Below are 144179 nucleotides of genomic sequence, written 5' to 3' on the forward strand. Positions count from 1 at the left end.
GCCGGGAACTATTCGCCGGCAAACTATTCGGGACATCACTAATAGGGACTCGTATACCACTAATCTAATTTTAGAAAAGTCAGTTTTTTTAAAATCTAAAACTTTTGTTTTTGTGTGGTGTGACTCTGTACTTATAGTAAACCACACTGACTTGTGATCACTAGATCCCAAGCTTTCCCCTACAGTATTATCAGATACCAAATTCCCATTTGTGAATACTGTCATGGTCTTACCTTCTCACTGTTCTCCTTCGTTTGACATGTGCTGGCGGCCATCTTGGTTTCTGGGTTTCTTGTAGCCTCCCACCCTGCGGCTTCTCCTTCCCACTGGGAGGAGCTGGATGCCTAGCTCATATATATAGGAGGTCTGTGGCTTCAGTTCCTTGCTTGGTCCTCCTGTGTTCACATGCTTCTAAGACTGCTGCTGCTTCTGGTTCCTGATCCTGGCCTCGTCTGACTACCCCGTTGGTTCCTGATCCTGGCTTCGTCTGACTACCCCGTTGGTTCCTGATCCTGGCTTCGTCTGACTACCCTTCTGGTTCCTGACCTCTGTCTACGCAAGACCCTGCTTCGGTTTAGCCATCCATTTGGACTTTTGCTTACGGCTTGATTTTCAATAAAGCCTTCTTATTTTCCACTTATCTCTTGTTGTACGTCTGGTTCATGGTTCCTTGACAAATACTAAATCTAGAATGGCCTCCTTCCGGGTTGGCTCCTCCACTACTTGCTGTAGAGATAATCCCAATAGGGAATTTAGAATATCTGTACTCCTGGCAGAACTAGCTATTTTGGTTTTCCAGTTTACATCTGGAAGATTGAAGTCTCCCATAATGATAACTTCCCCCTTCAATGTCATTTTAGCTATTTCCTTAACTAGTAGATCATCTAATTCTTTGACTTGGCTAGGTGGTCTATACAGGGAGTGCAGAATTATTAGGCAAGTTGTATTTTTGAGGATTAATTTTATTATTGAACAACAACCATGTTCTCAATGAACCCAAAAAACTCATTAATATCAAAGCTGAATATTTTTGGAAGTAGTTTTTAGTTTGTTTTTAGTTTTAGCTATTTTAGGGGGATATCTGTGTGTGCAGGTGACTATTACTGTGCATAATTATTAGGCAACTTAACAAAAAACAAATATATACCCATTTCAATTATTTATTTTTACCAGTGAAACCAATATAACATCTCAACATTCACAAATATACATTTCTGACATTCAAAAACAAAACAAAAACAAATCAGTGACCAATATAGCCACCTTTCTTTGCAAGGACACTCAAAAGCCTGCCATCCATGGATTCTGTCAGTGTTTTGATCTGTTCACCATCAACATTGCGTGCAGCAGCAACCACAGCCTCCCAGACACTGTTCAGAGAGGTGTACTGTTTTCCCTCCTTGTAAATCTCACATTTGATGATGGACCACAGGTTCTCAATGGGGTTCAGATCAGGTGAACAAGGAGGCCATGTCATTAGATTTTCTTCTTTTATACCCTTTCTTGCCAGCCACGCTGTGGAGTACTTGGATGCGTGTGATCGAGCATTGTCCTGCATGAAAATCATGTTTTTCTTGAAGGATGCAGACTTCTTCCTGTACCACTGCTTGAAGAAGGCGTCTTCCAGAAACCGGCAGTAGGACTGGGAGTTGAGCTTGACTCCATCCTCAACCCGAAAAGGCCCCACAAGCTCATCTTTGATGATACCAGCCCAAACCAGTACTCCACCTCCACCTTGCTGGCGTCTGATTCGGACAGGAGCTCTCTGCCCTTTACCAATCCAGCCACGGGCCCATCCATCTGGCCCATCAAGACTCACTCTCATTTCATCAGTCCATAAAACCTCAGTCTTGAGATATTTCTTGGCCCAGTCTTGACGTTTCAGCTTGTGTGTCTTGTTCAGTGGTGGTCATCTTTCAGCCTTTCTTACCTTGGCCATGTCTCTGAGTATTGCACACCTTGTGCTTTTGGGCACTCCAGTGATGTTGCAGCTCTGAAATATGGCCAAACTGGTGGCAAGTGGCATCTTGGCAGCTGCACGCTTGACTTTTCTCAGTTCATGGGCAGTTATTTTGCGCCTTGGTTTTTCCACACGCTTCTTGCGACCCTGTTGACTATTTTGAATGAAACGCTTGATTGTTCGATGATCATGCTTTAGAAGCTTTGCAATTTTAAGAGTGCTGCATCCCTCTGCAAGATATCTCACTATTTTTGCCTTTTCTGAGCCTGTCAAGTCCTTCTTTTGACCCATTTTGCCAAAGGAAAGGAAGTTGCCTAATAATTATGCACACCTGATATAGGGTGTTGATGTCATTAGACCACACCCCTTCTCATTACAGAGATGCACATCACCTAATATGCTTAATTAGTAGTAGGCTTTCGAACCTATACAGCTTGGAGTAAGACAACATGCATAAAGAGGATGATGTGGTCAAAATACTCATTTGCCTAATAATTCTGTACTCCCTGTATATCACACCTACACAAGTTACCTTATGATTATCAAGCTGCAAGGTAACCCAAACTGACTCTAAATTGTTCTCGCTAACTTGTATCAAATTAAATTTTATGCTATCTTTCACATACAGGGCCACCCCTCCCCCCTTCTTGCCTTCTCTGTCTTTCCTGTATAGAGAGAACCCTGGTATTAATATATCCCGGTCGTTACTCCCCTTGAACCAGATCTCAGTAACAGCCACTACATCTATATTCTCAGATGCCATTATAGCCTCAAGTTCATTGATATTATTCCCTAGACTGCGAGCATTTGTAGACAAGACTCTGAGCTTGTCATTTCTTAACCTTTGTGCTACTGGCCTCTTCTGGCATTGTTCCAGGGGACAGTTGGACTGCTGGATTATCACTCTTTTTCCCCCCTTTCCTAGTTTAAATGCTTCTTAGCAAATACTTGGAACTGTTCACCGAGGACATTCGTTCCCTTGAGAGAAAGATGCAAACCATCTTTCTTGTACAGTTCTTTTCCATTCCAACAAGAGCTAACATGAGACACAAAGCCAAAGCCTTGGTTCAGACACTATTCACCAAGTCATACATTGAATTCCTTAATGCGCATCTTCCTGTCATGCTGAAGGTTATGCACAGGCAAAACTGCAGAGAATGAAACAGTTGATGCAACCTCCCGTATATCCTTTCCAAGTGTGTGAAAAGCTTCTTTCACCTTTGAAACCTCATTGCAAGCCAGATCGTTTGTCCCAAGATGGAGAACAACATCCACTTCCCTTTCCTGCTTTGCTTGCCTAACAATATTAAGGATCCGTCGTCTATCCCTGCTAGTGGTAGCACCAGGGAGACATCTCACAACACCATTCTCCTCAAACTTCACACCTCTTATGATGGAATCACCCACCAACAGCTGCTTACTATCAATCCTCACCTTCTCCTTTTTGTCTTTGGCTGCAGTCTTACATACTTTAGGCATACTTATTTTTTGTCCGTCTCACTGAGCTGGTCGCACATGCCCAGTTTAAATCTCCAACTGCAACCTGACATATGTTCTATAAGAAGCTATGGCAGTTACAGGGCGGAGAGCTGCAGCGGAAAGGACACACCCCATTCAGCTGCCAGACTGAAAAGAATTAGGAACAATTAGAGCAGAGAATGGGGAGATCTCTGGATCCATGTGAGGTACAGGGCTGGTTCTAGCTTTGTTAGAACGAGATTGCCGTGTACTATATGATGTCTGATTTTTATTTATTTTTACTCGTTTTATTGAACATCGTTTTGACTGATCAGACAAAAGATAAAACCGTAGCATGCTACGGTTTTATCGCCGGAGAAAAAAACTGAAGACATGCCTGCAGGGGCGTAGCTAAAGGCTCATGGGCCCCGGTGCAAGAGTTCAGCTTGGGCCCCACTTCCCTCAGTGCTTTGTGGCCAGGGGCAGGGAAGCACATAGCCTTCATGCTGCCTGAGGCAAAAATTGAAACGGCACCTCCCTCCCCACCATGCCAAATTTCTGACCTATCCCTCCAGCCGGCAACTTGACCAGTATGCATTTGCTATACTGCTATACTGCAGCACAAGGGTCTTTGGACCCCCTCAGGCTCCTGGGCCCAGTAGCGACTGCTACCTCTGCACCCCCTATAGCTACGCCCCTGACTGCACCTCATGTATAGTCCTGTATATTACACTGCATCTCATGTATAGTCTGTATATTATCCTGTACCCCATGTATAATCCTGTATATTACACTGCTCCCTATGTATAGTCCTGTATATTACACTGCACCCCATGTATAGTCCTGTACATTACACTGCACCCCATGTATAGTCCTGTATATTACACTGCACCCCATGTATAGTCCTGTATATTACACTGTACCCCATGTATAGTCCTGTATATTATACTGTACCCCATGTATAGTCCTGTATATTACACTGCACCCCATGTATAGTCCTGTATATTACACTGCATCTCATGTATAGTCTGTATATTATACTGTACCCCATGTATAATCCTGTATATTACACTGCTCCCTATGTATAGTCCTGTATATTACACTGCACCCCATGTATAGTCCTGTACATTACACTGCACCCCATGTATAGTCCTGTATATTACACTGCACCCCATGTATAGTCCTGTATATTACACTGCACTCCATGTATAGTCCTGTATATTATACTGTACCCCATGTATAGTCCTGTATATTACACTGCACCCCATGTATAGTCCTGTATATTACACTGCACCCCATGTATAGTTCTGTATATTACACTGCCCCCCATGTATAGTCCTGTATATTACACTGCTCTACATGTATAGTCCTGTATATTACACTGCACCCCATGTATAGTCCTGTATATTACACTACACCTCTTGTATAGTCCTGTATATTACACTACACCCCTTGTATAGTCCTGTATATTACACTGCACTCCATGTATAGTCCAGTATATTACACTGAACCCCATGTATAGTCCTGTATATTATTCTGCACCCCATGTTTAGTCCTGTATATTACACTGCACCCCATGTATAGTCCTGTATATTACACTGCACCCCATGTATAGCCCTGTATATTACACTGCCCCCATGTATAGTCCTGTATATTACACTACACCCCATATATAGTCCTGTATATTATACTGCCCCCATGTATAGTCCTGTATATTACACTGCACCCCATGTATAGTCCTGTATATTACACTGCCCCCATGTATACTCCTGTATATTACACTGCACTCCATGTATAGTCCAGTATATTACACAGCACCCCATGTATAGTCCTGTATATTACACTACACCCCATGTATAGTCCTGTATATTATACTGCCCCCATGTATAGTCATGTATATTGTACTGTCCCCAATGTATAGTCCTGTATATTACACTGCACCCCATGTATAGTCCAGTATATTACACTGCACCCCATGTATAGTCCTGTATATTACACTACACCCCATGTACAGTCCTGTATATTATACTGCCCCATGTATAGTCTTGTATATTATACTGCACCCCATGTATAGTCCTGTATATTACACTGCACCCCATGTATAGTCCTGTATATTATACTGAACCCCATATATAGTCCTGTATATTAACTGCACCCCATGTATAGTCCTGTATATTACACTGCACCCCATGTATAGTCCTGTATATTATACTGAACCCCATGTATAGTCATGTATATTACACTGCACCCCATGTATAGTCCTGTATATTACACTGCACCCCATGTTTAGTCCTGTATATTACACTGCACCCCATGTATAGTCCTGTATATTACATTGCACCCCATGTATAGTCCTGTATATTACACTGCACCCCATGTATAGTCCTGTCTATTACACTGCCCCCATGTATATTCCTGTATATTCCACTGCTTCCCATGTACAGGTCCTTCTAAAAAAAATTTGCATATTGTGATAAAGTTCATTATTTTCTGTAATGTACTGATAAACATTAGACTTTCATATATTTTAGATTCATTACACACCAACTGAAGTAGTTCAAGCTTTTTATTGTTATTTTTTAATAAAAGGCTTGAACTACTTCAGTTGGTGTGTAATGAATCTAAAATATATGAAAGTCTAATGTTTATCAGTACATTACAGAAAATAATGAACTTTATCACAATAGGCTAATTTTTTTAGAAGGACCTGTATAGTCCTGTATATTACACTGCCCCCATGTTTAGTCCTGTATATTACACTGCACCCCATGTTTAGTCCTGTATATTATACTGCACCCCATGTATAGTCCCGTATATTATACTGCTCCTCATGTATAGTCCTGTATATTACACTGCACCCCATGTATAGTCCTGTATATTACACTGCACCCCATGTATAGTCCTGTATATTACACTGCACCCCATGTATAGTCCTGCATATTATACTGCACCTCATGTATAGTCCTGTATATTACACAGCACCCCATGTATAGTCCTGTATATTATACTGCACTGCATGTATGGTCCTGTATATTACACTGCACCCCATGTATAGGAAAAATACGTACCTGGGATTTTACTTTCCTTGAGTCCGGAGGCAGCACACCACAATGGGTTAACCCGACCTCATCAGATCCTTGGACCGCCCACCTAGTTAGACAATTAGAGATAGTTAGTCAGTACCTATATAGGACGTCCTCTAGCCGCATCCCCTTGTGTTTTAAAAAAATAGATTCAGACAAAAAATTCATGCTAATGAAAGATCTTTATTTGGGAGGGTATATATGTGCTGCCTCCGGACTCAAGGAAAGTAAAATCCCAGGTACGTATTTTTCCTTTCCCTCTTCGTCCTCCGGCAGCACACCATGGGATTTTTATAGATCACAAAGGGGGGGGATCAATCTGCAAGGCTGCATTTAACACTCCAGTGCCGAAGGCTGAGCTTTTAGCGTTGATGTCCAGCCGATAGTGCTTGACAAAGGTGAGAGACTTGGACCAGGACGCAGCGTTACAGATGTCTTGGATAGAGACTTGCGCTTGTTCCGCCCAGGAGACCGCGGTAGCTCTTGTTGAATGTGCTCTTAGGGGGAACGGAGAAGAGAGACCTTCTAATTCGTATGTTTCTATAATCGTAGACCTTATCCATCTAGCCAGGGTATCTTTAGATGGCTGATAACCCTTCCTTGATCCTGAAAAAGACACAAATAGGCTTTCTGCATTCCTGAAATCTGCTGTTCTCTCCAAATAGATTTCAATGGCTCTTTTAACATCTAGAGTATGTAAGAGCTCCTCCTGTTCATTAGCAGGGTCAGGAATAAATACAGGTAGGAAAGCTACTCTATTCACATTGTCCGTGGAAGAGATTTTCGGTATAAAGGAGGGCATGGTACGCAACAATACACCGTCAGGCAGGAATCTTAGATAGGGATGTCTTGAGGATAAGGCCTGTAGCTCTCCTAGGCGCTTTGCTGAGGTAATAGCCACCAGAAATAATACTTTGTATGACAACCATTTAAGGTCTGTATCTTGAAGGGGTTCAAAAGGTGGAGTCAACAACTTCCTAAGGACCAGGGAGAGATCCCAGACGGGGACAGGTTCTCTTAAGGTTGGCTTCAGTTTCCTTATGGCTTTGAAGAATCTGGATATGAGAGGGTGATTAAGAAATTTATTCTCTGTCATCACATTGATCGCTGTTATGTGAGCTTTTAAAGTATTGGGCTTAAATCCCTTCTGGAAACCCTCTTGGAGGGTTTACAGTAGGATAGAAATCACTGATTCTGAAAGACCTTCCTGTTCTAGTCTGGTTCTCTCAGTCTCCAGGCCGTAAGGTGTAGCCTGTCCAGATGTTGATGGTACAGGCCGTTCTGAAGAAGTAAGTTGGGAACTAGCGGTAGCTTCCAGTATTCTCTCTTCGACATCTGAAGCAGGAGAGGGAACCAGGACATTCTGGGCCAGAATGGGGCTATTAGGATGGCTTGGGGTCTCTCCAGCAGGATCTTCCTCAGAACCCTCAGGATGAGAGGAACAGGTGGGAAGAGATAGACGAATAGGTGCTTCCAACTGATGGAGAACGCATCCACTACTGTGGGCCGATCCCTCCTGTTTAGGGAGCAGAAGTTGATCAATTTCCTGTTTTCCTTGGATGCCATGAGATCCCAATCCGGACAACCCCATCTGTTTACGATTTGTTGAAAAATAACAGAATTCAATTCCCATTCCGACTGACTGATCCTCTTCCGACTCAAGAGATCCGCTCGAGTATTCAAGCAACCTTTTATATGCGTCGCTCTTAATTCTAAGAGATGCACTTCTGCCCAAAGGAATATCTCCTTGCACAGATTCAGAAGCGCAGCATTCCTTGTACCTCCTTGTTTGTTTAGGTAGAACACCGCTGGAAGATTGTCTGAAGGAATCATCACATATTTTCTCTCGATAAACGGCTGGAAGTGGAGCAGGGCCAGAAATATTGCCTTCAGCTCTCTGTAGTTTGAAGAGCGCTTCTTCTGATGCGTCGACCATTCCCCCTGGATCCATTTGTCCTGAAAGTGTGCTCCCCAACCACTGCTGGAGGCATCCGTGGTGATTTCCACCGGAGACCTGAATTGGAATACTTTCCCCCGGGAGAGATTCTTGGATGAAAGCCACCACTTTAGACCTTGTACAGTTGAGGTTCTTATATTTACTCTCGCCTCTAGATTGTGCCGAGTGTGATGCCAGGTTCTCAACATATCCTGCTGAAGGTCTCTGGCGTGTATCAAGGCCCATGGTACCGCATCCGATGTTGCTGTCATATGGCCTAAAGTCTTCATAACCCTGCGGACAGAGGGGGAACGTAGGGTCATTAGGGTCTTTATTTCTTTCCTCAAGATTTCTACCCTCGCTGGAGTTAGGTATAACATCATGGAGTCTGTATCTATTAAGAGACCGAGGAACTTCTTGGAGGTAGAGGGGGTGATGTCCGACTTCTTCCAGTTTATCAAGAAGCCCAGGGATTGAAGAAGCTCTATTGCTGTCTTGAGATGCGCTTGCAGAATGTCTCTGGAATCTGCTGCAATGAGCCAATCGTCCAGGTAGGGAAAGACGAGGATTCCCTGAAGGCGTAACTCTGCTGCTATGACGACTGCCATCTTCGTAAATACTCTTGGTGCAGAACATAGACCAAACGGAAGTGCCTTGAACTGAAAGTGAAGGGTTTTTCTCTTGACCTGGATTGCCACCCTCAAGAATCTTCTCGCCGAGCTCTTTATAGGTATATGGAGATATGCGTCCTTGAGATCCAAGGACCCCAAGAATTGATTCAGTTTGAGTACTGCTGTGATGGATCTTATTGTTTCCATCTTGAAGTGTATCTTCTTCATGTGATGGTTCAGGTACCGTAGGTCTATAATCAGCCTGTTTCCCCCGTCCGATTTGGGGACAGCGAATATTCTGGAGTATACTCCTTTCCCTTTTTGACTGAAGGGTACTGGTTCTTTTCCAGGAACTCCTGCAGAAGATGGAAGAGACATTGATTTTTCTCGTTCAGGACGAAACGATCTCGAGGAGACCGGTAGAATTCTAAATCGTATCCCTCCTTTACTATCTGGAGAGACGAGATGTCTGACGTTATTTGCTTCCATTCTGAATAAAAATGGGACAATCGGCCCCCTACTTGACTCTTCCTATATCTCTCTGCACCCGGCCTATTGCTTGATCTTCCCCTGTGAGGGCGTCCTCTGAAGTTGGATCTTCTATAATCCTGGCCCTTATAGGGATGAAAAAAACTTAGCTTTTTCTTTCCTTTTAACTTGAGGGAAGTTGAGGACCTTATCCTCAGTATTGGACTCCAGGAGCTTGTCCAGATGGGAGCCAAAAAGTTTGCCAGGCTCAAAGGGCAAAGAACACAAGTTGCTCTTAGACGCCGGGTCACCAGACCACAACTTCAGCCATGTGGCTCTTCTTACGGAGTTGGCCAGGGCCATATTCTTTGCTGTCAGTCTCAGGGAGTCAACAGGGAAATCGCATAAGAATTCCGCAGCCAGTTTTAGAGTCGGCAATTGTTGGAGTAATTCGTCTCGGGAAACTCCATCCTCAATATGCCTTCCTAGGTGACTCAGCCAGACGCGCAGCGCACGTGCCACCGGAACCGCGGCCATAGCTGCCTTATTCAGGGAGGCCATATAAGAATGAAGCCTCTTCAGGAGGCCATCCGCCTTCTTGTCCATAGGGTCCTTTAGTAAGGAGGAGTCATCGCTAGGAAAGAAGGATTTCTTAGCAAGCCTTGTAACGGAAGGATCTACTCTAGCGGGGGCTTCCCAGCTTGTGGATTCAGCCGGATCTGTTTTATAAGCGGCCCTGAATCTGGATCCTAGGTTGATTTTTCCGATAGGATGTTCCCATTCCTTGTGCATAATAGAGTTCAGCACTGGATGGCTGGGAAAAACCGTAGCTTTCTTTTTAGGGAAGTAGAACAGGTTCTCTTCATTCTGTTCAGAGGGTTTCTCTTTTTTGGACTCCATGATGTTCTTGCCCTCTTTAATAAGGAGGTTAGCATCATTTTTATTAAACAAGAAATTGTCCTCCAACACTGGCAACTCTGGATCCGAATCTGACGATACTTCTCCTTCAGACCGGGAAGTTTGATCAGAAGAAGCTGGAGAAACATAACGCTTTGATTTCTGCTTTTTCTTACTGGACTTTTCTAAAAAGGCCTTGAGTAAGGACATCAGTTTTCTGGTATCAGAATCTGATACTTCATCAGAATGAGAGCAGTTCTTGCAGATGTTAGACACAGCATCCTCAGGGAGCGGCTGGATACAGGAAATGCATAGAACCTGCTTCTTAGGTTTTTTTGCGGACCTTAAAGGGGAGCTCTCCAGGCAGTCGACGCACACATCCTCCAAGCACTTATCAGGAAGGGGTTGTTCACAAGCACGGCAGAGCCTGTGTTTGGTCTTCCTAGACCTCTTACTGCTGGAGCTGGACATCTGCAAAAAAGAAATAAATTACAGTCTTGAATTTGCAGGGGGAGAAGGTTGCCTGACACAGGACAGGCAATTTACCTTAAAAACCGCAAAAGCTCTGCTGCCAGGCACAAGGGCAGTGAGCTAGAGGCTTACCTAGCTTAAATAATTCAAATTTGGTGCCCAAACCGGAACTTCCTGTGACGTCAGACGCCCAGCGCCTGCGTTCCACATGGTGCGTTCCACCGCACCGGAAGTTAGGGACAAGACTTCCGGTCCCTTCGTTACTGCCGGGGCGCCGCTGAAATGTGGAGAAAAAAGCGCCAGGGAACATACATGGCGCACAGAAGAAGCTTCAACCAGGCGGGCACGGTCCTAACTGGCCGCAAGAGTGCCGGCCAGTCTGCTGAGCAGTGGCGGATTACAATAGGGACGTTCGGGTCGGCAGCCCCGGGCCCAGCTCCGCTGGGGGGCCCAGCGCTGACCCGAACGCCCACATACTGCGGCGGGGCACGGGAGCGCATAGCTCCCTGTCCCGTCGCCGATCACCGCCATAGGCTTCAGGCCTTGTAGGCCTGAGGCCTATGCGGTAGTGAAATCCCGGCGCAGGCGTGCGTGATGACGTCATCGCGCGCCTGTGCCGGGACGCAGCACTGTGACGCGCCTGACTCATCCCGCCTTCCTCTGCGAGCAAGCGCCTGGCCCTGGACATAGGTGAGTATTTATCTTTTCATTTTTTGTTCATTTTTTATTTTTTTATTTCATGTGCCTACTCTGGGGGGGGCAGTGGTGGGGGCAAATTATTATGAGAGGGACTACACTATGTGGGGGAAAATTGCTGTAGGGGGGCAAATTATTATGAGAGGGACTACACTATGTGGGGGCAAATTGCTGCATGGGGGCAAACTATTATGAGAGGGACTACACTATGTGGGGGCAAATTGCTGTATGGGGGCAAATTATTATGAGAGGGACTACACTATGTGGGGGCAAATTGCTGTGTGGGGGCAAATTATTATGAGAGGGACTACACTATGTGGGGGCAAATTATTATGAGAGGGACTACACTATGTGGGGACAAATTATTATGAGAGGGACTACACTATGTGGGGGCAAATTACTAGATGGGGCAGTGTGGGGGCAAATTGCTGTGTGGGGGCAAATTATTATGAGAGGGACTACACTATGGGGGGGCAAATTGCTGTATGGGGCAAATTATTATGAGAGGGACTACACTATGTGGGGGCAAATTATTATGAGAGGGACTACACTATGTGGGGGCAAATTATTATGAGAGGGACTACACTATGTGGGGGCAAATTACTAGATGGGGCAGTGTGGGGGCAAATTGCTGTGTGGGGGCAAATTATTATAAGAGGGACTACACTATGTGGGGGCAAATTATTATGTGAGGGACTACACTATTTGGGGGCAAATTGCTATGTGGGGGCAAATTATTATGAGAGGGACTACTATGTGGGGGCAAATTACTAGATGGGGCAGTGTGGGGGCAAATTGCTATGTGGGGGCAGTGTGGGGGCAAATTATTATGAGAGGGACTACTATGTGGGGGCAAATTGCTATGTGGGGGCAGTGTAGGGGCAAATTATTATGGGAGGGACTACTATGTGGGGGCAAATTTCTATATGGGGCAGTGTGGGGGAAACTATTGTGTGGGGGAAATTGCCATGTGGGGACAGTGTGGGGTAATTTCTGTGTGGGGAAATTGCTATGTGGGGGCAGTGTGGTGGAAATTACTATGTGGGGGCAGTGTGGGGCAAATTACTATGTGGGGGCAGTGTGGGGCAAATTACTGTGTGGGGGCAGTGTGGTGGAAATTACTATGTGGGGGCAGTGTGGGGCAAATTACTATGTGGGGGCAGTGTGGGGCAAATTACTGTGTGGGGGCAGTGTGGTGGAAATTACTATGTGGGGGCAGTGTGGGGCAAATTACTATGTGGGGGCAGTGTGGGGCAAATTACTATGTGGGGGCAGTGTGGGGCAAATTACTGTGTGGGGGCAAACTACTATATGGGTGCAGTTTGTGTGAAATTACTGTGTGGGGGCAAATTACTATGGGGGGGCAGTGTGGGGAAAACTATTGTGTGTGGGAACAGTGTGGGGAAATTGCTATGTGGGGGCAGTGTGGTGGAAATTACTATATGGGGGCAGTGTGGGGCAAATTACTGTGTGGGGGCAAGCTACTATATGGGGGCAGTTTGGGGGAAATTACTGTGTGGGGGCAAATTTCTATGGGGGGATTACTATGTGGGGGCAGTGTGGTGGAAATTACTATATGGGGGTGTTGCTATTGGGGAGGCACTATAGGGGCAATTCTATTATTTCTGGGGATACTATACAGGGATTATTACCTGGAGCACAATATAGGGTGGTATTATTACTGGGGTCTCTAGGGGACGTTATAGCTACTGTGGACACTATAGGGACATTTGGGGTCATGTATCAGACTGGTGTAAAGCAGAACTGGCTTAGTCGCCCATAGCAGCCAATCAGGTTCCACCTTTCATATTTGACAGCTCTTTTGGAAATCCAGTTCTACTTTACACCAGTTTGATAAATTACCCCAATTATGTCTATTAGGGTCACTATTTTTTCAGCAGTATAGTTCCTGGGGCATTGGGGGGCACAACGGGCACAGTATTGGGGGTGGCAGCAGGATGACACTGTGGGGACACCAGGATGGGGGGGATGATGGAAAAACTGAGAAATCTAACGTGTCTGTGTTACAAACTGTAGAGACGAGATGCGGCTGAAAGAATTTGCCATGGTGGTCTGGGTCAAATGGAGGAGAAGAGGAAAGAGAAGGTCTACATGACAGGAGATGTCACTGGATGTAACAGGTATGTGGTGCTGTATTCTCCTCCATGTCTTTTTTATTACAATTATATGTATTTTAAATTTGGCGACCAAATTTTTCAGTTTTAGGACCCAATTTGGGGTATTTTTTTTTAGTCTGAAGATGTCATATGGCCTAAGAAGAGACTGTGGCGCTCATAAAGCACCGCAGCCTCTTCATACAAAAAAAAACTAAACTAAAATGGAGGGGGGGGGGGGGGGCCTAAGTTGGGTAGACAGCCCCGGGCCTATCATGCACTTAATCCGCCCCTGCTGCTGAGGACATAAAAAAAACACAAGGGGATGCGGCTAGAGGACGTCCTATATAGGTACTGACTAACTATCTCTAATTGTCTAACTAGGTGGGCGGTCCAAGGATCTGATGAGGTCGGGTTAACCCATGGTGGTGTGCTGCCGGGGAATGAAGAGGGAAAGTCCTGTATATTATACTGCACCCCATGTATAGTCCTGTATATTATACTGCTCCTCATGTATAGTCCGTTATATTACACTGCACCGCATGTATAGTCCTGTATATTACACTGTACCCCATGTATAGTCCTGCATATTATACTGCACCCCATGTATAGTCCTGTACATTACACTGCACCGCATGTATGGTCCTGTATATTACACTGCACCTCATGTATAGTCCTGTATATTATACTGCACCCCATGTATAGTCCTGTATATTACACTGCACCCCATGTATAGTCCTGTATATTATACTGTACCCCATGTATAGTCCTGTATATTACACTGCACCCCATGTATAGTCCTGTATATTATACTGCACCCCATGTATAGTCCTGTATATTATACTGCTCCTCATGTATAGTCCGTTATATTACACTGCACCGCATGTATAGTCCTGTATATTACACTGCACCCCATGTATAGTCCTGCATATTATACTGCACCCCATGTATAGTCCTGTACATTACACTGCACCGCATGTATGGTCCTGTATATTACACTGCACCTCATGTATAGTCCTGTATATTATACTGCACCCCATGTATAGTCCTGTATATTACACTGCACCCCATGTATAGTCCTGTATATTATACTGTACCCCATGTATAGTCCTGTATATTACACTGCACCCCATGTATAGTCCTGTATATTATACTGCACCCCATGTATAGTCCTGTATATTACACTGCACCCCATGTATAGTCCTGTATAGTCCTGTATATTACACTGCACCCCATGTATAGTCCTGTATATTACACTGCACCCCATGTATAGTCCTGCATATTATACTGCACCTCATGTATAGTCCTGTATATTATACTGTACCCCATGTATAGTCCTGTACATTACACTGCACCGCATGTATGGTCCTGTATATTACACTGCACCTCATGTATAGTCCTGTATATTATACTGTACCCCATGTATAGTCCTGTGTATTACACTGCACCCCATGTATAGTCCTGTATATTATACTGCACCCCATGTATAGTCCTGTATATTACACTGCACCCCATGTATAGCCCTGTATAGTCCTGTATATTACACTGCACCCCATGTATAGTCATGTATATTACACTGCATCCCATGTATAGTCCTGCATATTATACTGCACCCCATGTATAGTCCTGTATATTATACTGCATCCCATGTATAGTCCTGTACATTACACTGCTCCCCATGTATAGTCCTGTATATTATACTGCACCTCATGTATAGTCCTGTATATTATACTACACCCCATGTATAGTCCTGTATATTATACTGCACCCCATGTATAGTCCTGTATATTATATTGCACCCCATGTATAGTCATGTATATTACACTGCACCCCATGTATAGTCCTGTATATTATACTGCACCCCATGTATAGTCCTGTATATTACACTGCACCCCATGTATAGTCCTGTATAGTCCTTGTATATTACACTGCACCCCATGTATAGTCCTGTATATTACACTTCACCCCTGATCCTGTATATTACACTGCACCCCATGTATAGTCCTGTATATTATACTGCACCCCATGTATAGTCCTGTATATTATACTGCACCCCATGTATAGTCCTGTATATTACACTGCACCCCATGTATAGTCCTGTATATTACACTGCACCCCATGTATAGTCCTGTATATTATACTGCACCCCATGTATAGTCCTGTATATTACACTGCACCCCATGTATAGTCCTGTATATTACACAGCACCCCATGTATAGTCCTGTATATTACACTGCACCCCATGTATAGCCCTGTATAGTCCTGTATATTACACTGCACCCCATGTATAGTCATGTATATTACACTGCATCCCATGTATAGTCCTGCATATTATACTGCACCCCATGTATAGTCCTGTATATTATACTGCATCCCATGTATAGTCCTGTACATTACACTGCTCCCCATGTATAGTCCTGTATATTATACTGCACCTCATGTATAGTCCTGTATATTATACTACACCCCATGTATAGTCCTGTATATTATACTGCACCCCATGTATAGTCCTGTATATTATATTGCACCCCATGTATAGTCATGTATATTACACTGCACCCCATGTATAGTCCTGTATATTATACTGCACCCCATGTATAGTCCTGTATATTACACTGCACCCCATGTATAGTCCTGTATAGTCCTGTATATTACACTGCACCCCATGTATAGTCCTGTATATTACACTTCACCCCATGTATAGTCCTGTATATTACACTGCACCCCATGTATAGTCCTGTATATTATACTGCACCCCATGTATAGTCCTGTATATTATACTGCACCCCATGTATAGTCCTGTATATTACACTGCACCCAATGTATAGTCCTGTATATTACACTGCACCCCATGTATAGTCCTGTATATTATACTGCACCCCATGTATAGTCCTGTATATTACACTGCACCCCATGTATAGTCCTGTATATTACACTGCCCCCCATATATAGTCCTGTATATTACACAATATTCCACTGTAAAGTATCAGAAATATCTTTAAAATATTTTTTTATTGTAAAAATATTACATTATAGATAAATATCTGTAAGCACTCCAATCATTTCACACACAATGTATCACTCCCATCCACCCATACACAGTTTATCCCCCCCACCATCATACAACCAATGTTTTAGTCCCATCATGTCGCACACAATGCATATCTCCCATCATCTTATACATAATTCATCACTCCCACCATCTCTTACACATTATATCACTCCCATCATCTAACACATCGGGTCAGATTAACAGTAAAACTGTCATTCTTTGTTGCCCATAGCGACCAATCACAGCGCAGCTTTTATTTTCAAAGAGCCAAATAGAAAGCTGCGATGTGATTGGCTTCTATAGGGACCAAAGTCCTCTGTGGTCATATATCCCACCCCTCATCCCAAAATCTATGTGAAGAGAATGAACAAACAGGAAGAAAATTTCAGGGAAGAACATGTATGTACATGATGTGATATTAAAAACGTGAGTTCAGTACATCCAATATGGCCGCTCTCATGCTAAGGCACTTCTTGTGATGTCATCAATAGATGCTTGTCCCCCTGCCTCCCCCCCCCCCCCCCCCCTCTTGCATGACCTTTTTACTTGTGATGTCATAACGGGGCATGACTCATTTAATTATGACATAATAATCAGGGTGTGTGGTCTAATCCCATAAATTGGGGCCACACCCTAACAGCAGTGTCAGTATCTCTAGCTGGCTCTCACCATGGGGAAGTCCTGGAAGAAGAGGAGGTTGATGCCAAAGACTATTCCTGTGATGAATGCTGTAGAGAAAATGGATGTCGGCCCTCGACAGTATCCCGATGATGTTGACATGAAGTCCGATCACGGTGATGACAAAATGGATGTTGGCCCTCGCCAGTATCGGGAGGATGTGGAGATGGAGGACCTTCCGGGGAACACCACTAACATCAGGGCCTCAAGTACCCGGAAGAGAAAGCGGCCAAGCTGTATCATCTGCCGCCGGCTATAACATCTGCCGATAGGCCCTTACTATACCATCTGCCCCTTGGCCACCATATAACATCTGCTGCTTGGCCCCACTTACCATCTGCCGCCTGGGGCCATTTACCATCTGCGGCTTGGGGCCAGTTACCATCTGCAGCTTGGGGACCATTTACCATCTACCCCTTGGGGAAATTTACCATCTACCTCTTTGGGCCCACTTACCATCTACCCCTTGGGGCCCACTTACCATCTACCCCTTGAGGCCCACTTACCATCTATTGATGGTTTTACCATCCAAACCATCTGAAATTCCAATGAAGATGAGCAGAGCACCACCAGGTCCGGTAAGTTTGGCCGCTTCCCTTCGTCTTCTCCTTGTGTTTTTGTAAACAGTTTTTTTATTTAGGTATTTTCTCTTCTAGAATCCGACTACAAAATAACATCAGGAACCTCTGGTGACAATATTCTGTCGCTGAAAATCTGCCAGAGGTGCGACCCCCGACCTCCTCTCTACAAGTTAGCGGACCTGAATCCAGCCAATTCTGAAGACAGAGCCAAAGCTGCAGAAAATTCATTTAAAACCTATTATAAATAAACATAGTGTTTTTTGTTTTTAAAAATTTTGTTTTATTTCTCTTAATTATCAAATTGCACAAATCGTACTCAGCCCCTATTTTCTATGGGTATATTAAGTAAGCTCAGAGCTGGATCCTGAAGGGGCGAGTTACCAATATTTAAAAGTGTAATATTTAAAGTTACAAATTCTTCCATAAAATTAGCATGTGCTAAAGTTTGTGACTGTTATTATAGCCGGAAAACTAGTACAAGTCTCAAAATAAATGATCTTCCCAGGTAATACTCCATCCACTAGTGATATCTCCATTAAGGGTAGGTTAATAAAGTACATTCAAGATGGCCGCTTTCATACTAAGCCACCCTTTGTGATGTCATCATTAGAATCCTGGCACGATAACACTTCTTGTTTCCTTAGAAACACTATCTGTGATGTCATCGGTGGCATGACTCTAGGGCATAGATAGGGGGTCAGCACCCGTCACCTGAGTGGCCCCCAATCCAGATAATGCCGCACTATGACTACTAGTAATACAGCTAAATAGTGACTGAATATTACCACCGTACTGTTACTAACAGACCACTGTAGGAAGATCAGTATTACCCCCATACATTAATAAAGCTGAAAAAAACACATCTGTCCATCCAGTTCAGCCAGTTATCCTCTAAATTAATCCAAAGGAAGGCAAAAAAATTCCATGAAGTAGAAACCAATTTTCCTACTTTTAGGGGTAAAAATTCCTTCCCGGCTCCAGGCAATCACAATAACTCCTTGGATCCCAGACCCTTCTGCCTTCTCCTGTCAATCGGCCGTACAGCGGTCACGGCAGTTGCAGAGAGAGCTGAGGCTCTAGGTGTAACGGAAACGCCCCTGTTGCTCCTAGAGGCTCATTTGCATATATGAAAACATACAGTTTACTTGTTTCAGGCCAATGCCAGCAACAGGAATGTAATGTATTCCTGATTGACAGACTTCTCCCTGTTACAGGAGGAACCTACATATCATGAATACTTCCTGTCTGGAATGAATACACTGTAAGTTCTCCATATCTACAGTGCAATCACACTAAAGGCACAGACTGCTTATTTATACTGATATATTGTATAAGATCATCAGATAATCTTCGCTTTAAAGAATGACAATTTATAATTTTTAGCAAAAAAATACAATCTTTTAATGAAAAAATAGATTAGTATAAAAGCTTTACACAATAAGGAGAGGAAACATGAACACAGCACAATGGTTTGAACTTTGAGTCCAATACTATTTAAAGGGGTTGTGTCACAAAACATATTCTACATTATTCAAACCAGCACCTGGCTCTGAATACTTTTGTAGTTGCATGTAATTAAAAATTTAATATAGCCAGTAAGTTATGCAATAAAATGTATCTGTATAGCGCCACCTGCTGTTTGTTATTTTCCTTATTTTTTGTCCATCTCACTGAGCTGGTCGCACATGCCCAGTTTAAATCTCCAACTGCAACCTGCCATATGTTCTATTAGAAGCTATGGCAGTTACAGAGAGAGAGAGCTGCAGCAGAAAGGACACACCCCATTGAGCTGCCAGGCTGAAAAGAATTAGGAACAATTAGAGCAGAGAATGGGGAGATCTCTGGATCCATGTGAGGTACAGAGCTGGTTCTAGCTTTGTTAGAACAAGATTGTCGTGTACGATATGATGTCTGATTTATTTATTTTTTACTCGTTTTATTGAACATGCTACGGTTTTATTGCCGGCGAAAAAAACTGAAGACATGCCTGAAGGGGCATAGCTAAAGGCTCATGGGCCCCGGTGCAAGAGTTCAGTTGGGCCCCCCCTTCCCTCAGTGCTTTGTGGCCAGGGGCAGGGAAGCACATAGCCTTCATGCTGCCTGAGGCACCTCACTCCCCACCATGCCAAATTCCTGACCTAAACCCTTCCCTCCAGCCGGCAACTTGACCAGTATGCATTTGCTATACTGCAGCACAAGGGTCTTTGGGCCCCCTCAGGCTCCTGGGCCCGGTAGCGACTGCTACCTCTGCACCCCCTATAGCTACGCCCCTGGGAGCGGGTCCAGCTACAGGAAGGACGAGTACGTGAAACCTTCATTCAGGCCTCTTGGGGATAAACTATTTCAATGGTAAATTCCTTTTGTCTCCTGTTGCTGGAGCCTTCTGTCAATATCTCCTTTACGTGGACCTGATTTTATTTTAGTTACTCCCCAGAATTTAAAGTTCCTACTGTTTCCTTTATGTTTTTCTCTCATATGTCTGGCCAGGCTTGTATCCTCTCCCGTATTGATGCTGTTCAAGTGTCTAGAAATCCGTCTTCTTAGTTCTTGAGTAGTTTTTCCTACGTACAGTCTGAGACAATCACATTTAATACTGTACACTACTCCTTTCGTTTTACAATTTATGTAATCTCTAATTTCATAATTCCTCCCATCCACCGGCTTTTCATACGTGTTTGTAATACTTATTCGATCACAAAATGTACAGTCTCCACATGGGTATGATCCTTTGTGGTTTAACCAAGTTGTTTTATATGCTTTTTTATGGGGTTGATAGTGGCTGTGAACTAGCATCTCTCTCATATTTCTTCCCCTTCTATAAGTTATCATAGGGTATTGCGGAATCGCTTCCTGTAAACCTAGAAATAAAGAATGTGTCGGCAGATAACAACCATTTGGCCCCTGGCCCTATCTTATATGAAGGATGGCCTTATGCCTATCCCACGCATGCTTAAACTCCTTCACTGTATTTGCAGCTACCACTTCTGCAGGAAGGCTATTCCATGCATCCACTACTCTCTCAGTAAAGTAATACTTCCTGATATTACTTTTAAACCTTTGCCCCTCTAATTTAAAACTATGTCCTCTTGTAGCAGTTTTTCTTCTTTTAAATATTCTCTGATCTTTTTCCTTGTTGATTCCCTTTATGTATTTAAAAGTTTCTATCATATCCCCTCTGTCTCGTCTTTCTTCCAAGCTATACATGTTAAGGTCCTTTAATCTTTCCTGGTAAGTTTTATCCTGCAATCCATGTACCAGTTTAGTAGCTCTTCTCTGAACTCTCTCCAAAGAGTCAATATCCTTCTGGAGATATGGTCTCCAGTACTGCACACAATACTCCAAATGAGGTCTCACTAGTGCTCTGTAGAGCGGCATGAGCACCTCCCTCTTTCTACTGGTAATTCCTCTTGCTATACTCCCAAGCATTCTTCTAGCATTTCCTGCTGCTCTGTGACATTGTCTGCCTACCTTTAAGTCTTCTGAAATAATGATCCCTAAATCCCTTTCCTCAGATACTGAGGTTAGGACTGTATCACTGATTTTATATTCTGCTCTTGGGTTTTTACATCCTAGGTGCATTATCTTGCATTTATCAACATTTAATTTTAGTTGCCAGATTTTTGACCATTCCTCTAGTTTTCCTAAGTCCTTTTCCATTTGGTGTATCCCTCCAGGAACATCAACCCTGTTACAAAGACACACCTTAACATTGAGGCCTTCTGCAATTTCGCTGATAAAGATATTAAACAATATCGGTCCCAGAACAGATCCCTGAGGTGCCCCACTGGTAACAAGACCTTGGTCTGAATATACTCCATTGACTACAACCCTCTGTTGCCTGTCCCTCAGCCACTGCCTAATCCATTCAACAATATGGGAGTCCAAGCCCAATGACTGCAGTTTATTGATAAGCCTTCTATGTGGGACAGTATCAAAAGCCTTACTAAAGTCTAGATAAGCGATGTCTACTGCACCTCCTCCATCTATTATTTTAGTCACCCAATCAAAAAAATCAATAAGATTAGTTTGACATGATCTCCCTGAAGTAAACCCATGCTGTTTTTCATCTTTTAATCCATGGGATTTTAGATGGTCCACAATCCTCTTCTTAAGTATGGTTTCCATTAATTTCTCCACTATTGATGTCAGGCTTACTGGCGTATAGTTGCCCGATTCCTCCCTACTACCTTTCTTGTGAATAGGCACACCATTTGCTAATTTCCAATCTTCTGGGACGACTCCTGTTGCCAGTGATTGGTTAAATAAATCTGTTAATGGTTTTGCTAGTTCACCGCTGAGCTATTTTAATAGCTTTGGGTGTATCCCATCAGGCCCCTGTGACTTATTTGTATTAATTTTAGACAGTTGACTTAGAACCTCTTCCTCTGTAAAGACACATGCGTCAAAAGATTAATTAGTCTTCTTTCCTAACTGAGGTCCATCTCCTTCATTTTCCTTTGTAAAAACTGAACAGAAGTATTCATTGAGGCAGTCAGCTATTTCTTTATCTTCTTCCATATACCTTCCTTCTTTAGTTTTTAATTTGGTAATTCCTTGTTTTAGTTTCCTTTTTTCATTTATGTATCTGAAGAATGCCTTATCGCCTTTTTTCCCTGACTGAGCTAATTTCTCTTCTGCCAGTGCTTTAGAAGCTCTTATAACTTGTTTGGCCTCTCTCTGCCTAATCTTATAAATTTGTCTGTCATCCTCTTTTTTGTTTGTTTTTTTATAATTCCTAAATTCTATCTTTTAGTTTTTAATGATTTTGGCCACTTCTGCTGAGTACCACAGTGGTCTCTTTTTTTGCTTTTACTGACAAGCCTAATGCAATTATCTGTTGCCTTCAATAGTGCCACTTTTAAGTAGTCCCATTTCTGCTGGACTCCAATGAAACTGTTCCAGTCTGATAGGGACTCGTATACCACTAATCTAATTTTAGAAAAGTCAGTTTTTCTAAAATCTAAAACTTTTGTTTTTGTGTGGTGTGACTCAGTCACTGTACTTATAGTAAACCACACTGACTGGTGATCACTAGATCCCAAGCTTTCCCCTACAGTAATATCAGATACCAAATTCCCATTTGTGAATACAAAATCTAAAATGGCCTCCTTCCGGGTTGGCTCCTCCACTACTTGCTGTAGAGATAATCCCAGTAGGGAATTTAGAATATCTGTACTCCTAGCAGAACTATCAGTATGTGCTTGTAGAATATGCCGTAATGTCTCAAAATCTGCTTTACAATGTCATGCTCAGTATCATATGTTCCTATACAACGTATGAGGTTTTTTTCTCCTCTTTTTTGGGTCCTTCCTGCTAATAGTTCTAATCTTCCCATCTTTTTAGCTTTATTGTATGCTCTGTGTAGGGGCTTCTTAGATTATCCTCTATTATGAAAGCGTGAATATAGTGTACTACATTCTCTTTCAAATGCTTCCTCTGTAGAGCAGTTCCGCCTGGCTCTAAGATACTGTCCCACTGGAATTCCTTTTTTGAGGGGTTCAGGATGGAAGCTTTGCCAGTGCAAAAAATTGTTGGTAGATGTTGGTTTTCGGTATATTTCTGTTTGGATACTGCCGTCAGGCTGCAATAGTATCTTAAGATCCAGGAAATTAAGTGTGCTCTTGTGTATTTCTGCTGTAAATCTCATTCCAATTTTATTGTCATTTAGATGACAAACAAATTCATGAAAAAGTGCTTCTGTGTCGTCCCAGAAAATCAATATATCATCGATATATCGACCCCAAAATAAAATGTGTTGCGTGTACTTATTATACGTGTCCGTGAATACTATACGGTCTTCCCACCACCCTAAAAAAAGGTTAGCTAAACTTGGTGCTCAAATCGTACCCATAGCGGTACCGGTTGTCTGTAAATAAAATTTACCATTAAATACAAAATAATTGTGCTTCAACAAAAATTCCAAAAGTGCTATAACAAAACAATTGTGCTCGTGATATTGTACCCCTTTAGTGCTAAGATAATGCTCAACTGCCTGTATACCCAGGTTGTGCTGAATGCTGGTATATAAAGCCTTGACATCCAGACTTGCCATAAATGTTTGCAGATTTACTTGGATCTCTTGCAACCTGACGACAGTATCCTTAGTATCTTTGAGATATGAAGGTAGTGATTTAAACTCAGATCCCCCCTATTAAAACGGTGCTTACCGTTTGTTCCTTGCTAGCATCGTTGTGTATAAAAACACTTTTAATCTGCATGCAAATGAGTCTGTGAATGTGCCCAGGGGCGGCGTTACAATGGCCGGTGCCCAGGCCCCTGGGTCATTTTCATACGAAGGCACTCTGCTTCCGCTGCGTCTGCCCGCCCTTTGTCTCTGTTCTAACCTCCCTCCTCCCGTCCGTAATCCCGCGCATGAGCACGCTTAACAGCGATGCCCCGGCCCGACAGTGCTCATTCAATGCGCATGCGCCGATATCGCGTGCGCATGAGCGAGATTACGGACGGGAGGAGGGAGGTTAGAACAGAGACTAAGGGGGGGCAGACGCGGCAGAGGGGCCTTCGTATGAAAATGACCCAGAGGCCTGGGCACCGGCCGTTGTATCGCCGCCCCTGGGCACCTTCACAGACTCATTTGCATGCGGATTAAAAGTGTTTTTCTACACAACGATGCTAGCAAGGAACAAACGGTAAGCATCGTTTTAATAGGGGGGGGGGTGCCGTGGACATAACACTGTTATTTGGTTAATAGGGTGAATCTGCGTGAAAGACTCCCTTTAACAAATGGGGAGATGACTTGTTCTACATATTCACTAATACCCTCGCATAAACTCTGGTTACCTGAAACGATGGGTCTACCCGGAATGGGTTTCCTTTGTTTGTGGATTTTGGGTATGGCATAAAAGGTAGCTATGGTGGGACGTGGTCTAAAAAGTACACTGAATTCTTCCTTTGTAATCAAGTTCCTGTCTTTGGCACTTTTTAGCAAAGTTTTTAGATCTAGTACATTTTTTTCAGTAGGATCAGCACTTTATATGTGCTTTTTTCTTTTAAGAGTGTCATTACTAACTGTTCATAATAGTCTTTTTCCAATAACACTATGTTCCCCCCTTTGTCCGAGGGCTTAATAATGAGGTTCTCATTTTCTGCTAGATCTTTCATAGCTGCTTGTTCTTCTATGGTCAGGTTACAATATGTGTTGTTTCTATGTACTTAAATTTTTTGTAGGTCTCTCGTAACTACATCCACAAAAGTCTGAATGTTCGCGTATTTCCCAAACGGTGGAGTAAATTTGGATTTGGGAGTCAGCGTACTGAAAGGAGGGCTTGGGACAACTATTTCTCCTTCACTTTCCTTCATTAGGAGTTCAAGTGTCTCAATAGTTGCTCTCTCGCATTTTTGTATTGTTTCTGTTTCATACTCTTTGGTTTTGAATTCTTTATGTAAAGTTAGTTTTCTAGTGAACAAATGTATGTCCTTTACCCATAGGAAACAGTTGAACTGTGGGGCTGGTGTAAACGACAGGTCTTTATGTATCAGGCTTATATGTTCAGGCCTATATCAGTTTTATTAATGATCTGCATCACTCTCAATATTTTCGTGATGTAATTCATTTATTTTTTGGTTCAGATCTTTTGATTGTAGCCCCATTTGTCTCTGTCTCTCAACTGTACTCCCATTCCTAAAAAACTCCCTGATGTCATAGTTAAGGGTGGTTGAATAGTATTTGTTACTAGTGGTGTAACAGAGGAGAATGATTGTGGAAATTGTGAATATTGTACTGGCATGCTTGATGATGGTTCTTGGTTCTTCTCGGATTCAAGTTTGAAGGGGAATTTTTGGGAGGATTTTTCCTCGGTGGATAAGGTATTTTTTACTTTCCTTTTTGTACCTGCCTTAGATTGCATGTAGTTACCTTCCGCTTCTGATATTTCAGATTCTGAGATATCTGTATATTCCCTCCAGTTTCCCCTTGTATTATATGGGAACCGTCCACCCTGTTTCCTTGGGTATATGTTGCCTGTATCAAAATCTTTTTTGTCTCTATTGTATTTCCTATGTTTGCGTTCTTTAATTTCCTCTACGTTTTTTTGTAATCTTGATTCGTAGTCTACAAAATCTGGTTTTGTTCTAAATGTCTGAATGTCCTGAATCTCTTTTTCCAGTTGTGATGTAATTTTTACCAGTTATATTTGTTCATAATCCAGTAAATATGCTTGCATACGTAGGGAGTTTTCAGTTAGGAGTGCTTTCCACCCCTTTATAAAGTCACTGTCCTCTTGATGGGACTTAGGTGTGATGTTGATTGTCATTCCTCTGTACACTATTTTTTGTTGGATATATGTATCCAAACTGGCCATTTCCCAGACTGCACGAATGTATCGTTTGTATGTTTTATTGATTTCTTTAAACGCCTGAGCAACATCTAGGGAGTCGATAGGAACTTGATTACAAAGGAAGAATTCAGTGTACTTTTTAGACCACGTCCCACCATAGCTACCTTTTATGCCATACCCAAAATCCAAAAACAAAAGGGAACCCCTTCCGGGTAGTTGCTCGGGGGGGCGGTCAGTGAAAGTTTTGGGGTATGTATCTTGTACTGCTGGCAGTATTTTGTGATGCACTGTGGTATTTGGGTCTGTTGGGGTGGTATAATGTGCCACAATATGGTATTGCTGGCGCTGCCTTCCATCAATTTGGACCCAACTATAAAACGGGGCCACTTTTAGCATTTTTTCCAAGGCCACTTTAAGCTCCCAGTCCGCCCCTGGTTTCAGGTAACCAGAGTTGATGCGAGGGTATTAGTGAATATGTAGAACAAGTCATCTCCCCATTTGTTAAATCACTACCCTCATATCTCAAAGATACTAAGGATACTGTCGTCAGGTTGCACGAGATCCAAGTAAATCCGCAAACATTTATAGCAAGTCTGGCTGTCGAGGCTTTATATACCAGCATTCAGCACAACCTGGGTATACAGGCAGTTGAGCATTATCTTAGCACTAAAGGGGTACAATATCCAAGCTCAATTGTTTTGTTATATCACTTTTGGAATTTTTGTTGCAGCACAATTATTTTGTATTTAATGGTAAATATTATTTACAGACAACCGGTACCGCTATGGGTACGATTTGTGCACCAAGTTTCGCTAACCTTTTTTTAGGGTGGTGGGAAGACCGTATAGTATTCACAGACACGTATAATAAGTACACGCAACACATTTTATTTTGGGGTCGATATGTCGATTATATATTGATTTTCTGGGACGTCACAGAAGCACTTTTTCATGAATTTGTTTGTCATCTTAATGACAATCAAATTGGAATGAGATTTACAGCAGAAATACACAAGAGCACACTTAATTTCCTGGATCTTAAGATACTATTGCAGCCTGACAGCAGTATCCAAACAGAAATATACCGAAAACCAACATCTTCCAACAATTTTTTGCACTGGCAAAGCTTCCATCCTGAAACCCTCAAAAAAGGAATTCCAGTGGAACAGTATCTTAGAGCCAGGCGGAACTGCTCTACAGAGGAAGCATTTGAAAGAGAATGTAGTACAATGTATTCACGCTTTTATAATAGAGGATACTCTAAGAAGCCCCTACACAGATCATACAATAAAGCTAAAAAGATGGGAAGATTAGAACTATTAGCAGGATGGACCCAAAAAAGAGGAGAAAAAATCATACGTTTTATAGGAACACATGATACTGAGCATGACATCGTAAAGCAGATTTTGAGACATCACTGGCATATTCTACAAGCAGATACTGATATACAGGAAGTGATTCCGCGATACCCTATGATAACTTATAGAAGGGGAAGAAATATGAGAGAGATGCTAGTTCACAGCCACTATCAACCCCATAAAAAAGCATATAAAACAACTTGGTTAAACCACAAAGGATCATACCCATGTGGAGACTGTACATTTTGTGATCGAATGAGTATTATAAAAACTTATAAAAATCCGGTGGATGGGAGGATGTCATGCCCTGGTCAGGTTATGTGTGGAGGTCTGCCAGGTTAGCAGCACGTGTGTAGCCTTTTGTTTTTGTTTTGGAATTGAGCTATATCCGCCTCTCTTTAGGTGCACTGGGTGGGGTCGTTGGTTTGAGTTTAAATTACGCCCACTCCCAGTGTCCTGTGCGGGTTATAGCTTCTGTCTGGCTCAGAGGAAGGAAGGATTTGCTGTTCCTGCTCAGTAAAGATAAGTTGGTTTTGTTTTCTTGTGGTTGTCTGTCTAGGCTGTTAGAGAGACGCCTGCCCCCTCCAGATCCTGAGGGAGCAGGCTGCCTCTTTCCCCCTTTCACCATCTTAGGGATTCTAGGGAATCTTTAGCCTAGGCACGAGGACACGTTTTTTCCCATCTTCAGGGTCTGAATTTGGGCATAGAAGTCTAGGGAGAGCTGGTAGGGATTTGTCAGGAGGTGACCTCTATCCCCAGCTTCTTGCCTAGACACTTGTTTGTTTATATCCTGTGTATCTTGTATCCTGTCTGCCGTGACAGAGGAATTATGAAATAAGAGATTACATAAATTGTAAAACGAAAGGAGTAGTGTAGTTATTAAATGTGATTGTCCCAGACTGTACGTAGGAAAAACTACTCAAGAACTAAGAAGATGGATTTCTAGACACTTGAGCAGCATCAATACGGGAGAGGATACAAGCTTGGCCAGACAAATGAGAGAAAAACATAAAGGAAACAGTACGAACTTTAAATTCTGGGGAGTAACTAAAATAAAATCAGGTCCACGTAAAGGAGATGTTGACAGAAGGCTCCAGCAACAGGAGACAAAAGGGATTTATCATTGAAATAGTTTATCCCCTGAATGAAGGTTTCACTTACTCGTCCTTCCTGTGGCTGGACCCCCTCCTAAGAGAAAATAAAAATTATTTAATAAACTAAAAGAAGGAAAATATTACAATAAATAAAATAACTAATTGTAAACAGATATACTGTTCGGCAAAAATAATGCAAAGATTTGAATATATGAAGGCATAGAAGGATTGCAAGGTAGTACAGGATTAACAAATTCTTCGATTTTTGGATGTGCTTTTTTCAGTAATGGCCAATGGCCCCGGATGATATTCAGAGTTTTCCTAGCACTGGGATGAAAGGTGTGGACAAAAGGGATACGTTTGTCCAAGTTCGTAGGTTTTTGTTTATGTGACGGGATTGTCAGTGTATGTGATGTATAGCCACGATCCTTGAACCACCGTTTCATTTCCTCAATCTGTTGTAACCTGGTTGAGGGATCCTGAACTATGGTATGTACCCTTTTCAATTGAGAACTTGGAAGAGATTTTTTTTGTGGTGGGAGGATGGGAGGATGAAAACTGGAAAAGTGAAGTAAATTGTTTCTGTCTTTGGTTTACGGTACAGATCTGTGACTTCATGTCATCAAAAACTCTTCAGGAAACTTACCACCGTTGTCTGATTTGCTCAATCCATTGTGCTCGGGTTAAAGGGTCTTCAACTATGGTCTGTATCCTTTTAAGCTGTGAGTTTGGGTTTAAGGACCATGGTTACCCGTCACACACTTTGACAATCCCAGTGCAAAACAAATGAAAACATACTAATGTGTCTAAACGTATTCCCTTTGTCCATACCTTTCTTCTTAGCAGTGAAAGTTCTCAATATTATCCATAGTCATTGGCCACTACTAAAAAAAGCTTATCCAAAAATAGAGGAATTTAGGAAGTCTTTACTACCCTGCAACTGGAGGCCAAAAAACCTGCGAGATGTTCTGGTAAGAGCAGATGAAGGTCCTGGCACCCGCTTACCTAAACAACTGTTCCTTCAGACCCAGAAGAAAGGCACATTTCCATGTCTCCACTGTTTCCAATGCTCCAACATACAAAAAGGTTCTGTTATAACTCACCCACACACGGGGAAATTGATTGATATCCGTGGATTTTTCACCTGCGACTCAGATTATGTTGTGTACCTCATTAAATGCCAGTGCGGCTTAGTGTATGTAGAGGAAACCTCCCAAAAGGTGAAAGACAGAATCTGTCAACATAAATCCACCATCAGATGCCATAACCTACTCTTGCCGATCCCTTCTAATTTTTATGAAGCCAGACATTCCATAGCCCAACTGAAATTCCAGATCATTGAACAAGTTCCACCTCTAAGAAGAGGAGGTAACAGAATTGAAACACTCAAACTTAGGGAGGCTTTACAAACCCTTACCCCTAAAGGCATGAATAGGGAGTATGAGGTACAAAATCTTCTTTAATTGCCAATTTGTACATGTTCTGATACATATTTTGATACATACATTGGTTAGGGCTAGCGGTCCTTTATTACATTTATTTGCTTTGTTTTACAATCTTTATGGTTTAGACTGTTGTGATATTTGTACATTACTGACATATTTTGAGTCTAGGCCCCCTGATCTCCTTTTGGGACGACGACGTGCCGCACAAGGGTATCCTGTTGATCAGCCACACCCTTTGTCCTCCTTTCTCCCCTTTTAGTTTCCCTTATATCTTTCTCTGCTTTCTCTGCTTCCTCTTATTTTTCTGTTTTCCCCTTCACAGTTCTCCTACTTCATTTTATATTCTTATTGTGCCTTCCGTTTTCTTTATTATTGACCTTTTTGTGTCACATTCTTGTCTTACAATTTCCTTTCACTACCGTCCCTTTTTAGGTTTCCCTTTACCCCACCGTCCTTTCTGACATCCAGCCTGTCAGGCCCGTTGCTCAGTTACAGCTTGCGCTCCATGGCCGGACTTATTTCCGGTGTGTGGAACGCAACTTCCGGTCCCGATGCGTTCCACCGCCCGGCCGACTTCTGGCGCATGAAACCCGCGGCATCCAGCATGCGCTTCAGGTTAGTGCCGCCCCTGGAAACCACTGTTTTAATTTTTTTTATATATATAGCATGTACTGGGAGGGTGGCATCACACACCCTCTTACCACTGGTGCGATTAAGCACCTCTTCCTTCTGTGTGCTACTATTTCTCTCCCCTGATACCTACTGCGGCACAGGTAAGTCCAACATAGGAGATTATAGCCTCTAAACCCTATTGCATATTTAAGATGGAGTGTTCATTGGTCCAGAGAGGGGATCTACTGGTCAGCTATATTAAGCAATTTTGTCAAACCTGGTTCATTGTATCGATTATCTTCTCCTGCGCACCTATGATACCTTTGTACCTTTTCCCCCATGGACCAGGACACTATTTAATATATCCAGATTTATCTTTGACCATGTTATTTTGTCTGTAATTTTACCTTAATTCTTTATTAGATGCACCGGGAAATGTAACCAGTGACCAGGTCCTTTTGTTTAATTTTCCAGTGGTCACTACCAAGACGATTTGTATTCAGCATAACACCTGTGGTAACCATTATGATACTATTAGGACAATTGTATTCAGCATTATGACACTATTAGGACACTTTGTATTCAGCATAACACTTGTGGCCTTCTTTTGTGTTATGTCCCTCATTGTATTGCCATTTTTCTTTCTTTGTTGTATGATTGTATTTGTTTTATTGCACTTTCAGTGTCTGATGAAGGCCTGCATGCCGAAAACGTTACACACGTACTGCCACATGATCCCCATGTACTCAGCAATAAAAGCATCTTTGGTTCAAGATAAACTGCTGTGATCTGTTATTATCTATTTACTGTAATTGTCATTTGTTCTATCTATTATCCTGATTTTTCAATTATCTTCCATTTTCCTCTTTACACCTTTTTTTATTTTATTTTTAATTTTACATTATTCTATTTCCTATCTTTTCCCCTCTTTTTCTGCCATTCCCCTTATTTACTCTCTACTGTGCCTCTTTATCTTTCACTGTTGCCACTTCCCTTCACCTCTCTTCCGATCAGTCAAACATACCCTCTGTCATACACACAGATTTCACCTCCTTCACATTGTTCCTTAGGCCCCTCCTTCCTTCACTACTACTGTTAGCTTGCACTCCATGGCCAGACAACTTCCAGTCTGTGGAACACAACTTCCGTGCCGTGCATTCCACCCCCCGGTCGACTTCCGGTGTTCTGCCAGATTTTTATACCTTGCGAAAACACTATACCGAAGTGACGCGGCCGCACAGGAATCAGCTAGAGGATGTGTGCACATCCACTGGATTAGCAAAAAATCATTGCAGCGCTGTGGGAGGACTTCATGCGCATGCGCGAAACCGTACACTGTGCGTGCGCACTTAGGGGTAGTGTCACAACCAGACAGCTGAGAAGCTCTGACAGAGGCCTTTCAGAACCTCCTCCTTGAGTTTCTGTGTTGTGGTATTCAGCCCCTCCTCTCGTTAGCCTATCTCAGCTGTCATGTGTTGGACTAATTGCTTCCCTTTAAATTCTTCCCCAGAAGGCTTTTCTGGGCGGCTTATACTACTTCCTGGAGTGTGTGTGCACGCTGACTCTGTCCTCCTGTTTGCTTCAAAGCTAAGTGTTGTACCTTTATCTGTTATTTTCTGTTTGCTGGATCCCAGGTGACCCTGACTCCCTCCGTATCTTGTGTAGGGAGCCGGTGGTCGTGTCCCCTCACTATTGTAGGGTGCTCAGGGCTTTATAGTCAAGGTTCGTGGATATGCAAACCTCCACCATTCGGATCTTTGCATAGGCTGAGCAGCCAGGGAAAGTGCCAGGTCTTCTGCAGGGGTCTCCCTTGGTTCCTTAGTTTTTGGATCCAGCGAGTCGTTTATACATGTTGCTTTGCCTTGTTTCCTGTACACCGTCCGTGACATTATAAGCCGCCATAACCGTCTCAAGCATGGATCCGGTTTCACTTTTGGCTGAACGCTTCCAGGGTCTTTCATTGGAGGTAGCTGATCTCCGTAAGACTTTTTCTCAGCTTCAAGTGACCGGTTCAGCTTGCGTTCATGGAGTTTGTTCTGAGCCTAAGATCTCGCTCCCGGATACGTTCTCCGGGGGTAGTGAGAATTTTGTGCGTTTTAGAGAGGCTTGCAAACTCCATTTTCGCCTTCTTCCCCACTCCTCTGGTGATGAGGAACGGAGGGTGGGGATCATTATATTGCTGCTCAGAGGTAACGCTCAGTCCTGGGCCTTTTCGCTGCCGGAGGGGGCACGGCCTCTCCGTTCAGTGGATGAATTCTTTTTAGCCCTGGGTCAGATATATGATGATCCGGATCATATTGCTCTGGCTGAGTCTAAACTATGTCTATTATGCCAGGGTAAACAATCCGCAGAAATATACTGCTCAGAATTTCGGAGATGGGCAGTTGATACTGGTTGGAATGATGCTGCGCTCCGAAGTCAATTTTGCCATGGTCTTTCAGAGGGATTGAAAGATGCATTTGCCTTTCATGAGAGGCCTATTTCTTTGGACTCTGCTATGTCTCAGGCCGTTCGTATTGACAGGCGTCTTAGAGAGAGAGGAGAGATGTCCCCTTCCTGTCATACTCAGTCCCAGGACAGTGCAGCGGTCCCGTTCTGTGCGCAGGGGTCTCAGTCGCCGTCAGCCCCTTCTGAGCAGGAGACCATGCAGCTTGGGTTAATTGCTTCTGACAATAGAAGATTCAGCTCGCATGGGAGGGTTTGTTTTTGTTGTGGAGGTATAAATCATTTGGCAAATATTTGTCCCTCTAGGAGATTCAGGCAGTTTTCTGGGAGTAATAAAGAAACAAACAGGAAAAAATCTTTTAAAAATGTTCCGTCTGTTACTATTGGCAGGGTTGAGGCGGAAATTGAAGGTTTTCCATTTGCTTGTAGTTCCCGTTTTGTCCTGCCGGCTAGGGTGGCGCTAAAGAGCAAGAACATTTTTTGTGAGATTTTTGTGGATAGTGGAGCAGCGGTCAATCTCATTGATAATCAATTTGCGATAACTCATGGTTTCCAGGTGCGCACTTTGGGAAAGGATATTCCTGTTTTTGCTATCGATTCCGCTCCACTTTCTCAAAAATCATTAAAGGGCATAGTTCACAATATCCGTTTAATTGTGAGTGATGCTCATGTTGAGGATGTGTCATGTTTCGTCCTTAGCGGTTTACCCACCCCTCTGGTGTTGGGGCTGCCCTGGCTCACTAAGCATAACCCCACCATTGATTGGCAAGCGAGGCAAATAAATGGTTGGAGTGACTTTTGCAGAGAGAATTGCCTCATGACATCTGTTTCTGAGGTTGCTACTAAGACTGTACCATCTTTTCTCTCTGAATTTTCGGATGTCTTCTCTGAGAGTGGAGTTCAGGATTTGCCCCCGCACAGGGAGTACGATTGCCCTATTAATCTCATCCCAGACGCCAAGCTGCCTAAATCTCGTTTATACAATCTTTCCCAACCTGAGAGGATCGCTATGCGTGCTTATATCTCTGAGAGTCTGAGAAAGGGACACATACGACCCTCAAAGTCACCTGTTGCCACTGGTTTTTTCTTTGTTAAGAAAAAAGATGGTTCTTTAAGACCTTGTCTGGATTTCAGGGAGCTGAACAATATCACAATTCGTGACCCTTATCCGCTTCCTCTGATCCCGGACCTATTTAACCAGGTTGTTGGGGCTAAAGTCTTTTCCAAATTAGATTTAAGAGGGGCATACAACCTGGTCAGGGTCAGAGAAGGGGACGAATGGAAGACGGCCTTCAATACCCCTGAGGGCCATTTTGAAAATTTGGTTATGCCTTTTGGTTTGATGAATGCCCCAGCCGTTTTTCAGCATTTCGTGAACAGCATTTTTTTATCATTTGATGGGAAAATTTGTATTGGTGTATTTGGATGACATTTTGATTTTTTCTCCCGATTTCAAAACTCATAAGGAACATTTACGTCAGGTCTTGCTCATCCTGCGGGAGAATAAATTATATGCGAAACTGGAAAAATGTGTGTTTGCGGTTCCAGAAATTCAATTTCTGGGGTTTCTTCTCTCCGCTTCTGGTTTTCGCATGGACCCCGAGAAGGTCCGCGCTGTGCTTGAGTGGGAGCTTCCTAAAAATCAAAAGGCGCTGATGCGTTTTTTGGGCTTTGCCAATTATTACAGGAAGTTCATTTTGAATTATTCTTCTATTGTTAAACCACTCACTGATATGACCAGAAAGGGGGTAGATTTTTCTTCTTGGTCAGTAGAGGCGCGTAAGGCTTTTTCTGATATCAAGGAGAGTTTTGCTTCCGCTCCCATCTTGGTGCAACCTGATGTTTCTTTACCCTTCATAGTTGAGGTTGATGCTTCTGAGGTGGGTGTGGGGGCGGTCTTGTCTCAGGGTTCCTCTCCTGCCAATTGGCGACCGTGTGCCTTTTTCTCAAGAAAACTCTCCTCCGCAGAGAGAAATTACGATGTGGGAGATAGGGAATTGTTGGCCATCAAGTTGGCTTTTGAGGAATGGCGCCATTGGCTAGAGGGAGCCAGACACCCTATTACCGTATTTACTGACCATAAAAATCTGGCCTACTTGGAGTCAGCCAAGCGTCTGAACCCGAGACAGGCCAGATGGTCGTTGTTCTTTTCTAGGTTTAATTTTGTTGTCACGTTCCGCCCTGGAGTTAAGAATGTCAAGGCAGATGCCCTGTCACGTTGTTTTCCGGGAGGCGGGAATTTTGAAGACCCGGGTCCCATTTTGGCTGAAGGTGTGGTGGTCTCTGCTCTTTTTGCTGAATTGGAGGCAGAGGTGCAGGCAGCCCAGTCAGAGGCTCCTGATCTTTGTCCTCCTGGGAGGTTGTTTGTGCCTCTCGCTTTAAGACACAAGATTTTTAAAGAACACCGCGATACGGTCCTTGCGGGGCACCCGGGGGTAAGAGCCACACTGGATCTCATCGCTCGGAGATTCTGGTGGCCTGCGCTTCATAAGTCGGTTGAGGGTTTTGTGGCAGCCTGCGAGACTTGCGCTCGTGCCAAAGTCCCTCATTCACGGCCATCAGGTCCTCTCCTTCCCTTACCCATTCCTTCCCGTCCTTGGACACATCTGTCCATGGACTTTATAACGGACCTGCCTCGTTCCTCGGGGAAGACTGTGATTCTGGTGGTGGTGGACCGTTTTAGCAAAATGGTGCATTTCATCCCTTTTCCTGGTTTGCCCAATGCTAAGACGCTGGCGCAGGCATTTGTTGATCACATTGTCAAATTGTACGGTATTCCTTCAGACATAGTCTCTGATAGGGGCACGCAGTTTGTTTCCAGATTCTGGAAGGCTTTCTGTTCTCGCTTGGGGGTTCGGTTGTCATTCTCTTCTGCTTTCCACCCGCAGTCGAATGGCCAGACAGAGCGTGTCAATCAGAATCTGGAGACATATCTGCGTTGTTTTGTGGCGGAGAATCAAGAGGATTGGTGTTCTTTTTTGTCCCTTGCTGAGTTTGCTTTAAATAACCGTCGTCAGGAGTCCTCTGATAAGTCACCATTTTTTGGTGCATATGGGTTTCATCCACAGTTTGGGACTTTCTCGGGAGAGGGGTCTTCTGGTTTACCTGATGAGGACAGATTCTCCTCGTCTTTGTCATCTATTTGGCAAAAGATTCAAGATAATCTAAAGAGCATGAGTGAGAGATATAAGCGTGTGGCTGATAAGAGACGTGTGCTTGGTCCGGACCTGAATGTTGGTGATCTGGTGTGGTTGTCTACCAAGAATATCAAATTGAAGGTTCCCTCCTGGAAGTTGGGTCCTAGGTTTATTGGGCCTTACAAAATCCTGTCTGTCATCAATCCTGTTGCATACCGTCTTGATCTTCCTCAGACTTGGAAGATCCATAATGTTTTTCATAAGTCCTTATTGAAACCTTATGTTCAACCCATTGTACCCTCGCCTTTGCCTCCTCCTCCTATTATGGTTGATGGGAATCTTGAATTTCAGGTCTCTAGGATTGTGGATTCTCGTCTTGTCCGCGGTTCTCTTCAGTACCTTGTTCAGTGGGAGGGGTATGGTCCTGAGGAGAGGATGTGGGTCCCAGTGACGGACATTAAGGCCTCTCGTCTCATCAGGGCTTTCCATAGGTCCCATCCTGAGAAGGTGGGTTCTGAGTGTCCGGAGTCCACTCGTAGAGGGAGGGGTACTGTCACAACCAGACAGCTGAGAAGCTCTGACAGAGGCCTTTCAGAACCTCCTCCTTGAGTTTCTGTGTTGTGGTATTCAGCCCCTCCTCTCGTTAGCCTATCTCAGCTGTCATGTGTTGGACTAATTGCTTCCCTTTAAATTCTTCCCCAGAAGGCTTTTCTGGGCGGCTTATACTACTTCCTGGAGTGTGTGTGCACGCTGACTCTGTCCTCCTGTTTGCTTCAAAGCTAAGTGTTGTACCTTTATCTGTTATTTTCTGTTTGCTGGATCCCAGGTGACCCTGACTCCCTCCGTATCTTGTGTAGGGAGCCGGTGGTCGTGTCCCCTCACTATTGTAGGGTGCTCAGGGCTTTATAGTCAAGGTTCGTGGATATGCAAACCTCCACCATTCGGATCTTTGCATAGGCTGAGCAGCCAGGGAAAGTGCCAGGTCTTCTGCAGGGGTCTCCCTTGGTTCCTTAGTTTTTGGATCCAGCGAGTCGTTTATACATGTTGCTTTGCCTTGTTTCCTGTACACCGTCCGTGACAGGTAGGTAGATTTTCCAGCGCAAAATGTTCCATCAGATCTCCCTACCCCTGAGTGCGCACGCACAAATCATCAGGAGCAGTTCATTCTTACCGCAGAGCTGAGTGCTGGATATTGGGGTCACCACATAAGCGGTGTCCCCCAATATCCAGCACTCAGCTCTGTTATGTGGAGACCTCGAAATTCTGCACTCAGCTCTGTGGTAAGGATGAATTGCTCCTGATAATTTGTGTGTGCGCGCGTGCGCACTCAGGGGTAGGGAGATCTGATGGAACATTTTGCGCTGGAAAATCTACCTACCCCTAAGTGTGCACGCGCAGTGTATGGTTTCGCGCATGCGCATGAAGTCCTTCTCCCGCAGCACTGCAATGATTTTTTTGCTTATCCAGTGGATGTGCGCTTGCACACAGCGCCGCACACACCCTCCTCCAGCTGAATTCTGTGCGGCCGCGTCACTTCCGGTATAGCGTTTTAGCAAGGTATAGAAATCTGGCAGAACACCATGCGCTCCAGGCTACATGTGTCTACCCTGTATGCCCCTACATTCTCTTTATACCAGCGCATGGTCAGCTATATTTTATACCACTTTCCCGCAGGTGCTGGTTAGCACCATTTCCTACGGTGTGTATCTACTCTCCTCTCTACATACCAAACTGCGGCACAGGTAAGTCCAGCACAGTGGATTATGGCCTCTTTTTTAGTGATTATCAAGATATGGATTTTTCCTGACCCCCAGGCATAGCTTTTGCTTATTGTATGGCAATGTAACACCTCTGTATGACCTCATGTCCATTAATTCCCAATCTATGGTTTTTCTGATCTTTATGTACAACTCTTATGGCAATATATACAACTTTAATTTCGTATAAAAAGTGAAAAAAAGAAGCAGCTCTCATCTGCGTCTCCTTGCAATGAGCACGGGCATAGCTCCTGGACTGCACTATTAATAGGAGACTTAAAAAAACGTCAAAAGTCCATTAGCAAGGTAAGAGAACTTTATTTCAGCGGTTTTAAAACTTCCAGTACACAGATAATCTTGTTGCACGTTTCAGACCACTCTCAATATGGGTCCTTCATCATGACACAAAAAAGCTCAAAAGATTGCACTATATGTGCCCCACCAACACCTATCCATGCAATCAGGAACTCACGTGACCAGGGCAAACGAAGTGCAATCCGGACCACATGTGATATTTAAAAGTGTACAAAATACAAATGTGAAAAATAGATTGAAATGCACTAAATTCACAATAGTAAAGTAAAACAAATATTGTATGTTGCTTCTGTCACCTGGTTTGACAGACCGCTCCTTAGGGCAACAGCCTCAAAAGTGTCACTGACACTGGGCATGCGCTGAGCCCAGTGACATCTTCTTATCGCTGTTGCCCTCAGGAGCGGTTGGATCGCACAGGCTCAGGCAGTTCTGCGCCTGCGCGAGATTTCAGCCGTACTAACTGAAGATTCCAGGTGCCTGGCTTGAATGAATTAACTGACGTAGCAGAGGGGGCGGCGCCGTTAAACTAGACTGTGGGATGTTACTACCTAGCGAGGAGGCATGCTTGGGCTATAAACTAAGGCGGGCTAGGCACTGCAGGGGGGCGTTACTGCGCTCAGAGGGTGAAGAATAACGCCCCTCTGGGCAACTTCAGGGTTCATTTGCATAACACAAAAATCGCTTTTTTAGCAAATTGAAAACATGAAAATAAGAAAGAAAGGGGATAAGGTATTTTATTAAACATGGCAATGGTGGGAGCTTAATATGGTCAAACCTGGTGACAGATTCCCTTTAAGGCTGGCAAATAGATTGATACTATGAAAAATATCTAACACATAGTCTAATACTGCAAAATAAGATCATGTCTTTTGCTTAACCCCTGCGGGTGACGTGCAGCTAGCTGGAACATCCAGTATGCCTTTTCTGACAGGAACCCCAACTCTTTCAATGCCCTGCGCTTTCAATTTAGAAGTGTCCCCATCATGACAAACCGCAAAATGCAAACTGACAGCAGACGCATTGCGGTTTTCATGGTGGGACCCATCAGAGATGTGTTTGCGTATCCTGGTTTTTATCTGATTTGATGTACACCCCACATATTGCAAACGGCAATCCATATAGGTAATCAGATAAAGGCATTTTTGGTGTTGCAGCTAAGGTAAGATTTAATAATAAACTCTTTATCATTGGCAGTTGATTTAAAACGGTTAGTGACCAAAATACATCTGCCATGACCACACTTGAAACTACCTTTACTGCTAATCCATGTGGCTTTGGGGATAATAGAATCCCGAAACATACTTGGATTTAATAATTTGCCACGGGTCGGAGCCTAACGTGCTGCACACCTGATACCACCTGCTACAATATCTGACCACTGATTGTCATAGCTAAGAAGGGGTAAATTTCCCTAAATTGCTCACTATATTGTGCCACAAATGTAGTAGCACAAATTTTGGTGGAACACTGGTGATTCCTTTAACGAGGAACTTGTTTTTCAGGAAAGATCAGCATATTTTTGTCTATATTAGAGACAAGTTTGTAATGATTTAAAAACGTTTCCTGGAATACGTCCTGTATGTAAGTCTCTTTACAATGTTATTAGCTTCAATATTAAAGGATCCCTCATCCGTGCAATTTCTTTCTGCCCTAATGAATTGACCCCACCAGAAGCCCTCTGCAGTTTCCGGGAGGAGGAGTCAGCAGCGCTGCCCGGCAAAAGAGCTAGAAGGGCAAGGAGCGCTTATACTCCTCCCCCGGGGGCGGGGTGTCGGCGCAGCAGCAGTCAGCGAGGAGCAGCTGTACACAGAAGCTGTCGGTCCTCCAGGAGCATCGAGTCAGGAGGGCAGAGCGGCCAGCCAGGATATACAGCTGGTGCTATTATTGGTGGGGAACATCATCAGGATGCTGCCAGTATGGTGCTGCAGCATGAAGAGGAGCAGGGATGCAGCCTGAATGAGCTACAGGGGCTGCCTGTTGAGAGGCTCCCACCTCTGTTGGTTGAGCCATCTCCGGGCCCCCTGGGAAGACTACCACACCTATCATCTTCAGCCTCTGGTCCACGCCAGGAGGGTCAGCTAATGGGTGAGAACGTCAATGTTGTCCCTTTATCTGAATCATCTGTTTTAAATAATTTGGTTAAGCTGCTAGCTGAGTTTTCTAGCAGGCAAACGGTTCATGCCGCTTCAGATGTCTGGAGCAGTGGTCAAAGTACGGTGGTTACTCCGTCTGGTGTTAATAGTGTTGGCAATGTGGTGCCTGTGTTGGAAAAGGGTTCAGGGGTTAAAGAGACTTGTTTGAAGGAGGCTCTAGTCTGTGAAGTGTCTCCGTTGGGTTATCACCTTAGTGCTATAATGAAGGAACGTATTTGGCGGATGGAGTACGTTGAATTAATGGCGCTATTACCATCGGCCAAAGACAGTGCTTTTAAAAAGGATGAGAAATTAGAGGATGAAAAGAAACGCTTTCCCCCTAGATCATTTAACAATTGGCTTCAGGCTTTTTGTGTTTATGCTGCGGTTTTGGGGGAGAAGCATTCTGAGCTATGTTCGGGACTGTTCCAGCATTTGGATATTGTTATTGAGGCCTACAGGAATTTTGGCGGGATGGCTTGGTTTCAATACGAGACGTTCCGCCAAAAGTTAGCTGTCCATCCATCCCTTAAATGGGGTGTGAAGGACATTGGGCTCTGGGTAAATTTAATGTTGCCACAAAAAGCTATACCAGTGAAGCCGCCGGTGGCGACTCAGACAGTCATGAGGAAAGGTGTCTGTTTTGCTTATAACGAGGCTTCTTGTAAATGGCTGCATAACTGTCGTTTTAAGCATGAATGTTCCTTTTGTGGGGGGACCCATCCTATGTCCCGTTGTTTTAAAAGGAACTCCCAGTCAGGCCAGCAGCAGCCAAACGTTAGGGAACAGGTGGCAAAAAACATTGAGTCCAATGAAGTTGGCAGAAATGCAACCATGGCTCGCTCTTTATCCAGACCGTCAGAAAGCTGATTTAATTTATAACGGTTTTCTGTATGGTTTTGAAGTGCCACAGTTTTCTGGTGTTGGCTGCTGCTGGGTTGAGAATTTAAAATCTGTAATTTTACATAATGAGGTAGTCCGTAGAAAAATTCTGAAGGAGCTGGACTTGGGGAGGATTGAGGGCCCCTTTGCAGAGCCGCCGTTTACCAATTTTAGATTTTCTCCTTTGGGCGTTGTGCCAAAGAAGGAGCCTGGTGAGTTTAGGCTGATTCATCACCTGTCGTTCCCAGAGAAAGGCTCTTTGAACGATATGGTAGATAAATCTAGGGCTTCTGTGTCATATGCCTCTTTTGATAGTGCTTTAGCATTAGTTAGGTCTTTTGGTAAAGATGCCGTTAGCTAAGGCAGACATTAAATCTGCGTTTCGTTTACTACCGGTTTGCCCAGATGGTCTTAACTCATTAGGTTTTCAGTTTGACAGTTGTTTTTATTTTGATAAATGCCTGCCGATGGGTTTTTCATTGTCATGTTATTATTTTGAAGCATTTTCTTCATTTATTCAGTGGGTTATTGAGTATGATTTAAAGTTTAGTGGTGTTCTTCATTATTTAGATGATTTTTTGTTTGTTGGTCCTTCTCATTCTAGTGCTTGTTCAGATCTGTTAGCTAGGTTTTTAGATATTTGTTCTTGTTTTGGTATTCCAGTAGCTGAAGAGAAGACTGTTGGCCCTTGTGTTTGTTTAGAATTTCTCGGGATAGTTATCGACTCGAGTCGCATGGAATTCCGCTTGTCAGAAGCTAAATTGGAAAAAATCTGGATGTTGCTCTGGTCTTTGTTGGGTAAAAAGAAATGTACGCTGAAAGAGATGCAATCTCTTCTTGGATCCCTTAACTTTGCTTGTAGGGTTATTCCCATAGGTAGGGTTTTTTCTAGTCGATTGTATTTTGCAACTAGGGGTATTAGGTCACCTAACTCACATATTCGGTTGACTAAATGTTTGAAAGAAGATATGGGTGTTTGGTTAGAATTCCTTCAGGAATTTAATGGTTCTAGTTGCTGGCAGGAGGAATTTCTGAGTTCAGACGCTTTAGGGCTATTTACGGATGCGGCTCGTAGTTGTGGTTATGGAGCATTCTGGAATGGTAAATGGTCAGCTGAGGAGTGGCCAGCTTCCTGGGTGGATAATGGACAAGGAATATTGTTTTATTAGAGCTTTTTCCGGTTATTGTTGCAGTCGTTCTTTGGGGTTATGAAATTAAGGATAGGAGAATCTTATTACACACAGATAACAAAGGGGTTTGTTTTGCGGTCAATACTCTCTCTTCCAAATGTGATGTAGTGGTAAAATTATTAAGGCATTTAGTTTTATTCTGTATGAAGTTTAATATAATGATCAAAGCGAAATATATTGTAGGGCCTTCTAACGTGCTGGCTGATTCTTTGTCTCGTTCACAGTTCCTGAGATTCCGGGAGTTAGCTCCGGAGGCAGATCTGGATGGGAGCCCGTGTCCTCAACATCTGTGGGGTTTGATTTGGGACTGATGTCTGCAGCTATTGAGAGGTCTTTAGCCCCAAGAACATGGGCAGCTTACTCTGCCGCATGGAGGGATTGGTTGTATTTCATAAATACATGTTCTGAAGATATTAAAGGGAATGTTTTAAGTTGCGGTTTATTATTTGTTACTAGTTTGTTTAATAAAAAGTTGGCGGCTTCTTCTATTGCTAGGGTGGTGGCAGGTGTTTCTTTTTTCCAGAAACTGCAAGGTGTGAGACCGTTATCTTCCTTTTTTCAGATTAAACAGTCGTTGAAGGGTTACAGGAAAAGTGTTGGTAAGTTGGATTCTAGGAGGCCAATTTCTATTTCTTTGTTGGGTGACCTTTGCAAGGTTTTGGGTGACGTATGTAAGGATCAATGTGAAGTGTTGCTTTTTCGTACAGCCTTCGTGTTAGCCTTTTTCGGGGCCTTTAGGGTTAGTGAGTTAGTGGCTGCGAGCCGTAATAGCGTATCAGGTTTGGAGTTTTCGGATGTTGTTGTTATTAATGATAAAGTTGAGATTATTATCAGAAGGTCTAAAACTGATCAGTATGGCAGGGGTCAGGTAGTTAGATTATATTCTTGGGTTGGTTCGGATTTTTGTCCAGTTAAGTTGGTAAGGTGTTTGCTTGAGATTCATCCTGCCAAGTCTGGCTCTTTTTTAATGCATCAGGATGTCTCCCCTCTCACTAAATTTCAGTTTAGCGCAATTTTAAAGAAATGTTTGGGGAAGTTGGGACTTAGCTCTGTAAAGTTTACGTCGCATTCATTCAGGATAGGCGCTGCGACTGAGGCAGATTTAGAATTTATGTTAGACCAGAGTTAATGTTACCAGCCTGAATGCCTTCTTTATCTTACAGGGAGTCAGTTTGTGATTTGGATTGTGGGCCATTCATTTGTGTTTTGGGCTCAGAAGCGAGCTGAAAAAAGAAAATATTCAGAGAATTTATCGTTTGATGCATCTGAAATTCTTATTTTGTGGCAGGGAATTAGAGGCATGTGTTGGAAGGGGTTAATGGAAGAAATTAATAAGCTTATGAAAAATGGCCTGTTCCACATTTGATTGTTATCCACCTTGGAGGGAACGATTTAGGTAGATTAAGAACCTGAGAATTATTATGGGTTATGAAGAGGGATCTGGCCTTGCTACATCACAGTCGTCCCGGTACTGGTTTCGTTTTTTCAGAAATTGTCCCTCGCTTAGTCTGGTCAGGTAAGCAGGGTAAATTTTTGGAAAAAATTCGCAAAAGAGTAAATAGGGCCCTTGAGAAATTTCTTCCCTTGATAGTGGGGTTTAGCTATAGGCATTCAGATTTGGAGGGGTTTTTGCCTGGCCTTTTTAGATCCGATAGTGTTCATCTTTCAGAGGTAGGGATTGATATTTTCAATCTGGGCTTTCAAAATATAGTGGAGAAATGGCTGCGGTGTGGTGGGGGGCCTCGCCTTTGTTAGGCGTGGCTTGTGGGGTAGTGTCGCTCAGCTCATGCTGAGTGGATCTTGGTCTTTATATGGTTAATTTATTATTGGTCTTATGGTATCGGTTATGTTGGTATTTTTAAAAGTTATTTATTTATTTAACGTATGGTTGTAAAATATTTTTAAGTGACCCTTAATAAAGCACAGCGGCCATTTCCTCCACTATGTTGTTGATGTCATTTATTTATTTAGGAATAAGTCAGTATTAGAGTGTGTCATTTGCCCCCATGAATTGACCCCACCAGAGCGTCTAGCTTGGGGGGAGACATGGGGGCAATGACACCATTATTAGGCAGAAAAGATAAAGGTTTAAGGGCCTTGTTTCTTTCCCTGTATCTCTTTTCCCGCCCTTTTTTCTATTTCAGGTAAATCACCTCAGAAATGCCTTACCTGCATTCCAGAAGTTTCCAGCTGCTGTGTGTCAAGGAAGCAGCTGATTGGTTGCTGCCTGTTGCTGGGGGAGATTTCCAGCTCCCTGATTTGTTGCTGTATTATCGGCGGGAATCTGTTCCCCTTTATATTTCCAGGTTCAAACGGAGCTGGCTCAGTAGTGCCTGGAGAAGCTGACTAGCGTCCCACCCCCCCTTCCCCTAATTTTCACTGTGTCATCTGTCGCTGGGCTTTATTAGAGGGGTAGTGTCGCTCAGCTCATGCTGAGTGGATCTTGGTCTTTATATGGTTAATTTATTATTGGTCTTATGGTATCGGTTATGTTGGTATTTTTAAAAGTTATTTATTTATTTAACGTATGGTTGTAAAATATTTTTAAGTGACCCTTAATAAAGCACAGCGGCCATTTCCTCCACTATGTTGTTGATGTCATTTATTTATTTAGGAATAAGTCAGTATTAGAGTGTGTCATTTGCCCCCATGAGTTCACCCTTAGGAATGTTGTGGATGACATGAGGACGCATGAAGAATCGCGTTCCCCGCCGTATCTTTCCTATATGTGAGTGTGTTAACCAAGGACGTATCCATACCCCCCCCCCCCCCCCCCTCCTCAGACACAAATCCAAAAAGTTTATAGAATCTGAATCATGGTGGACATGAAAGGAAATAGAGTCCACACATGAATTTAAGTAATCCGTGAACAGCGGTATGGCCGCCACATCACCAGACCATACAAATAGCAGGTCATCAATGTAACAGTCATACCACTGCACACAATCACGAAAAGAGTGAGTGTTGATGAGGAGAAAGTTCCCCTCCACCATGCCATAAATATATTGGCTATGGAGGGAGAGAACTTAGCCCCCATCGACACTCCCGAGCACAGGAGCCAGCAAGCAGAGTTGTGCCTGCATGTCCGTTAGGGAAAGCAGAGCGGCGGCATGCAAAGGCCATCATCATAACAACAGCGCTTAGGTTCAGCATCCAATATGTACTGTGTACCTTCCCGGATGTTCATCTTCATTCTGTGCTATTTTGTTTCATCTAAATAAAGTTGAATGTTATTAATATTAATAACAAAAGCTGTTTATAATCAGGTGATGAAATAGCAAATGAACTGATTAATATTCCACCTCAGGAACCCAGGGCTCCACAGCAACATAGTGCAACTCCCATAGCGTCCAGTGGTAATTGATTGCAGTCTATCTAACAATCGCATGTTTAAGTCCCCCTAAGTTAACTAAGGCTGCTTTCACACTAGCGTTCTGCTGTCCGCTCGTGAGATCCGTTTGAAGGAGCTCACGAGCGGAGCAGAACGCTTCCGTCCAGCCCTGATGCAGTCTGAATGGATGCGGATCCGCTCAGACTGCATCAGTCTGGCGGCGTTCAGCCTCCGCTCCGCTCGCCTCCGCACTGGCCGTGCGGAGGCGCGCGGATCCGTCCAGACTTACAATGTAAGTCAATGGGAACGGATCCGCTTGAAGATGACACCATATGGCTCAATCTTCAAGCGGATCCGTCCCCCATTGACTTTACATTGAAAGTCTGAACGGATCCGCTCAGGCTACTTTCGCACTAGAATTTTTCTAAGTTATTAATGCAGAAGGATCCGTACTGAACGGAGCCTCCGTCTGCATTAATATGATCGGATCTGTTCAGAACGGATCCGATCAAGCGCTAGTGTGAAAGTAGCCTAAGAATATGCATAAAATTCTAATCAGCCCCCTTTCCCCATAATAATCATTTGCAGTGCTGCATTCTAAAACACACGTGCTATTAAAATATGAGTCTTTATTCCTGTAGGTGAATGCTGTAACGGAAAAAAAAATCGGCGACTCTTTTTGTCGATTCATCTCCCCTCAAAAAAATCTATAAAAAGTGATCAAAAGGCCATACACACTCCAAAATGATAAAATGATATCAATCAAAACTACAGATCACCACACACAAAAAAATCTGCTCTCACACCACAGACATAACTATCAAAAAGCTATAGGGGTCAGATGCAGAAAAAAATTATATTTTCCAAAGTTTTTTTTTTAAGCAATAAAACACAGGAAAAATTATATAAATGTGGTATAACTGTAATCGTACAGACCTATTTAAATTTTTTTCAGCTTCCTACTATATCGTATATAATATAAAATGGTGCCATTAGAAAGTACTTGTCCTTCAAAAAACAAGCCATCATATCGCTAAGTGAATGGAAAAAAAAAGTTATGGCAGGGAGTAAAAAATGAAAGCGCAAAAACAGAAAGTCACCCTGTGCTTAAGGGGTTAACCCCTTGCCGCAAACAGACGAAACTGTATATCCAGATTGCATGTAAGGCTCCATTCACACGTCCGCAATTCTGTTCCGCATTTTGTGGAAAGGAATTGCGGACCCATTCATTTCTATCGGGCCGCACGATGTGCAATTGCGGACAAGAATAGGCATTTTCTATTAAGTGCCGGCAATGTGTGGTCCGCAAAATGCGGGATGGCATATTGCCGGTGTCCGTGTTTCCGCAAAACACTGACGGACGTGTGAATGGACCCTAACTTACTGCAATTGTGCGATATGATACACACGATGAAGTGTCAGCCCCGGAGTCTCTGCTGTCAAGGACAGAGGAGACTATGGAGCAGCCGGCAAAGGATCAATCAGAGTAGTCCCTTGTCAGTGATCGCTCTGATTAGTGCTGGCACCGATCCCAGACATTTAACCCCTTACATTCCATGGTCAGTATCAACCACTGATGTAAGGGGTTATCAGAGGGAGGAAGCTTACCTTGCCTCCTAAAAAAAATTATAAAAAGCAATCAAAAAGTAATTTACCTCAATATGGTACCAATAAAAACTATAGCTCATAGCGCAAAAAACAAGCCTTCAGACAGCTACGTTGACAGAAAAATAAAAATGATATCGATGTTAGTATATGATGATGCAAAATATTACTTATTTTTAATTTTCTTTAAAGGGATTTTATGATGCAAATGTAGTGAAACATGAAAACAACCATATAAATTTGGTATCACCATAATATTTTTTTGACCCACAGTCTAAAATCATATTATATATATTGCATGGAGAACCCCATAAAAAATAAAAATAAAAAAACACTGACAGAATTGCAATTTTTGTACACCTTGCCTCCTAAAAAATAGTATAAAAGTAATTTGTACCCCAGTATGGTACCAATTAAAATTACAGCTAGTCCTGCAAAAATTTAAGCCTGCACACATTTCAACCAACAACAAAAATATCCAGATGCTGCTCCTTCCCTTCTAAATTCTACCGTGTCCCCAAAGAGCAGTTTATGACCACATATGGGGTGTTGCCACATTAAGGAAAAAATGCATAACAAATTGTAGGGTGCATTTTGTAGTTTCCAAAATGTGGTACATTTTTGGGGGGTTTCCTTTCTATGAGTTCCTCAGGGTCACTTCAAATGAAACATACGGTAGCTCTCCAAAAACCATATAGAGCTCCTTCCCTTCTGAGCCTTGCAGTGTGTCCATACAGCAGTTTACGGCTACATATAGGGTGTTTCTGTAAACCTCAGAATCAGGCCTCATGCACACGACCGTTGTGTGCATCCGTGGCCGTTGTGCCGTTTTCCGTTTTTTTTCGCAGACCCATTGACTTTCAATGGGTCCGTGGAAAAATCGGAAAATGCACCGTTTTGCAGCCGAGACCGTGATCCGTGTATCCTGTCCGTCAAAAAAATATGACCTGTCCTATTTTTTTGACGGACAACGGTTCACGGACCCATTCAAGTCAATGGGTCCGTGAAAGAACACGGATGCACACAAGATTGGTTTCCGTGTCCGTGATCCGTGGCCGTAGGTTACTTTCATACAGACGGATCCGAAGATCCGTCTGCATAAAAGCTTTTTCAGAGCTGAGTTTTCACTTCGTGAAAACTCAGATCCGACAGTATATTCTAACACAGAGGCGTTCCCATGGTGATGGGGACGCTTCTAGTTAGAATATACAACGAACTGTGTACATGACTGCCCCCTGCTGCCTGGCAGCACCCGATCTCTTACAGGGGACTGTGATCCGTACAATTAACCCCTCAGGTGCTGCACCTGAAGGGGTTAATTGTGCGTATCATAGCCCTCTGTAAGAGATCCGGGGCTGCCAGGCAGCAGGGGGCAGATCCCCCTCCCTCCCCAGTTTAAATTTCATTGGTGGCCAGTGCACCCCCCCCCCTCCCTTGTAATAATAGCATTGGTGGCACAGTGTGCGGCCCCCCCTCCCTCCCTCTATTGCATTAACATTGGTGGCAGTGTGCGCCCCCCCCTTCCTCCCTCTATTGTTTTAATACATTGGTGGCAGTGTGCGGCCTCCCCTCTCCCTCCCCCGATCATTGGTGGCAGCGGAGTTCCGATCGGAGTCCCAGTTTAATCGCTGGGGCTCCGATCGGTAACCATGGCAACCAGGACGCTACTGCAGTCCTGGTTGCCATGGTTACTTAGCAATAGTAGAAGCATCATACTTACCTGCTGGCTGCTGCGATGTCTGTGTCCGGCCGGGAGCTCCTCCTACTGGTAAGTGACAGGTCTTTGCGGCGCATTGCTGTCACTTACCAGTAGGAGGAGCTTCCGGCCGGACACAGACATCGCAGCAGCCAGCAGGTAAGTATGATGCTTCTACTATTGCTAAGTAACCATGGCAACCAGGACTGCAAGACTGCAGCTATCTATTATTACACTAGAGGGAGGGAGGGGGTGCGGGGGCGCACTGGCCACCAATGATATTCAAACTGGGTAGGGGGGGTCTGCCCCCTGCTGCCTGGCAGCCCTGATCTCTTACAGAGGGCTATGATATGCACAATTAACCCCTTCAGGAGCGGCACCTGAGGGGTTAATTGTGCTGATCACGGCCTCCTGTAAGAGATCGGGTGCTGCCAGGCAGCAGGGGGCAGTCATGTACACAGTTTGTAGTATATTCTAACTAGAAGCATCCCCATCTCCATGGGAACGCCTCTGTGTTAGAATATACTGTCGGATATGAGTTTTCACGATGTAACTCATATCCGACAGTATATTCTAACATAGAGGCGTTCCCATGGTGATGGGGACGCTTCAAGTTAAAATATACCATCGGATTGGAGAAAACTCCGATCCGATGGTATAAAAGGGACTCCAGACTTTACATTGAAAGTCAATGGGGACGGATCCGTTTGCAATTGCACCATATTGTGTCAACGTCAAACGGATCCGTCCCCATTGACTTGCATTGTAATTCAGGACGGATCCGTTTGGCTCCGCACGGCCAGGCGGACTTTTTGTTCATGTCCGTGGATCCTCCAAAAATCAAGGAAGACCCACGGACGAAAAAACGGTCACGGATCACGGACCTACGGACCCCGTTTTTGCGGACCGTGAAAAAATACTGTCGTGTGCATGAGGTCTCAGGGTAATAAATACTGAGGTTTGGTAGGCTGTATTGCAGGAACTAATGGATAAAAATTGAAAATTTGCACACAAAAAAATTACATTTTAAATTTCACCTCAATTTGCTTTAATTCCTGTGGAACACCAAAAAGGTTAAGAAGAAAAAAAAAATCAGTTTTGAATTATTTGAGATGTAGTTTCAAAAATTAGGTAATTTATGGTTTGGTTTCTATTATGTAACACCCACAAAGTGACTTCATAACTGAATTGGTCCTTAATAAAGTCGGTTTTGAAAAATTGCTTCTAAAATTCTAAGACTTGTAACGTCTTAAAACAATAAAATGCCAACATAAAGTGAATATTATATGGTGGATATTAATTAATAACTATTTTGTGAGGTATTATTGTCCATCTTAAAAGCAGAGAAATTCAAATGTAGAAAATAGAAAATGTTTCAAAATTTTCTGTAAATTTTGTATTTTTTATAAATAAAGATATAACATCGACCCAAATGTACCACTAACATTAAGTACGATGAGTCATGAGAAAATATCAGAATAGCTTGGATAAGTAAAATCGTTCTAAAGTTGTTACAACATAAAGTAACACATGTCAATTTTAAAAAATGGGGCTTCAGCATTTGGTCCAAACTGACTTTTGCAGGAAGTGGTTATGTACATTGGCCTCTATGATTATAATCCAAATAAGCCCTTTGTTTCTTTATGTATTGTTAATAACATATAAGCCTCAACAAAAATTCCTATGAAATTACCAGCAGCATCATTATAATTACTTGCGGCAATTGTTTATCACTTACCCAGCTTCCCTCCATCATCCATTATTTATCCCCTATCCTGTGGACGTTTTTGTGGAATAACCTCTTTAATTTCATGAAACACTGCTTCTGTACTATATCATTCACCCACTAGATGGCAGTAGCTTCCAGTTTTTCTAAACCCAAATGCAATTTGAAACACAAACTTGAACTAATCAATTTCCACAGGTTTTGGAAGTGTATAAATGGGCATCATTACTATACAGATGCAGCTGTGCTAAAATTGACTCTGATAACACAGTGTTATCTTGTGACAAAAGCCATTCAAATCCATTGTAAAAGTCAATGAGCATTTTCTTGCCATTTTTTACATAACGCGTTAACCATCAAGTTTAGCTTGGCTACAAGTTTAGAAAACATAAACTATATATATATATATATATATATATATATATATATATATATACACACCTTTTTCGCTCTATAAGACGCCCGCCCCCCCCCCCCCCTCAAAGCAGGGGGAAAATGTCAGTGCGTCTTATGGGGACGAATACTAATGATCGCTTATGGAAGCACTCATTAGTACCAAAGGATCGGGAAGCAGTGAATGCAGCACTCCCTGCTCTTCCGCTGCTGGCTGTGATGTGACTGTGCACAAAGTGAGGACGTCAGCACTTTGTGACCTCACGCTGTGCGGCGTCAGGTCACAGCACTGCATCCGGCATGAAGACCAGGAAGCACACTAGAAGTTAGGAGCGGCATCCAGAACAGGACAGGTTAATTGGTTTTTGTTCTCTGATCTGAAGTCTGCTTCACACGGAGGTTTATTTACAAGGACACCTGATCTGAGGTCTGCTTCAAATGGGGACTTATTTACAAGGATGTCTGAGGTCTGCTCCACATGGGGCTCATTTACATAAAGGTCGGATCTGAGTTCTGATTGTTTTTTTTTTATTACTGGGCATCTGATCTATGGTTTGATTGGGGGTCTCATCTAAGGTCTGAATAGAGGCCTTATTAACATTGGGAGTCTGATCTGAGGTCTGATTAGGAGTCTTATCAACATTGGGAGTCTGATCTGAGGTCTGATTAGGAGTCTTATTAACATTGGGAGTCTGATCTGAGGTCTGATTAGGAGTCTTATTAACATTGGGAGTCTGATCTGAGGTCTGATTAGGAGTCTTATTAACATTGGGAGTCTGATCTGAGGTCTGATTAGGAGTCTTATTAACATTGGGAGTCTGATCTGAGGTCTGATTAGGAGTCTTATTAACATTGGGAGTCTGATCTGAGGTCTGATTAGGAGTCTTATTAACATTGGGAGTCTGATCTGTGGTTTGATTGGGAGTCTTATTAAAGAGGTTATTCAATATCATAAACAGCCAGGCCATGTGCCAGGCCCCTCAGAAGGAATATACTTACCCCGCTCCCCTCCTGGTCCCCGCACCGCCGCTTCTCCCTGTACATGGATGAAAACATCTGGGAGCGGGGGAGCAGGCGGGAACGGGAATGATAATATAGGCTTGAAACAGAAAAAAACCATCACATGACATTTGCGGTTACAAGATATATATCATACGTAGGTTTCCATTCCTCCCACCGCACTTCCTGAGGCTCAGACTATACTATCTGCTAGAGAGGAAACTGTGGGGTGGGTTCTATCACACACATAAACTGACTTTTTGACCTTGTTTTTAGACATTATTATTATCTGTCTGTAAACTCCATTTAGGACCTGACCTAAATCTCCCATATACACAAGATGGAGGACATGTTTATACAAAATAGATTCTCATCCCTCACACTGGATGTAAAAGTGCTTCCCTCGCTGCCCTATAAAAAGGCTACTTTTGGGTAGTGTACCTCTTGGTGAGAAATCGTTGAATGCTAGACATGCTTTTACAATGCACTTGAAGACATTTCGCCCAGCTGACAGACTTTGAGAGGAAGCGCATCACTGGAAGGAGAGAAGCAGAATGGTTGTTTTTATGAACTGCCCGCCATCTAGGCCGTTCTGACCTAGCTGTGAGCAGGTGTTGTTGAGGCATACACTTACGGTGAACAATCTCTGGATGGCCCAGACAGACCACCAGTACAGAGGATTGTTTGATTCGCTGACAAGCATGTGCAGGTTCCACAGTTTCATTGTCCATCATCCAGACACAGGTGGCACCTTCATTACACACCCCTGTCTCTGCCTGGACCAGTTCCAGGTGCTTAGCAGAAGGAAATTTGGTGTCACAATGCTCATTACGTGTCCTGCCATGGACAGCCATCCACCATCGCCTTTGCTTGCAAAGGTGATGTGAATGAGAAACTTGGAATGCAATGGACTGGAACCATATCGTTGTTAGTGACAAATTCAGGTTCTCTTTCGGTTCCCACAATGGGTATGGAGACCTCCTGGTGAGTACTTCAATCCTGCCTTTGCTGTGGAGTGGCACACGGCCCCAATTTCTGGTGTGATGATCTGGGGAGCCATAACATATGACAATAAGTCACCCCTAGAAGTGATAGGAGGGACACTAAAAGCTTGCAGGACATCCTGTGGCCACATGTGTTGCCTCTCAAAGTAGGCCTTTCACCTGACATTTTTCAGCAGGATAACGCTCGACCACACACACAGCACAAGTTTCCAAAGAATGTCTCTGGCAGAATGTCCTTGGTCTGCCCAGTTGCCAGATTTATTGCCAATTGAGATATTATGGGATCAGTTGGGACACTAGCTTCGGCAACCTATAAGTGTTCACTATCTACAGGCCCAGCTGCAACATCTTTGGACAAATGTGCCACAGGATACTATATGGAACATATGTGCCCCCATGCTCAACTGTATCTCATCTTGCTTCCAGGTTAGAGGTGGCCCGACAGGGTACTAGAACCTCCTTTTAATTATACAGTATTCCCCAATAAAAGTATCCTTTCGCTCTAATATTGTAATCACATATATATCATCATTATTTTCTTATATGCAAAGTTTTATTTGATTCATACAACTCCTTCTTGATGCATTTCTTTTCTCAATGAGTGTACAGTATATAATTCTCTCCTTTAATAAAGCTCTTATTTAAGTCCCTGATATGCTGTTTGGTCATATTAATATCACATAAGATGACGTATATACCAAATTATAGCAGTTTTTTATTTTTTTACATAAATAATCAATTACTGCAGACAAAATACATTAATATAATGCAATAAATAAATAGAACACTATTTAAATGTAAAACCAATACTTAAAATAATTATAAATATAGTTATTAGTGGACAGAAAGGTCTCTGAAAATAATGATAAATAGTCATTGATTAGGAGAAGGAATATTCTACCATATATCTTCTATATGGTATCTCAATCAGTGCAATGCCTGACATTCTAGGAATATTATTCTCCTGTACTACCCTACATAATTCTACATTTAGTTGTGTGCTGCAAAAGAGCTAGACCTTTCTGATCATTCAATGCACTCTTTAACCCCATAGAAAAAATAGCTCAGTCAATGTTCTATCAGAGCAATAGTCCCAAATAATGGGATATAAGCGCAATCAGCTCTTACGCCATAGCGAACAGATGGTGGTAACAGCCAACGCCACATCTGCAGTGCTACTTCCTAGCTATTTGGTCATGCAACCATTGGTCGTGCAACCAGATATTTGGTCCTGTGCCTTGCCTGACAGCGCTAAACGCTCACCACCAAGTAATTTTGAATTCATAGATAGGGCGCTTGCAATAATAGTGGTTAACAAGATGCTTATCGCACACTCCAATGCACTGGTGCTCCACAGAGATGCCTCTGTCAGAGAGATCACTGACAATGCAGTGGAGAAGGTCATACACATCAGCCACTGCTTCCCAGGGCCCAAAAGACACATCTACGTCACAGTGATGCTCAAAGTGATTGGATTCACTCTCACTCCTCTCAAAACGTAAGGTGTTGAATTGTGGGCACTCGTAAGGAGTAATGGGCATCTCTTCCTTGAAGACGCACACTTTCAGCTTGGCAAACCTGGCCTTCCTCTGTATGGCTCGAAGTTTTCCGATCTCAATAATTCGCTCCAAGTGATCTTTAAAAGAAACACTATGTAAATACGCAATACACAATCGATAGTATGAAGAAAATACAAGAACATCTTCATTGCTACATGTCTTATAACTTAAGTGCACCTAAAGACCACCATAGGCACGTCATCATGCTGAGATGACAACAGGGATCAGTGGAAAACCACATTTCGTTATTGCCTTCCTATACAGTGGCATACATTGGAACCTTCTGTAGGCGGTATACACTGGGAAATTCTCCTTATTTAAACCTCCAACATATGCCATTTGTTGCCCATAGTACCTTATAGTAAATCAACATAACACAAAAGATCTTTCTATTTGCAGGGAATAGTGTAGTCTACATATTCCATGTAGGCATATCAGCTTGACAGATGCCAGAAAGTACACTGCTTTCATATATGCTATATGAAAGGGGCACAGAGCCAGGAAAAGGGGTAGGCAGGACATGGTACAATTTGATTTAAAGAGAAAAAAAAAAACAAGACAGGATCATGGAAAGATCCTTACAGGGGTTGTCCACTTTTTACTACTGAGGTCCTATTCGTCACGATAGGTCATCAATATCAGATCAGCAGGGGGGTGACTCCCGTCCTATAGAAATGAATGGGGCTGCCATACTTGTAATTAAACCTTCTCACCGCTGCAATTGTTGCGGTGAGTAGGTAAAATGAGCAGAGAAGGCAGTGCTCATACATGGGCTGTGTTCTCTTCAAACAGCTGATCCTGGGCCTAAGGATAGGTCATCAATAGTACAAATCGGACAACCTCTTTAAAGGCACAAATGTCGGTCTGGGGTCTGTATTTATTTAGTTTAGTGCTTCTCAAACCTGTGTAAACGACCCAAAACTGAGTAAGGTTGGTTCCACATTATTTTTATTCACAAATGCCACATTTCTTGACAGGGTTTTTCTTTTTTTTGGGGTGTAGAAAGAAACGCCATGGCCAAATGTTACATGTTGGTAAATAGGAAATTATAAAAAAAACTACTAAGGGCTCATGCACACAACAGTATGGCTTTTTCAGTGTTTTACGGTCCGTTTTTTACGGATCCGTTTTTCCGTTTTTTGTTTCCGTTGTGTTTCCGTTTTCTTTCCGTATGCCATATACAGTATACAGTAATTACATAGAAAAAATTGGGTTGGCCATAACATTTTCAATAGATGGTTCAGCAAAAATGGAACAGATGCGGATGCATTTCCGTATGTGTTCCGTTTTTTTTTGCAGACCCAATGACTTGAATGGAGCCAAGCACCGTGATTTGCGGACAAGAATAGGACATGTTCTATCTTTTCACGGTACGGAAATACTGAAACGGAATGCACATGGAGACACTTCAGTATTTTTTGCTGAACCATTGAAATGAATGGTTCAGTATATGTACCGCATACTGAACTGAAAAAACGGCCAGTATACTGAACGCAAAATACTGTCGTGTGCATGAGCCCTAACACTGTATTTTTTGTAGTGATATTTCAAGACAGTTTCCTTGTTTTTTGTCCCTTGCCGTGTTTTTTTTTTAAATCACATGTTCTTTGAGTAGTTGTTCTCTATAGGGAAAAAAAACTGTCTGCAAAAAACATTAAGTAAAACACTGTTTGACCCAAAAAAAAGTAAACCCTGAAAAATGCTTTTATTTGGCGTTTTTCATGCTCATAGCAGTAATAGAATTTGAGACCTAAAGTTAGCGCTGTGTCACACAAACCCATTATTACCCAATCACATGGACATTTAACCCCTTCAGGACTGAGCGATTTTTCTGTTTTTCCATTTTCATGCATTACTCCCAGCCTTCCCAAAGCCATAACTTTTTTATTTTTCCATTCACCTAGCCATATGAGGGCTTGTTTTTAGCGAGACAAGTTACTTTTAATGGCACGATTTATGGTAGAATACAATATAGTAGGAAGAGGGGGAAAAAATCCAAATGGGTTAGAATTATAAAAAAAAAAACAACTCTGCCACAGTTTTATGGGTTTTGTTTTTACAGCGTTTCCTATGAGGTAAAACTGACCTGTTATGGTTCATTCTACAGGTCAGTATGATTACAACTATACCACATATGTATATTTTTTTTAGAGTTTTGATACTGAAAAAAAAAATTTAACTTTGGAAAAAATATTTTTTTTTCTTTGAATCACCATATTCTAAATCTGACTCTACATATATGTTAGTAACCATATGACTGAAGCTGGCTGCACTTTCAGCTCCTGTGAGCCTGAGGAGATTAGTACCACTGGATAACTGACTAAGGGCTCATGCACACGAATGTATTTTCTTTCAGCTTCCATTCCGTTTTTTTTTCGGACCATATGCCGAACCATTCACTTCAATGGTTCCACAAAAACAATGGAAGGTACTCCGTGTGCATTCCATTTTCATATTTCCGTTCTGCAAAAAAGTAGTGTATGTCCTATTATTGTCCGCAAATCACGATCCAAGGCCCCATTCAAGTCAATGGGTCTGTAAAAAATACAGAACACATCCGTACGTCATCCGTATTTTGCGGATCCATACTGTAGAAATGCTATGCCCAGCTCATATTGCTCATGTGTTTGGTGATTAATAAGTTACTGTTTTCGATCCGCAAAAAACGGATCGCATACAGAAACCATACAGATATGTTTTGTGGAATAACAGAACGGAAGAGGACTTAAATCAGAGAAAATAAACTTCAGATACGGAACAACGGATCCGTGAAAAACGGACCGCAAAACAACAACGGTCGTGTGCATTAGCCCTAATTTGGAGGTTAAGAGCTTCTGCACCCCTCTCAGATTTGACAGGGAGAATAGTGTTCGATGCAGTGCTATTCTTCTCATCGTATAGAAGGAAACCACAAGGAAACCCTGCGGAATCCACTGTAAGTTAATGGGGTCCACTGGGTGGCAGTGTTATCCCTCGTGCAATGCCTTAGGCCTCATGCACACGACAGGTTTTTTTCACGGTCCGCAAAAACGGGGTCCGTGGGTCCGTGATCCGTGACCGTTTTTTCGTCCGTGGGTCTTCCTTGATTTTTGGAGGATCCACGGACATGAAAAAAAAGTCGTTTTGGTGTCCGCCTGGCCGTGCGGAGCCAAACGGATCCGTCCTGAATTACAATGCAAGTCAATGGGGACGGATCCGTTTGATGTTGACACAATATAGTGCCATTTCAAACGGATCCGTCCCCATTGACTTTCAATGTAAAGTCTGGAGTTCTTTTATACCATCGGATTGGAGTTTTCTCCAATCCGATGGTATATTTTAACTTGAAGCGTCCCCATCACCATGGGAACGCCTCTATGTTAGAATATACTGTCGGATATGAGCTACTTCGTGAACCTCAGATCCGACAGTATATTCTAACACAGAGGCGTTCCCATGGTGATGGGGACGCTTCAGGTTAGAATACACTACAAACTTTGTACAAGACTGCCCCCTGCTGCCTGGCAGCACCCGATCTCTTACAGGGGGATATGATAGCACAATTAACCCCTTCAGGTGCGGCACCTAAAGGGGTTAATTGAACTATCATATTCCCCTGTAAGAGATCAGGGCTGCCAGGCAGCAGGGGGCAGACCCCCCCCCCCCCTTCCCCAGTTTGAATATCGTTGGTGGCACAGTGTGCACCCCCCATGGGGCCCCCCCTTCCTCCCTCTAATGTTAGAAATCGTTGGTGGCACAGTGTGCGCCCACCATCGCCCCCCCCCCCTCCCTCCCTCTATTGTAATAAATCGTTGGTGGCACAGTGTGCCCCCACCATCGCCCTCCCCCTCCCTCTATTGTAATAAATCGTTGGTGGCACAGTGACGGACAGGATACACGGATCACGGCCTCGGCTGCAAAACGGTGCATTTTACGATTTTTCCACGGACCCATTAAAAGTCAATGGGTCCGCGAAAAAAAACGGAAAACGGCACAACGGCCACGGATGCACACAACAGTCGTGTGCATGAGGCCTTATTCAGATGGGGAGATTTATCAAAACTGGTGTAAAGGAAAACTGGCTTAGTTGCCCATAGCAACCAATCAGATTCCATCTTTCAGGGCTCCTTTGCATAATGAAAGGTGGATCTGGTTGCTAGGGGCAACTAAGCCAGTTTTCCTTTACACCAGTTTTGATAAATCTCCCCAAGTGTTCGGTCAGTGATTTTCAGCCCAAACAAGGTGTGGATGTAATCACTGAATAGGAGCAGATCTTTCCCGCATGCCTTATGTCTGTGGAGGCTGGTTTTGGCTCACAATCACCGATGGAAATCACTGACATGTGAATTAGTGTCGCCAAAAAATTGACCGTGACTTTCACAATTATGAAAATCAAAAAGCTTTATTAATGATATACAATACATACATACATAATGGTAAAAGGTAGGACAACAGATAAGGAACAGGACCCAAGGAGGGGACGGGAGGTCAGCACACCAGGGGGATCAGGGAAAAAGTATGAAAAGTGGAAAAAACACCAAGACGCCTCAAAGCGAAAAAGCCCCAAACAAACTGCAATGGAGACAAATATGAGGACAATAAGGCTTGGTGAAAGAACAAAGTAAGCATACCCTGAATGGTGTGTCGCTCTCTCGGCCACTTCCTGACCCAACGCTGTTTCGCCAGAGACCTGGCTTCTTCCTGGCTCCTGATCCCCGGAAGAAGCCAGGTCTCTGGCGAAACGGCGTTGGGTCAGGAAGTGGCCGAGAGATCGACACACCATTCAGGGTATGCTTACTTTGTTCTGCCTCTTACCATCATGTATGTATGTATTGTATATCATTAATAAAGCTTTTTGATTTTCATAATTGTGAAAGTCACGGTCAATTTTTTGGCGACATTTGTGGCTCCTTGCGGGTCATTTTTTTTAGATTATTTCTTTTCTGTCCTGTAATTATTGGTTGACATGTGAATTAGGCTACATGCACATGACCGTATGTGTTTTGCGGATCCCCCCAAAAAAACGAATAACATCCGTATGCCATCCGTTTCTTTTTTTGCGGATCCATTGTAACAATGCCTAAAACGGACAAGTATAGGACATGTTCTATTTTGTTTGCGGGGCTACGGAACGGACATACTGATACAGACAGCACACGGTGTACTGTCCGCATTTTTTGCAGACCCATTAAAATGAATGCGTCCGCATCCTATCCGCAAAAAAGAAACTAACGGACATAGAAAGAAACAACGTTCGTGTGCAAGTAGCCTAAGGCTTAATCCGGCAAAGTGCCACCGGGGATGTCTCCTGACATATTACTGGACCCTTGTACAGAAGGAGGGTAGGCCCTAAGAGTCAATTCCTCTGTTGGTCCCATGGAATCCAGGTAATGAAATATGGGTTCATACAGCACTGCAGTGACGTGGCAGGGATTGCAGACTTTTTCCATCATTAGTACTGTTTTTGTCGCTGATTCTGGAAATGCTGCCGTCTAGAAATGTAGCATGTGCAGCAAAGTCAGTCTTTGCATTTTTCCTTCAATTTGTTAATAATTTAAACAAAATACCAGTAAGGGAGGCCACTCTTTAATCATTTATAGGCAATAATAGACTTCGGCCTGGCCTTACATAGTACATCATTGCAGCAGTAAGAGGCTAAACATTTTCTTACCTCTATAATAAGGCATTAACCCCAGAAATGCTTGCCTCACTTTCTCCCCAGTAAGTGGCTGCATCTTGTCCAGAAGGTCAAGCAGTGGCCCGATTGAATAGTATTGAGCCTCTTTGTACACCATTTTGACACGGTTTTGTGGGGGCAGCTCACCACAGCGCAAAAAGTTTAATATGTCTCTAAAAACACAAACAGTCAGTTACACCGATGACAAGAATAGTCTCAAACTGTTAAATGGTGACGATAATAGAGCCAGGGTGTCCCCTTCCCCCCATATATAACCTTCTACAGTGACTTTACAACCAGTACTGGCCCAGTAAATCAGCAGTATGTCCAGGTCTAAGCTACTCTGGTTATGATTACACAACCATGGGAAACGTAATGGTTAATCCTTTTTATCAATTGAATGGGTACCCCGATAATGACACTATAAAAAATACAAATGGTGGGTGACCTCAATTAAAACTTAGCTGTCGGTATTCAGCCGGGCCTGTGGCAGCAGCGTATGGCAGTAATATTTGTGCTTCTGCCATAGGCCTGGCTGAATACCGACAGCTAAGTTTTAATTGAGGTCACCCACCTTTTGTATTTTTTATACTGTGGTTATGAGACTGATATTGGGTAAGGCTACTTTCACACTTCCAGTTTTAAGTCCAGCAGGCTGTTCTGGCGGAATGTCCGCCGGCTCCATTAAGTATAATAAGGTCTGGAGGAGATCCGTGCACATTCTGGCAGACAAGCGGAGAACCAGCCGGACATAAACCTCTGCATGCTGCGGTTTGTGTCCAGCCGATTCTCTGCTTGCCTGCCGGAACAGCCGTGCCGGAGTTTCACACTGGAGGTGCAAAAGTAGCCTTAGGCCCCCTGCACACGAACGTGAGCGCCCCGTGGTCGTGCTGCGGCCCGCAAAATGCGGACCGCAATGCACTAGCACAGTCCGTGGGGCAGCCGCAGCGGAACGCAAAAAGATAGGACATGTTCTATCTTTTTGCGGAACATAAGTACGGTACGAAACCCCACGGAAGCACTCCGTAGTGCTTCCGTTCCGTGCTTTCGTTCCGTACCATTCCGCATCTCCGGATTTGCGGACCCATTTAAGTGAATGGGTCAGCATCCGTGATGCGGAATGCCCACGGAACGGCACCTGTGTATTGCGGATCCACAAATGCGGTACGCAATACGGCAATGTGAAGCACACGTTCGTGTGCAGGAGGCCTTAGAAGTACTCCAGGTCCTACCAAATCTCCTCATATTTCTTTATCATAGGGTTAAACTAACTAGTAGGTGACTAAGGGGGGAATTTATCTTCTGGTAGCTGGCGCCATGTACTCAACAACCTTTTGTTTAAAACTCGCATGTGAAACACCAGTCATAATAAATGTGACCAATAATGTTCTACAAAGTGAATGTCCAAGTGAATGATGCTGAGCTGCAATACTAGGCAAAGCATGCACAAAAGTACCGCTATTTTTGGTAGTAAGCAGTCATGATTTTATAATCTCATTTAATTTCTTTAGGCATTTCAATCTACTGTGTACAAAGTTACTGTTCTGTACATATAGTATGTAGATAGACATACGGGTAGGTAGATAGATAGGTATATTAACTGTAGAGTGGTAGTGCTGCTTTGGGGGTACACACACAGATATAACCAGGGGTGTAGCTATAGGGGGTGCAGAGGTAGCAGTCGTCACGGGGCCCTTGAGGGGGCCCAAAGAGCCAAGTGCCACATAAGAAGACACCGGTATTATAGAAAGTACATGCTGGTCAAGTTAGGCTGAGTTCACACGGGCGAGATTTCCGCGTGGGTGAAATGCGTGAGGTGAACGCATTGCACCCGCACTGAATCCAGACCCATTCACTAGCCTTTAGCTAGGCATATATGCACAGCTCACATATACAGACAGTGGGCCAGATTTATCATTAGCTCAAGTCAGAATAATGGAGTGAAAAAGTCGCAAAAAAATGCGCAAACGCTAAAACTGCGCACAAATTTGCGAATTTTTTCTGCTCTGCACTATGCTCACCAGTTTTCTGAAAGTGGCCGTGTTTTCTTATGTAAATGAATCTCTAGACTTTTTAAAAAGTCGCTAAAAAGTCGCAAAAAAATGCGCAATTTCACTCCAGTGAGGACCATGCTTATCGTATGAGACTTTTTAATAGAATATGCGACTTTTCCGTAAAGACGTGTGACTTTTGTAAAGCTGCTTACTGACGGATAAACTGCTACCGTCAAACCACATTTATTACAGTCTTAAAGGGCCGATTATAAATCTGACTTGGCTAAAACTGACTTAAAACTGACTTTAGCCATATGTGAAAGTGCAGTGAGCTGTCAGAGTCATGATAAATCTGGCCCAGTATGTACACATTTAATATATAAAAACATGCAGATATGTACACATTTCAAATATAGACAGACAGACATATAGATAGGCAGAAATGGTTGGAAGGAAGAAAGCAAAGTATGAGAGAGAGAGAGAGAGAGCGCGAGAGAGAGAGAGAGAGAGAGAGACAATTGATATATAGACTGATAGAGATGAGATAGATATATACAGACGTGGACAAAATTGTTGGTACCCTTTGGTCAATGAAAGAAAAAGTCACAATGGTCACAGAAATAACTTTAATCTGACAAAAGTAATAATAAATTAAAATTCTATAAATGTTAACCAATGAAAGTCAGACATTGTTTTTCAACCATGCTTCAACAGAATTATGTAAAAAAATAAACTCATGAAACAGGCATGGACAAAAATGATGGTACCCCTAACTTAATATTTTGTTGCGCAACCTTTTGAGGCAATCACTGCAATCAAACGCTTCCTGTAACTGTCAATGAGACATCTGCACCTCTCAGCAGGTATTTTGGCCCACTCCTCATGAGCAAACTGCTCCAGTTGTGTCCGGTTTGAAGGGTGCCTTTTCCAGACTGCATGTTTCAGCTCCTTCCAAAGATGCTCAATAGGATTGAGGTCAGGGCTCATAGAAGGCCACTTTAGAATAGTCCAATTTTTTCCTCTTAGCCATTCTTGGGTGTTTTTAGCGGTGTGTTTTGGGTCATTGTCCTGTTGCAAGACCCATGACCTGCGACTGAGACCAAGCTTTCTGACACTGGCTAGTACATTTCTCTCTAGAATTCCTTGATAGTCTTGAGATTTCATTGTACCCTGCACAGATTCAAGACACCCTGTGCCAGACGCAGCAAAGCAGCCCCAGAACATAACAGAGCCTCCTCCATGTTTCACAGTAGGGACAGTGTTCTTTTCTTGATATGCTTCATTTTTTCGTCTGTGAACATACAGCTGATGTGCCTTGGCAAAAACTTCGATTTTTGTCTCATCTGTCCACAGGACATTCTCCCAGAAGCTTTGTGGCTTGTCAACATGTAGTTTGGCATATTCCAGTCTTGCTTTTTTATGATTCGTTTTCAACAATGGTGTCCTCCTTGGTCGTCTCCCATGTAGTCCACTTTGGCTCAAACAACGACGGATGGTGCGATCTGACACTGATGTTCCTTGAGCATGAAGTTCACCTTGAATCTCTTTAGAAGTCTTTCTAGGCTCTTTTGTTACCATTCGGATTATCCGTCTCTTAGATTTGTCATCAATTTTCCTCCTGCGGCCACGTCCAGGGAGGTTGGCTACAGTCCCATGGATCTTAAACTTATGAATAATATGTGCAACTGTACTCACAGGAACATCTAGTTGCTTGGAGATGGTCTTATAGCCTTTACCTTTAACATGCTTGTCTATAATTTTCTTTCTGATCTCTTGAGACAGCTCTTTCCTTTGCTTCCTCTGGTCCATGTCGAGTGTGGTACACACCATATCACCAAACAACACAGTGATTACCTGGAGCCATATATATAGGCCCAATGGCTGATTACAAGGTTGTAGACACCTGTGATGCTAATTAGTGGATACACCTTGAATTAACATGTCCCTTTGGTCACATTATGTTCTGTGTTTTCTAGGGGTACCATCATTTTTGCCCATGCCTGTTTCATGAGTTTATTTTTTTACATAATTCTGTTGAAGCATGGTTGAAAAACAATGTCTGACTTTCATTGGTTAACATTTATAGAATTTTAATTTATTATTACTTTTGTCAGATTAAAGTTATTTCTGTGACCATTGTGACTTTTTCTTTCATTGACCAAAGGGTACCAACAATTTTGTCCACGTCTGTAGATAGATAGAAATATTTTATGTAAAAACATAAGTATGAAAGGCTGGGTACACTCTTTTATCATCCTTTCAGTATAGGGGCAGAACAACGGAAAGAAAAGACCATAACCTAGCAAAATGGCAGTGGACGGACTCTACTGACGATAATGGAGATCCGTCAGGTCTCTGTTCAGCTGGAGGGCCACAGGGTTGAGCATGCCTGGTCTAGACTTACAATGTAAGCCAATGGGGATGGATCCGTTTTTCACTGACACAATATGGTGCAATTGAAAACGGATCCGTCCCCCATTGACTTTCAATGTAAGTCAAGACGTATCCGTTTTGACTTAGACTTTTTTTTTTCATGAATAATGCAAACGGATACGTTATTAACGGATACAAGCGTTTGCATTATTCGTGCGGATCTGTCTGTGCAGATACAAGACGGATCCGCACAAAACGCAAGTGTGAAAGTAGCCTTACATCAATGCACTTCACTAGTAAAAACTGCATAGACTATTACCACGTTGTTTAACATATTTCACCTGTAAAAAGAAAAAAACACCACAATTGCTGTACCCGATATACTGATGTGTAGACTGGCGAGTAGCATAACAAAGCCAAAATACGTTATTTGGTTTGTATAGAATTTTGGTATGCTTCCATTTCAATTATGCATATGTTAATACGGTAACTACCCCCAAGCTTTATGTAATGTAGATGAGAAGAAGCGCTCCGGCCACAGATCTGCTTATTCCTAAAGGTGGGAATGTGGTGGTCTGGCCGGTTAAAATGTATGAGAGAGAGGCCTTTCGTCAATTGAGGGACCCGATATGCTATAAAAGACTGACATTTAACTATCCAAATTTACTGAAGAATTATTGCATATTCTGATGCAGGCAAAGGAGGATGGTATCCTGGACGAACAACAGGTAGCGGGCCTTAGAGTAGATGAACCCTTAATACCAGCTCTATACCTACTTCCAAAAATACATAAGAATACAAACAACCCCCCAGGTAGGCCCGTTGTGTCAGGAGTAGAGTTGAGCGAACACCTGGATGTTCGGGTTCGAGAAGTTCGGCCGAACATCCCGGAAATGTTCGGGTTCGGGATCCGAACCCGATCCGAACTTCGTCCCGAACCCGAACCCCATTGAAGTCAATGGGGACCCGAACTTTTCGGCACTAAAACGGCTGTAAAACAGCCCAGGAAAGGGCTAGAGGGCTGCAAAAGGCAGCAACATGTAGGTAAATCCCCTGCAAACAAATGTGGATAGGGAAATTAATTAAAATAAAAATTAAATAAATAAAAATTAACCAAAATCAATTGGAGAGAGGTTCCATAGCAGAGAATCTGGCTTCCCGTCACCCACCACTGGAACAGTCCATTCTCAGATATTTAGGCCCCGGCACCCAGGCAGAGGAGAGAGGTCCCGTAACAGAGAATCTGTCTTCATGTCAGCAGAGAATTAGTCTGCATGTCATAGCAGAGAATGAGGCTTCACGTCAGCCACCACTGCAACAGTCCATTGGCATATATTTAGGCCTAGCACACAGGCAGAGGAGAGAGGTCCCGTAACAGAGAATCTGGCTTCATGTCAGCAGAGAATCAGTCTGCATGTCATAGCAGAGAATGAGGCTTCACGTCAGCCACCACTGCAACAGTCCATTGGCATATATTTAGGCCCAGCACACACACAGGCAGAGGAGAGAGGTCCCGTAACAGAGAATCTGTCTTCATGTCAGCAGAGAATTAGTCTGCATGTCATAGCAGAGAATGAGGCTTCACGTCACCCACCACTGCAACAGTCCATTGGCATATATTTAGGCCTAGCACACAGGCAGAGCAGAGAGGTCCCGTAACAGACAATCTGGCTTCATGACAGCAGAGAATCAGTCTGCATGTCATAGCAGAGAATGAGGCTTCACGTCACCCACCACTGCAACAGTCCATTGGCATATATTTAGGCCTAGCACACAGGCAGAGGAGAGAGGTCCCGTAACAGAGAATCTGTCTTCATGTCAGCAGAGAATCAGTCTGCATGTCATAGCAGAGAATGAGGCTTCACGTCAGCCACCACTGCAACAGTCCATTGGCATATATTTAGGCCCAGCACCCAGGCAGAGGAGGGAGGTCCCGTAACAGAGAATCTGTCTTCATGTCAGCAGAGAATTAGTCTGCATGTCATAGCAGAGAATGAGGCTTCACGTCAGCCACCACTGCAACAGTCCATTGGCATATATTTAGGCCCAGCACACACACAGGCAGAGGAGAGAGGTCCCGTAACAGAGAATCTGGCTTCATGTCAGCAGAGAATCAGTCTGCATGTCATAGCAGAGAATGAGGCTTCACGTCAGCCACCACTGCAACAGTCCATTGGCATATATTTAGGCCCAGCACACACACAGGCAGAGGAGAGAGGTCCCGTAACAGAGAATCTGGCTTCATGTCAGCAGAGAATCAGTCTGCATGTCATAGCAGAGAATGAGGCTTCACGTCAGCCACCACTGCAACAGTCCATTGGCATATATTTAGGCCCAGCACACACACAGGCAGAGGAGAGAGGTCCCGTAACAGAGAATCTGGCTTCATGTCAGCAGAGAATCAGTCTGCATGTCATAGCAGAGAATGAGGCTTCACGTCAGCCACCACTGCAACAGTCCATTGGCATATATTTAGGCCCAGCACACACACAGGCAGAGGAGAGAGGTCCCGTAACAGAGAATCTGTCTTCATGTCAGCAGAGAATTAGTCTGCATGTCATAGCAGAGAATGAGGCTTCACGTCACCCACCACTGCAACAGTCCATTGGCATATATTTAGGCCTAGCACACAGGCAGAGCAGAGAGGTCCCGTAACAGACAATCTGGCTTCATGACAGCAGAGAATCAGTCTGCATGTCATAGCAGAGAATGAGGCTTCACGTCACCCACCACTGCAACAGTCCATTGGCATATATTTAGGCCTAGCACACAGGCAGAGCAGAGAGGTCCCGTAACAGACAATCTGGCTTCATGTCAGCAGAGAATCAGTCTGCATGTCATAGCAGAGAATGAGGCTTCACGTCACCCACCACTGCAACAGTCCATTGGCATATATTTAGGCCTAGCACACAGGCAGAGCAGAGAGGTCCCGTAACAGACAATCTGGCTTCATGACAGCAGAGAATCAGTCTGCATGTCATAGCAGAGAATGAGGCTTCACGTCACCCACCACTGCAACAGTCCATTGGCATATATTTAGGCCTAGCACACAGGCAGAGCAGAGAGGTCCCGTAACAGACAATCTGGCTTCATGTCAGCAGAGAATCAGTCTGCATGTCATAGCAGAGAATGAGGCTTCACGTCACCCACCACTGCAACAGTCCATTGGCATATATTTAGGCCTAGCACACAGGCAGAGCAGAGAGGTCCCGTAACAGACGATCTGGCTTCATGTCAGCAGAGAATCAGTCTGCATGTCATAGCAGAGAATCAGGCTTCACGTCAGCCACCACTGCAACAGTCCATTGTCATAAATTTAGGCCCAGCACCCAGGCAGAGGAGAGAGGTCCCGTAACAGACAATCTGGCTTCATGTCAGCAGAGAATTAGTCTGCATGTCATAGCAGAGAATCAGGCTTCATGTCAGCCACCACTGCAACAGTCCATTGGCATATATTTAGGCCTAGCACACAGGCAGAGGAGAGGTTCATTCAACTTTGGGTAGCATCGCAATATAATGGTAAAATGAAAATAAAAATAGGATTGAATGAGGAAGTGCCCTGGAGTCCAATAATATATGGTTATGGGGAGGTAGTTAATGTCTAATCTGGACAAGGGACGGACAGGTCCTGTGGGATCCATGCCTGGTTCATTTTTATGAACGTCAGCTTGTCCACATTGGCTGTAGACAGGCGGCTGCGTTTGTCTGTAATGACGCCCCCTGCCGTGCTGAATACACGTTCAGACAAAACGCTGGCTGCCGGGCAGGCCAGCACCTCCAAGGCATAAAAGGCTAGCTCTGGCCACGTGGACAATTTAGAGACCCAGAAGTTGAATGGGGCCGAACCATCAGTCAGTACGTGGAGGGGTGTGCACACGTACTGTTCCACCATGTTAGTGAAATGTTGCCTCCTGCTAACACGTTGCGTATCAGGTGGTGGTGCAGTTAGCTGTGGCGTGTTGACAAAAGTTTTCCACATCTCTGCCATGCTAACCCTGCCCTCAGAGGAGCTGGCCGTGACACAGCTGCCTTGGCGACCTCTTGCTCCTCCTCTGCCTTGGCCTTGGGCTTCCACTTGTTCCCCTGTGACATTTGGGAATGCTCTCAGTAGCGCGTCTACCAACGTGCGCTTGTACTCGCGCATCTTCCTATCACGCTCCAGTGCAGGAAGTAAGGTGGGCACATTGTCTTTGTAGCGTGGATCCAGCAGGGTGGCAACCCAGTAGTCCGCACAGGTTAAAATGTGGGCAACTCTGCTGTCGTTGCGCAGGCACTGCAGCATGTAGTCGCTCATGTGTGCCAGGCTGCCCAGGGGTAAGGACAAGCTGTCCTCTGTGGGAGGCGTATCGTCATCGTCCTGCCTTTCCCCCCAGCCACGCACCAGTGATGGACCCGAGCTGCGTTGGGTGCCACCCCGCTGTGACCATGCTTCATCCTCATCCTCCTCCACCTCCTCCTCATCCTCGTCCTCCTCGTCCTCCAGTAGTGGGCCCTGGCTGGCCACATTTGTACCTGGCCTCTGCTGTTGCAAAAAACCTCCCTCTGAGTCACTTCGAAGAGACTGGCCTGAAAGTGCTAAAAATGACCCCTCTTCCTCATCCTCCTCCTCCTCCTCCTGGGCCACCTCCTGTTCCATCATCGCCCTAAGTGTTTTCTCAAGGAGACATAGAAGTGGTATTGTAACGCTGATAACGGTGTCATCGCCACTGGCCATGTTGGTGGAGTACTCGAAACAGCGCAACAGGGCACACAGGTCTCGCATGGAGGCCCAGTCATTGGTGGTGAAGTGGTGCTGTTCTGTAGTGCGACTGACCCGTGCGTGCTGCAGCTGAAACTCCACTATGGCCTGCTGCTGCTCGCACAGTCTGTCCAGCATGTGCAAGGTGGAGTTCCACCTGGTGGGCACGTCGCATATGAGGCGGTGAGCGGGAAGGCCGAAGTTACGCTGTAGCGCAGACAGGCGAGCAGCGGCAGGATGTGAACGCCGGAAGCGCGAACAGACGGCCCGCACTTTATGCAGCAGCTCTGACATGTCGGGGTAGTTGTGAATGAACTTCTGCACCACCAAATTCAGCACATGCGCCAAGCAAGGGATGTGCGTCAAATTGGCTAGTCCCAGAGCTGCAACGAGATTTCGCCCATTATCACACACCACCAGGCCGGGCTTGAGGCTCACCGGCAGCAACCACTCGTCGGTCTGTTGTTCAATACCCCGCCACAACTCCTGTGCGGTGTGGGGCCTGTCCCCCAAACATATGAGTTTCAGAATGGCCTGCTGACGTTTACCCCGGGCTGTGCTGAAGTTGGTGGTGAAGGTGTGTGGCTGACTGGATGAGCAGGTGGAAGAAGAGGAGGAGGAAGCCGAGAAGGAGGAGGTGGCAACAGGAGGCTAAGAATGTTGCCCTGCGATCCTTGGCGGCGGCAGGACGTGCGCCAAACAGCTCTCCGCCTGGGGCCCAGCTGCCACTACATTTACCCAGTGTGCAGTTAGGGAGATATAGCGTCCCTGGCCGTGCTTACTGGTCCACGTATCTGTGGTTAGGTGGACCTTGCTACAGATGGCGTTGCGCAGTGCACACTTGATTTTATCGGATACTTGGTTGTGCAGGGAAGGCACGGCTCTCTTGGAGAAGTAGTGCCGGCTGGGAACAACATACTGTGGGACAGCAAGCGACATGAGCTGTTTGAAGCTGTCTGTGTCCACCAGCCTAAATGACAGCATTTCATAGGCCAGTAGTTTAGAAATGCTGGCATTCAGGGCCAGGGATCGAGGGTGGCTAGGTGGGAATTTACGCTTTCTATCAAATGTTTGTGAGATGGAGAGCTGAACGCTGGCGTGTGACATGGTTGAGACGCTTGGTGACGGAGGTGGTGGTGGTGGTGTTGGTGGTACATCCCCTGTTTGCTGGGCGGCAGGTGCCAACGTTCCTCCAGAGGCGGAGGAAGAGGCCGAGGCGGCAGCAGCAGAATAGGCCGAGGCGGCAGCAGCAGAAGAGGTAGCAGGGGGAGCCTGAGTGACTTCCTTGGTTTTAAGGTGTTTACTCCACTGCAGTTCATGCTTTGCATGCAGGTGCCTGGTCATGCAGGTTGTGCTCAGGTTCAGAACGTTAATGCCTCGCTTCAGGCTCTGATGGCACAGCGTGCAAACCACTCGGGTCTTGTCGTCAGCACATTGTTTGAAGAAGTGCCATGCCAGGGAACTCCTTGAAGCTGCCTTTGGGGTGCTCGGTCCCAGATGGCGGCGGTCAGTAGCAGGCGGAGTCTCTTGGCGGCGGGTGTTCTGCTTTTGCCCACTGCTCCCTCTTTTGCTACGCTGTTGGCTCGGTCTCACCACTGCCTCTTCCTCCGAACTGTGAAAGTCAGTGGCACGACCTTCATTCCATGTGGGGTCTAGGACCTCATCGTCCCCTGCATCGTCTTCCACCCAGTCTTGATCCCTGACCTCCTGTTCAGTCTGCACACTGCAGAAAGACGCAGCAGTTGGCACCTGTGTTTCGTCATCATCAGAGACATGCTGAGGTGGTATTCCCATGTCCTCATCATCAGGAAACATAAGTGGTTGTGCGTCAGTGCATTCTATGTCTTTCACCGCTGGGGAAGGGCTAGGTGGATGCCCTTGGGAAACCCTGCCAGCGGAGTCTTCAAACAGCATAAGAGACTGCTGCATAACTTGAGGCTGAGACAGTTTCCCTGGTATGCATGGGGGTGATGTGACAGACTGATGGGGTTGGTTTTCAGGCGCCATCTGTGCGCTTTCTGCAGAAGACTGGGTGGGAGATAATGTGAACGTGCTGGATCCACTGTCGGCCACCCAATTGACTAATGCCTGTACCTGCTCAGGCCTTACCATCCTTAGAACGGCATTGGGCCCCACCATATATCGCTGTAAATTCTGGCGGCTACTGGGACCTGAGGTAGTTGGTACACTAGGACGTGTGGATGTGGCAGAACGGCCACGTCCTCTCCCAGCACCAGAGGGTCCACTAACACCACCACGACCATGTCCACGTCCGCGTCCCTTACTAGATGTTTTTCTCATTGTTATGGTTCACCACAACAACAAATATATTATTTGGCCCAATGTATTGTATTCAAATTCAGCGGGATATAAATTTGAGGCCTAGTATTTAGGCGCTGGGTGACCGGTATGGATTTAGTGACAGAATTAGACTTGGAAATGCACAGAAGCGTGTGTGTGAAGTTATTCTGAATGACCCAATGTGCACCTTGAATATTATATACCCTTTTTGGGATAGATTTCAAATAGCTCTGATATAGCAGGAACCACTAAATTATGAAATTGCTAAATTGGGAATTGTACTTCAACCCAGAACAAAAAATGTGCTTTGACGGGCACTAAATAACTTTCCCAGCTACAACAGTACAGCGGTAACGAGAGATTTAGAGGGATTTAAATTTGAGGCCTAGTATTTAGGCGCTGGGTGACAGGTATGGGTTTAGTGACAGAATTAGACTTGGAAATACACAGTAGCGGGTGTGTGTGAAGTTATTCTGAATGACCCAATGTGCACCTTCAATATTATATACCCTTTTTGGGATAGATTTCAAATAGCTCTGATATAGCAGGAACCACTAAATTATGAAATTGCTAAATTGGGAATTGTACTTCAACCCAGAACAAAAAATGTGCTTTGACGGACACTAAATATCTTGCCCAGCAACAACAGTACAGCGGTGGGTAACGAGAGATTTAGAGGGATTTAAATTTGAGGCCTAGTATTTAGGCGCTGGGTCACCGGTATGGATTTAGTGACAGAATTAGACTTGGAAATGCACAGAAGCGTGTGTGTGAAGTTATTCTGAATGACCCTATGTGCACCTTCAATATTATATACCCTTTTAGGGATAGATTTCAAATAGCTCTGATATAGCAGAAACCACTAAATTATGAAATTGCTAAATTGGGAATTGTACTTCAACCCAGAACAAAAAATGTGCTTTGACGGACACTAAATATCTTGCCCAGCAACAACAGTACAGCGGTGGGTAACGAGAGATTTAGAGGGATTTAAATTTGAGGCCTAGTATTTAGGCGCTGGGTGACAGGTATGGGTTTAGTGACAGAATTAGACTTGGAAATACACAGTAGCGGGTGTGTGTGAAGTTATTCTGAATGACCCAATGTGCACCTTCAATATTATATACCCTTTTTGGGATAGATTTCAAATAGCTCTGATATAGCAGGAACCACTAAATTATGAAATTGCTAAATTGGGAATTGTACTTCAACCCAGAACAAAAAATGTGCTTTGACGGACACTAAATATCTTGCCCAGCAACAACAGTACAGTGGTGGGTAACGAGAGATTTAGAGGGATTTAAATTTGAGGCCTAGTATTTAGGCGCTGGGTCACCGGTATGGATTTAGTGACAGAATTAGACTTGGAAATGCACAGAAGCGTGTGTGTGAAGTTATTCTGAATGACCCTATGTGCACCTTCAATATTATATACCCTTTTAGGGATAGATTTCAAATAGCTCTGATATAGCAGAAACCACTAAATTATGAAATTGCTAAATTGGGAATTGTACTTCAACCCAGAACAAAAAATGTGCTTTGACGGACACTAAATATCTTGCCCAGCAACAACAGTACAGCGGTGGGTAACGAGAGATTTAGAGGGATTTAAATTTGAGGCCTAGTATTTAGGCGCTGGGTGACAGGTATGGGTTTAGTGACAGAATTAGACTTGGAAATACACAGTAGCGGGTGTGTGTGAAGTTATTCTGAATGACCCAATGTGCACCTTCAATATTATATACCCTTTTTGGGATAGATTTCAAATAGCTCTGATATAGCAGGAACCACTAAATTATGAAATTGCTAAATTGGGAATTGTATTTCAACCCAGAACAAGAAATGTGCTTGAACGGACACTAAATAACTCGCCCAGCTACAGCACTAGGGACAGATTTAGCTGGATATAAATTTGAGGCCTAGTATTTAGGCGCTGGGTGACCGGTATGGATTTAGTGACAGAATTAGACTGGGATATGGCCAAAAAATGAACAGACTATTGCTGGTTAAATGCACTTGGTGTGACAGCTTCACCCTGATGTAGGCTTTAGCCAAAAAACAACCACACCATTGAGGGTTAAATGCACTTGGTGACAGGCGCAGCTTGCCCCTGATTTTGTATATGGCCAAAAAATGAACAGACTATTGCTGGTTAAATGCACTTGGTGTGACAGCTTCACCCTGATGTAGGCTTTAGCCAAAAAACAACCACACCATTGAGGGTTAAATGCACTTGGTGACAGGCGCAGCTTGCCCCTGATTTTGTATATGGCCAAAAAATGAACAGACTATTGCTGGTTAAATGCACTTGGTGTGACAGCTTCACCCTGATGTAGGCTTTAGCCAAAAAACAACCACACCATTGAGGGTTAAATGCACTTGGTGACAGGCGCAGCTTGCCCCTGATTTTGTATATGGCCAAAAAATGAACAGACTATTGCTGGTTAAATGCACTTGGTGTGACAGCTTCACCCTGATGTAGGCTTTAGCCAAAAAACAACCACACCATTGAGGGTTAAATGCACTTGGTGACAGGCGCAGCTTGCCCCTGATTTTGTATATGGCCAAAAAATGAACAGACTATTGCTGGTTAAATGCACTTGGTGTGACAGCTTCACCCTGATGTAGGCTTTAGCCAAAAAACAACCACACCATTGAGGGTTAAATGCACTTGGTGACAGGCGCAGCTTGCCCCTGATTTTGTATATGGCCAAAAAATGAACAGACTATTGCTGGTTAAATGCACTTGGTGTGACAGCTTCACCCTGATGTAGGCTTTAGCCAAAAAACAACCACACCATTGAGGGTTAAATGCACTTGGTCGCAGCTTGTGCTGGCGCACCACAAGACACAAAATGGCCGCCGATCACCCCAGAAAAATTAGACTGACAAACGGTCTGTGCAGCCTAAAAACAGTGAGCAATTGAGGATCAGCAGCTCAATGATCCACAGCTGCAGATCGATCAGTTAATCAAGTCCTTTGGAGGAGTTAATCTGCCTAATCTCGCCCTACTGTCGCAGCCGCAACCTCTCCCTACGCTAATCAGAGCAGAGTGACGGGCGGCGCTATGTGACTCCAGCTTAAATAGAGGCTGGGTCACATGGTGCTCTGGCCAATCACAGCCATGCCAATAGTAGGCATGGCTGTGATGGCCTCTTGGGGCAAGTAGTATGACGCTTGTTGATTGGCTGCTTTGCAGCCTTTCAAAAAGCGCCAAGAAAGCGTCACAAAAGCGCGAAGAAAGCGACGAACACCGAACCCGAACCCGGACTTTTACGAAAATGTCCGGGTTCGGGTCCGTGTCACGGACACCCCAAAATTCGGTACGAACCCGAACTATACAGTTCGAGTTCGCTCATCCCTAGTCAGGAGTGGGGAGTACGTTAGAACCATTGTGTCAACTGATTGATTTATTTTTGAAACCTTTTGTAGAGATTTTGCCTTCTCATACACGGGATAGTTCAGACCTATTGGAGAAGATTGACGGAATTCATGTCCAGACTATGTTACTTGTGACCTGTGACGTGGAATTACACGTCAATTAGACACGAGGATGGCATTATGGCAGTGTCAAGTTTTTTACTGATGAGCAATTTGGACATCAAGATCTGTAAATTTTTGGTAAGAGCCATCAGATTTGCTTTGACCCACAATTTTTTTCTTTTAAAAGAACGTTTTACCTCCAGCTGCAAGGGACAGCCATGGGTGCGGCCTTTGCGCTGTCCTATGCTAATCTCTTTTTGGGATATTGGGAAAGAGATTTTCATGGTAAACCGTGAGGAAAAAAATTTAGAAGGTCCATTTTTGGACCAGGTACATTGATGATGTTCTTTTAATTTGGCAGGGCTCCGCTGGAGAATTGGAAGAATTCATTATGGGACTGAATCAAAATCCAAAGAGAAAATAGACTTCCCAGTGACAATTAGTGACACTGAGGGACACATGTAGACGGATGTGTTCAGGAAACCTACAGTGACAAATGCAATTTTACATGCAACTTCATCTCACCCACGGCATCTTATCAATAACATTCCGGTAGGACAGTTTTAAAAGTACTAGACGCATCTCTTCAGAAGAACATACTTTCAAAAGACGGATGGAGGAATTATCCGATAGATTTCAAGATAGAGGCTACAGTGAAAAAGTAATTAAAAAAGCCCAAGTTCGAGCGAATCGGGATGAGCTATTAAATGTAGAGATCTACGAAACAATCAGATGTGGTAAGATTCATCACTACCTTCAATTCCAGATCTGAACAGGTACAAGAAGTTTTGAAGAAATATTGGCTGATTCTTCTATCCGATAGATGTCTGAGGAACTATTTACCTGTACAACCTACAGTAACATACAGAAGACAGACACGCTGGTGCGGAGTTATCATAAAGGTGAGCAGCTTGGGAAGGCCTTTGGCTCAAAGGGTCCAAAATGGGAATGCTCCCCATGTGGACGATGTGTGCCATGTCCAAATATAACAAGATGTGATTCCTTCCAGGATGCTATGGGACAAACGGTTTATACAAAATTACACATCGGATAGATTGTTCAGCCACTGGTGTGATATATCATGCCACATGCCCGTGTGGGAAGATATATATTGGAATGACCACAAGAGAATGCAAAGGAAGAGTACGTGACATTGAAGGTGAGGACTGAAGTTCAGAGCAATAGACCGTGTATACCAAACGATTAGGGGTGGAAAGGGATTGAATGAATACAACAGCTATGTACCTTTCTTATAAACATACAAATGGGATTAGTCTGTTATGCATAAATTGTGAGAATAATATCTCTAGGGCTGCAGCTAACGATTATTTGAATAATCGATTAGTTGCCGATTAATTTCTACGATTAATCGATTAATCGGGAAAAACGACAAAATTACAAAACAGAGAGGTTTATATGATCTTACTTGAAAAATTATGTTCAAAGGCCATATTAAAACAAATTGTGGACAACACTATTATGGGGGATCTGTGGACGACACTTATGGGGGATCTGTGGACGACACTATTATGTGGGATCTGTGGACGACACTATTATGGGGGATCTGTGGACGACACTATTATGGGGGATCTGTGGACGACACTATTATGGGGGATCTGTGGACGACACTATTATGGGGGATCTGTGGACGACACAATTATGGGGGATCTGTGGACGACACTATTATGGGGGATCTGTGGACGACACTATTATGGGGGATCTGTGGACGACACTATTATGGGGGATCTGTGGACGACACTATTATGGGGGATCTGTGGACGACACTATTATGGGGGATCTGTGGACGACACTATTATGGGGGATCTGTGGACGACACTATTATGGGGGATCTGTGGACGGCGTAGTTATGGAGAGGGGGATCTGTGGACGGCGTAGTTATGGAGAGGGGGATCTGTGGACGGCGTAGTTATGGAGAGGGGGATATGTGCACTGTTATGGGCATAACAGTGCACAGATCCCTTTCTTCATAACAGTGCACAGACCCCCCTTCCCATAGCAGTGCCATACACAGACCCCCCCTCCTCCCCATAGCAGTGCCATAGACAGATCCTCCCCCCTCCCCATAGCAGTGCTATACACAGACCCCCCTTCCCATAGCAGTGCCATAGACAGATCCCCCCTCCCCCTTCCCCCTAACAGCCCCGGCCCCGATGCTTGCATCTTTATTTTACCTTTTTACAATGACGCTCCCGCTCCTGTAACAGCCAGGCAGAGCGGACGGCGGCGTAACGTCACTCAATCACGTGACGCGCCTGCCCCGCCCACTTCATGAATGAAGGAGGCGGAGCAGGCGTGTCACGTGAGTGAGTGACGTTACGCCGCCGTCCGCTCTGCCTGGCTGTTACAGGAGCGGGAGCGTCATTGTAAAAAGGTAAAATAAAGATGCAGCGACCGCCCGCCCGCATAGCAACGAATCGGCGATTATTCGATAACTGGATTCGTCGACAACGAATCCAGTTATCGAATATAATCGATTACATCGATTAATCGTTGCAGCCCTAAATATCTCCCTTCTGGGTATATATATATATGGTATTTGGTGGTCTTGTATTGAATTTTAACTATTTTTCTCTTTCTCTTTTTTCCGCATTTCCTTATTTTTAGGCATATAGGTGTGATTTGACTGCGTGGATGAAAATATAAAAATAGCTTATGAGGCTCTTCCTCTTACCTATATAGATGGCTTCTGATTATATTTGAGTACACACGCACTGCATTAATATGAATTTTTTATACTTTAATTATTTATTTACATCATTATTATCATGGTCACTTGTAATGATTCAATGATGTTAATTTCTAATCATGTGAATCTATATGTGTCATATTCACTTTGCACATGGGTCACAAGTGTCACTTTTTACTCTCCTATTTTATGGCTGTACACATGTGCATATAAAATCATGTGCAGATGTGTGTTTATCACTTATTTACCCAATATATACAGTATATAAAATGTTTTTTTCATGTACAGATGTACAAATTCAATTAATTGCTTTTATACATACATTTTTTAGTAGCACACTACACTACGTGCAGAATTATTAGGCAAATGAGTATTTTGACCACATCATCCTCTTTATGCATGTTGTCTTACTCCAAGCTGTATAGGCTCGAAAGCCTACTACCAATTAAGCATATTAGGTGATGTGCATCTCTGTAATGAGAAGGGGTGTGGTCTAATGACATCAACACCCTATATCAGGTGTGCATAATTATTAGGCAACTTCCTTTCCTTTGGCAAAATGGGTCAAAAGAAGGACTTGACAGGCTCAGAAAAGTCAAAAATAGTGAGATATCTTGCAGAGGGATGCAGCACTCTTAAAATTGCAAAGCTTCTGAAGCGTGATCATCGAACAATCAAGTGTTTCATTCAAAATAGTCAACAGGGTCGCCAGAAGCGTGTGGAAAAACCAAGGCGCAAAATAACTGCCCATGAACTGAGAAAAGTCAAGCGTGCAGCTGCCAAGATGCCACTTGCCACCAGTTTGGCCATATTTCAGAGCTGCAACATCACTGGAGTGCCCAAAAGCACAAGGGGTGCAATACTCAGAGACATGGCCAAGGTAAGAAAGGCTGAAAGACGACCATCACTGAACAAGATACACAAGCTGAAACGTCAAGACTGGGCCAAGAAATATCTCAAGACTGATTTTTCTAAGGTTTTATGGACTGATGAAATGAGAGTGAGTCTTGATGGGCCAGATGGATGGGCCCGTGGCTGGATTAGTAAAGGGCAGAGAGCTCCAGTCCAACTCAGACGCCAGCAAGGTGGAGGTGGAATACTGGTTTGGGCTGGTATCATCAAAGATGAGCTTGTGGGGCCTTTTTGGGTTGAGGATGGAGTCAAGCTCAACTCCCAGTCCTACTGACAGTTTCTGGAAGACACCTTCTTCAAGCAGTGGTACAGGAAGAAGTCTGCAAGGTAAGAAAAACATGATTTTCATGCAGGACAATGCTCCATCACACGCGTCCAAGTACTCCACAGCGTGGCTGGCAAGAAAGGGTATAAAAGAAGAAAATCTAATGACATGGCCTCCTTGTTCACCTGATCTGAACCCCATTGAGAACCTGTGGTCCATCATCAAATGTGAGATTTACAAGGAGGGAAAACAGTACACCTCTCTGAACAGTGTCTGGGAGGCGTGGTTGCTGCTGCACGCAATGTTGATGGTGAACAGATCAAAACACTGACAGAATCCATGGATGGCAGGCTTTTGAGTGTCCTTGCAAAGAAAGGTGGCTATATTGGTCACTGATTTGTTTTTGTTTTGTTTTTGAATGTCAGAAATGTATATTTGTGAATGTTGAGATGTTATATTGTTTTCACTGGTAAAAATAAATAATTGAAATGGGTATATATTTGTTTTTTGTTAAGTTGCCTAATAATTATGCACAGTAATAGTCACCTGCACACACAGATATCCCCCTAAAATAGCTAAAACTAAAAACAAACTAAAAACTACTTCCAAAAATATTCAGCTTTGATATTAATGAGTTTTTTGGGTTCATTGAGAACATGGTTGTTGTTCAATAATAAAATTAAGCCTCAAAAATACAACTTGCCTAATAATTCTGCACTCCCTGTATTAACCACTCCAGCCCCGCTAGGTGAAACCCCCTTCATGACCAGGCCACTTTTTACACTTCGGCACTACACTCCTTTCACCGTTTATCGCTCGGTCATGCAACTTACCACCCAAATGAATTTTACCTCCTTTTCTTCTCACTAATAGAGCTTTCATTTGGTGGTATTTTATTGCTGCTGACATTTTTACTTTTTTTGTTATTAATCAAAATGTAACGATTTTTTTGCAAAAAAATGACATTTTTCACTTTCAGCTGTGAAATTTTGCAAAAAAAACGACATCCATATATAAATTTTTCGCTAAATTTATAGTTCTACATGTCTTTGATAAAAAAATAAATGTTTGGGCAAAAAAAAAAATGGTTTGGGTAAAAGTTATAGCATTTACAAACTATGGTACAAAAATGTGAATTTCCGCTTTTTGAAACGGCTCTGATTTTCTGAGCACCTGTCATGTTTCCTGAGGTTCTACAATGCCCAAACAGTAGAAAACCCCCACAAATGACCCCATTTCGGAAAGTAGACACCCTAAGGTATTCGCTGATGGGCATAGTGAGTTCATAGAACTTTTTATTTTTTGTCACAAGTTAGCGTTTTTTTTTTTTTTTTTTTTTTTTCTTTTAAAGTCTCATATTCCACTAACTTGCGACAAAAAATAAAAAATTCTAGGAACTCACCATGCCCCTCACAGAATACCTTGGGGTGTCTTCTTTCCAAAATGGGGTCACTTGTGGGGTAGTTATACTGCCCTGGCAATTTAGGGGCCCAAATGTGTGAGAAGAACTTTGCAATCAAAATGTGTAAGAAATGACCGGTGAAATCCGAAAGGTGCACTTTGGAATATGCGCCCCTTTGCCCACCTTGGCAGCAAAAAAGTGTCACACATCTGGTATCGCCGTACTCAGGAGAAGTTGGGGAATGTGTTTTGGGGGGTCATTTTACATATACCCATGCTGGGTGAGAGAAATATCTTGGCAAAAGATAACTTTTCCCATTTTTTTTATACAAAGTTGGCATTTGACCAAGATATTTTTCTCACCCAGCATGGGTATATGTAAAATGACACCCCAAAACACATTCCCCAACTTCTCCTGAGTACGGCGATACCAGATGTGTCACACTTTTTTGCTGCCAAGGTGGGCAAAGGGGCACATATTCCAAAGTGCACCTTTCGGATTTCACCGGTCATTTTTTACACATTTTGATTGCAAAGTACTTCTCACACATATGGGCCCCTAAATTGCCAGGGCAGTATAACTACCCCACAAGTGACCCCATTTTGGAAAGAAGACACCCTAAGGTATTCCGTGAGGGGCACTGCGAGTTCCTAGAATTTTTTATTTTTTGTCACAAGTTAGCGGAAAATGATGATTTTTTTTTTTTTCTCTTTTTTCCTTACAAAGTCTCATATTCCACTAACTTGCGACAAAAAATAAAAAATTCTAGGAACTCGCCATGCCCCTCACGGAATACCTTGGGGTGTCTTCTTTCCAAAATGGGGTCACTTGTGGGGTAGTTATACTGCCCTGGCAATTTAGGGGCCCAAATGTGTGAGAAGTACTTTGCAATCAAAATCTGTAAAAAATGACCGGTGAAATCCGAAAGGTGCACTTTGGAATATGTGCCCCTTTGCCCACCTTGGCATCAAAAAAGCGTCACACATCTGGTATCGCCGTACTCAGGAGAAGTTGGGGAATGTGTTTTGGGCTGTCATTTTACATATACCCATGCTGGGTGAGAGAAATATCTTGGCAAAAGACAACTTTTCCAATTTTTTTATACAAAGTTGGCATTTGACCAAGATATTTTTCTCACCCAGCATGGGTATATGTAAAATGACACCCCAAAACACATTGCCCAACTTCTCCTGAGTACGGCGATACCAGATGTGTCACACTTTTTTGCTGCCAAGGTGGGCAAAGGGGCACATATTCCAAAGTGCACCTTTCGGATTTTGCAGGGCATTTTTTACACATTTTGATTGCAAAGTTCTTCTCACACATTTGGGCCCCTAAATTGCCAGGGCAGTATAACTACGCCACAAGTGACCCCATTTTGGAAAGAAGACACCCCAAGGTATTCCGTGAGGGGCATGGCGAGTTCCTAGAATTTTTTATTTTTTGTCGCAAGTTAGTGGAATATGAGACTTTGTAAGGAAAAAAGAAAAAAAAAGAAAAATCATCATTTTCCGCTAAATTGTGACAAAAAATAAAAAATTCTAGGAACTCGCCGTGCCCCCCACGGAATACCTTGGGGTGTCTTCTTTCCAAAATGGGGTCACTTGTGGCGTAGTTATACTGCCCTGGCAATTTAGGGGCCCAAATGTGTAAGAAGTACCTTGAAATCAAAATGTGTAAAAAATGGCCTGCGAAATCCGAAAGGTGCCCCTTTGCCCACCTTGGCTGCAAAAAAGTGTCACACATGTGGTATCGCCGTACTCAGGAGAAGTTGGGCAATGTGTTTTGGGGGGTCATTTTACATATACCCATGCTGGGTGAGAGAAATATCTTGGCAAAAGACAACTTTTCCCATTTTTTTATACAAAGTTGGCATTTGACCAAGATATTTATCTCATCCAGCATGGGTATATGTAAAATGACACCCCAAAACACATTCCCCAACTTCTCCTGAGTACGGCGATACCAGATGTGTGACACTTTTTTGCAGCCTAGATGCGCAAAGGGGCCCAAATTCCTTTTAGGAGGGCATTTTTAGACATTTGGATCCCAGACTTCTTCTCACACTTTCGGGCCCCTAAAAAGCCAGGGCAGTATAAATACCCCACATGTGACCCCACTTTGGAAAGAAGACACCCCAAGGTATTCAATGAGGGGCATGGCGAGTTCCTAGAATTTTTATTTTTTTTGCATAAGTTAGCGGATATTGATTTTTTTTGTTTTTTTTCTCACAAAGTCTCACTTTCCGCTAACTTAGGACAAAAATTTCAATCTTTCATGGACTCAATATGCCCCTCACGGAATACCTTGGGGTGTCTTCTTTCCGAAATGGGGTCACATGTGGGGTATTTATACTGCCCTGGCTTTTTAGGGGCCCTAAAGCGTGAGAAGAAGTCTGGAATATAAATGTCTAAAAATGTTTACGCATTTGGATTCCGTGAGGGGTATGGCGAGTTCATGTGAGATTTTATTTTTTGACACAAGTTAGTAGAATATGAGACGTTGTAAGAAAAAACAAAAACAAAAACAAACAAAAAATGTCCGCTAACTTGTGCCAAAAAAAATGGCTGAATGGAGCCTTACCAGGGGGGGGGTGATCAATGACAGGGGGGTGATCAATGACAGGGGGGTGATCAATGACGGGGGGGTGATCACCCATATAGACTCCCTGATCACCCCCCTGTCATTGATCACCCCCCCTGTAAGGCTTCATTCAGACGTCCGCATGATTTTTACGGATCCATGGATACATGGATCGGATCCACAGAACGCATGCGGACGTCTGAATGGAGCCTTACAGGGGGGTTATCAATGACAGGGGGTGATCAGGGTAATCAGGGTGATCACCCCCCTGTCACTGATCACCCCCCCTGTAAGGCTCCATTCAGACGTCCGCATGATTTTTACGGATCCATGGATACATGGATCGGATCCACAGAACGCATGCGGACGTCTGAATGGAGCCTTACAGGGGGGTTATCAATGACAGGGGGTGATCAGGGTAATCAGGGTGATCACTCCCTGTCACTGATCACCCCCCCTGTAAGGCTCCATTCAGACATCCGCATGATTTTTTACGGATCCATGGATACATGGATCGGATCCACAGAACGCATGCGGACGTCTGAATGGAGCCTTACAGGGGGGTTATCAATGACAGGGGGTGATCAGGGTAATCAGGGTGATCACCCCCCTGTCACTGATCACCCCCCCTGTAAGGCTCCATTCAGACATCCGCATGATTTTTTACGGATCCATGGATACATGGATCGGAGCCACAGAACGCATGCGGACGTCTGAATGGAGCCTTACAGGGGGGTTATCAATGACAGGGGGTGATCAGGGTAATCAGGGTGATCACCCCCCTGTCACTGATCACCCCCCCTGTAAGGCTCCATTCAGACATCCGCATGATTTTTTACGGATCCATGGATACATGGATCGGATCCACAGAACTCATGCGGACGTCTGAATGGAGCCTTACAGGGGGGTTATCAATGACAGGGGGTGATCAGGGTAATCAGGGTGATCACCCCCTGTCACTGATCACCCCCCCTGTAAGGCTCCATTCAGACATCCGCATGATTTTTTACGGATCCATGGATACATGGATCGGATTCACAGAACGCATGCGGACGTCTGAATGGAGCCTTACAGGGGGGTTATCAATGACAGGGGGTGATCAGGGTAATCAGGGTGATCACCCCCCTGTCACTGATCACCCCCCCTGTAAGGCTCCATTCAGACATCCGCATGATTTTTACGAATCCATGGATACATGGATCGGATCCACAGAACACATGCGGACGTCTGAATGGAGCCTTACAGGGGGGTTATCAATGACAGGGGGTGATCAGGGTGATCACCCCCCTGTCACTGATCACCCCCCCTGTAAGGCTCCATTCAGACGTCCGCATGATTTTTACGGATCCATGGATACATGGATCGGATCCACAGAACGCATGCGGACGTCTGAATGGAGCCTTACAGGGGGGTTATCAATGACAGGGGGTGATCAGGGTAATCAGGGTGATCACCCCCCTGTCACTGATCACCCCCCCTGTAAGGCTCCATTCAGACATCCGCATGATTTTTTACGGATCCATGGATACATGGATCGGATCCACAGAACACATGCGGACGTCTGAATGGAGCCTTACAGGGGGGTTATCAATGACAGGGGGTGATCAGGGTAATCAGGGTGATCACCCCCCTGTCACTGATCACCCCCCCTGTAAGGCTCCATTCAGACATCCGCATGATTTTTTACGGATCCATGGATACATGGATCGGATCCACAGAACACATGCGGACGTCTGAATGGAGCCTTACAGGGGGGTTATCAATGACAGGGGGTGATCAGGGTAATCAGGGTGATCACCCCCCTGTCACTGATCACCCCCCCTGTAAGGCTCCATTCAGACGTCCGCATGATTTTTACGGATCCATGGATACATGGATCGGATCCGTAAAAATCATGCGGACGTCTGAATGGAGCCTGACAGGGCGGTGATCAATGACAGGGGGGTGATCAGGGAGTGTATATGGGTGATCACCCGCCTGTCATTGATCACCCCCCTGTAAGGCTCCATTCAGACGTCCGCATGATTTTTACGGATCCATGGATACATGGATCGGATCCGTAAAAATCATGCGGACGTCTGAATGGAGCCTGACAGGGGGGTGATCAATGACAGGGGGTGATCAGGGAGTGTATATGGGTGATCACCCGCCTGTCATTGATCACCCCCCTGTAAGGCTCCATTCAGACGACCGCATGATTTTTACGGATCCATGGATACATGGATCGGATCCGTAAAAATCATGCGGACGTCTGAATGGAGCCTGACAGGGCGGTGATCAATGACAGGGGGGTGATCAGGGAGTGTATATGGGTGATCACCCGCCTGTCATTGATCACCCCCCTGTAAGGCTCCATTCAGACGTCCGCATGATTTTTACGGATCCATGGATACATGGATCGGATCCGTAAAAATCATGCGGACGTCTGAATGGAGCCTGACAGGGCGGTGATCAATGACAGGGGGTGATCAGGGAGTGTATATGGGTGATCACCCGCCTGTCATTGATCACCCCCCTGTAAGGCTCCATTCAGACTTCCGCATGATTTTTACGGATCCATGGATACATGGATCGGATCCGTAAAAATCATGCGGACGTCTGAACGGAGCCTGACAGGGCGGTGATCAATGACAGGGCGGTGATCAATGACAGGGGGGTGATCAGGGAGTTTATATGGGGTGATCAGGGGTTTATAAGGGGTTAATAAGTGACGGGGGGGGGGTGTAGTGTAGTGTTTGGTGGGACTGTACTGACCTACCTGAGTCCTCTGGTGGTCGATCCTAACAAAAGGGACCACCAGAGGACCAGGTAGGAGGTATATTAGACGCTGTTATGAAAACAGCGTCTAATATACCTGTTAGGGGTTAAAAAATTCGGATCTCCAGCCTGCCAGCGAGCGATCGCCGCTGGCAGGCTGGAGATCCACTCGCTTACCCTCTGTTCCTGTGAGCGCGCGCGCCTGTGCGCGCGCGTTCACAGGAAATCTCGCGTCTCGCGAGAGGACGCGTATATGCGTCCAGGAGGAGTAAAACAACCACCTCCCGGACGCATATACGCGTACGGCGGTCGGGAGGTGGTTAAAGGGAACCCGTCACCGGGATTTTGGGTATAGAGCTGAGGACATGGGTTGCTAGATGGCCGTTAGCACATCTGCAATACCCAGTCCCCATAGCTCTGTGTGCTTTTATTGTATAAAAAAAATATTTTATACATATGCAAATTAACCTGAGATGAGTCCTGTCCCTGACTCATCTCACATACAGGACTCATCTCAGGTTAATTTGCATATGTATACATTTTTATTTTTTATTACAAAATAAAAGCACACAGAGCTATGGGGACTGGGTATTGCGGATGTGCTAGCGGCCATCTAGAAGCCCATGTCCTCAGCTCTATACACAAAATCCCAGTGACAAGTTCCCTTTAATAGTGTGCTACTTGTATAATATGTAGTTATCACCTGCATAATATGTAGCTATCAATTTTAATTAAGCTATGATCTATGTAGCAACATCTACCACGTCGTCAGAGATACCTTTTGTTTTCTTTTCGTGACTCACCTGAGTGTCGTTATACATATATATAAAATATGATGTATTCCTGATAGGTTACATGGCAATGTCATGTGACACAGATGACGATTACATGATTATGGCACATCATGAGTGTTATAAAAAAACTTTTTTTGTAAACTCTAATTTATAATTTATGTGTGCATCGCTCCATCTCTCTTTCCAGGTAATCATATTCCTGTTTTATTTCAAAATACGTGGGATCTCCAGTGCATAAGAAAACTGCGATCATGTGACTGTGTCACATGACGATAATCTATCTATCTAAGCATGTGCAAATGATAACGGGCACCATCTTAGGGTACTTTCACACTAGCGTTTTTCTTTTCTGGCGCTGAGTTCCGTCCTAGGGGCTCAAATCCAGAAAAGAACTGATCAGTTTTATCCTAATGCATTCTGAATGGAGAGCAATCCGTTCAGGATGCATCAGGATGTCTTCAGTTCAGTTTTTTTGACTGATCAGGCTTTTCAGAAAACCATAGCATGTTGTATTTTTACCTCCGGCCAAAAAACCTGAACACTTTGACTGAACACCGGATCCGGTCTTTTTCCCATTGACATGCATTAACGCCGGATCCGGCGCCGTTTGTTCAGTCAAACCGGATCCGGCTTTTGCATGTTAAACCCGAAAAATGTGAAAAAAAAGTTAAAGTCCATAAATGGCGGATCCGTTTTTTCCAATGCATTTTTTCATTGTGATCAAAATCCTGATCAGGATTCAAATGTAATCCGTTTTCACACGTTTTTTCTGGATCCGGCGGGCAGTTCTGGTGTCGGAATTGAACGCCGGATTTAAACAACGCTAGTGTGAAAGTAGCCTTAGATGCTGGCGTTCGTCCTATTTAAGATCCTGCGATGTTATGTGCCGCATCTAATGAGCGGACACAATGACTCCCATGTGACAGGAAGTACACTCCCGGGGGAGTGTTTAATAAAACCCGGGAATCTGAGACGGTGCACGCCACACAGGTGACTAATATCCCGATGATTGTTTTTTCTATATAAACAGATAAATCAACCACTTCCCCTGACGAAGCCAATTGGCGAAACGCGTTGGTTGGTGTGGGACACTGGGATGGTTTGTGCTAGCTTGTGATATTGTAGTATGTACTTTATCTCTCTTTCATGTTGATTATGCACTTGCACTTTATACAATATGAACTGAACATTTTCTTATCTATGGGCCTTCGCATGAGAGCTTTTAAGGCCTTTGTTACAATTACTTGATATACTTTGTTATGTAGGTTTACATTGCGCCATGTTATAAATTTAGGTACTGATGTCTGATATACACAATGGATACAAATTCTAGCTAGCCTCCATTCCAGGTGTCCCTTTCATGTACTGTGTGGATTTTAATTGCTTTTAACACCTTTTTGTGATATATAATAAAGATTATATGTGATTTAGTATATGTTTTGAGCATACACATTCTTTTATAGGTGATTTATTCATCTTTTGTCTACTATAATGAGCAGGAAGTCTGCGTGGAGAGAGGTCACAGGTCCCGCTGTGTGTTTGATTCCCTTTACTTCCCTTCTCATGTCACTTTGCTTGAATTAATTATGCATTCATATGAAGGGAACCATCCACAATGGTCTGAAGTGTGTGGAACCAAGAAATGAATCATTATGTCATAGGAAGTAACAGAGCCAAGCGTTATGTGTGCCTTCCTGTGCCTAAGGTCTCTGACCCTCCGCATCAGCACAAGCTGACATACCTGCCCCATAGGCTCCAGAGATTAACAGCTAAACAAATGTCTACAGGTCCAGACAGGCCCGGTTATTCCTGTAGCTATGTAACTGGCTAGAAACAAGCCTGCAGAGCATCTCACATGGGGCGCTGCTCTTCTATATACCTGCCCTGGTGAAAGGAACCATTCTAATGCAGTGAGGTGACTGACAGGTCTACATATACCGCTGTCTACCCACTGAAAGCAAGTATCATCACTGCCATTACACATTGAGTACAGACGAAGCAGACTATGTGCAATTTAGGGTCTGAGTATTAGTGATGCAGCTCTAAAATACTATATATATTGTGACACAATGAAGGGTATGGTCTGGGAAAACAGCTATTTTCCTCCCAGTGGGTGCTGCTGGGCTGATTTGCAGCCAGGTGGGGTCAAATACTGGACTGGATTTTAATTGCCGGTCCGGGTTTTTGGCAGCACCTGGCTATCCTTAAATAGGCAGCTGGGCTCAGCAACAGGATCTCTGTGTTGGGATCTGAGGCTTAGTACCAGGTTGGAGGGCTGAGACCCATGGGCCGAGGAAACAGGCCCCCCTAAAGCCTGCCGTGGACTGCTGGAGGCAGAACTGACATCAAGGTGACTTGTCTTCTATGTACTTTCCATTGTGTGTGAAGAAAACACCAAGACTGCAAAGTAAGACATTGTTTTGTGCATTTGCCTCAAGTGTGAATAAACACTGAAGTTTTGAGTTAAGAACTTGTCTTTTGCCTCTGTACTGCATCCGCTTACCCTATCTACCAGAGCAAAACCCCACAATATATATAAAGATTCTACGTAATTTTGGATGCAAACTAATCTACCTAAGGCCACCTGCACACGTTGCGGAATACGTGCATTTTTCCATGTGGAAAAAACGCAGCGTATTACAGTACCAGGAAAGTGTATGAGGTTACAATAATCTCATGTACACTTTGGGGATTTTTTCTGTGCAGAAATTGACCTCCATTGCGGATTTCAAATTTAATAGCATGTCAATTATGTTTGTGGTTTTAGCTGCAGATTTCACCCTTTGCAATGGAAGAGTGAGATCGGCGCCAAAACCGCATCTTATGTGCACCAAAAACTGCAGTTAGACATTGCGGATATGCTGCAGAGACACACATAAAGCCACATGGAAATTCGTGCAGATCTTATGTGCGTTCAGCTGCACCGTGTGCAGGTGGCCTAAGAGATTCTGTGATGTAAAAATCAGGGTGCAGAAATGTTTTCCTTTTTATAAACATAATCTTTCTTTTGCCGAGTATTTATTAAAAGCCGCACAGCCATTCGTGAATTAGACGAGTTAGGCGTATTGTTATTAGTCTGACCTCTGGTGGTTGTTTTGCAGTTAGACAGGTTCATATTCTCTAAGACTACTTTCACACCCACGTTTTGTGCGGATCCGTCATGGACGGATCCGTTAAGATAATACAACCGTCTGCATCCGTTCATAACGGATCCGTTTGTATTATCTTTAACATAGCCAAGGCGGATCCGTCTTGAACACCATTAAAAGTCAATGGATGACGGATCCGTTTTCTATTGTGCCAGATTGTGTTATAGAAAACTTAGTTTCGTCAGACGGACATCAAAACGCTGCAAGCAGAATGGAGACTGAATCTGAGGTAAACTGATGCATTCCGAGCGGATCCTTTTCCATTCAGAATGCATTAGGGCAAAACTGATCCGTTTTTGACCGATTGTGAGAGCCCTGAACGGATCTCACAAACGGAAATCCAAAACACCAGTGTGAAAGTAGACTAAGACTGGTTTAATTTATCTGCGCGTGAAAAAAGTCATATTTTTGCGGCAAAAAGTTGCATGTCTCCCGGAAAGCACAATTCTTAGCACCAAAAACAGATGGAGAAAAGTACGCCAGCCCCTGTGTACCTACATAAATAGGTCAGAAAAGGTCACAAAAGTTAGAAAACTTCAGAATTGGTCTAAAAAATCTAAATAGTCGGATGAGGCACAAAAGCCTCTAAAGATTTTCAGTAGTAAATGTGTCTAAAGAAATAAGACTGTCTAAAACATGCTTTATTAGACAGGCAGATTATGCAGGCAGTTGTCGGGAGGGAAGCGTTCTTTCCCAGCAATTGCTTGCTCATCAGTGGAGGAGATCGCTGCTATTACATGCAACGATCTCCTCAGCATAGGGAGGTGCGGTCATTATGCCATCGCTCTTCCCCATCAGTGGTGTATCTTGGTTTTGTGCTGCCCTAGGCAAGACTAAACTCGGGCACCCCCCTAATATAAATTTGACCCACCCCTTCCTTGTTAAAAAACAATGTGCAGCTAGAGTTAGTACAGTATTAATCCCTCCCTAATTCTCCCCCCTCTAACCACCCAACGGGTCCCAACCCCCTTACCCCATAAAACAACTAAGTAATAGATTTTTTGTGAATTACTGTAATTTAAGTACTTACAGTTTTTGAAGACAGCAGGCTCAGGGATCAGTGCATTGGTGGCCGGGGCCTGGCCTCAGTGTTCACGGTGACCGTGTGCAGGATCCGCTCTGCACTTGGAGGAGATAAGGCTCACCCTAGAGTTTCCAGCCCGTGACTCCATCTCCGTGTGACATCACGACGGCAACGTGAGGACACAAAAGGCAGGGGAGGTCGGGAGAAAGTCAGGAGGGGGAGGAAGTAAGTTTTTCAACTCTTTCACTATGCGGCGCCGGCGATACCGCTCGCATTATGAAGGATCGGACAAGGGGCAAAAAATATATTTAGCATATTGTGTAACTATCACTAAGCAAACAAGACATTTTGCCGCCCCCTTTTCAAATGCCGCCCTAGGCAAATGCCTTGTTTGCCTTGTGATAGATACACCCCTGTTCCCCATACTGAATCATTGTATGCCGGCAGCAGATCGTGATTACACAGGGCCAGCAAACTATGACTTTTAAACCTGGAATTGCCTGATGAACAATCGGGTGATCGTCAGCAGTATTACACTGCCAGATCATCGCTAAGGCTACTTTCACACTAGAGGCACGGACCATCAGGTGAACAGCCTGTCGGATCCGTCCTGCCGTTAGTGACCGTGTGCCCCCGGACTGCCGCTCCGTCCCTATTGACTATAATGGGGGCGGAGTTACAGCAGAGGCACGGCAGCGCTCGGCGAGAGGCAGCCGGACAAAAACTACAACATGTCCGACATTTATTCATTCTGTTCATGGCCTATATCCAGTGGCACAACTAGAAATGACTAGGCCCCACAGCAAATTTATGAACAGGTTAAGGCTCCATTCACACGTCCATGGAGTATTGTGGATCCGCAATACACCCGGCCGGCACCCCCATAGAAGTGACTATTCTTGTCCGCAATTGCAGACAAGAATAGGACATGTTCTATCTTTTTCCGGAGCTGTGGACACAGTGTGTACTCTACGCATCCATTCCTGCCCCATTGAGAATGAAAGGGTCCGCACCCGTTCTGGATATTGTGGAACGGATGCGGACCCATTCCACGGACGTGTGAATGGAGCCTAACCCTCCCAGCAACATATGATACATCAGCATCACATTCCTGTGTGGGACGGGGAGTGGCCTCCTTTTACTGATGCGACTGGGGCGTGCTTTCTATTGCTATGTCTGTACAGCAGTTATTTACGATGTACATATATATAATGTATGAGGGGCTCTTGTCTCTATGGGAACACAGGTGGGCAGGGATGTCATGTGACTGCTCCTCTGAAGATGTTTGCTGCAGTGCATGCTGGGATATTTACTTTCACTTTACAGCTTGGGTTGTTGCGGTTATCGAAAATATTGATACCCAATCGATAATTATGTCCCAGTATCGGTTAGGTACCGGGATTTGCCTTTTATCGATACTAGGCTACTGTACAGCCCAGAATCAGAGAACATGGAGCACGCTGCTGTAAGCGCGCCATGTTCCCTCAGCAGCACAGGGGAGAAGGAGTCACTCTCTCCCTCCCCCTGTGGCGCCGCTGCCAATGAGGAGAGAGGGGCAGAGGAGCGGCAGGCGCAGTGCGCCACCAATGAAAATTAACGTCTAATACAGATACAGGAGGAGAGTTCGGCGGCAAAATCACATAGCCTGCACCCGACCTGTGTGACAGGGAGCTGGGTGCCGCACCTGAGGGGTTAACTGCCGTGAATCGCAGCGCCGTGTCATAGAGTTCGGGTGCTGGCTATGTGATTCTGCCGCACCCGCCTCCTGTATCTGTATTAGACGTTAATTATCATTGGTGGCGCCTCCCACCCCCCCAGTATTGAAATCATTGGTGGCACAGTGCGCCCCCATCCCCTCAACCATGGCAGCAAGGATGCTACTGAAGCCCTGGCTGCCATAGTCAGCTCCCTGCTGCTGTGTGCACTATGCACAGGGCAGCAGGGACAGTGTGAGGTCCTATTCACCCTGATAGAGCTCTATTTGGGTGAATAGGACAAGGGATGAAAAGATCCCAGGTTCTAGCCCCTAAGGAGGGAAATAGTTTTTAAATAAAAAGTAAAAATATATATATATAAAAAAAATTATAATAATATTAAGTATACATCACCCCTTTTCCCAATTTTACACATAAAATATATAAACAATAAATAAATAAACATATCGCATATTGCCACGAAAAGTCCAAACTAGGGCTGCACGATATGGGAATTTTGTGCGATTGCGATTAGGGCCCTAAAAATTGCGATAACGATATGCGATGCAATATTTTAAAGGAATTGTGCTAGAGGTCTATTTGCTTGGATTTTCCCATATGAGCCGCTGACGCGGCTGGGTATGACATAGTTATAGGAGATCTGTGGATGACGCTGAGTTGTGGGGGATCTGTGGATGACGCTGAGTTGTGGGGGATCTGTGGAGGACGCTGTGTTGTGGGGGATCTGTGGAGGACGCTGTGTTGTGGGGGATCTATAGATGACGCTGAGTTGTGGGGGATCTGTGGATGACGCTGAGTTGTGGGGGATCTGTGGATGACGCTGTGTTGTGGGGGATCTGTGGAGGACGCTGTGTTGTGGGGGATCTGTGGAGGGCGCTGTGTTGTGGGGGATCTGTGGAGGGCGCTGTTATATGGGGGATCTGTGGAGGGCTCTGTTATATGGGGGATCTGTGGAGGACGCTGTTATATGGGGGATCTTTGGAGGACGCTGTTATATGGGGGATCTGTGGAGGACGCTGTTATATGGGGGATCTGTGGAGGACGCTGTTATATGGGGGATCTGTGGAGGAAGCTGTTATATGGGGGATCTGTGGAGGACGCTGTTATATGGGGGATCTGTGGAGGACGCTGTTATATGGGGGATCTGTGGAGGACGCTGTTATGTGGAGGACGCCGTTATATGGGGGATCTGTGGAGGACGCTGTTATATGGGGGATCTGTGGAGGACGCCGTTATATGGGGGATCTGTGGAGGACGCCGTTATATGGGGGATCTGTGGAGGACGCCGTTATATGGGGGATCTGTGGAGGACGCCGTTATATGGGGGATCTGTGGAGGACGCCGTTATATGGGGGATCTGTGGAGGGCGCTGTTATATGGGGGACCTGTGGAGGGCGCTGTTATGGGGGATCTGTGGAGGACGCTGTTATGGGGGATCTGTGGAGGACGCTGTTATGGGGGATCTGTGGAGGACGCTGTTATGGGGGAATCTGTGGAGGGCGCTGTTATGGGGGACCTGTGGAGGACACTTATGGGGGACCTGTGGATGGCACTGTTATAGGGGATGTGTGGAGGACACATAGGGCCATGAGGGGGGCCAGCATAAGACATAGCATCTTATGCTGGTCCCCCTCATGTGTCCTAAACTGCGCACATAACTGCCTTTGCGTGTAAAGTGTTTTACTAGTGTGTGTGTGTGTGTGGGGGGTGAAACAATCTCTCTCCTAACAGGTCCGGCCTCTGTACTCACTATGAATGCAATGCACTGCAGCGAGCGACAGCGAGCTGGCCGGCCACTTAGTAACGCTCCTCCCACTTCAGGAAGCAGGAGCGTTACTAAGTGACGTCAGTCACGCGCCGGCCGGCCAGCTCGCTGCCGCTCGCTGCAGAGCATTGCATTCATAGTGAGTACAGAGGCCGGACCTGTTAGGAGAGAGATTGTTTCACCCACACACACACACTAGTAAAACACTTTACACGCAAAGGCAGTTATGTGCGCAGGGCCCCTTTATATATAATCGCGGCATTTTCGGGTCGGCCAAATCGCCATATTGCATTTGCTGATTATCGCGATTCGATTATTATTTCGATTTGTCGTGCAGCCCTAGTCCAAACTATTAAAATATAAAAAAAATGCGGTAAATGCAACCCGACCGCAGCACGCCGACTCCGTCTGGCCGTACCCTAAGGGTGCCTTGACACGTGGCAGAAAATTCTGCAACTGAAAATCAGTTCCATTAATTTGAATTGGGAGGCAAACAAATGGATTTCTGCAAGCCCCATTAAGGTGAATGGAACTGATTTGCAGTCGAAGAATTTTCTGCCTACGTGTAAAGGCACCCTAAGGCCCCTTTCGGACGAGAGTGTGTCCCTCTGCGGACTCGCAGTGCAGAGCCTATCCTGAACTTCAAGCGCTGCCGGGATCAGGGTACTTTCACACTTGCATTTTTCTTTTCCGGCATAGCGTTCCGTCACAGGGGCTCTATACTGGAAAAGAACTGATCAGTTATATCCCCATGCATTCTGAATGGAGAGTAATCCGTTCAGTTTGCATCAGGATGTCTTCAGCTCAGTCGTTTTGACTGATCAGGCAAAAGAGAAAACTGCAGCATACTACGGTTTTATCTCCGGCGAAAAAAAACTGAAGACTTGCCTGAATGCCGGATCCGTCATTTTTTCCCATAGGAATGTATTAGTGCCGGATCCGGCATTCAGAATACCAGAATGCCGGATCCGTCCTTCCGTTCTGCGCATGCGCAGACTGAAAAAAAGGTGAAAAAAATAAATGCCGGATCCGTTTTGCAGGATGACACCGGAAAGACGGATCTGGCATTTCAATGCATTTTTTCGACTGATCAGGCATTTTTAAGACTGATCAGGATCCTGATCAGTCTTACTAATGCCATCAGTTAGCATACATCTTGCCTGACCCGGCAGGCAGTTCCGGCGGATCTCTCTGCCGCAAGTGTGAAAGTAGCCTCACATAGCATTATATTGATTTATGGTGCTAAGTAACCCTTACAGTTCTGGAATGTATTGGATAACACTGACAGCATTATGTCAGCGACAGGCATTGTTGATCCAATAGGAATTAGTGGGACCACAGCATGAGATTTGTCTAATCTCTTTTACTTTGCTGGTACTGTACTACGATGCCTTTTTTTTGCACGAGAATCTGCACTGAAACGCAGTGTAATCCGCACTGTGTGCCGGTACCCTTAGAGTGCTAGCACACAGTCAGTTTTTTTATTCAGTTTTGATGCAACTTCTCCTCCTTCTTGAATCCACTCCTGGTTTTTGCATCAGAAAAGCTGAACATGAAGTCGTGCCCTATGGGAGACCTGCAGCAGAAAAACTGCACTAAATCGTGCAGTTTTGATGTAAATTTACGTGACATGCTACAGCAATTTTCAGCACCACCATCCTACTGGAGTGACTTTGGAACTCCTTCACATAGCTAACCACTCCTACTTTTCAAAACTGGAGTGTGGGGTGTAAAAATGCAAAAAGTCTAAATAATTATGCACAAGTGACCTAAAAAATTTGCAAAAAGACCTGGAGTGAGGGGTGTGATAAATTCACAGGAGGCTGGGTGTCTACAGAACCTCAGGTAACCAGGCCAATGGAAGCTCCTCAGGAGTCTGTCACAAAGTTTTAATACTTTTTCTTAATAAGCAAATTAGGCCTTTGGTGCAATAATCGAATCACCATTGCTTTCATTGCACCCAAGCTCCACGCATCAGGGAGATGAAGAGCCAGTTGTCGTTTAATAAAGACTAAACCCAGCGGCGGGGATCAGGTAAGTATGATCACCACTGCGGGTGGGCCACTCTGTGAGGTCTGATATAATGTTGGATAACCCGTGTTCTGTATGGGGAGCAGTGACCCATCCACAAAAGGCCATCAATATTTTAGTTGTCAACCAGGCATGGGATTCAGCCAGTTACCTCAGGTTCTCTGGTTGTTAAAATTACAGCGCCAGCTGGAGATGAGCACTGCCATTCCAGAGTTTAGCTCCTTAGGCTTTTAAGGGTACATGCACACGTTCAGGATACATGTGCGGAGAATCTGCACTGAAATCCGCAGGTGTTCGCAGGCAAATCCGTACGGTCAATCCGCATCAATTGGTGCTGATTTGGTGCGGATTTTCCGCATGCAGAATTTACTAAGTGAATGAAGAAAATACGGTCAGGAAAAATAAAATAAATTGACGTGCTGCGGATTTTAAAATCTGCACCGCAGGTCAAAATCCGTGTGGAAAAAAATCCACATGGTGTGCATTGAGAATTTTAAATTCTCATAGAATACAATGTACATGACCTACGGTGCGGATTTTCTGCACGCAAATCCACACGCAATCCTGATCGTGTGCATTTAACCTAAAAGTTGGGTGGTAAGTGTGTAGTGTATATATGGTGTACAGTGGTTTCTCAAGTTACAATCAAGTTACAATATTAAGTGGTTCCAGGATGACCATGATATGTTGAAACCATTGTAACTTGAGTGATCGGTTCCAGAGCCCCAAGATGTCATCCAAGATAAGAGAAAATGAAGATTTAAGAAAAATAAGCAGATAACTAAGACATATAAAACAAGTCCTTACATATAACAGTCAGGAATAGTTGCTAACTAATAACTAATACAGTTATTTATCAGAGAAGTGGCCTTGATTGGTTGGATCCGAGTCATTGTATGTTGAGTCTAGTTTCAACTTACGATGGGTCAAAAAAGACTATTGTATGTTTAAATTATTGTATTCTGAGGCCATTGTATCTTGAGGGACCACTGTATGTATATGTAAAAATGTGTCATGACGCCGCGTGTCCCAATTGAGTAGGGAACCTGTTGTTAAAAATTTTAATCCCACCCCTGCGCTCAACCAAGCGTGTTGATAGAAAGTTCATAAAGAGTGGTGGTGCCTGGCTAAGCTTCTTCTACCTGATGACTTAGCAGTAGATACTTGTGATATGGCACTATCAGGTGTCAAAAGATACAGACTAGTGTTGGTCGAGCACTAAAGTGCTTGTGTGCTCGAGTAGAACACTTCCCGATGCTCGGGTTCTCTACAGAGCACCCGAGCACAATGGAAGTCAATGGGAGAACTCGAGCATTAAACCAGGCACCCCCTGCTCTGAAGAGGGGAGGGTGTTGGGACTTTAGTTCGGCTTAGGAGTCCTTGCTCTGACTATATATATGTCCATATATGGAGTCAGTGCTTTAAATCTAATTTAGCGTCTATTTCTGAAAAGTTTCTGGCGGGATTCAAACTCACAACCTTCTACATTACAGCCCAGAAGGCTAACCACTACACTATAGAGCTGCATGGCCAGTTACTTTTAAAAATAATAAACTTAAAAAAAATGAGACTTCTGCTGTATAGGAATACTTACTAGTAGTAAGTATTCCTATACAGCAGAAGTTTCATATTCTATATATTTTTTTTTGTAACTGGCTATGAATAGCTCTATAGTGTAGTGGTTAACCTTCTGGGCTGTAATGTAGAAGGTTGTGAGTTCAAATCCTGCCAGAAACTTAGAGGCTAAATTAGCACACGCGATGCTCGAGCCGAATTAGTGTTTGGCCGACCATGCTCGCGCAACGCTATTACAGATCTAAAAAAGTACCTATGTATGTCAAAGTAATCTCAAATAGTTGGCCTAACTATGTACTTAGGTATTAGGTATTATCTCTCAAAGCAAGCTGGTAATTACTTACTTACCCAAAGTATGTTCCATCTCTGTCAATAAAGTATCTGCCCTCGGCATCTGTTGGAATGTGATGGCGTCCACTAAACATTGCAGCCAGCATGGTGTCTTCATACCTCTGAAGAGTAGACAGCCTGGTGGTGAAGCACATCCCTCCCACACTGAGCGGAATGACTTCCGGAAGCTGCAGAAGCATAAAGAACAACGTACTTCTTCCAGCACCAATGGAATTTGGACTGCGGTTACATTAAAGCAATTTCATGCGGATACGTTTTCAACCTAGATAACAATGATATAATAATTGGATTGGAACAGAGCATGCATACAGCATTTATTGCCATTAGCTTCAATTGTCTTCATACTTTCAGCCACAAACACAATACACAGCAATACATAGAAAGCCACGCACAAAAGGACAATTCACAGAGCATCCAACAATACACTACATTGTCCAAGTGCTGCCTGAGACTTGGGATTTCATGAGACACAGGGTGGTGTAACCATCTGAAAGGAAAACCTCTCAGAAATGGAAGCTTAGTTTCATTCATTGGATTTCAATGTGTAGGGAAGATGTATTTATTATTATTTGTAAATGTTGTCGCCCCTGATGATTGCCATCTTGACCGCACACAAATCCTACTGTCTGGGCAGTGCAGCAGGGGTGTGTGCTTTCTGATAGCTGCAATGAATGGGAGTTACAAGCTGTGGCCAACCATACCTTTCCCATGCACCGCCAGCCAGGGACAAACCATGTTCTCCCACATGAAATACAACTCCATTTGCCAACAAAGTGAAGCAATATGACCTCATGTAGAGTATAGTGATATTTCACTATACATGCCCTATATAAAATCTAGCCATACCCCTATAGAGTGCAGTCATACGAGGCCCCGACGTGCAGCCATATTCCCTTCATAGTCAGCTTAGTTGTATACCCAACAACTAAGCCCTAAAAGCCAGTGTAGTCTATTGCCCAATATCTACATCCGCCCTTTCCCCACTGAAAATACTTACCTACCCCTAACATTTTAGAATACTTACCTCTCCCAAACTGCAGTCTCCTTCCCTCCCCAGCTGTCTAATGCTCTTTGATATGAACAGGAGGAAACATTTAAGGGGTTGTCCAGATTGTTGATATTGAGACACATCCTCCATATACTGTAGGACTCAAACTAAGATCAATGGCACACCATCGTCACCATAGGGTGCAGCAGATGGGTCCCAGACCAGTCAATAGAGTAATATAAGGACTCCATGTGTTTCGTAATAACTTGCAGTATGGAGTCTTTATATTACTATAGCCCTTAGATAGGTCATCAATATAAGATCTTTGAGGGGCCAAAACTCCTGCCAATCTGCTGTTTTGGGCATCTGCTGGACGTTGACAGTGGATGGAAGCAGAAGGTTCTGTTCACTGTGTAATGGTTGTGCCGGCATGGCTACTACACAATGGATATGATTGGGAGCTGCACTGTACATTGGACGTGAATGGGAGTTCATCTGTAGTATGCCAGCATATGCACTACACAGTGGACAGAGCCTTCTGCTTTGGGCTCTGTCCACTGTTTAGTTTCAGATGCTGGCAGCCGTCTAAAAGGTGCCTGGAATGGAACCCCCACCAATAAAATATTATTAGGCAACCTTAAAAAGATTTTTGTATGGATGGCCTATCTTAATATAGGTCATCAATAAGAGATCAGTGGGGGTCCAACTCCTGAACTGTTTGAGAAAGAAATGGCGCTCACTGAAGCTCCGTGATCACTGCGGCCTCCTCACAGCTGACAAACAGAGCAGCGTTCATTTGATAGCGGCTTTGCTTTATTGCGTGGCACAGCCCCATTCAGTTGAAAGGGACTGAGCTGCGCCTAGGTCCGTCATTCATGAAAGCAAGATCTAGGGTGCTGAATCAACCCCCACATAGCACCCAGGGGCTCATTAGCATATTGTAAAAGTGTGTTTTTTAGGAGAACGGCCACAGGAACAAATGTAAAAAGAACACTGTTATGTAGTGCTGACATTAGCACATCGCTAATGTCAGTCAGCTACATAACAGAAATTCTGATGGTAGAAACTCTTTTAACTACTAGCGGACATTTAGACGACAAACAATTAACTGCAAACAAAACACACTTATTATCAGAATGCAAAATAATCCTTTTATTAGAGAAAAAACTACCCCACAAAACTAAAGATACCACTACAGGGAAAAGCTCCAACAAAACAATATTCTTAGTGACCCCATTTGACACCCATGCCGGATGCCACTCTGCAGCACACCAATGCCCGTTCCAATATGCACCAAAACCACACGAACCGGCAGCATCAGTAAATAAATCCAAAGATGAGGCCACAACAAAATCGTCCTGCCAATATGACCTACCATTATACTGCTGAAAAAATTCCAACCAAACCACAAAATCTTCCTTAAAGGGAACCTGTCACCAGGATTTTGTGTATAGAGCTGAGGACATGGGTTGCTAGATGGCCGCTAGCACTTCCGCAATACCCAGTCCCCATAGCTCTGTGTGCTTTTATTGTGTCAAAAAAACGATTTGATACATATGCAAATTAACATAAAAGAGTCATATCTTGCTTGTGTGACCAGAGAAGAGTCATATTTTCAAGCTCTGACTCATCTCAGCTTAATTTGCATATGTATCAAATCGGTTTTTATACACAATAAAAGCACACAGAGCTATGGCGACTGGATATTCCGGATGTGCCTGCGGCCATCCAGCAGCCCATGTCCTCAGCTCTATACCCAAAATCCAGGTGACAGGTTCCCTTTAACCTCCTTGCACAAAGCTGGATTACTAATGACTGAAATTTTTGAAGACAACTGTCTGCAAAATACTCACCCCATCGGCATTACTCTACTAGCAAAGTCTAACGTGCCTAAAACCGACTGAATCTCCTTCACAGTAGCTTTACGCCTTTTTAACAAATCTGACAAAACCGCGCATATCTTGGTAACATTTTGCAATGGGAGACAACACTCACCCTTCTAGGAATCAATGACTATTCCCAAGTATTCTAAACGATTAACATTATCCTCCGCAAGCGGGACACCAAACCCATACTGCAAAAAAGGATTCCAACAATTTAGAACACACCGAAAAATCCGCCGGACCGATTAACAAAAAAATCATCCAAATAAGGCGTCACTGCTCCTCGCATACACTTTACCGATACCGCCCATTCAAGAAAATAAAATAAAAACATGATAAAGAACATCCCATAGGAAGGCATTTATCAAAATAAAATAAACCCTTAAAATGAAAACCCAGCAAATTAAAACATGAAAGATGAATGGGCAATAAGCGAAAAGCGGACTGAATGTCCGCTTTTCCCATTAAAGCGCCTTTGCCAAAGCTCCGTACCAAATCAACTGCAGAATCAAAGGTGGCATATTTTACGGAACATAATGCCTTATCGGTTTCATCATTCAAAGATGCCCCATATGGAAAGGACAAGTAATGAATTAAACTATAAGCATTAGGCTCCTTTTTTGGGACCACCCCTAATGGAGAAAGGACGAAAATTAGCAAAAGGAGGAGAAAGGACCTGCAATCCTACCTAAAGCCAATTCCTTTGCTAATTTAGATTGAGCAACTGAATGGAACTGATCAACAGAAGACAAATTATTAACCCATTCACAACCAAAACCAGAAAATGACAGTAACCGAAAACCAAAAGCAAAACTATCCAGAAGCAACTCCGCCATCATGCAATTTGGGTAACGCTCGAGCCAAGGACGCATGTTCTCCAGATTTACTGGCGTCCAGGCTCTTAGCCACATAATCTTTTGTGGAAGGCTGGGTCGGCATGTTAGCTTTTATTATAACACCGAACCAGCGGGTGGCTACCTCCACAAAAGGCACACTCATGACGGTACTTGCAGGAAGCAGGCCATCTGCACTGTGATTCATTAAATGCAAAGCATGTACCTTTCTTAAACAACTGAGAATGCGAGACTGACGGAGGTGGCTGTTGCCTTGCGGCAGCAAAGGATGGACGCTGCGGCAGCAATAAATTCAGCCACAGCCCAACATCCTTTGCGCCCAAACGCATGCTGGGGTACACCGACAGCCTTTGTCTGAAACCTTCATAATACACAAACCATCGAATCCCCCCAAAATTTCGATACGCCTCTAACACATTATCCAAATGCTGAAAAAGACCAGAACATTTGATAGGACATTTTTCTCCCATCACGCTACAAAAAATACAATATGCTTTCAGACAATTATTAAAAGTTCGGGGAATGGGACGTCTTCTGTCTTGCTCGGACTTATCCTCCCGCTTCTCCAATTACGCAACAAAATCCTTAGATGCATGAAAAAGGGATAATATATCTACGAATTCATTTCTCCATATCTTCTCTTTCACCGACATAGCGATAAAAACCCAAAGGAGATATTTCACACGGCAACATTTCTTTATAACACACTTCAGAAACACCTTTGCGTCTAGCAACCAACTGGCCGAGGGAGGGATTCATCACTATCCAAATCCCTACCCACCTCCTGACCGCTAAACCGCCAAGCGTCAGAAAAATCACCTGCCATACCAGCCGGTTCAGGAGGAGGGGGGGACAAAGTTCTTTAGGGAAGAAGTCCGGACACCTGCAGAAGCTGAAGTCCGGACACCTGCAGAGGATCGAGGAAAGTCCTGTAGCTGTGGTCCATCTTCTAAGCATGCACCCTCCTGCCGCTCAACACCTAAGTGGAGCCGCTGGAAGGAATTCTGCACAGGCCGCCATTCCCTCTCCGCGCCTTCCTCCACACCTTGGCTGGACCGGAACGTTGGTGGCATCAGCGGAAGCTCTCCCTCCCAAAAGAGTCTCCAGAGCAGCACCCAAACGCCGAGGATCGCAGGAGGAACCAAAATGCTGGTCAGATTCCTGGGTACACAGATTCCAGACGCACTGCTGCCCCTGACGTCGTCCTGCTGCTGCTTCTGGCGCAGACACACTAGCAGAGGAGCCGCGTCTTTCTAGCCTCTTCTTCTCCTGACCGGACCTGTGTGGGGAAGGAGAAAAACCTGTGCGCTGCCTCTTCTTCCTTCTAGAACAGCGCAGCGCAGGCATCATGGGGGGGGCACACGGATCCTCAGCCGCCTGGTCAGAGACAACACTGGAAGCGCCGACAACCGCAGGGACCGCCGAAGAGAAGGACATCTCAGCAAGGCAGGACTCAAGCCAGGACGCTTTGTCACCATCTCCAGCGCGCCTCCGGAGTTCTGTGACAAAGTCTTCCATCTGGTAAGAGAGCAGCAGGAGGGGAGGAAGCAGCAATCCTTTCCACAGGTACTTGTCTGACAGCGCACGGCTGGCAGACACCACTCCTATAAACCCGAACCAGGTCCCAAGCCCAAAGCTCCCCACCCAATCCTATACCTGTTGCTGGGCATCCTTATTCCATTCTGCCCAGCAAAAGCATCTAATAGGTCCCTCCCAGACCCAATGAATGACCTCTGCCTCTCTGCCCAGTAACCCTACTATTTTTAGCCCCTATACCTCACATCTTTGGCAGGAAAAATTCCTACCAAAACCCTAAATGTAAATCGCTGGGATGATTATAATCCCATGAGGATCCCTCCATATTTCTTTCCGGGATCCTGACATTTCTATAAAAGTGCCGGCCATGTGCGATCTGCAAAATGCGGAACACACATGGCCGGTGTCCATTGTTTGCGGACGTGTGAATGGACCCTTAACGTCCTAGAAACCCCCTTTAGAAGAGACGATGAAAGTGCTTGGTTTCACTCCACAGTGGTGCTTTTATTCAGTGATGAGGATAGATGATAGTACAGAGAATGTAGAACAGCACACACAGGGTGGCATTTCCTGGCATGTCCGATGTCCTTGCGTTCCATTTTATATAATATCTCTTTATTACCAAAGCAGTGAGTTTCATCCAGATCATCAGGCTGTTCCAGGCTGTTTTTCTTGGAATCGATTCCACAGGCAGCGCTTCCAGGACATCCTGAGCATATACATCTGGCAGTGCTAGCGGGAAAAGGATGGAGGATAGCGGTGTATGTGATCACTCTTAGGGAAGGCTATAATGTCGTTCCCACAAACTCATTTCCAGACATTTCTGTTCTGTGTACGTGTCTCAGCTATGCAATACAACTGCCATGTCTCAGAGCGGCAAGCTACATGAATTTCTACTGAACCCAAATAGGGCGAAAAACTACTTAAACTAGACTTTCCAGCACTCATTTTTACAAACAGTAAAAGATTTTAAAAAAAAAACACCTTATAAGCTAAAAGTGGGAAACTGACAGCCCATGCAGCACACAGGTGCCCACCCTGCTGCCCCCAGCCTTCCTCCCAGTCCTGCCAAGACATGGCAACCTTCAATAATTGTGTCTCCCCTGAATAGTGATTCCTCCTCCTGCTAAATATAAGGGGGGCACTGTATATCACTCTGACCGCATTGATTATAAGATGTGATACCTGATAGGCATGTGGTACAAAGTGCAGCCATATGCCCTCCAAGTGCACCTTAGGCTGGGCTCACATCACATTTTTGCTATTCGTTTAACGTATACAAAAAACGTATAGACAGATGCCATATGGTGGCATCCTACTCCATAGAGTTCCATTGTAAAAAACAAACGTTAACAGTATACGACGATACAGGCATACTGGGAGTTGTAGTTTGCAACAGCTGGAAGGCCGCAGGTTGGGCATCGCTGCATTAATGTATATGTTTTTTTTAAGAGACTCTGCAGGATCTCTGCAAGAACATTTCTAAACATCCTTGCAGAGTTAGGCCCCTTTCACACGGGCGAGTATTCCGCGCGGATGCGATGCGTGAGTTGAACACATTGCACCCGCGCTGAATCCTGACCCATTCATTTCTATGGGGCTGTGCCCACGAGCGGTGATTTTCACGCATCACTTGTGCGTTGCGTGAAAATCACAGCATGCCGCTCTTTGTGCGTTTTTCCCTGTAACGCAGGCCCCATAGACATGAATGGGGGTTGCGTGAAAATCACAAGCATCCGCAAGCAAGTGCTGATGTGGTGCGATTTTCACGCACGGTTGCTAGGTGACGATCGGGATGGGGACCCGATCATTATTATTTCCCCTTATAACATGGTTATAAGGGAAAATAATAGCATTCTGAATACAGAATGCATAGTAAAATAGCGCTGGAGGGGTTAAAAAATAAATAAATTTTAACTCACCTTAATGCACTTGTTCGCGCAGCCGGCATCTCTTCTGTCTTTATCTGTGAGCAATAGGACCTTTGATGACGTCACTACGCTCATCACATGATCCATCACCATGGTGATGGATCATGTGATGGACCATGTGACGAACGTAGTGACATCATCAAAAGTCCTATTGCTCACAGATGAAGACAGAAGAGATGCCGGCTGCGCGAACAAGTGGATTAAGGTGAGTTAAAAAAAAATATTATTTTTTTTTCCCCTCCAGCCCTGATTTACTATGCATTCTGTATTCAGAATGCTATTATTTTCCCTTATAACCATGTTATAAGGGGAAATAATACAATCTACACTACAACTAACCCAAACCTGAACTTCTGTAAAGAAGTTCGAGTCTGGGTACCACAGTCGGTTTTTTATCACGCGCCTGCAAAACACATTGCACCCGCGCGATAAAAACTGAACATCGGAACGCAATCGCAGACAAAACTGACTGCAATTGCGTTCCTACTCGTGGGGGTTTGCCGCAATGCACCGGGACGCATCCGGACCTATTCCGGACACGCTCTTGTGCAAGGGGCCTTAGGCGCTGCTTGCAAATTGTGCAGTTGCAGAAGCAGAGAGCCCATGGTCATTGACAGCCAGGCTTCCCATAGAGCAGGCAGGATCAGCCCTCCTACAACATTTTTGATTCTCTGACCTGTTAAAAAGGTATATGATGTAAACTATAGTGAAGGTAATCTTCTTACTGCCAACAGTACTTGTTAGTTATAACCTCCCTTCTGAGCCTCAGCTGTGTCATGTGACCAACACTCTTCCTCTCCAAATAACACAGCATCTGTATGTATTCCTTTAGGAGCCCCAGTGTCTCATAGGAATGAATAGAGAAGTTACTAACCTCCTCTCCTGTGTCAGTTGGAGATCAGATTGTTGGTCACATGACACAGCTGAGGATCAGAAGGAATATAATCTTTCAAATTCAAGAAATTATTGTCACATGTAATGGCGGCAGCAATCGAACACCAAGCTGCAAATTAGCGTTAATCGCCATCACATTCATGGTTCCATCTGTGCTCACTGGTGAAAGAATTAAAAATGTCAAACTCTGCAGCGGTGGTCACTGGACTTAGTCCTCGTTAGTGTATTGTTTTAACCCTCTCCTTTCCTGAGGGCACAGCTTAGAGAAAACACTGATCACATCCCCTCATCTAATCAGATACCTGCCAGTCATTAGCAGTGTAATGCCTCATGCACACGACCGTATGTATTTTGCGGCCCGCAAAAAACGGATCTGCAAAAAATATATGGATGACGTCCGTGTGCATTCCGTATTTTGCGGAACGGAACAGCTGGCCCCTAATATTACTATAACAGTAATATCCTTGTCCGTAATGCGGACAATTATAGGACATGTTATATTTTTATTGAGGAACAGAAATACGGAAAAAGAATGCACATGGAGTACCTTCTGTTTTTTTTTGCAGACCCATTGAAATGAATGGTTCCATATACGGTTCGCAAAAAAAAAATGGAACGGACACGGAAAGAAAATACGTTCGTGTGCATGAGCCCCAAGGGTACGAACACTCTGAGGGGGCCACAGTGGGCTCTAAGGCTACTTTCACACTTGCAGCAGAGTGATCCGGCAAAACGTATGCTAACTGATGGCATTTGTAAGGGCTTTTTCACACGAGCGGATGCCGAGCGTGACATCCGCTGCGTGAATGACAGCCAAGACCCGATGCGGACGGCAGAAGCACGGAGCATTAACCTGATTGATAATGCTCCGTGCCTCTATGTGATCTCTTTACTACGAAATCACAGTGAGATAAAGTTGTCACCGTGATTTTGTAGTAAAGAGATCACGGAGAGGCACGGAGCATTATCAATCAGGTTAATCCGTTCTTCTGCTGTCCGCAGCGGGTCTTGGCTGTCATTCACGCAGCGGATGTCGCGCACGGCATCCACTCGTGTGAAACAGCCCTTATATTGTGAGTGCCATGGGTTTAGATCATGTTGTTGTGGCTACAGATGAGTAAAAGATCCTGTAAGATAGCCACTCTATATTGCCTTGACAAGATGGATTATGTATCCAGGGAGTTATCCTGACCAGTCTGAAAAAGGCCTGATCCGTCTTGCAAATGCATTGAAATGCCGGATCCGTCTTTTCCAGGTGTCATCCGGAAAAACAGATCCGGCATTTATTTTTTTTCACCCTTTTTTTCGGTCTGTGCATGCGCAGATCGGAAGGACGGATCCGGCATTCTGGTATTTTAAATGTTGGATCCGGCACTAATACATTTCTATGGAAAAAAATGACGGATCTGGCATTCAGACTAGTGTTCAGTTTTTTGGGCCGGAGATAAAACCGTAGCATGCTGCGGTATTATCTCCGTCCTGAACAGTCAAAAAGACTAAACTGAAGACATCCTGATGCATCCTGAACGGATTGAACTGAAGACATCCTAATGCATCCTGAACTTATCCATTCAGAATGCATTAGGAAAAAACTGATCAGTTCTTTTCCAGTATTGAGCCCCTAGGACGGAACTCTGCGCCGGAAAAGAAAAACTCAAGTGTGAAAGTACCCTTATTAGACTAATGAAGATCGCATGTTTAGCCGGTCTGCACTGTTAATGGCTTCCCGGTACTGAAGGTGTCACACAGCCTTTAAAGGGGTTGTCGCACCTCAGACATTGGTGGCATATCGTTAGGATGTGCCACCAATATCAGATAAGAGCAGGTCTTGGAGGTAGGACCCACACCTATCTCCAGAATGGGACCCCCGATGTGAACGGAGGGAAGATGCACATATTTCTTGCAGTCTCAAAGAGGTGAATGGAGTAGTCGCGCATGCGCTGTGCACTCTTTATTCACTTGCATGAGACTTCCACAAATAGCTGAAAGCACTTGGCTGGCTATTTCCAGAACTTCCACAGAAATGAATGAAGAGCACACTGTTCATGCGCTTTCGGGGGCCTGTTTTGGAGATTGTGCGGGTCCCAGAGGAAGTACCCTCATCCATCTGACATTGGTACCATATCCTTGTCTGAGATGATAAGACCCCTTTACCAATGCAGACCAACTGGTACTGGACTGCAGCACAGCTGTGTGGCAACCGCAACATGACCGCGCCGTGTGATTGTACCCTGAAGGATCTAGGGGCGCACGATATCTAGCAATTATTTTGTGTTGTGTAATCAAACGTCTCAGACCGAAGCAACTCACAGGATCGTCAGCAAACTACACGTGAGGGCAAGATGCTTGTTGGTGATAGCGGTGGCCAGCCTCAGCAGTGATTGGCTGAGCGGGCCTCTCCTGGCATTTCCATAGCATCAGGGATCGGTGAGGGTGTGGCTTCAGTTTTAACCCCCTATGAGCCATACATCAATAACTTAAATATTAATGGCTGCACTAAAACATAAAACGACTCTACTATACACCATTCACCTACGAGGACCCGTGAAATGTGGGGGTAGAAGTGCCAGGCACAGATTCATGCACGCTGCCAGCCGTACACTGAGATGCCAGGTAGACTCAGCCCCTGGATCACCACCCATCTCCTAATAGACTTTTGCGCAGGTATGTGGGCACTGATGCCTCCATGGAGTCTGTATGTTTGCCGGGGTTTCCAACATGCAATCTGTTATTTACAACATCAGTAATGATTACATTGGTTTTGCCCCAGATGCTGCAGCTACAGGTGGCACATCGCCCTTCAGCAGGCACTGCTGCCACCCAGGTGATGGCCATGTGAGTGCACCAATCCCTGCAGGCACACAGCTCACCCAGCCAATGAGTACCAGCCGAGGGAGTGGTAAAGGCAGCAGATAATGGAGAACCGGCCTTTACCCTTCCCCAAAAGGACTACACAGCCTGGCACACAGCCGGTGACTGCCCAGGTGGAGCGCCTACCTGCAGCGTGGGCAGCTTTCCGTCCAGGGAGAAGGTGGCACTGCCCGGAGTGGGTGTGGCTGGCTCGATCAGCTCATCTTCAGCATCAGAGCTCGACATGGCATCATCCGGGGTCCCTCTGTCTTCAAACTGCCCCGAAACTACCACCATCCCTCTGAGCTTCTCTGCCTGGGGCCTCACTTGTCAGAGCTGGGGGAGGGCTGTGCAGTGATACGGCCGGGCACTGGTAGGTCACAGCTGCCAGACACTCATGCTGTGCCCCTGTGTCTGTCCTACAGATGAGGTGTATGGAATATACGTGCCCGGGCAGTGACCTGGCTGTGCCCACTCTTCTGTCTGTCTCATCGCTCCAGAGGTTGTCCGCTGCCACACAAGTGCCGTGACGTCAGAGGGCGGGCTCTGCGGCGCCCCCGGGGCGTCACGTGGTTCCTAGTGCTTTCTCCTCACATCGTGTGACTGAGCGCAGCCCTCGGCTGTACTGTCCAGGACGCTGTATCACCCCTTATAATGAGGGCTCATGCCACTTTACCATACTTCTCCTTGGTAGATACAGTAACTGTGAGGTGTCTCTTGTACAAAACATGGCAGGTGTGGACAGGACTAGTCTCCACATCAACCCTCAGTCTACAAATAACTACTGTCATGCAGGGTTAACGCAGAGCCCTGTCTAAATATCTCCACAAAAGAGTCTAACTGCAATGGGTGCATAACTGTGCCATAGTTATACCACCACATAGTGCCATACAATGCCCAGCATCAGGGGCATAGCTAAAAGCTCATGGGCCCTGGTGCAAGAGTTCAGCTTGTGCCCGTCCCTCGGTGCTTGTTGGAAAGGGCAGGGGAGCACATATCCTTCCTGCTGCATGAGGCACCCCTTCATGCCAAATTCTTGATCCTAACCCTTCCCTCCAGCCAGAGGTGTAAATTGACCAGTATGCACTTTCTATAATGCCAGTGTCTTATGTGGCACAAGGGTCTTTGGGCCCCCTCAGGCTGCTGGGCCCAAGTAGCGACTGCTACCTCTGCACCCCCTATAGCTACTCCCCTGCCCAGCATGCAATAGTGCATAATGCATATACAGCACATAAATAAGGTTGTGTTCACATCTGCACCACATTCTCCATAAAGGTCTATTCAAAACACAGGTACTGGTTATGTGTGTTCCACATTTTGCAGAACGCGCATGGCTGGCCCTCTTTGGACATGCTCTATCTTTTTTAAAAGGCCGCGGGACAGAAGTACGTGTGCTGTCCGCATCTTTTGCGGCCCCAATGAAATTCAAACAGCAGAGACCCACAGCTAATGGACCACGACCAATTGTGGTCATTAAAGCCTGTAGATGCCGTGATCAGGTGAGATCACTGCATCTAAAGGGTGAAAACCCAGAAGCTCGCGCTTCCAGGCTTCTTACTTACTTACTTCTCATTGGCCGGATGCCGGTAATTGATTTAAATGCGCTTAATGAACTGCAATTCTTATTTTGGCCAGAAGGTGGCAGGCCAACATAAGAAATGAGCAGTTCTGTACAAATCATGGATCTGAAAAAGCCATGATTGTTCAGAAAATAAAAATCGATTTTGTAGGCTCAAATACGAGCTTCAAAATCAATAAAAAATAAAATAAAATACATAAATAAATAACAAAATATATAAACATCCTGGGCATCACCGCAAGCAAAAACGCCACTACTTTTAAAATATCAAAACGTTTTTCTAATATGGCACATGGACAATTTGCCATTTTTTCATCACTTCTCTTACACAAAAAAAGTTATAAAATGTGATCAAAAAGTCATAGACACCCCAAAATGGTATCGGTAAAAACTACAGATTGTCTGGCATAAAATAAGCCCCCACGCAGCTCAGTAGATATAAATACATTTTTACACTATTTAGACATAAAAACCTATATATATTTGGTATCGTTATAATCCTACTGACCCAGAGAATGAACGGCATATGTCAGGTTTGCCACAAAAGGGAACAAAACCCGTAAAACGGTGGAGGAATTGCATTTTTTTTTATTTCCAATTCCACCCCATTTGGAATATTTTTCCCACTTCCCACTACATTGTATTAAATGATGGCATTAGAAAGTGCAACTTGTCCCCCAAAAAATAAGCCCTCATACAGCTATGTGAACAGGGAGCAGCCAATAGCAGGCCGCGTTGGTGACCAGCCTCTCTAGCGACATCTGCATTGTGTGGGTGTGGTGGGGCGATAAGGATCAGGCAAATTGAATTTATTTGCCCAATACTTTTTCTCTCCTTGAGATAAGTCAGCACCAGTGGTATTTGACAACAGCTATTCTCCACTCTCCCAGTTGAAAACAGACATGCTAAGCAGCCTGACAGGAAAACGCCCCAATACTTAGTATATGCAAGTGCCAGAGTGTTCTGTGTAGTGAAGACCCACCTAGGCAGCTCTGCAATTGGAGGCAACCAGTCCTGCTCACATTCTAGAACAGGTTGCTGCAGGCCAATTTTAAATCTTCCCGGAGAACCCTTTTAAGAGCTGTTCACATGTGGCGGATTTGTTGCAGACTTGCAACAAAGCACAGTACAATACTCATGGATTGAGAAAAATGACCTATTGTTTAAATCACATTTTTATTTTAAACATTTAATAGATTTATTTTTTTTGTGAACATTTTTTTATGTGACTATATATATTTTTTTATTATATAATCCTGCAATTTCCACAGTGGCCACTAGGTCTAATAATAGGTCATGATTTCTAGTTCGGTACTGGTAACATTTCAGTAGCCAATATCATTGGCAGAATTACATCTCTGCATAGATAATACAGGATCCACCATTCACAATAGGTGATGTCACAGCTTATCTACTCCCTCCTGACTTATTCACAGGTTACAGAAAACTCTCTCATATAAGTCAATGGTGTGAGCTTCTGTCCATTGTTCCCATGTGGCAGCTCTCAAAAGACAGGACGTCTTAGCATACCATATTGTTCGCTTTATAAGACACACCTTTTCCCCCCAACTTTCAGCGAAAGTTTTGGTCAAGCACCAACGTACTCGGGTGCTCGAGTAGAACACCTTGGGATGCTCGGGTGCTCTACCGAGCACAATGGAAGTCAATGGGAGAACCCGAGCATTAAACCAGACACCCCCTTTTTTGAAGAGGGGAGGGTGTCTGGTTCACAGGAAAAAGTCAGAAATTGAAGGAAACACCACTGAAATGGTTCAGGAACAGCATGGGGAGGATGTCTGAATGCATCTTGGACTCCCAGGTCGCTGCTGGGAACGATGTTGTCCGAGTAGTACGCCAATTTTACAGGTTGACAATAATATGCACAAAACCCAAGATAATATCGATTTTAGAAAAAAATTGTTAGGAACATTCTTTCCTGTATATTTACTTGTATATAAAGTGCAAGTGCTGCCAAAAATTACAAGGAAGAGGCACTCCGATACAACCTGTATATCACATAAAAGAGGGCCTCATTCACATTGTGGTACAATTGTTCAGTTAGTGGGACTCCTACACTCATAAAGCCTATGCACTAAGGGAAAGGGCTTCCAAAAATTACAAGGAACCGGCACTCCAATACACCCTTTATTACACATAAAGAAGGGCATCATACACACCCTTGAAAAATTATGATTTCTGGCCTGCTGGTGACCCTCAAAAACATTAGGGGCGAGGGCCTGCTGCTGATCTGACCAACTAAAACATTAGGGGTGAGGGTTCTCTGCTGAGCTGACCATCTAAAACATTAGGGGTGAGGGCCTGCTGCCGAGATGACAATCTAAAAAAATTGGTGGGCGAGGGAATGCTGCTGAGCTGAACATCTAAAATATTTGGTGTGCAAGGGCCTGCTTCCAAGCTGACCAGCTAAAAAAAATTGTGGGCGAGGGCCTGCTGCCGAGCTGACCATCTAAAATCTATGGGTGAGGGTCTGCTGCTGAGCTGACCCTCTAAAACATTATGGTTGAGGGCCTGCTGGTGACCCTCAAAAACATTATTGGTGAGGGCCCACTGCTGAGCTGACCCTCTAAAACATTAGGAGCGAGGGAAGCCTATTAAGCATGTTAATATTGATACTACCTTCTGTAGCTGAGGCAACCGTCTCCTGCTCCTCCTCCTCATCATCCAATTTGCGCTGAGAAGACAAATTGAGGTTGGTCTGGCTATCACCCTGTTTACTTTATTCTTCCATTTCCACCTCTTCCACATACAAAGTGTCCACCTTAATTGTGAGCAGCGAGCGTTTGAGTAGACACAGAAGTGGGATGGTTACACTGATAATAGCGTTATCGCCACTCACCATCTGTGTTGATTCCTCAAAGTTGCGTAAAACCTCACAGAGGTCAGACATCAATGCCCACTCGTCGCTTGTGAAGAGCAGGAGCTGACTGGAAAGGCGACGACCATGTTGCAGCTGGTATTCCACTACTGCCCTCTGCTGCTCACAAAGCCTGGCCAACATGTGGAACGTGGAGTTCTAGTGCGTGCTCACGTCGCACAACAGTCAGTGAGCTGGCAATTGCAAGCGCTCCTGCAGCGTTGCCAGACCGGCGGAAGCTGTCGATGACTTGCGGAAATGGGCACACATGCGGTGCAACTTCACCAGTAACCCAGGCAAATTGAGGTAGGTTTTGAGAAACCGCTGAACCACTAGGTTGAACACGTGGGCTAGGCATGGTATGTGTGTGAGCTTGTCGAGCTTCAAAGCCGCCACCAAGTTACGGCCATTATAAGACACAACCATGCCTGGTTGAAGGTTGAGTGGCGAGAGCCACAGCTCAGTCTGGTCCCTTATCCCCTGCCACAGCTCTGCAGTGGTGTGCTGTTTGTCACCTAAGCAGATCAGTTTAAGCACGGCCTGTTGCCGCTTCCCCACTGCAGTGCTACACTGCTTCCAGCTACTGACTGATGTCTGACTGGTGCTGCAAGATGATAATTCAGAGGTGGAAGTGGAGGAGGAGGAAAAGGGGGGGGGGGTTGCAGCCACTAACATAGGTGGTGGTGGAAACCCTGATGGAAGTACGGCCCGCAATCCTTGGCGTCAGTAGCATCTGTGCCATCCCAGGGTACAACTCGCTCCCAGTCCCCACAACATTCACCCCTGGCCAAAAGCACTTGTCCATGTGTCAGTCATTAAGTGGACCTTCCTAATAACTGCGTTGGTTAGGGCACAGGTGATGTTACAGGACAAATGCAGGTGTAAGGCTAGGACTGCACACCGTGAAAAATATTGGCGGCGGAGTACCGCGGGACAGCTGCCGCTATCAGGCTGCGGAAAGCCTCAGTGTCCACAAGCCTAAATGGCAACATATACAGGGCCAGCCATTTGCGCATTTAGTCCTATGGTGTGTGGGTGGGTGGGTGGCTGGGTATTTGCACTTTCATTCAAAGGCCTGGGGTATAGACATCTGTACGCTGCGCTGGGACACAGAAGTGGATATGCTAGCTGATGGTCCTTGGGTCCGGGTGCATGGCGGAAGTCATCTGGGACTGCGTCTTGGACAGGGGTTTGGCTAGCACATAACACAGGGGAAGAGGAGGCAGTGGTGTGACCCACAGACACTGGTTGTGGACCCAGGTGTTCGGCCCACCTATCAGGGTGCTTTGATGCTATGTGGCGGGTCAGGCTGGTGGTGGTGAGGTTGCTAGTGTTCACGCCCCATTTTAGTACGGCACAGGTTGCAAATGACAATTCTTTTATCGTCTGCACTTTCCTCAAAAAAGCGCCAGACTGCGGAACACCTATCCCTTGGCAAGGGAGATTGCCATAACGGGGTGCTCGGGGGAACAGTTGCGGGCCTGTTTGGTGTGGCCCGCCTTCTACCTTTTGCCACTCCACTGCCTCTTCCAGCCTGATGCAGTGCTGCAGATCCCTCCCCCTCTGTACTGCTGTCCTCGCTCGGCTTGCCACCTTCCCAGGTTGGGTCAGTGACTTCATCGTCCAGCACCTCTTCTTCCACTTCCTCACTCTGGTCATCCTCCTGACTTGTTGACCTAACAACAACCTCAGTTATTGACAACTGTGTCTCATCCTCAATATGAACCTCTTGAGACACTAATTGCGGTTGACTTATTGGCAACTGTGTCTCATCATCATCATCCACCTAATGAAACACTAATTGTCGTTCCCCACCGTCATCTTCTTCTGACTGTGGATGCTCCAGAGGTTGGGAATCAGGGCACAAGTTCTCCTCATGTCCCTCCTTAAGCGGGCTTGGCGAGAGGCCCGAATTAAGGAATGGCGATGAAAACAGCTCCTCGGAATATCCGAGTGTGGGATCACTTGTTTGCCAAGACTCTCCATGGTGGGTGGAAGGAGTATCAGGGTAAGGATTCTGTTGACCAGACTCTTGGCTACTGACACTGGACTTTGTGGAAAGCAGGGTGGTGCTTAACTGACTGGAAGCATTATCTGCTGCAATCCAACCGACCACCTGGTCGCACTGGTCTGACTTCTAGAGTGGTGTTTTGCTCCACCCTGCAAACTGGGACATGAAGCTAGGTATCATAGATTAGTGTGTTTCTTGTGCTCTGGCAGCAGGCACAGTTTCACCGCGCCCAGGTCCACGGCCTCTGCGTGCACCATCAACAGCACGGCCATTTCCCCGTCCCTTACTGCTCGCCTTGCGCATATTAAATGGTATATATGCTTGCAAGTATGTCACAAGTACAGTAGTTCAGGTTTTGTAAGTGTATGCGCAAATAAAGTACACAGAATGTCACAGATATTTTTAGGATGCGCACACGTTAAACAGGAGGTATAGCGCAAGTAATGTCACTGTCACACCGCCTAATAAAAAATTACACTTAATTAATGTCACTGATATTTAGGATGCACACACGTTAAACAGGAGGTATAGTGCAAGTAATATCGCATTTACACGCACGCACATACACACGCAGACACACACTCCCCTATGGCCCGCCGGATGTTCTCAGCCGAGGAGGCATACGCCCAGCTTGCCTCCTAGTCCGAGAGTCCCATTGAGGACGAGGATGACCCCACTTTCCTGTTGTCATCCGCGTCCTCCTCATCATCTAGCGATGATGATGAGCCCCCAAGACGGCAGAGACGCCGCCAGGCGGAGCAAGGGGACCGCCATGTTAGGGATCCTGTGACCCACCCTAGTACAAGCAGCTCTGGGGCTCGTACTAGTTTTCCGGCCCACCAGTTAAATCCACCGCAGCCCCCTGACGGTAAACTTGTCTGGTGTACCCCAGAGCGATATGAGCCCGCGATTCCTGATTTTGTAGGCCAATCAGGAATCCAGATTTCCACAGTGAGTTTCACTGAATATGACTTTTTTTCAGTGACCAACTGGTAAATCTAATGGTGGAGCAGACGAACCTGTACGCCCAACAGTTCGTTGCTCAACACCCGGGCTCCTTTTTGGCTAGGCCCGGTGGCTGGACGCCGGTCAGTGTAGCCGAGATGAGGACATTTTGGGGCCTCATGCTGCATATGGGTCAAGAAACCCAGTGTCAGGCCCCCACATAAGATAATCGGCTAAAAAACAAACAAAAAAAATGACTCTTAGACTTTAGAGATACCAAAAAAAAGGATAATATAGTCTAAAACCAAAATAATTGTAAAAAAAAGTTGACTTATTAGGTATCGCCGCGTCTGTAAGAATCTCCTCTATAAAAATACCCCATGACCTAACCCCCCCCAGATTAACACAGTAAAAAAAAAAATTTTTACGGTGCCAAAACCCCTATTTTTGGCACTTTTCCATTTCAATCCGTTTTTTGCGGTAACAAAGCAAGAGTTAACAACCAAACAAAACTTAATATTTATTTCCCTGATAATGCAGTTTACAGAAACGTCCCTTTTGAAGCCCCCCTGATGCCCCCCTAGAGTAAAAACTCCCTAAAAGTGACCCCATCTAAGAAACTACACCCCTCAAGGTATTCAAGACTGATTTTACAAACTTTATTAACCCTTTAGGTGTTCCTCAACAGTTTATGGCAAATGGAGATGAAATTTCAGAATTTCAATTTTTTGTAACCTTGCCTCACAAAAATGTAATATAGAGCAACCAAAAATCATATGTACCCTAGAAATAGTCCCCAAAAAAATGCCACCTTATCCCGTAGTTTCAAAAATGGGGTCACTTTTAGGGAGTTTCTACTCATGGGGTGCATCAGGGTGGTTGAAACAGGACACGGTGTAAATAAACCGGTCCATAAAAATTTGCCCTCCAAAAACCACACGGCGCTCCGTTCCCTCTACGCCCTACTGTGTGGTCGTACGACCACATATGGGGTGTTTCTGTAAACGGAAGAGTCAGGGCAATAAAGATACAGTCTTGTTTGGCTTTTAACCCTTGATTTGTTAGTGGAAAAAAATATGTTAAAATGGAAAATGGCAAAAAAATGAAATTCTCAAATTTAATCCCCATTTGCCAATAACTCTTGTGCAACACCTAAAGGGTTAACGACATTTGTAAAATTAGTTTTGAATACCTTGAGGGGTTTAGTTTTTTAGATGGGGTCACTTTTAGGGAATTTCTACTCTGTGGGTGCATCAGGGGGGCTTCAAATGGGACATGGTGTAAATAATCTGCCTAAAACAACCATATGGCGCACCTTTCCCTCTATGCCCTACTGTGTGGCTGTACAGTAGTGTACTGACCACATATGGGGTGTTTCTGTAAACGGCAGAGTCTTGTTTGGCTGTTAACCCTTGCTTTGTTAGTGGAAAAAATGGGTTAAAATTGAGAATTTGGCAAAAAAATAAATTCTCAAATTTCATCCCCATTTGCCAATAACTCTTGTGCAACACCTAAAGGGTTAACAAAGTTTGTCAAATCAGTTTTGAATACCTTGAGGGGTGTAGTTTCTAGAATGGGGTCATTTTTGGGTGGTTTCTGTGATGAAACCAACCTCGCCACTGTGTTTTGGAGGGGGCTGTTTGCCAGCCTCCTGCCCCAGGATTATGGCCCTATGAGATACTTTTGCTAACTTTTAAACCGCTGAACCTATTCAAGTGAATTTTGGATAGGTTTGTCCCCAAGTTATACTGGTTAAATTGATGTAAGTTATATGTATGGACAATGTAAACTCACAAAGTTGTAATAATTTATAATAAGTGTAACATGTCAGCTTGGGAGATAGTTGAGTGGATAGACAGAGGGGAGGAATATGCTGGGTGTGTTTCTATTGTCCCATTGTGCCATTGTGTGTTTAAATGGTGATGTCTGTCCTGTTGTCTCCACATGTGTATTGGCGATTTCCCTTTGTCCTGAGAGATAATTGGATTGCTCCTCGGTTGTCTCCAGGACAGAGAGGAGGAAACCATGATGCATTGTGGGGATGTGTTGTATCTGTCCTGTGCCGCAGTCTTCCTTCTGGTCCCCTAGGGACGTGTCAACCAGATGGGGACCTGCATAAATACGGGCGGGTAGCCTTCAATAAAGGGTTGCTGTTTTTACATTCAACATAGAGCCTCGTTTCATGTGTGTGGGGATTGCTATACGTGTATACTCTCCTAGCTATTACTACTAGCTCTTGTAAGAGCTGTTCCTGTGGTGGTATCGGTGTCGAGCGGAGTGCTTGGAGTCCCCAGGAGGCACTGGGAGCATCCATTAACGGAGGTACCCGGTCGGGGTGCTAGGAGATCCATTACAGTTTCTATTATGTAAGCCTCGCAAAGTGACTTCAGACCCGAACTGGTCCCTAAAAATTGGGTTTTTTAAAATTTGTGAAAAATTTCAAGATTTGCTTCTAAACTTCTAAGCCTTGTAACATCCCCAAAAAATAAAATATCATTCCCAAAATGATCCAAACATGAAGTAGACATATGGGGAATGTAAAGTAATAACTATTTTTGGAGGTATTACTATGTATTATAGAAGTAGAGAAATTGAAACTTGTAAATTTGCAATTTTAAAAATAAATTGCAAAATTTGGTATTTTTTAATAAATAAAAATGATATTTTTTTTTTTTACTTCATTTTACCAGTGTCATGAAGTACAATATGTGACGAAAAAACAATCTCAGAATGGCTTGGATAAATCAAAGCGTTTTAAAATTATCACCACTTAAACTGACACTGGTCAGATTAGCAAAAAATGGCCTGGTCCTTAAGGTGAAATAAGGCTGTGTCCCATAAAGGGGTCTAACAAGGACTTTAGCATTTTAGTGTAGGTTGCACAAAAAATATATATTGCTGCCACATACAATAGTCCTTAAAAGGACTTTTGGGTCTATAACAAGTATAAAAACTAAAATATTGCTATTTCAATCCCTACACTATCTCTCCCTTCTGCTCTCCAGCTCTCCCTGACTAATACTGAGCCGAACACGTGTCATCGGGTGCTATATAGCACCCGATGACACGTTCCGGCCAGCCAATCACTGTAATGCCAGCAGCCAACATGGCTACAGCAATATGGTGAATGGCAGTACTTACCTGCACGTTTATTGTCTGCATAGCAGCCAACAAACATGCGGGGAGAAGACTCGAGCATCGCCTCAAGCACACGCGGTATTCGGCCGATGCTCGAGCTGAACTAGTGTGTTCTGCCGAGCATGCTCGCCCAACACTAGGCAGCAAGTCTTATACACTGAATACTAGTGAGCACTTCCATTATGGAAGCGATCACTAGTATGCAGTAGGTCAAGGATCGGGGAGTGAGGCTGTGACCACTGCCTGTACTCACCTTTCTCTGGCCTTCCTCCCTGGGGCCACACTGCATTTTCCTGACTTGGCGTAAAAAGGATAACAATGTTTTGAACTTTTGACTTTCAGGCTCCGTATCTCACCATCCACTAAAGCTTTGAGCGTGAGACTCATACATACAGTGGACTTGCAACTATTTAGCAAATGACTAGTTATGTAGATTCTTGTCATGTAACTGCATTGTTACTTTTTTGCTCCTAAAATTCTAAATTGTAATCTTTATTATTTTGTAAATCCACCTTTGGCTTTCAACACTGCCTGAATCCTTCTGGGCATGCTCTCGATCAGATTCAAGCATGTCTCGACCTAAATCTGTTCTCCTTCTGGGCATGCTCTCGATCAGATTCAAGCATGTCTCGACCTAAATCTGTTCCCAGGTCTCTTCTATACGTTCCCAATGTTGGTGCACACTGGTTGACTCACTTGGGTATGAATACAGCTTTTGTTTCAACTGTTCCAACAAGTGTTTGATAGGATTGAGTTCTGGGGACTGTAGTGGCCAATCCAGCACCTCTACTTCATTGTCATTGAGTCATTTCTTTGCCAATCTCGACATATGTTTCAGGTCGTTGTCCTGCTGGAACACTATGTCGTCCTTTTCTTACCTATAGTACTCGAGTGTACGAAGAAACTTGTCTTGTAGGATACTCACATATAGTTCAGCATTGAGACCACCATCGACCCTGGTCAAGTATCCAAACCTTTGGCTGTGAAACAACCCCATATCATCAGGCTTCCTCCACTGAACTTGACAGTTCCTTCAATTTCTCGATCCATTAGCCCAATTTTCCCTTGTTTCTTCTAGATCCATTTGCCCCCATCAGAGCCCAGTTTATTGACTTCCATCTCATCGCTCCATCTGTTTCATCTACTGTCCACTTTTTGTACTTTGGACAGGTCGTTACGGACGCAGTGATACCTAATATGTCTATTTTTTATTTTTGTTTACTTTTACAGTAAAAGCATTTTTTTAAAGAATAAATCTTTTTTTTGTGTTGCCATTTTCTGATCGCTTGGTGAGGCAAGGTGACAGTTTTGGCACAGTTTTTGTTTATTTTATTTTTTAAAGCATTCACCTGACAGGGTAAATCATGCAATATTTTTATAGAGCCGATCTTTACTGAGGCGGTGATACCTAATGTCTATTTTTTTTACTTGAAACTTTTATTTTTTATTATGAAAAACACTTTTAACTTTTTATTTTTATCCCACTGTGGGGCTTTTACTTTTGGGGGTCTGATCCCCTCTACAACGCATTACAATACATTGTGTATTGTAATGCATTGACTGTCAGTGTAATATACTGACAGCCTGCCTATAAGACCCAACCTGGGGGGCTGGATCTCCTAGGCTTCCGTAGGAGGCATGCCCCCATGCCTGTGTCTGGCGGAGGATGCGCCTACCCTCAGCAAACCCCACGCATGCCGTGGTCAACGTTGACAGCGACATACAAGGAGTTAATACGCTGGAATTGGTGTATTCACCTATGCTAGCGTATACAGCAGGGGCTCGGCTGTCAGCTCCTGCACCCACTGATCAGAGCAGTGTTGCTGTACATTTTCATAATTGTACAATGTATCTGATGATACTACAGTCCTGATCAAAAGTTTAAGACCACTTGAAAAATTGCAAAAAATCATATTTAGCATGGCTGGATCTTAACAAGGTTCCAAGTAGAGCTTCAACATGCAACAAGAAGAAATGGGAGTGAGACGAAACATTTTTTGAGCATTCAATTTAATGAAAACAACGAATAAACTGAAACAGGCTGTTTTTCAGCTGATCAAAAGTTTAGGACCACACCTCCAAAAAAAAACTAACCCCCCCAAAACAGAAATCCAACTTCCAAACATGAACTCAGTAATGAGTAGCTCCGCTGTTATTGTTTATCACTTCAAAAATTCGTTTCGGCATGCTTGATGCAAGCGTTTCCATGAGGTGAGTGGGAACATCAAGTGGTGAAGACGGCCGCACGAAAGTCATCTACTGTCTGGAACTGTTGTCCATTTTTGTAAACTTCCCTTGCCATCCATCCCCAAAGGTTCTCAATTGGATTTAGATCAGGGGAACATGCAGGATGGACCAAAAGAGTGATGTTATTCTCTGGAATGCTCAAAAAATGTTTTGTCTCACTCCCATTTCTTCTTGTTGCATGTTGAAGCTCTACTTGGAACCTTGTTAAGATCCAGCCATGCTAATTATGATTTTTTTGCCATTTTTCAAGTGGTCTTAAACTTTTGATCAGGACTGTATATTCAATATGGATGATCATTGCCTTTAACAGCATGTGATCAGCATGAACCTGAAAAAAAACAAGATGGGTTCATGGCAAGTTCAATGTATTAAAAGTGAATATATAGAGAACATTATACTTTTAATTATTGCTTAGAGACATGGATTTATCTATAATGTACTGGTTTCTCTAAACATGTCTGTCTGAGGAACAATGGGTGTTTCATGGCTGAGATCTGATAAGAGATATCCATAAAACACATCTGGTGTGGAATAGATATCTATTCATATATTCACACATATCTATATATACAGTACAGACCAAAAGTTTGGACACACCTTCTCATTCAAAGAGTTTTCTTTATTTTCATGACTATGAAAATTGTAGATTCACACTGAAGGCATCAAAACTATGAATTAACACACGTGGAATTATATACATAAAAAAAAATGTGAAACAACTGAAAATATGTCATATTCTAGGTTCTTCAAAGTAGCCACCTTTTGCTTTGATTACTGCTTTGCACACTCTTGGCATTCTTTTGATGAGCTTCAAGAGGTAGTCACCTGAAATGGTTTTCACTTCACAGGTGTGCCCTGTCAGGTTTAATAAGTGGTATTTCTTGCCTTATAAATGGGGTTGGGACCATCAGTTGCGTTGTGGAAAAGTCAGGTGGATACACAGCTGATAGTCCTACTGAATAGACTGTTAGAATTTGTATTATGGCAAGAAAAAAACTGCTAAGTAAAGAAAAACGAGTGGCCATCATTACTTTAACCCCTTAAGGACACATGACGTACCGGTACGGCATGTTTCCCGAGTCCTTAAGGACACATGACGTACCGGTACGTCATGGCTTTAAATAGCGATGCCGGCGCCGCGGGGGTTAATCGGAACGGGATGCTGGCTGAAATCATTCAGCCGGCATCCTGTAACAATGCAGGGGGGGTCATTTGACCCCCCCGCATCGACGATCGCAGAAAACCGCAGGTCAATTCAGACCTGCGGTTTTCTGCGTTTCCGGTCCATTCGGGTGTCCTGTGACCCGATGAACCGGAAAAAGACTGCGATCGGTGGCGTAATTTTACACCACCAATCGCAGTCCGAGGATTTGCAGAGGCGGAGCTGGCCCTGGTGCTGAACGCCGCTGTCCAGGGTGCTGATTGGTGCAGGGGAGAGAGGCGCGAGATTCAAACTTCCTGCGCTCCTCTCTCCCCTCCTCTTCCTGTCCAGCACCCTGACCGTGCAGCATCGTCCAGCACCAGCTCCTGTGTCCCCCTAATCGGCATCCATCACCTTCCTGCACCCATCGCCACCCAGGTAGGTTAGGGTCAGTGAGGGAGAGGCACCTTTAGGCAGGGATAGAAGGGAAAAGTTAGAAAAAAAAAAAAAAAAAAAAAGCACATTTATTCCAAACTTTTTTTTTTCAGCTACCAGACCCCAGACCCCACTACGGCCATGACACGCTCCCGGTTTGAGGCCATCCGGAAATGTCTGCATTATTCCGATAATGCAGCATGTCCCCCCCGAAGTGATCCTGCCTATGACCGGCTGTACAAGATACGGCCGGTCATCGATCACTTTGGGGCCACATTTCAGCAGGCCTACGTACCTGGAAGGGAGGTCGCGGTTGACGAGTCTCTCGTTGCGTTCAAGGGGAGACTCAGTTTCCGCGAATACATTCCCACAAAGCGGGCGAGGTATGGCGTGAAGCTATACAAAATTTGTGAGAGTACCTCAGGGTACACTTACAAATTTCGTGTGTACGAGGGGCGAGATTCCCGGATTCAACCACCAGAATGTCCCCCCACTCTGGGTGTTACCGGGAAACTCGTGTGGGACCTTATGTACCCACTGCTGGATAAGGGTTACCACTTGTACGTGGACAACTTTTATCCTAGCATTCCCTTGTTCAGGTCCCTTGCCGCCAGATCCACGTTCGCTTGTGGGACCGTGCGGAAAAATCAACGCGGCCTCCCTGCCCACCCCCTCCAGGTACCTATCCCCAGGGGTGAGACCCGTGCCCTTACCAGTGGAAGCCTGTTGCTGGTCAGGTATAAGGACAAGAGGGATGTCCTTATGCTGTCCACAATCCACGGTAACAGCACCACCCCAGTCTCTGTGCGAGGTACCACGGCAACGGTCCTCAAGCCCGATTGTATCGTCGACTACAATCGGTATATGGGAGGAGTTGATCTCTCTGATCAAGTCCTCAAGCCATATAATGCCATGCGCAAAACCCGGGCATGGTACAAAAAAGTTGCGGTCTACATGGTGCAGGTTGCCATGTACAACTCTTTTGTACTATCCCGAAGCGCTGGCAGCACAGGGACATTCCTCCAATTCTATGAGGCAGTCCTCAAAGACCTGATCTTTTCGGACCGGGAAAGAGCAGGCCGGAGTACCTCGGGAACTGGAGGCGCCCGAATCGTCCCTGGCCAACACTTTCCAGGTGTGGTCCCCCATACTGGAAAGAAGGGACGAACCCAAAAAAGATGCAGAGTGTGTCACAAGAGGGGGATACGGAAGGACACCACTACTCAGTGTGACACTTGCCCCGATCATCCGGGCCTCTGCGTTATCGATTGCTTCAGGGAGTATCACACTTCCATGGAGTACTAAATTTTTATAATCTCCAACAGTCCCCTAGAGAACATAAAACACTATGTCTCTCAGACTTTGGAGACACAGAAACAATTTTTTTTCCCCAAAAAAATATTAGTTTTAGTGCAGGCATCCTCAAACTGCGGCCCTCCAGATGTTGTAAAACTATAACTCCCAGCATGCCCAGACAACCTACAGCCATCAGCAGGGCATGGTGGGAATTGTAGTTTTACAACATCTGGAGGGCCGCAGTTTTAGGATGCCTGCTTAGTGTCTCCAAAGTCTGAGAGCCATACATATTGGGCATCGTCGCGTGCGTAAAAGTCGTCGCTATAAAAATAACATTTGACCAAACCCCTCGGATGAACGGTGTTAAAAATATAAAATAAAAACGGTGCCAAAACACCCATTTTTGGGCAAAATTTCCATTTGAATCCTTTTTTTCCAGTAATAAAGCAAGGGTTAACAGCCAAAAAAAACTCAATATTTATGGCCCTGATTCTGTAGTTTGCAGAAACACCCCATATGTGGTCGTAAATGGCTATATAGCCGCACGGCAGGGCATAGAACGAAGGGAACTCCATATGGTTTCTGGAAGGCAGATTTTGATGGACAGTTTTTTTTTTTGACACCATGTCCCATTAGAAGCCCCCCCTGATGTAGCCTAGACTAGAAACTCCAAAAAAGTGACCCCATCTAAGAAACTACACCCCTCAAAGTATTCAAAAGTTACTTTATAAACTTTGTTAACCCTTTAGGTGTTCCACAAAACTAAATAGCAAATGTAGAAAAATTTAGAATTTTATTTTTTTGTTACCTTGCCTCAAAAAAGTGTAATATAGAGCAACCAAAAATCATATTTACCCCTAAAATAGTACCAAAACAACAACCACCTTATCCCATAGTTTCCTAGATGGGGTCACTTTTATGGAGTTTCTACTCTAGGGGTGCATCAGGGGGCTTGAAAGGGTACATGGTGTAAATAAACCAGTCCAGCAAAATCTGCCTTCCAAAAACCGTATGGCGTTCCCCTTCTTCTATGTCCTGTCGTTTAGCCAAATAGTAGTTTACGACCACATTTGGGGTGTTTCTGCAAACTACAGAATCAGGGCAACCCATTTTGAGTTTTGTTTGGCTGTTAACCCATTTTTTTCAGTAATAAAGTAAGGGTTAAAATGGAAAATTTTCCAAAAAATAGAAATTTCTAAATTGTTTCTCCATCTGCCATTAACTCTTGTGGAACACCTAAAGGGTTAACAAAGTTTGTAAACCCAGTTTTGAATACCTTGAGGGGTGTACTTTCTTAGATGGAGTCACTTTTTTGAAATTTTTATTCTAGGGGTACAACAGGGGGCTTCAAATGGGACATGGTATAAACAAAACCAGTCCTGCCAAATCTGCCTTCCAAAACCCATATGGTGTTCCCCTCCTTCTATGTCCTCCCGTTCGGCCAAACAGTAGTTTACGACCACATATGGGGTGTTTTTGCAAACTACAGAATCAGGGCAACCCATTTTGAGTTTTGTTTGGCAGTTAACCCTTGTTTTACTCCTGGAAAAAATTGATTATATTGGAAAATTTTCAAAAAAATAGAAATTTCTAAATTGTTTCTCCATCTGCCAATAACTCTTGTGGAACACCTAAAGGGTTAACAAAGTTTGTAAACCCAGTTTTGAATACCTTGAGGGGTGTACTTTCTTAGATGGAGTCACTTTTTTGAAATTTCTATTCTAGGGGTGCAACAGGGGGCTTCAAATGGGACATGGTATAAACAAAACCAGTCCTGCAAAATCTGCCTTCCAAAACCCATATGGCGTTCCCCTCTTTCTACGTGCTCCCGTTTGGCCAAACAGTAGTTTACGACCACATATGGGGTGTTTTTGCAAACTACAGAATCAGGGCAACCCATATTGAGTTTTGTTTGGCTGTTAACCCTTATTTTATTGCTGGAAAAAATGGGTTAAAATGGAAAATTTTCCAAAAAATAGAAATTTCTAAATTGTTTCTCCATCTGCCATTAACTCTTGTGGAACACCTAAAGGGTTAACAAAGTTTGTAAACCCAGTTTTGAATACCTTGAGGGGTGTACTTTCTTAGAAGGAGTCACTTTTTTGAAATTTTTATTCTAGGGGTACAACAGGGGGCTTCAAATGGGACATGGTATAAACAAAACCAGTCCTGCCAAATCTGCCTTCCAAAACCCATATGGTGTTCCCCTCCTTCTATGTCCTCCCGTTTGGCCAAACAGTAGTTTACGACCACATATGGGGTGTTTTTGCAAACTACAGAATCAGGGCAACCCATTTTGAGTTTTGTTTGGCAGTTAACCCTTGTTTTACTCCTGGAAAAAATTGATTATATTGGAAAATTTTCCAAAAAATAGAAATTTCTAAATTGTTTCTCCATCTGCCAATAACTCTTGTGGAACACCTAAAGGGTTAACAAAGTTTGTAAACCCAGTTTTGAATACCTTGAGGGGTGTACTTTCTTAGATGGAGTCACTTTTTTGAAATTTCTATTCTAGGGGTGCAACAGGGGGCTTCAAATGGGACATGGTATAAACAAAACCAGTCCTGCAAAATCTGCCTTCCAAAACCCATATGGCGTTCCCCTCTTTCTACGTGCTCCCGTTTGGCCAAACAGTAGTTTACGACCACATATGGGGTGTTTCTGCAAACTACAGAATCAGGGCAACCCATTTTGAGTTTTGTTTGGCAGTTAACCCTTGTTTTTTTCCTGGAAAAAATTTATTATATTGGAAAATTTTCCAAAAAATCTAAATTCTAAAAATGTATGTCCATTTGCCATGAAGTGTTGTGGAAGACCTAAAGGGTTAACAAAGTTTGTAAAAACAGTTTTGAATACCTTGAGGGGTGTAGTTTCTAGAATTGGGTGGTTTCTATTATGTAAGCCTCACAAAGTGACTTCAAACCTGAACTGGTCCATAAAAAGTGGGATTTTGAAGATTTCTGAAAATTTCAAAATTTGCTTCTAAACTTCTAAGCCTTGTAACATCCCCAAAAAATAAAATATCATTCCCAAAATGCTACAAACATGAAGTAGACATATGGGGAATGTAAAGTCATCACAATTTTTGGGGGTATTACTATGTATTACAGAAGTAGAGAAACTGAAACTTTGAAATTTGCAAATTTTTCAAAATTTTTGGTAAATATGGTATTTTTTAATGCAAAAAAATTAACTTTTTTGACCCAATTTTAGCAGTGTCATGAAGTACAATATGCGACGAAAAAACAATCTCAGAATGGCCTGGGTAAGTCAAAGCGTTTTAAAGTTATCAGCACTTAAAGTGACAGTGGTCAGATTTGCAAAAAATGGCCTGGTCCTTAAGGTGAAATAGGGCTGTGTCCTTAAGGGGTTAAGAAATGAAGGTCAGTCAGTCCGAAAAATTGGGAAAACTTTAAAAGTGTCCCCAAGTGCAGTCACAAAAACCATCAAGCGCTACAAAGAAACTGGCTCACATGCCGACCGCCCCAGCAGTCACCTCTGCTGCAGGAGGATAAGTTCATCCGAGTCACTAGCCTCAGAAATCGCAGGTTAACAGCAGCTCAGATTAGAGACCAGGTCAATGCCACACAGAGTCCTAGCAGCAGACACATCTCTAGAACAACTGTTAAGAGGAGACTGTGTGAATCAGGCCTTCATGGTAGAATATCTGCTAGAAAACCACTGATAAGGACAGGCAACAAGCAGAAGAGACTTGTTTGGGCTAAAGAACACAAGGAATGGACATTAGACCAGTGGAAATCTGTGCTTTGGTCTGATGAGTCCAAATTTGAGATCTTTGGTTCCAAACACCGTGTCTTTGTGCAACGCACAAAAGGTGAACGGATGGACTCTACATGCCTGGTTCCCACCGTGAAGCATGGAAGGAGGTGTGATGGTGTGGGTGTGCTTTGCTGGTGACACTGTTGGGGATTTATTCAAAATTGAAGGCATACTGAACCAGCATGGCTACCACAGCATCTTGCAGCGGCATGCTATTCCATCCGGTTTGCATTTAGTTGGACCATCATTTATTTTTCAACAGGACAATGACCCCAAACACACCTCCAGGCTGTGTAAGGGCTATTTCACCATGAAGGAGAGTGATGGGGTGCTGCGCCAGATGACCTGGCCTCCACAGTCACCGGACCTGAACCCAATCGAGATGGTTTGGGGTGAGCTGGACCGCAGAGTGAAGGCAAAAGTGCCAACAAGTGCTAAGCATCTCTGGGAACTCCTTCAAGACTGTTGGAAGACCATTTCAGGTGACTACCTCTTGAAGCTCATCAAGAGAATGCCAAGAGTGTGCAAAGCAGTAATCAAAGCAAAAGGTGGCTACTTTGAAGAACCTAGAATATGGCATATTTTCAGTTGTTTCACACTTTTTTGTTATGTATATAATTCCACATGTGTTAATTCATAGTTTTGATGCCTTCAGTGTGAATCTACAATTTTCATAGTCCTGAAAATAAAGAAAACTCTTTGAATGAGAAGGTGTGTCCAAACTTTTGGTCTGTACTGTGTATATATATATATATATATATATATATTCCTGTGTGCATTTATTTAGCGTTTGAACTTATTAATGATTCATATATAATATGCAATATTGATATAATATAACCAAATATTGTTAATATATATTTTATACCGTGTGTATCTCACTAAGTTGATATATAATCTTAGGAGATGTAAAAGAGCATTGAAGTAGAATTTTCCTAATAGAATCCATTCAGAGGAGCTGATGTTATTTCAAACATCATTACTCAATAGCTGAGACAGTTAGGGTACACAAACCAGGAGAAAATTTAAAAGATTATTATTCTCTTATCTGACCATAAATAAGATGGTATGTTAACTGTCAAGCTGGATCCGTGATGTCTGGGAAAGTGATTCTAAAGTGTCAAAGAAGAATCCCTCCTAATTGATTTAAGGTGGAAAAGGTTAAAATTTAAGTTGTATAATGAAGCCATTTATATATGTTAATTCTTAACCAGTCTGAAATTATTATATGGTACAACAGTGCCATCTGGAGGTAGATGGATAATAGTATGTCATTTTCACCAGCATTTCAAGGGTTAAAATGACATCATTGTTATCTGCATACGAATGCACCCACCTTGTCTGATTGGAAATCCCTAATCTAGAAGGGGATGGGTTCTTAGATAACATGGGGTATAAAGTATGCATGTAAGAGGTTAGAAAGATACTACAAATACAACCAAAACTACAACACAAGAAAAACAACTACAAAGAAACATTGGCACAGAGAGAATTGTCCATAAGAAGGATTTACCACAAAGAAACTTGGATGAATTTTTGTCTACTGGAAAAGTTTTTGAGAACTGATCACACCCGAAACTCTGTTCATCCTTGACCCAGTAACGTATATTGTACTTACTGTTCGTGGTATTAATAAGATATTCCTCTCAGCATATAGTCAAGAGTCCCCATACTGTGGGAACATATAGTGTTAAACATCTCCCTAATGCTAGTTGTCCGCTTAGCAAAGATGCATATTGCTAATGGGAGATTAGACATTATCTGAGTAGAGGAAAAAACCTTGGGAAATTATATTTCCATAGTCTGATTGTCGAGTGGGGTATAATATTATATTAATATCATATATATTTTTGATTGGTCATAAGGAGACAGTGGATCAGTTATTCTTCCTGTATTAATCCGTTTTTATCCTTTTTATCTTCAATTTTTATGATATATATTTCATTGGCTTTTTGATAATTTGTGCTGGTGAGAAAGTAATACTGGGTTACACCACCATCTAGTGGTGGTTTGCTGGTAGTGCATCAATTTATCTATCCATTCATCTTATGTCTGTTTTGTATTGGATTTTACTAATTTTAAATAAATTATTGCATATATTTTTACATAAATATCTGTCCCTTGTTTTACTGATTGCACAAAACGAATTAAGATTCCTTATTGAAGAACTTAGAGGTGATATGTCAGCCTAGAGGATCCGATCATTTTATATTTTATTTTTCTAGGATCTTCTCTTTTATATGAAGATTAATTTTATATAGAAGATAATTCGACAGTGTATATACATGGCGCTGGGACCTAAGTCACGTTCCACTGTGCTTTACATGTACGGCGCTGGTATCCTATGGGTTAATAGTAATATGAGGAACAACTTAATATCTGGTGATTTGTTTTCTTGGTTGGTATTGGTGTGTGATATAGCTGGATATTTACTAAGGCAGCAGTTTATGTATTTGGTCTAATGTACGTGCATTTAGACTTTATTCCATGATAAGACGGTCGGTGTTTCATCTGTGAAGATGACCTACAAGGGGTGTGTTGTTGGTCAGGTTGTCTGTTTTTTGCCCTTCATGTGTCATCCATATTCCACGTACACTGCTAGACTGAAAATGGGATTTATAGAGCATCTCCTACCAATGGTCAGTGAAAACCACTGACAGAACATGAATGCCATGAGTATGGTATTCTGTTAGTGGTTTTCACAGACCCATAGAGTTCAATGAGTGTGTTTGGTCTGTATCACAGACCAAAGTCATGTATGTTAATGTTGTTTTACCACTGACTGTGTGAATAAACACATTAAAAACTATAAATATGCGTGCTGTCCGTGGAGAACACGTCTGCGATTTACTGACATGTGAATAAACTTAGGCTATTTTCACACTTGTGCAGAGTGATCGGGCAAGCATTTCCATCGCCGGAACTGCCTGCCAGATCCGGCAAAACTTATGCCAACTGATGGCTTTAGTAAGACTGATCAGGATCCTGATCAGTCTTAAAAATGCCTGATCAGTCAGAAAAATGCATTCAAATGCCGGATCCATCTTTCCTGTGTCATCTGGCAAAATAGATCCGGCAGACCGGAAGGACAGTTCCGGCATTCCGGTATTTGGAAAGCCGGATCTGGCACTAATACATTCCTATGGAAAAAAATGCCAGATCCAGCATTCAGGCAAGTCTTCAGTTTTTTTTCGCCAGAGATAAAACCGTAGTATGCTGCGGTTTTATCTTTTGCATGATCAGTCAAAATGACTGAACTGAATACATCCTGAGGCATCCTGAATGGAATGCTCTCCATTCAGAATGCATGGGGATATGCCTGATCAGTTATTTTCCGGCATTGAGCCCTTTTGACGGAACTCAGTGCTGGAAAATAAAAACACTAGTGTGAAAGTAGCCTTAAACACATTCATTGTTACAAATGAATGCTATTACCTTATTTCAATCACTAGATGGTGCCATAATCACACTTAATTTCTACAGAATCCTGTAAGGAAGGAACTTTCTAATATCAGAAGTTTCAATATTAAAACAAAACCAAAGAAATGTTACCAGAGAAATAAATTACCGACAAATATTCCACAGCGCTTTGCAGTCATTATCATATACATCAGAGAAATCTAGCTCATTTGTAGAATGTTTACACAGTCTAAAAATTAGAATTGGTAAATGTATTCATTAGGGTCCATTCACACGTCCGTAAGTGTTTTGCGGATCCGCAAAACATGGACACCGGCAATGTGCGATCCGCAATTTGCGGACCGCACATCGCCGACACTATAATAGAAAATGCCTTTTCTGGTCTGCAATTGCAGACAAGAATAGAACATGTTCTATTTTTTTCGGGAATGGAATAGCGGATTCCTGAAACACGGATCCTGGAAATGCGGATGCGTATCCCGGAAATGCAGATCCGCATCCGTTCCAGCCCCATTGAAAGTGAATGGGTCCGCACCGGTACACACTCAGATTGGGTCACTGTCACTAGTGCAGTACCACAGGGGTCAGTATTGGACCCTATTCTCTTCAATATATTTATTAATGATCTTGTAGAAGGCTTGCACAGTAAAAAAAAAAATTTTGCAGATGACACTAAACTGTGTAATGTAGTTAACACAGAAGAGGGCAGTATACTACTACAGATGGATCTGGATAGATATGAGGCTTGGGCAGAGAATTGGCAAATTAGGTTCAACACTGACAAATGTAAGGTTATGCACATGGGAAAGAATAATGCAAGTCACCAGTACATACTAAATGGTAAAACACTGGGTAACAATGACATGGAAAAGGATCTAGGAATTTTAGTGAACAGCAAACTAAGCTGTAAAAAACAGTGTTAGGCAGCTTCTGCCAAGGCCAAAAAGATAATAGGTTGCATCAAAAGAGGCATAGATGCACATGATGAGAATATAGGGGGTCATGGCATTTTAGACGCCGGTTTTAATAAACCCCTGTGCTGGCAGTGGATCTGCCAGAGTAATGAAGACTAGCAGAAATGTGTCTGGATGTTTCTCTTTATTGTGGGTGAGTTAAGGTAAATGTAGGGTTTAGCTCCGGGGGGTCGCTCTTTTCAGAGCAGGGACTCTGTAAAGGGCCATGTACGGACATTCTTTTTGGAATAGTATTATCCTGTGTGTGTTTACAGACATCCCTAAACCCTTGCAGCACCACTCCCTGTATCCCCTGAAGTCATCTTTCATAGACCTCCACTGAATACCTGAAGACTTCTGAGGTGTTTTATCTGCACTGGATATACATACTTGCTTTATATATGATCTTGTACAAACTTGTGTACATTTGTATACTGATCTACTGCTGCCATAGTTTGATTTCAGGTACTCATACACAGTCTAAAGTTGATTAAAATGGACCATTCAAACAAATGATCGGTTTGTTGGGTGAAATTTAACTGTGAACAATCATTTTAGCTGACTAATGACAGACCATTATTGTTAGAAAAGAAGGTCAATTTTACTATTTCTATTTGACAGACGAAAGATCTCTTGTTTGATTAACTGTAATGACCGTGTCTACAAACAGATTGACCAACTTATATCTTATGTGTATGGCCAGCTTTAGCATTGAAATCCCAGATTAGACAATTGGTAGCCAGGATTTGTGGCTAGTGTTCGCAAGTATCTAACGATCTCCTAACAGCAAAAAGAAATGGTGACTATTCGCTACTGATTCTGCTGGATCTCTCTGCAGCATTTGATACAGTAGACCATAAACTCCTCCTCACTATGCTCGACTCAATTGGCCTTAAGGACACTGCTGTCTCTTGGTTCTCTTCCTATCTCTCTGGCCACTCCTTTAGTGTATCATTCGCTGGCTCTTCTTCTTCTCCTCTTCCTCTTGATGTCGGCATTCCTCAGGGCTCAGTACTAGGTCCTCTACTCTTCTCCCTCTATACAGACCCCATCGGACAGACTATTAGCAGGTTTGGCTTTCGATACCATCTCTATGCTGATGACACCCAACTATACACTTTATCCCCTGACATCACCCCTGCTTTACTCCAAAAAAACAGTAATTGTCTGGCAGCTGTCTCTAACATCATGTCTCCTCTGTTTTTTAAAACTGAACCGCTCAAAAACTGAACTTCTTGTCTTTCCCCCATCTACTAACTCATCTAAACTTGATATTTCAATTTCGGTCTGCAGCACTATCATAACTCCTGTGCAACATGCCCGCTGTCTTGGGGCCATATTTAACTCTGATCTTTCCTTTATTCCCCATATTCAATCACTTACACGCTCTTGTCGTCTGCACCTCAAGAATATCGCCAGAATCCGCCCTTTTCTTACGGTGGAAACGGCAAAAACTCTTGTTGTTGCCTTGATTCATTCTCGTCTTGACTGCTGCAACACATTACTAATCGGTCTCCATCTAACTAAACTCTGCCCCCTTCAGTCTGTTCTAAATGCTGCAGCCAGGCTCATCTATCCATCCAACCGCTATACTGATGCTACTAGTCTGTGCCAGTCACTTCACTGGTTGCCCATACACCACAGAATAGAGTTCAAACCTCTCACCCTCACCCACAAAGCTCTCCACAGTGCTGCACCTCCATACATCTCCTCCCTCATCTCCATCTACCACCCTACTCCGTTCTGTTAGCGACCTAAGATTAATAACCTCCATAATTCGTACCTCTCACTCCCGTCTTTAAGACTTTTCTCGAGCTGCACCTACTTTCTGGAATACTCTGTCCTGGAATACTAGGTCAATTCACAACTTCTCCAACTTCAAACGTGCCTTAGAAACACATCTTTCAGGAAGGCTTATCAAGCTACCTAAAATGTATTTTCCCAGACTAAACCTTCCCCCACTAACTCCTCTGGCCTAAACTCGACCCTCTAGTAGTCCCAAACCAGAAGCAGATTGGTCGGCACCACTCCTATCAGTTCAATAATGGCTCAAATCCTACTAATCACAATCAACTACCTTATGTGTCACCCCCAATTCCTCATAGATTGTAAACTCTTGCGAGCAGCTAGTGTTTCAGTTGCATATTAGCCAGTTACTTTTATTTTGTACATGAACCCTATGAATTTGTAAAGCGCTGCGGAATATGGTGGCGCTATATAAATAAATTGTATTATTATTTTTAGGTGGTCTATGTTAATGACTGAAGTATTTTATGTTATTTATTAAAAGCTACATTTTACATTTATAGTGTACTAGTGATTATGGTTCATCTTGAGCTATATTTATAACATCATTTACTGTATCTTTTGGCATTACTGTGATTTGTGGTTTCTAGTTTGCATGTTATGGCTGGACTACTTAATACTAATCTGAACACAGACAGTTGGCCAGTGGACTAGTAAAACAGTATTTAAGGACCTGACAAAACTACTGTGATTACACTAATTCGTGGTGTAATCTTTGGATAGCTATTTGCAACAGAACATAGTCCCTCAGCATTATCAACCCTACTAAACCAGGTGCCTGGTAGGGTTGATCATGCTGATAAAAATGATTTCTTTATTTTATAGGTATTACTAATGCAGAGATATCATTATATATATCATCACTATTTGCTTGAGAAAGATCCCACTGAGAGGATTGAAATGTTGCTGTATGTCTGGTGAATAAACATTTTTGTGGATCGCCCCCACAGCCACTGGCACCCTACTACATCAATCTTTTTGCTGCTTTTCTGCTGTGCTGCCCTTGTTTTGTACAATATATATATATATATATATTTATATATATATATATTTATAGGACCGAAGGGTGAAAGACGTCTTTGTTTGTGTACTGGCTCCAAAAGTGGGTGCCTGTGCTATAGATCTGCTGCTTGCCGAGCAGTGCAGATACATTGTGTGCAGGTGCCGATTATATAATTAAACCCAGAAGTGGACGGGCACCTAGCTTCAGAGACAGAAGAGGAACGCTTCTGGGTTCAGAGATACAGAAGACAGGGCAAGACATCTTGTCATGCTGACAGACCCACTTTAAAGGAGTTTTCCAGGATTACTATGGTTCCAGAAAGCCCATGTAGTTGCTTGCCTCGTGTACATACAGTATTTACCACGTTTTTCTTTTAATTTGGACTCTCCTGATGCATTTTCACCATATAAAGAAATCACTCTGGCTTGCTTCAGTCCTGTATGTAACACTTCCTGTATCCAACCAAACCACATAATGTGCCGCTCCTTTCTCTGCCACAGCTGCAGCATCACCCTAACAACACCCAGCTAGTTTATAGTTCCTTCCACCCAGCTACTTACATAGACATTCCCCTATCACTGCCACTCTTGCTGCTTTGAAACGCCCATGCACATAACATGGCAGGAAATAAAGAGCTGCATGGACATGGTCATGTGACCATGGGCGTCCGCAAAGGGGGGCAAGTGTTCCCCCCTGGGGCCAGCAGCACTGGCGGATCCAGGGGGGGGGGGGGCAACGGGGCAATTCCCCCCCCCCCCCCGAACTGCTCAGAAGTGGGGGGGAGGGGGCGGCGGCGGGGCACAGGGAGATGAACGCTTCCACTGTGGAAGCGTTCATCTCCATAGTTAGACAGGACAGCGATACAGATGACTGTGCTGAGGCAGGGGAGGGAGAGGCGTGTCCCTTTCCCTTCCTCTGATAGGCTGCAGGCACTAGGCCGGCAGCCTATCAGAGGCCGGCGTAGGCGGTGCAATGACGTCATTTCACCACCTGAGCTGTACAGCAAGGGACACGGGCCGGAAGAGGCCTGCATCGCACCGCTGCCAAGGAGGTAAGTATAAGTGTTTTTTTTGTGTGTGCAATACTGGTGGCTACTGGCACATAATGGGGGTGAATATGCACAAAGAAAGTCCAGCTCACCCAAACATCCAAAACACCTGCGTGCTCGGAACAGGCTGGTGAGCCTATATATCCTTGATATGAAAAAAATAAGGTTCCAGCACTCACGTTTTCTTGGTAGCTAAAATCTTTTTTATTCAGGCAGTAGAAGAAATACACAGGACATCCACCCACTAGTGCAGCAACATTGATGCGTTTCGAACAAAGTTCTTAATCTTAACAGTGGACAGTGTCTTATCCGGTAGTTATATTCTGGTTTGAAAACCTCTAATGACATCTCCACCTGGTCTAATTGCATCCCCACCTGGTGGGCGTGGGGAGAAAGGAGGAGAGAAGAAACAGAAGATTTAAATTTAACTCCTTGTTTTCCAGATGAGGCACTGTTCATATGTTTTACAATGTGGATGTATATTGCATCCATATGACGTCACCAATCTTACATATATAAACTGTGCAAATTCACCATAAAAATTACCATATGTGAATAAGTGAACATACATAAGAAAAGATAATAAAATCAATTATCATATGTTGAAATATCCAAAAATATATATAATATACACTCACCTAAAGAATTATTAGGAACACCATACTAATCAGGGCCGATCCTAGGGTCACAGGCGCCTGGGTGCAGAAATATTTCTGGCGCCCCCACATGGGCGTGGTTATCTTACTAACTCCTCCCCTTTACAATGTTTCTATGGCAACAACTTCAGCCCCCAACTTCAGCCCCACCCCCTTGCAGTCTAGGGGCGGAGCCAAACCCGGAAGCACAATTGAGGGGCAGGGCCAGCCACCAGTAAGATAGGAAGGCTTCAGCCAACACACAAGCTTTGCAACAATATAGGAAGCTACAGAAAAGTCTTATAATATCCTCAGTGGATCTCAACCTCCCAATCCTCCACACCCTGTACAGGTCAGTGCCCCCGAAATTGCACTCACAGTTCTCCAGCAACTCTGGCAAATACCACCTATTCCGTACAGGGTGGGTTTACATCTGCGTTATGCCATTCCGTTATAGGTTCCGTTTCAAACGGAATATAACGGAATGGCCAGATGGAATGCAAAACGGAAACCTTTAAGGGTCCATTCACACGTCCGTTGTTTCTTTCCTGATCTGTTCCGTTTTTTGCGGAACAGATCTGGACCAGTTCTGTACCCATTCATTTTCAATGGGTCCTGAAAAAAAATCTGAAATTGAGCTGTCCGATTTTTTTCAGGACCCATTGAAAATGAATGGGTCCAGATCTGTTCCGCAAAAAACGTAACAGATCAGGAAAGAAACAACGGACGTGTGAATGGACCCTAAGAGGCATTCCGTTTTGCTCTGTCCTAATAGAAGTTTATGAGAAAGCATAAGGGATCAGTCTGGGTCCCCTTATGCAAGACGGACTTTGTTTTCCGTCTTGCATAACAGGAACCAGATGGATCAGTTTTGATTCCCATAGACTTTTAAGAGGACGGAGAGCAAACGGAAAGCCTCTTGCAGAGTCTGCACTGTACGAGAGAGAGATAGCAGTGGCTGTGAAGGGAAAAGTACCAGAGCACAATGACAGCCCCAGAGCCTCTCTGCTGCCTGACCAACCGTATGCTGCCACAGCGCCAGCCTGCAGGACATCAGAGAGGCCTGGGGTCCACATTATAGCACCACTACATTTACTTATTATCAAAAAGCATCATACATAACCAAGCAAAAGCCAGAATATAATAAAAGACAAAAACATTAAACTACATTTATAATAAAACAATTTACTTACAAAAGAAGCGATTCAGTCGTCTGCTGTACCGTCCTCTGCTTGCTTCCACTGATTATGTGCCCTCCTTTCTGTCTCTCCTCAGTGCGCAGGCGCACTGTTATGGGGGATCTGTGGATGACAGTATGACACACTGTTATGGGGGATCTGTGGATGACAGTATGACGCACTGTTATGAGGGATCTGTGGATGACGCACTGTTAGGGGGCATCTGTGGATGACGCACTGTTATGGGGGATCTGTGGATGACGCACTGTTATGGGCATCAGTGGATGACGCACTGTTATGGGGGATCTGTGTATGACGCACTGTTAGGGGGCATCTGTGGATGACGCACTGTTAGGGGGCATCTGTGGATGACACACTGTTATGGGCATCAGTGGATTACACACGGTTATGGGGGCATCTGTGGATGACACTGTTATGGAACTTATGGGGACATCTGTGGGTGACACACTGTTATGGGGCATCTGTGGATGACACTGTTATAGGTGGCCGGGGGGATCTGTGGATGACACACATATATGGCAGGCAGCGCAAGCATCTTGTGCTATATAAATGTGTCATCATCCACATATCACTTCTCCTCCCCCCCCCCCCCATAACAGTGTCCCACCCTATTGTAAGACGTCCGTTCCTTTATGTAAGTGAGCTATTGAGCTTGTAAATAAACTTGTGCAAAGTATATGAGTAGTTAGTAACTACTCATATAGTTTGCAGTTTGCACAAGTTTATTTACAAGCTCAATAGCTCACTTAGGGCTCTTTCACACCTGCGTTATAGTCTTCCGGCATAGAGTTCCGTCGTCCTAATGCATTCTGAATGGACAGTCCGTCCTTCAGGATGCATCAGCATGGCTTCCGTTCCGGAACGGAACGTTTTTTGGCTGCAGCAAATAGCGCAGCATGCTGCGCTTTTTGCTCCGGCCAAAAATCCGGAACACTTGCCGCAAGGCCGGATCCGGAATGAATGCCCATTGAAAGGCATTGATCCGGATCCGGCCTTAAGCTAAACGTCGTTTCGGCGCATTGCCGGATGCGACGTTTAGCTTTTTCTCAATGGTTACCATGGCTGCCGGGACGCTAAAGTCCTGGCAGCCATGGTAAATGTAGTGGGGAGCGGGGAGCAGCATACTTACCGTCCGTGCGGCTCCCGGGGCGCTCCAGAGTGACGTCAGGGCGCCCCAAGCGCATGGATCACGTGATCGCATGTACACGTCATCCGTGCGCCTGGGGCGCTCTGACGTCATTCTGGAGCGCCCCGGGAGCCGCGCGGATGGTAAGTATGCCGCTCCCCCGCTCCCCACTACTACTATGGCAACCAGGACTTTAATAGCGTCCTGGGTGCCATAGTAACACTGAAAGCATTTTGAAGACGGATCCGTCTTCAAATGCTTTCAGTACACTTGCGTTTTTCCGGATCCGGCGTGTAATTCCGGCAAGTGGAGTACACGACGGATCCGGACAACGCAAGTGTGAAAGAGGCCTTACATAAGTTACTATCTTATCTAATATAATCTATCACTAATCATCACTATTCAGTATTCACTAACTTACTGCCTGGGACAGTCAGGAGTCAGGACTCAGTCAGGAGGACTCCAAATGTATTCTCATCACAACTTAGTACAAGCCAGTTGGCACTACTAGGGCGCAGGGGCGGGCACTGGCAGGCAGAAGCTGGTGGCGTGACTGGCGTGGCACTGGCAGCAGTGCTCCAGTCCCGCTCTTCAATATTCAAAATTGGCGGCCGGCGGCAGCGTAACTGTAACGTGACGTGACGTCACTCACTACGTTACGTCGCAGTGAGCGACGTTACGCTGCCGGCCGCCGGAAGATGGGAGGCAGTCAGGCAGAGCACGGAGGCGGAGCACAGGAGGCGGAGCACGGAGGCGGAGCACAGGAGGCAGAGCACAGGAGGCAGAGCACAGGAGGCGGACTACAGGAGGCGGTCTCAGTCTCACACGTGAGTCACGTCAGTATATGTGTCGTGTGTCTGTGTCTGTTCTTTGTGTCACAGTGGGCTGGCAGGAGGCGGAGCGGAGCAGTCACAGACAGTGACAGGGGTGTGATGTGAATTGATTAGGCCATACCCGGCCGGCCGGCGGCACACCCCCGGCCCCACTCGAACCCTGAGGCTGAGGCGGCCCGGCCCACCGGGCGGTCCGGAGGTGGTTAAAAAAAAAAAAAAAGTAAAAAAAAAAAAAAGTCCCGGCGGCTCGCTCGGCGCCTTTCGGGTGACAGCGCTGGGGTGCGGGGCACCCACTGCACCCCGTGTAGGATCGGCCCTGATACTAATACAGTGTTGGACCCCCTTTTGCCTTCAGAACTGCCTTAATTCTACATGGCATTGATTTAACAAGGTGCTGATAGCATTCTTTAGAAATATTGGCCCATATTGATAGGATAGCATCTTGCAGTTGATGCAGATTTGAGGGATGCACATCCAGGGCACGAAGCTCCTGTTCCACCACATCCCAAAGATGCTCTATTGGGTTGAGATCTGGTGACTGTGGGGGCCATTTTAGTACAGTGAACTCATTGCCATGTTCAAGAAACCAATTTGAAATGATTCGAGCTTTGTGACATGGTGCATTATCCTGCTGGAAGTAGCCATCAGATGATGGATACATGTTCTCATTCTGTTTACGCCAAATTCAGACTCTACCATTTGAATGTCTCAACAGAAATCGAGACTCATCACACCAGGCAACATTTTTCCACTCTTCAACAGTCCAATTTTGGTGAGCTTGTGAAAATTGTAGCCTCTTTTTCCTATTTGTAGTGGAGATGAGTGGTACCCGGTGGGGTCTTCTGCTGTTGTAGCCCATCCGCCTCAAGGTTGTGCGTGTTGTGGCTTCACAAATGCTTTGCTGCATACCTCGGTTGTAACAAGTGGTTATTTCAGTCAACGTTGCTCTTCTATCAGCTTGAATCAGTCGGCCCATTCTCCTCTGACCTCTAGCATCAACAAGGCATTTTTCCCCACACGACTGCCGCATACTGGATGTTTTTCCCTTTTCACACCATTTTTTGTAAACCCTAGAAATGGTTGTGCGTGAAAATCCCAGTAACTGAGCAGATTGTAAAATACTCAGACCGGCCCGTCTGGCACCAACAACCATGCCACGCACAAAATTGCTTAAATCACCTTTCTTTCCCATTCTGACATTCAGTTTGGAGTTCAGGAGATTGTCTTGACCAGGACCACAACCCTACATGCATTGAAGCAACTGCCATGTGATTCGTTGACTAGATAATCACATTAATGAGAAATAGAACAGGTGTTCCTAATAATTCTTTAGGTGAGTGTATAATACACGATATGCACATTAAAATAATATCAGCATGCATAAATATCGCATATACTGCTTTCAACATCGATCCTATATCCTCATTACTTTTATAAACACTCAAGGAAAAGATTGGATACGGAAAGGGGAGGAGAGAGTTTAGTGAAAAGAAAAATCGAGTCAATAAAAATGCATGAGATCACTTTTCATATTAAGGCCGTTTGGGTGTCTGGTATTCAACTTAAAGATCCAAAAAGCCTCTCTCAATCTCACCAGACGTGTGAGGTTGTCACGGCTGTTTAAGGGTAACCAGAGCATACACAGTAAGAAGAGCTACTGACCGGACCCCAAACTAGGGAAGAGAAAGGGTGACCCCTGTCAGACCCTCAACACTCTCCCTATGCTGCTAAAGCACATGCCCGGATCCAAATGGTGGAACGAGGCATGCCCGCGTACCTTAGACTGATGAGCCCTGTAACCCCTACAATAGTGGAAGGGGCACGGCCACCGATGCCCTGCTCAGAATATGGAGGGAACCGTGGCCACCTCAGATCCAGTCAGGAAACCACCAGGTACACAACAAAGTCTGCACACTTAGCTGATGAAGCTGCAACCGCAGAGAAGACGGATCCAAGGGCCGCTGGCAATATCCGGAGTGCTTGCAGCAGCAGAACACAGGTCCAGGGAACTAGTAGCTAAAGAAGTGAAGATACTCAAGGCAGAGCTACAACTGAAAAGAGAAATATAATCCACGCCCTGCAATAGGAGGAGGGGTGATTTAAAGGCAGGGAAATCAGGAGAGACAGCTGGGAGTAAAGACCTCACAACAGGGGCGGAGAAACAGAACAGTGAGAACACCTCCAAACTCTAAGTGACATCATCACAGGGGTGGAGACACAGAGCTGTGAGAACGTCTCAAAGCTCTGGTAGTGACAGTACCCCCCCCTCTACGGGTGGACTCCGGACACCCAGGACCCACCTTCCCAGGATGAGCCCTATGAAATGCCCTGATAAGGCGAGTGGCTTTAATGTCCGACATCGGAACCCACATCCTCTCCTCAGGACCATAACCCTTCCAATGAACGAGGTACTGAAGAGAACCGCGGACAATGCGAGAGTCCACAATTCTGGAAACCTCAAACTCCAGATTGCCATCAACCAAAATCGGAGGAGGAGGCAAAGAGGAGGGTACCGTGGGCTGGACATATGGTTTTAAGAGAGATCTGTGAAATACATTATGTATCTTCCAAACCCGTGGAAGATCAAGGCGGAAGGCAACAGGATTGATGACTGACAAAATTTTATAAGGCCCAATAAACTTGGGACCCAATTTCCAGGAGGGAACCTTCAGTTTAATATTTCTTGTAGACAACCACACCAGATCACCCACATTCAGGTCCGGACCAGGCACACGTCTCTTATCAGCCACACGCTTATACTTCTCACTCATCTTTCTGAGATTACTCTGAATCTTTTGCCAAATGGTAGACAAAGACGAGGAAAATCTCTCCTCCTCAGGTAAACCAGAAAGAGCCCCTCCCGAGAATGTCCCAAACTGCGGATGGAACCCATATGCGTGCCTCTATCGGAAACAATCTCCGAGGGAATGCCGTGCAATTTAACAATATGATCGACAAAAGCTTGCGCCAACGTTTTAGCATTGGGTAAACCAGGGAAAGGAACGAAATGAGCCATCTTGCTAAAACGGTCCACGACCACCAGGATCACCGACTTCCCCGAGGAACGAGGAAGATTCGTGATAAAGTCCATGGACAGGTGTGTCCAAGGACGGGAAGGTATGGGTAACGGGAGAAGGGAACCTGAAGGTCGTGAACGAGGGACCTTAGCGCGAGCGCACGTCTCACAAGCCGCCACAAAACCCTCCACAGACTTACCAA

General features: G+C 44.3%; 1 protein-coding gene across 2 annotated transcripts; it reads right to left on the minus strand.

The window, feature by feature from the left end:
• Window positions 1-54053: 54053 nt before the first annotated feature.
• Window positions 54054-110022, minus strand: KCTD7 (potassium channel tetramerization domain containing 7). Of its 2 annotated transcripts, none has more exons than XM_044286841.1 (4): window positions 109638-109773; window positions 98552-98816; window positions 60629-60807; window positions 54054-55055 (listed from the first exon to the last, which is right to left on the minus strand). In XM_044286841.1, exons 2-4 carry the CDS (start codon window positions 98731-98733, stop codon window positions 54679-54681), a joined length of 738 nt encoding a protein of 245 aa, XP_044142776.1. In that variant the 5' UTR covers window positions 98734-98816; window positions 109638-109773; the 3' UTR covers window positions 54054-54678. The 2 variants fall into 2 exon arrangements, with proteins under 2 accessions (XP_044142776.1, XP_044142775.1); XM_044286840.1 differs by having other exon boundaries at window positions 54055-55055; window positions 98552-98721; window positions 109638-110022.
• Between the last annotated feature and the right edge of the window lie 34157 nt (window positions 110023-144179).

This window comes from Bufo gargarizans, chromosome 3, assembly GCF_014858855.1.
Source record: "Bufo gargarizans isolate SCDJY-AF-19 chromosome 3, ASM1485885v1, whole genome shotgun sequence".
NCBI lineage: Eukaryota > Metazoa > Chordata > Amphibia > Anura > Bufonidae > Bufo > Bufo gargarizans.

What these genes read in the sequence shown, in the direction of transcription:
- KCTD7 (XM_044286840.1), bottom strand. Translation starts at nt 109,787, where the DNA reads ATGGTGGTAGTTTCGGGGCAGTTTGAAGACAGAGGGACCCCGGATGAT. An exon ending in AGAGATGGAACATACTTTGG is followed by an intron (nt 60,808 to 98,551) that starts GTAAGTAAGTAA and finishes TTGTGTTTTTAG; the next exon opens with AGACATATTAAACTTTTTGC. An exon ending in GTTAATGCCTTATTATAGAG is followed by an intron (nt 55,056 to 60,628) that starts GTAAGAAAATGT and finishes TTTCTTTTAAAG; the next exon opens with ATCACTTGGAGCGAATTATT.